Below are 139,880 nucleotides of genomic sequence, written 5' to 3' on the forward strand. Positions count from 1 at the left end.
GGCCGCAAACAGCATGGCACGCAAGTCACGGCCGCACTCTGCACCATCAAAGACAAAAAGAGAGTGAGAAAGATGGAGAGAGAGAGAGAGAGAGGGAGAGAGAGAGAGAGGGAGAAAGTGAAAGATCAAGAAAAAAAGAGGGGGGGCAAATGAAAACGCAAGTGAAACGCCATCAGCGATGATTCTACTGGGAAACAGAAACTAGTTGCAGAAAAACAGAGAAAGAGAGAGAGAGAGAGAGAGAGAGAAAGAAAAGAAAGAGGCATTTGTGAAGACAAACAATCCGTCTGGAAGCGCTCTCGAATGCTCCCTCCACCTGATTACCACACCCCTGTGTTCACGGGGACTCCATTTCACTCTGGCTGCACACCTCCTCGCTCCCCACCTAGGCGCAGCGTTGCATGCCGCCGATCCATTTGAGTGAATAATATCTCCTTACCAATAAATCTACATTTCCACGCTTCACACGGGGGCGCCTGGGGAGCTGGAACAATAACCCTGGCAGAGAGGAACAAAGCCGGGGCCTTATCCTCGGCACGAGCAGTCGACCATGAGACAGAGAGGGATGAGCCGGAGCGAGCTAGCATTTAATGTGAAGCTCAAGTGGTTTCTAACCGCGGAGATAGTGCAGGCTATAAAAGAGTGGCATTTCAATTAATGGGTGATTGCTCACAGAAGAGGAGACAAAACAGGCTTTGGCTCAAGATGCGCCATTTTGTTGCCCCTGTAAGGTTTGAAGACCTTTATTGGCTAAGAGGTGCGTCTAAATGTTACCGTATTAAAATGGAGGACGTGGTTCAGGTTCTAACAAAGAAGGAGAGCTACAGGAAAGGAGAGAGAGAAAGGCTGGGAAGGAGATACATAAAAAGCAAGAGAGGGAGAGAGAGGGATAGAGAAAGATACACAGAAGAGATGACTGTTAGATCCATATACTCCACTCATGCCATGCACCCAACCACCCTTTCACCCTCCAGTGCAGTAAACTCTCTGACCTCGGAGAAGAAGAAAGCAAATGACAACTCTGGCAGATATAAATACGTCCGTTCGGATAAACATGCTACGTCCACATGCTTTTATCTAATTTCCAGCGTGCTCTGCTGTGTGCCTCACAGTCTGACCAGTTTAGCTTTCATCCACCTCTCCCATCATCAATCCTAGCCCTGGCAACTGCCACCCCGCAGCAGTGACCAGCTCCTCTGGACAGCAGTGGCTCTATTACAGCCATCTCCACCCATCCAGACACCAGGTGGTGCAGCTCAGATCAGTCCTGGGGCTTGTCCACCTCTGGCAGACGTGCAGAAGGATAGGCAGGCAGGGTTTTTAATAAGGTTGACATGGAGCAGCAGAATCCCATAATAGCCGTAAGCCTGGGTCCCTCTCTGGCTCTGTTTGGTCTCCTACGAGCTGAGCTCAGCTTGTAAAACAGAGATAACAGGGCCCGGTGGATGGGAGCCCATCTGGACCTGGGCCTCAAACCGTAGAACCGCTCCGATGTTTGGGATGTGAATCTCAGGTCTGCATGTCCAAGTTGAGGAGTGGTAGAAAGCTTTTTTGCTGCTGTCTGTATGTGTTAGGCTGAGTGCAGTATTTTGAATGTTTGCAGTGTGTGTGCAGGTCCTTATAAGGCAAGACGTTTGGTCATCACATCATGAGCTCATGTTGTTGGGCATGCCATTCCGGAAAAGTCCCATTCGCCTCGTATCAAAATGAGGGCACACGTGGACACAGGAATGAGACTGTGCTGAAAAGAGGGGAAGGGCTGGCCCTCTTTGAACTGCAGATTTTATAGACCACTAGTGCATTATTCAGTTCTTCTTCTTCGTCTTGGAAAAAGATGAATCTCGCCCTGTCTGCCGTGGACCAAAAAGAACGTGAACGGATGAATGGCTTACACAAGAGTAAAATGTTGCCCTCTGACCCCTCAGCTGGAACCCAGAGCCAAGAACATGGCTCTGCAGATACTGTCACTCCAGTGTGTTTAGAATGTTGTAGAGTGAACGCTCTAAATAATATCTGGGCCCATGGAATATAAAATGGAATTTTAGTATCTTACTTTGATGATGAACGACATTCTTTAATAGAATGTTCAAAACTCCCCTGCTGAAGGGCTCAACTCTAGCTGAACTCTTCATCTCTCCCACCCTTTTTGAATTAAATGGAATGTCTCCTCATATGCTTAATTCATTCCAGTCTCAACACAGTTTGTATAACAATTTTGCAGATACCAGTATGGATGTTGTATGATTTACCCATCATTTTGTCTATACGTCTGTTTATCTATTCATTCATGTAGCTATGTTTGAGAGTGTGATAGCCTTATCTCATTTGAAAAGAAAAAGTGATGAATGGGTTTGGGTTTGAGCCAAATGTTGCGGAAAAACCAAACGTTTAAAAAGTGTGAGAACCTCTTCATGATTGCATGGATAGACATGCAAAGTGAGCGTGATTTACAGTCATGCACGCTGAAGTGTCACTGTGGGGGTCATTGAAGAACGTGTGTTTATGCGTCTCTGGGGACGTGTGTCCTGGAGGTCCCCCGGACAGTTTGTTTTGCGGTTTGTAGAAAAAAAAAACCTTCCTAAATGTTCCATCTCCCTGAGGAGGCTGAGTGTTAGAGTCAGCGGAGGGAGGCCCCTGTGGTTGTTCCCCTCCCCTGACCCCAGCTGCCCTGGCGTTTCTGTGGTCGGCCCCGCTGAGCTCCGGACACCCGGCCCGGGGAAACCATTAGCTGCGCCCCTCCCGCCACACACTGGAAACTGGATCCCCTCCACAGACAGCCAAACATCCACCTAATAGAGAGGCCACTTACTCAGATTTAACGCTGCCAAGCAGAGACAGGCGCGCACACACACACACACACACACACACACACACACACACACACACACACACACACACACACACACAGACATATGGTCACATACACAAACTCCTATAGGCACACACAGCCACGTATGCAAACACACACACACACACTTTTTCCCCCTCCCTCTGCAAATCCTATATCACTCACTGCCTTGCTCTCTCTCTAAGACTATAAATCTCCCTCCCCTCTCTCTAAAGCACATTTTTCTCTGCCATCGGTGAAAGCAGAAAGGCCAAGTAATACTAAGTCAACAACAAACCCAAATGTTTCAGCATGATTTAGTATTGTCGGGGCAAAACCTCCTTGGGGCATCTGTATTTTTTGTTTATTTACTTTCCTTTGAGAGGAACAATTCATTTTCTCACCTATGTACCCTTCAGAACAAAAAGTTTTCTTTCCTTTCCCAACGTCTCCTTTTCAGAATGTTTGAACTCAAACAGCAGTCGACTGTGCCAAGCATCTGGCCGTGGACCACGTTAGGCCCACATCCCTCCCTAAGTCGGTCTCTACATCTGCCATAGTGTGGCAGCTCGCAGCTGAAAGTAAAGTAAAGGCTGACATGTTTGTTTTTCATCACTGTTCCTAAAGTGAATACCTGAGTTGTGTGTGCCTGGCTGGGGCTTAAACTGCAGCACCAGCACAAGCAGCAGCAGCTGAGACGCGGTGATAGCAGTGACACGCTCATCATTAGTGCACTTAGTACAGCAGAACAGCACAGCTGCTCCACTCCCAGGTTCCGTCGCTCTCCCAACTCCCAGAGTGCCAAGCCAGAGCCAGCATCACTCCCCTCTCGCTCCGCGCTACCTCCCTTCCTCCCTTCCCCACCTCCCCCTCAACTAGGGAAGCAGGAAATGCGGAAGAGAGGAGGGCATATGTGGCACCATTTCAGGTACAGCGCAAGCAACTTGATGATCACAAGGCAGCGGGAACAGGGACAAGTCCCCTGGTGACGGAGGCTGTGGTAAATACAAATACAAATACAAATACCGGGAAAGTATAACGACAGGAGAGGAGAGAAGAAAGTGCTGAGAGAGAGAGAGAGAGAGAAAGAGAGAGAGAGAGAAAGAAAGAGAGTGGTAAAAGAGGAAGAAAGGGAGAGCGCGACCGAACACGAGAGAGCTCAGGGAGAGAACAGACCGAGCACAGCAGGGGAGACACTCTGGTCTCCATTTAAAAATGTGCCAATGAATCTCATTAGCTAACATGGCCCCTCTAATCAGTCTCCAAGAATATTCAGTGCAAGAAAAGAGCGAGAGAAGAAAAAGAACTAAAATCCTCTTTGCCTGTTTTCCCAGTGAATTACTATCCCAGTGGCCTGCCTCGCGTTTTCATCTCAATGCAGCCAACACTACTGCATAAATTCAGTGATTGGGTTACTAAAGGCTTTGATTAAAAGTCCTCAGGAGAGGCTCCTGCTTTGTTGCTCATTGGGCTTCCTGTGATTCTTACCTGTTCAAAGTTGCTAGATAGCTTAGGCGGCACTTAAGTTTGGACTGCACAGAACAACGCCTGAAGTTTTTTTCTTCTTCTGAAGATATTTTTTTCCCTGAATATGAATGTGGGTACCATAGAGAGTCTGTGCAGGAGAGGATCAAAGACTGTGCACGTGTATAACCTTTGGCCAATATGACACAAAGGGAGATTGTTGAAGTTCACAGGTCATTCACCATACATCGGCAGGAACCTGTACCCTTGGGAGAGTCATCAGCTAACAATAGCAAACACAGAAGTAGCGTGACACACGCTCGCTCTGATTCGACCACAGCTATAGGAAACTGCGAAATAACACAGGAAAACCTAACGCTTGACCATTTTGACTTCTTTATTTGAAAAACATCAGCACACGGCACACAATGGCCCTGGCTCTTCAAAGAGGAAGCGAAGAAGAATGTTTGGAGAGACAGGGGGAGAGAGTGTTGGGAGAGAGTGTTGACCCACTGCCTAAGGAAAGCGATTGAAGTGAATTTGCATAGGCACAAACACATATGCCTAGCTTGCTCCTGTCAAGCGAAGACATGTTCTGTTATTACCAACAACTACTCCAGGCCCTTCAGGGAAAGATCATACCTGTCCTGTTTTACATGAATGCCACCCAATATGACTGACTCCATGAAGCCTAGGCGTGTCCCGTATGCTGGCTACAAGTAAGGCATAGACATAGACATAGACATAGACCCCTGCCAGCTTTGAATAGCCTGCATCAGCAGTAAGCATTAGCATATTCATGCAATGAACTATAAAAAGCCAGGATTAGCATTGCTGGTAGGGCATAGAATTAGCATTAGCACTGCTATCCCCTCACCCAGAGATGATAAGCGAAAGGCCATCTCGAAAGCAATCAGTCTGGCCCCATTTTGAATGTATGAGATGGTAGAAGTCCTTCATTATCCCTGCTGTTCCTCTCAGGGATCAGGCTGTCCAGCGAGAGGCTTTCTCTGAGAGTTGGGGACGGGGGCGATATTAACACTGAGGATAGAGATATGAAGGGAAGGAGAAAATGAATACTGATGAGGCCAGGTCACCTGCTCGTCACCCCACTGCATAATTCTCTCTCTAATTTCTCTCACTATCTATATCCCTTGAGAATGCTGATTGAGTTGTAATGTATTCTTTTTCTCTTTTTTCTTCTAAATTCCTTATAATCCACCTGTACACTTCTGGAGATCACTTACTATTAGACCAGTAATCTCTCTCTTTCTCTCTCCTGCTCTGTCTCTCTCCTCTGCTCATAGCTTTGATACACCATGCTGTTAGAGGGGATTTGATGACACAGTTTTGTGTCTGTTTGATCTACAGCCCTTGCCAATCCCAGACTCCTCTTCTTCTTCCCCAGCAGAATTCCCATGCTCCCGTGCTCCTGCCCTGCTCCAAGGGCGTGTTCCTGGCACCGCCGGTGGGGAAACGCTGTGTCCGCACGGGATAAAATCAGGAGTAGGGGGCAGGGAGGGCCCTCTCACCACAAGAATTGGCTGGAAAACGACAACATCTGGGGGACTAAGAATGGGAAAGGGGCTAAGAGTCTTCTTTGAGGAGAGAGGGGCTTTTCAGCTAGAGATGAAAGCATGGGCGAGTCTATCAGGGAGATCTAAGTCTAAAGGCATGGGGGAGTTTTGGATGGATCTGAGAGAATCTCACAGACTTTAAATTGAACCTGGGAAATCATCTCTTAATGCCACACGTGTCCTCCCTAAATATGGTGCAATATCGCAAATGTGGTGACAAATGTGTGCTGTGCTGGATTGCTCCACATCAGAGCATAGATGGAAGCATTAGGGGTCAAAAGAGATGAATTAATTCATGAATTTCCCTTCAGTCAATAAAGTGATGAAACGGATATGCTATCCTTTAGTGCTCTTCCTGTGTGTGTGTACCTGAATGCACTCAGAATTCAGCACACGTGCATGCATGACTGCATGCATGCTTCTTTAAGCAATATGTGAACAGATTCTGTAGTGATCAATACTGGATGTTAAGTACTTTCAAACTGGATTTCTTCTCATCACAAAAAAGGTAGATTTGTTGCATTTATGTATGAAATTGTGTTGTTTATTTTCCTCAGCAGTATTGCAGAGGAAGCTCCATCACCAGAGGCTAATGGGGATCTCTGTGAAGGTGCTCAGTGGCACAGAGATAAACACTCTCCATTTCCACCTTCACCCACGGTCCTCCTCTGCCTGTCACTCAAACGTCCACATTCAGACAGGATGAAAGAAAAGGGGAGGGGATGTGGTGGAAAGGGAAATAAAAGAGAAGGACAAAGAGAGAGGAAGAGAGAGAGAGAAAGAGACGGCCACAGTCTCCACATGAAAGTATAATGCTGAGAGCCTTGCAGGAAGACACATGAAAAACGTTTTCACCGCTACAGGGTGTGCAGGAAAAGGGATGGAAAATTACGCTTAAGATACAAGCAACCACCAGGCAAACGGGCCATTTAGGGTGCTTGACAGTACAAATTTTGTTAGGACCCAGGCAGAGCAGGACAATAGCGACTCATACCTGATTCTACAAAATACCTCACTTCCTGTCTATGGGTGGGAATCCAAAGTGATAAATGTCAAAATCCAGCTTTCTCTGGATCACTAGTGTAGTCAATATAGAGTCTGGCTGAAACAAAAGCCTCTGTAAACTGTGAGACTCCTGTGAGAGCTAAGGGCAGATTGGAGCCAGAGAAAAGATATGAGGGGCCTGGTGGTCTGGGCCTTTTCCAGCGCCTCTCTCTTTAGCCCTCTTCCATCGTTGGCTTGTCGTCAGCGGAGAAGAGAAATGTGTATCTTTCGGAATATCTTTGGCTGAGAGGCAGGGAAAAAGAACGTGCTTTTGGACCTTTGTAATCTTTGGCATTTAAGCAGAATCGAGAGAGAAACTACGCAGTTCAACCCAAAATATGTCTACAGAACATTGATCCATCTTAATGTTCAGCTTTCATGTACTGGAACCCAAAGATGGAAGCGACTGTTTGAATATCCAAACTGAAACTCAAACCAGATCTTGCAGCCTGAAAGAAGTGACGGTGCTCATCACCCCCATTGTCTTTACTTATGCATAACTGCCATTTTACCAGCTATGATAAACCCACACAGATATCTTTTTGAACTGTGTTAATGGGTTTCTATTATGTTAGATACACAAACAATACACACTTTAGAAGCTAGCAAGAAGTATACTACACAAACACTCACCCCCTCTCATTTTCCAAACCAAATGAAGAATCTTTTCATTCCAAAACTACAATGCAAAGTGTATTTAAAATTCACATTTTCAAAGTTTTTTGGAAAATTCCCAGTATCGGAAAACAAAAGACTGTGTGCTGACACTGTATCTGACTGTAGGTGCCCACTTGTACATAGCATAAGTGTACATGTGAGGGGGGTTGGGGGTTAGGCTGAGCCCAGTGGGCATCTGAAAACAGGAAACTCAATAGAGCAGAGTGGCCGGATGAGGAAGAGGCCCTCAGGTGGGAGAGGGTCCCTCCATTGTGGCTTTCCACCAGGGAAGTGCCCGCTACCCATGTGAGAACAGGATGCCCTCGGCTTAAAGGGGAGGAGGGCACTGGGGCAGCAGGTACCCTTTGCGACCCCTGCACAGATGAGGCAGGAAAGCGACAGACACCGAGCGTGACCACGCTGCAGCTACATCCTGCAGGGGACACACACATCCTCAGCTAGTGTGAACCTGGGTTACTTTTACATCGCTGCATATAAGTGGTATACTGCAAAAAAAAAAAAAGAGATCCCCTTGACGTAAACAACTCCATGGCTTACAAATCCGGCACAAAAGGGAAATTGTAACTAGCATTTAGCTGATTACATGCTCAATTCTCCATAGCGTACTTAGACATAGCCACACGCCCAATTACACAAGGCTTGTGTCAAACACATACACTGCGGCCTACAACAACAACAGCGTTATTCACGTCACTAAAAGAGATAAACGCTTTGGTCTCCTTGTCCCACTTCCTCCACCAGAATCCCCGTCTCTGCCTGCAAGTTGGCTCGTCCTCCATGGATAGTGGAAACAGGTTGAGCAGAGCTACTGCTTCCTCCGTCAGGGGTCTGTCTTGCCACTGAGGTCTTTGAAGAAGCTTAGGACGAATATGGCAGAGGGCCTTGATACTGGCAGAGAGCCCAGTGACGGAAACTTGGAAAAATGTCTAAACTATTGAGTGCTCCGACAGAAACTACACACACTATGCAGTATCAATGTGAAGTCATGGAAATGGAGTCTGTAGGATGAAGATATGGTAGTTTGTAACATCATAGACTTATCTTCAGTCATAAGCAGTCAGCTGAAAACTGGACAATTATATTTAACCCCCAACGTACTTGTGTTAAGATGATTGCCACAGATAATACGAAGTCTAGAAACTCTTGACTAATAAACAAAGCCCTGCCAACAACATTAACAGGCATGCTCTTAAACAGATGATGCTCTGAGGAATGTTTGAATATAATACGAGTGAGCTTACACTGACCCCTGGTGGATTTTGGGAATACTGCAGTTCACCCACAATTGGAGAGTCTCTCTCACACACAGAAACACACACACACACTTTGTCATTACATTTGATTTTGTTTATAACAACAGATTCTCGGCTGCAAATGATAGTGTTACAGTCTTGAAGTGTTCAGAATGCTAAACAGTAATTTAACAGAAATTAAACCCTGGTCTTTCAAGTTTGTCTTAAAAATCCCTTTACAATTAAAACAAAAATTAAAAATTCTCCAATTATTTTACACAGAAAACTAAGTACAATTTTTCCAAATGAACTTAAGAACTGCACTTACACATTAAGACTGAGATGAAACTAAAGTATATTTCCTGAAATCTCACATTAAAACAATGATGTTAATCATAAAACAAAACTACATAGACATTCTTAAAAGAATGACAGTAGAATCCAAAACGAAAGGAATTTGACAGGAAGCTTGAAACCATGGTAGTGGATATAACGGCAGCCTACTGTAAAAACAGATTTGAGCAGTCACCCTGCTTTCTAAACATGAACAGCTAATGTAGAGAACCAGCCCTGAAATAGTTGAACTTGGAGTTCAGTTAATCTCCTCATGCCACATAAACAGGCTTCCAGGTTGTGTCTGAAGTGTGTCTAAGTGCCAAGTTTTGATTCAGCTTCCAGCTTCAGGTCCAGCATTGATAGGTAAGCACAGCCAAGACATCAAACCAGACGTGGAGATAGCCAGACTGGCCCCGCTTCAGATGTTGTTTTCATAGCCAAGAGAGAGGCCAAAATAATTATTTCCCTTAAAGCTCCTGAAAAGATCCTCAGATTGCTTAGATTCTGACCAAATACTGCTGACATGGCTCTGTGGGAGCAGAGTGTCTGTACAAGCCGCCAAAGAGAGGGTAATCATAAACAAGACCAGCTCAAAGAGAGGGTAATCATAAACAAAACCAGGCAGACACGCTGCTTTCCCATTAAAAAAAAAGCTGACCACATTTGAGCTGCTCAAGAAGTTGTTACTAAAACCATATTTACATTTTAGGGACAATAGGGACCATAAAAATTATAATCAATTAAAAAAAAGAAACACAACACATCCACCACATTCTAAATGACCATGCAGATCATGTGGATTGTGCAGGGCAGGGGGCATGAGGAGGAACAGACTGTGGTGGAGGACAACTGGACACGACAGGCTTCGAGCTTACAGCAGTCTGTGAAGATGAATACTACCCTATGGGCTATTGATCTGTTCTGGAGATTACGACCTGGCCTTAATCCAATAGATACACCACGACCCTCCTGACCCCATTCCCCCCCCCCCCCCCCCCCCCCCCCCCCCCGAATCATCCAGCACAACAAACCTGAGCGGAACGTCCTTCAGTTGTCCTTCCCCACATGCCCCTTCCGCCCCCATAACACAGACTGCCCGCCAACCCATGCACCCCGCACTAAGGCTCCATCACTGCAAGACATTAGCTACTGGTGCTCCTGTTAAAAAGGTCAGGAACAACACAAAGGGCTCTCTCTACAAGTGCTTCAAGCAGAGTGTGCATAAAACAATCTGTACCTCTTTCAGAGACATTCCTCTCAAACAAATGAGAATAAAAGTGTGTATGTGTCCCACACAATGTAGTGAAATGGATTAAAAGGGAAAAGGTGAGCAAGCATGAACTCTTGTTTCGTGTGTGGAGGATGGAAAGCTTGCGGCATGTTGTAGAATACGAGAGTGTGAGAGGTTTTGTGAGTGTGTGTGTGTGTGTGTGTGTGTGTGTATGTATGTACATGTGCTGGCATGCGTGGGGCACGACTCCTTCATCCACAGTCTTAGTATCTGGGGACTTTGGTGTAGTCTTCCTGCAGGACACTCTTGCACAAGCACATGGCAAGGATCATTCCCAGGAGCTGGAGAGGGAAATAAAACAAGTCAGGACCAGAGCAAACGCAGCACTCAAAGACACCCACCACAAACAAACACAAGCACACACTTGCATGAACCGCTAGTGTTACAAACTCTAAAAAGCGACTCAGTTTAGCTTCACTTCTTTTACAAGGGCTTCAATAACAGTGATCTGGTATCAGTGCCTTGCGCATAGGCTGATTACGTGTGCTGTAAGATTAGTAGTGGCGTTATGTTAATCAATTAGGAAACACGCAGGAGCATGCTAATGCTGGGATGCAGCTAGGAGCCATCCACCCACGACAACAGCCTTTCTGTGGGAAACACTGACTGAAGCAGAACAAAGCCGTCAAGGTTTGAATGGTTTGAGGCTCTAAAATGGTCCGCTGCTAAGCAGGCCAAATGTGTGCAGTGGTTAAAGAGAATCTCTGTAGAACTCTACGTAATTACAGTCATGTAGCAGGGGGAGCAGGCAGAACATCACAGTAATAAGGGCGGACGACATACACATTTCACAAACATCCACATACCTCGACCACAGCCACGCCGATGCAGATCCCCAGAATTACTCCACAGTTGTTGAGGAGCCAGTCCTCCACACTGGTTACACAACCCTAGAGGGGGAGAGGGAAAAGAGAGAGAGAGAGAAAGAGCGGGGTGGAGAGAGAGATGAATGAGGGGATGATCCTATGAGGACAGAGCTCCAGCCTCTCCAAACACAAGTGTTATTGTTGGACGAGGCAGTGGAGAGGAAGAACAACAGTGCAGGCCAGAGCCGAACACAATCATTTGGACACGGAGGGGAGAAAACATTGAAATGGTGGCTCACAGGAACAGAAAGGCAAAATTCACAATGACCCCCACCTTGTTAGAACAAACCACTGCCAACTGCTCTCAAGAAAAGAGGGGCAAGGATGCAGTCTTTGTTTGCTAGACTGACTGCTGTGAGTGATAAGGAGAACTATGAAAGGGCAGCGGCCTCTAAAAACACTACTGTGCCCAAAATATCTCATAATGATATGAAGGAGAGACTAAGAATACCTTTGCAAGGCACTATTAGAGGCTACCATAGTCCTGGCCAAAAACAAACTGTAAGAGTGGCTGAATAAAGCCACTACACTGCTACTGATCTACGACACAAAGAGTGTAAATAATTGAAACTAGCTTGTAGGGCAGGCCCCTCCTTACATCTCAGACCTCTTTACCCCTTATTCCACCTCCAGGTCCCTCAGGTCGTCTAACATGGGGCTCCTGGCTGTCCCGCCACCTAAGCTTATATCCAGGGGTGGCCGCACCTTTGCTGTTGCAGCCCCTAGGCCTAGACCGTGGAATAGCATCCCCCTCTCTATAAGGTCTGCCTCCTCTATTGAGTCTTTCAAGTCTAGGTTCAAAACATACTTTAAATCTTGAGCGTTTGGATCCTCCTGATCTGATTATGATTTTTGTACTCTTGCAATGTGTGTATTGATGCTTTTGTGGGTGTTTTGTTTCTGTTTTAGCTTGATTCTATATTTTATTGTGATTGCCTGCTCTGGTTGTACAGCACTTTGGTCGACGTGAGTTGTTTTTAAATGTGCTTTATGAATACATTAGACTTGACTTGGCTGAACACTTATTGTCCAGCACTTCTAATCTAGTTTGAACACTGGAATGTTGGTTTCTGCCAGTTCTATACAACTAAACCAATCAAAATTACCTTGTGCCGTTTACACAGACAGACAGAGAGACAGACAGACAGACAGACATACAGACAGACAGACAAAAATTGTTTGGAGAAGCCATCCGGGTGCACTGATAAAATCCAATCGCATCAGTGATGTACACTGGCTAGCAGTGGAATGTAAAGGGGGCTGACTCTGGCTGTGTACCTTAGAGTAGATAGGCCACTGAGGGGTCTCGGATTCACACAGTCCTGTCATCTGCAGGTCGCCTGGCTGCTGTGGGCTGATGCTGTCATTTCTGCAGGAGCAGGGAAACAGTATCTCTGAGCTGTTCTTTATCTTAATGTTGTCAGTCCAGTTTCCAGGGTCTGTCCATCCACAGCACTGGATCTAAAACAAGAAAGAGGGAGAGAGAGAGAGAGAGACATGGTTAGTTGCCGATACGGACAAGCAAAGATCTGTGTCAAAACACCATAACATCACCATGAGGTAATCTCTGCCTGACACCCAACACATCCAGCTCAGTACAAACCAAAGCGAGTGAGTGCTCACCGTCTTCTGGATATAGTCCCAGGCAACGTCGGCGGTCTTGTTCTCACCCGTGTAGTGCACTGTGATGTTGTTCACGATGCTGGCCATCTCTTGCTTCAGCTGAGAGAGAAGAGAAAACAAGAAATGCTTTAGAAAGGAAGCCATTTCTTATGACATTAAGTGGACCAGTATCACAATTGTCCCTTATATAATTTGAGCTGTATTTTCTACATACAGTCTTATTTTGAAGTCATAAACTCCAGGAGACATCTCACAGACGTTCAAAACAACATCAGTCATCATTACTTAATCGTGTCCATCTGCTTGTCTTTTGTCTATGGGCAGCATGGCAGTGTGAGCGCATGGACAGGTCAAGTCAAGGCATGGAGTTGAGATTTGGCAGCTGTTCAGCAAGAGACTTGGGAAGGGCAGCCCCCTTTTAAGTGGCTTTGTATGCTGGCTAGAAGCCTCGCCCTATCCTGGGGGAAAGCGAGTGCCACCCTGCCCTGTGGTGAATCAGTACCACGGTGAATGAGTGTGTGTGTGTGTAGGAAGCATGTCTGTGCTTGGCACTTGGTCTGCATAAGACTGGTCCTCCAGGTAATAGGGGTGAGGAGTAAGCTCTAATTACTGAGGTAGGGGAACTCTTAAAGTTCAAACCACAACTGCTGCCTCGCCCATGTGCCAAGTCATCATGAGTACTATCATTTGAGCTGATGGTAAACACACCAGAGTGTGTGTGGTTTGTGTGTGTGTGTGTGAGCGAGCGAATGTGCGGTTGAAGTGTGGAAGGTTGTTAAGGAGAATCATATGGAACCCAAACCAGCGTGTTCTGAGATGTTGAATCGTCCAATTATGCGCTACTCAAAGTAGCTCTGGCCACACCTTGCAGAATGATGGCTTAGAAACTGGCTTTCACATTGCTTAGATGTCCTGACATTTTCAGCTTAAACTTTGTTTGTTGAGTTTCACTTCCTAAAAGCCTTTGCCTGGAGAGGGCACTATACCATCATAAAAACACTCAAACCTGCCTCTTTCACCCTGCATGCATGCATGAATGCAAATCTCTAAGGTTGGGTTTACACTCATTGACAGAGGGGAAAACCACAGCGTGAAATGACGTTTGCACCCACGTTCTATAAATATGACGTCCCACCATCATTTCACAAGTCTGCCCTTTGCCCCAAAAGCAGTGGGGAATCGTGTGACAGTGGAAAGAATGCAACACACCACCCCCCTTAACCTCCACCTAGGAATCCCCCCACCCTCCATCCCTGGCAATGCCACTCACCAGGTCCCGCTGGAAGTAGACGAGCACGCCGGCCGTCACCTGGGCGATGAGTATGAGCAGCAGGCAGGTGAAGTACTGCAACAGACAGAGAGAGTGGTCGCTCAAATAAAAAAATATAAATAAAAAAACACTGCACTGAAAATGAGACATGATGTGCCATGGTGGAAATTACGAAGAAAAAAAAAGTCATGGGGAAATTTCTCTGTGGCTACCCGCAGAGACGCATAACATTTATGGCCTTTGGGAAGTTGTTGATTTTAAGTGGACAGGGAGACACTGAGTTGCATTGGAATACTTTCACTGATGGAAGCTTTTATTCCATTTATAGTCCCTTATTTTTATGCTCCAACTTTAATACAATTGAAAGTTCATGGCATTAATAAATGATGGCAGCTCACACTATGTAACCCTTAAATGCACTACACATAGTGTTATTATTATTTAAAGAGGATCTTAGGAGAGACAGTTGTACATGTTTGGGGTTAAAGGGAGGGGTCCCTCAACTCTTTACACAAGGGGCTGACAGCTGGTCCATTCAGCTGGGTAAATGGGTCAAATAGTTCAACGTTACACCCACCGACCCCCGGGATGGGTTTAACCCTTTGAAGGACACTGATCCACCATCAGTTCCCCTCCCAGACCCCTAAATCTCATGGGCTTATCCCTGTAACCCCCCCACCCCCCTCATCTCAACAAATCCACCAGCACGAAGCCTTAAAGAAGCCACAGGCAAAGCCCTTTTTTGCTGAGAGAAACGCATACCCATACACACATGGCTTTGTGACCTTGTTTGAACTGGTTGACAATCCTTCACTGTGTATCCGCTTGTGTGGAGATCCGGCTTTGCCCTCACCAACCTCTCAAGGCTACAGATCCATCTCTGCGCTGTGCTACGAGCTTGAAACGTCTGTGACAGAATGAATCTGTGTGTGTGTGTGTGTAGGTGTAGGTGTGTGTGTGTGTGTGTGGGTACTCACCAGCCCAAGGAGGCAACGGATCTCGTAGATGGAGCCGACACAGCCCAGGAAGCCCATGAGCATGGAGAGTCCGCCCACACCTATGAGCATATAGGAGGCCACCTTCAGCGTGTTGGACTCTTCCTCTGCACAGGAGAGAGAGAGAGAGAAAGAGAGAGGGAGAGAGGGGGAGGGAGAGGGGGGGGGGGGGAGAGAGAGAGAGAGAAAGAGAGAGAGAGACACGTCAACAGGATGAGGTTAACCAGCCTTACCTGAAGAGTCTAACTGACATAAAGCCTAAAACTGGCTCAAAAGATCTACAGTACAACCCAACCCTATTTGACATGTGTTGGATTTTAATCATTTATTGTGTGTACTGGCCAAAATGTGAAGCACACATAGCATGTTCATCGTGAGTGGAGCCATGCTTGGCACCGGGAAGTTCTGTTTTACAACCAACTGGAGGAAGAAGAATAGATGTGGGAAAGCCAGCGCGTGGAGCAGTGGGACGGCATCTTCCAGGCCGGATGCTGGTGCGCTGGGAGTTAACACAGGATGGGGCTGAGGAGGAGCCGGAGGAGTCAGACACCAGACTTTATGGATTTTGCCAGGTTCTCACTCCTGCTATCTCGCCTGGAGCATCTCCAGAGGGCCCTGCTGTGCATCCTCCAAAGCAGCCCTGGCGCAGTGGATGGTGTCGGCCCCGTCCCAAACCGCTCACTACAGGGCCAGGCAATCTGACGGTCTCTGGAACTCTTCTGCTCCTCTCTAACTCCCATAATCACATCAAATCCTCTGCAGCCTTCCACACACACAGCTACTTAAGCACTGCTACGGAGCAATTCTGAGCCGCTACACACAGCTTGTTTTAAGGTATTAACGTAAACATGGTTCAAGCCGTGAGGTTTTGAATCATTTGAATCATGTCCAAAACAGCTTTGCAAAATCTCCTATAAAAGCATGTCTGTAAAAAGTTAGATTGAGACATTGATTATTATAGCCACATACTGTACAAAAATATTATTCTTGCCATAGATTTAAAGTGTGGGTGTAGTCTAGAGACTCCATTTTGTGTCAAATCCAGTTTAAATGTATCCAAGGAGACTGAATGCAGGTCTGCATACTGATTACATCTTTATCTACGCACAGGACCACCTAGCACACATTTTTCCACTCTCTTACACAAACACAGACGAACATCTGTGTCCCTCTGATAATTTAAGGCCATAGGGTACTACTAAAGGCTCCTACCACAGACTATATATGTAGAGCTAAGCACTGGGTGTGTATGGAGGCCCAGGGGATCATTTGAAGCACATGATCAGGCTATAAATTGCTCAACTGCATGTACCACCATGAGTTCCTCAAAAAAAAACACAGATTGACTTTGGCTTGCTCCATATTCCCAACCAAATGGATATTTGGGTACCAACTGACATCAAACTAAATGTGAGCCAATGTAAAGTAGCCAGCATAACTGGCCTGGTAATGTATAAGGTCTGTAACACATTCAGTATATTTTTAAGCTACACCAAGCATAATGGTTTAAAAGCTGAAACTCCTACTTCCTCCTATGTGGCAGCATCTGTAGATGACAATGTGAAATCACATCTTTCCACTGAGGTCAGCTCATGTTTTTCCTAGTGAACACTAAACCCTCTCCTCCCTCTTGCTCTCTCCCTCTCTCTCTCGCCCCCCCCCAACTTTCTCCCTCTCTCTGACTTGGCAAGTTTCCATATAGGTCGGAAATGGAATTCCAAAATAGTTTCTCTCTGGTGTGCACAGAAAGTTTGACATAAACATAGCTACTATGACAAAATGCATCTTAGAATTTCCATAGATTAACCTTTGCACCCATATAGGGTCAGAAGGAACATATTCCTTAAAAAAATGTTCTCATACAGGCCAGAGATTAAGTCATATGTATGACCCTTACAGAGCCTTACCTTAACATGGTAATGGCACTCAGTGTCTATAGGGTTTCACACAATACAAGTGAAATGTCTTTCAGAAGCACACTTGACCTCCACAGATGCCCAGTGGTTCATGTTGACACCTCCCTTAAGTCTCCTTTTCTTCCACAAAAATGACTACATGTATTTTAACAGAAGAAATCATTCTGACATTTTACTCCGCTGGGATAAATATGCTACCAGGGTCACTAAACAATAGCAAACTAGGGAGGGAACCTCAGAAATAGCAAAAAGAGAAAAAAATAGACCAAGAGAAAGAAAAGGCTCCTTTAAATAGAGCAGAGGCAGCTGTTGTGAAATGCTCTATTAATATGAGCGGCAGAGAAGCGGGACGAGGAGAACAAGAAACACCCGCTGGAAACTGAAAACACACAGAAATCCTGTTTTCCACAAGCCTCTGAGGGACTTCAGAGCAACCAGCTCCAGAGTCAATAAACAAACAGGCCTGCTCACGCAGAGCTGGACACACGAGACCCACGCAGGAGCCCCACGCCAGAGCCAGTGTCCCGCCCAGCCTGGAAGCGAACTGGGGTGGGGATCTCTGAGAAAGCTGGGGGCGTTCATCCTCCAGGTATCAAGGGCAGGTTGGAAGTGAGCCAGGTCCCAGCCATCTCTAGAGGGACTGGTGGGTCGCAAAAACAATGGGGATTCGGCAACCGTCAGGATGAGACAGGCCAAGACAAACCAGATAAGCAGACTCCAAGGCAAGGCTGGATGTGGTCCAGCAACGGCTATCCTCTTCCAACGATTTACGAGAAAAGGGAGAATGGAGGGAAACGAGAGACAAAAGGATGAGCCATTTGGTAAGCGGCTCAAATTCTTCTGCGCTTTGGTCAAAGTGTCACTCATTTGTTAACTCCTCAAGGACATCCAGCATAAATAGAGATTTTTTTCAGACACTTTCGAAGTCTCTTCAAGAAACAAACGTCTTAACAGATAGTCTTCCGTCTCATATTCAGTTTCAAACGGTCCATATTACATTTGTCTACTAATGACTTACATAGAAGGTACACTGAAAGATGGGAAGGAGTGAGGGGGGGGGGGGGGGTGTTGCAAATGACATCCAGGGTGCACAGAGTTGCCAAACGAAACTCTAAAGAATCATTCATACACCCGATTCGTCTCAGCAAACTACTGCTTTGGGCTGTGCTCCATCTGCGCCAAACACATTGGAAGCATTTATTATAAATCAGGGAGATTTATGCAAGTTTCCATCCACTTCTCCTGGATTCCAGCAGGGCAGGGCAGGGCCAGGCTGAATAAATTCAGCTGTTGGAGCCCGTCACTGTGGAACATGGAGAGATTCAAAAAAATCAAAAATAAGGCAAAACCAGCTTCAGCTAGCTGGGGGGACAGGGCTTCTGGGGGTGGGGGGGTGGTGATGTAAAAGGGAAAAGAAAAAGGGAGGGGAGGGGATAAAAGAAAGTACTTTTTCCTGCCCTGCGAAGTCAAATACCTTCTTGTCAGCATTGAGCTCTACCATGATGTGACCGAGATACATACACTCCCGAGGGTATTTAGCATTTTCCTTTTAACTCTGAGCCCCTGACTCAGTGTGTGATAGAGAGACAGAATGAGAAAATGTGTAGGGTGTACTCTGAGACGGACTTCTCTACCACCTAACTGTACTTTCCGTCAAGAAACCTCTCCCCCAGCTGCAATGGAAACACCGCAACAGGGAGATAGCGAGGGCAGATATCACACCATACGCAGGGGGGGCGTTTGGTCGGCGAGCAGAGCCTCCGAAAAGCCCTGGCTGTGGGTTGTAGAGAATGCTGTTACACATACAACATTCACACCCGCATAGCAGTCCCTCACAACGTGCTATGCAAACACGACACATAAGAGCAGCTAGAAGAAGAAGTGCTCAGCCGTAAAAAGGAAATGTCGTATTGAAAGGGAAGGCAGCCTTTTCTAAAGGAAGTCAGCAGGAGGGGAGACTTGTGCCAGCCAGCAGTGATGTGACGCATCGCTCTGCGCTGGCGTCCCACGGGGAGAGCCGCTGAGTTAGTGGTCTTTGAAGAGAGGGCCTGCTGAGGAGACGCTTAGCAGACAGCCGCTCTTCCTGTCCAATCCCCGGGCCAGACCAGTGACCTGCTTTTTTTTCTTTCCCTCTCGGTGGGAAGGGACAGCCTTGCAGTTTCTCGTCTGTGGGCTCATATTTTGGGTTTATTGCTTACATCCTTCGGATTTTACAGCCCTCTTCCCTGGGGACCAGCGAGAGGCACGGAAGATTAGATGCAGTGTGATGGATTTTGTAGAGGGGGGTTTGGGGCTGGTTTAGCAGGAACTACTGCAGCCTTTGACTCTCAATACTGTCCAGTTCTGACTGCTGTGCCGTACACCAAAGATACAGAGACCAGAGAACACAAACTTATTTGGGTACTTACGCAGCACAGCAATGAAGCTCTGGTTATCCAACAGGATCCACAGCCCAAAGCCCATGATCAGTGCTCCAAACAGCTAGCAAAGGGAAGAGAAAAACAAAGAAATAAATTACTACAAAAGAATGTGTTTGGCTGTTCTTGTTTGTGAGTGAGTTAGGTAGTGTGTGTGTGTGTGTGTGTGTGTGTGTGTGTGTGTGTGTGTGTGTGTGAGAGCATATCCAACACATCTGGGACTGATCAGGTCTTCCCCCACAGAGCAAGGCCACATGACTGGCACTGATGCCACATCTGCTTGTAACTCTTCTCTAACTAACTCAGCAGCACTATTTTGGTCACTTGCTTTTCCAACACTCTTCACTCCTAACCTCCATAGTTTTCCTCTCCTCCCCTCCAGCTTCACCATATACACAGTTTAATAACTCTTGCTAGAGTTTCTGTCTGTCTTACAACCATCAAAGGTACGCTGGGCTACTCTTTCCTGCTGGGACTAATGTGTTAATGAGAGGAGAGCTGTCTCTAAATAGGGAGCTTTTCAGACAGAGGCTTGGGCCAGACGGGCAGGGGGGGTCGAAGATGTCTGAGAGTGGACAGCTCTCCTGTGGTCTGCAGTGGGCAGGTCGAGGCTCAGGCAGCTCTGGGGACCAGGGGAGGAGGGAGGCGGAGTGACTTTGTGGAAAGAGTAAGAGCTCGAGCGGTAGCAGCGGTGGAGGCCTGCTAACTAATTAAAGGGCCCTGCTCAGAAAAGCAGCGAGCCGAGATCTGAGAGATTCACCACCTCACACACACACACACACACAGACACACACACCACACACACTAATGAGCTCCAGAGAGAGAGAGAAACCTCATCATCACATAGGTCCTCAGAGCAGTCATTAAGGGGCTCATGCAGTCCACACTTCCCACACGTCTAACCAGAAACTTCTCTCGAAAGTCACGTACGCATGCACAGCGTTGCGATGGGTAGAACACGCCGCACAAGTGTTTAGTGTTTCCTTTCTGAACAGAGGCCCTTACTTGAGTGTGACCCACTTATGAAGTATGTAGTGTATTCCTGAAATATTCCTGACAGTGCAAACAGCTGCTGTGTGGCCAGGCATGTCCGAGTGGAAATATGTGGCTATGGAAGAGAGTGGAGGGAGCAGAACTGGAAAAGAAATGATATGCAAATACCTGCTGCCTGGAACTGCAGATAGTCAAACTACGGCATACTCATTTTACTAAAAACTGGCTCACAAGTGAAACTGATAGAGACAGGGGCTGGGACATTGCACAAGTGCACAGCATGCAGTCTTCACAGAAGGCACACTAGAGGAGAATTGATGGGGAGTCATATAGCTACAGTAAAGTAGGGATGTGTGAAGATGTGTGCAGATGTGTGTGCATACTCACAAAAAAGAGGAGGTTGAACAGGAACAGGAAGTACTTGGTGGCCGTGATGCACCCCTTCCCCATGGTAACGCCTCTGGAAATGAGAGTCAAAAGTTGATGAACATAGCTGAAATAAAGCGAAACTTGGGTACAAAAAAGATTTAGAACACACTTTGAGTCCATGTGGAGTTGTGACATCAGACAGAGGCATGTCAGAAGCCTCACACTGAAGGTGTATGTGCTCCACTTGAGTCCTTACCCAGCAAGCAAGCCTCCACAGGCCCTATACGGGCCCCCTTAGGGCTGGCACAAGGGCCCTTTGAGGGCTGCCCATGCCGGGCCCCTGAGCTTTTGCTCATTGGCAAAGTGCCGGCCCCTCATTGCTGGCCCTGCGTTGGCAGCCCTAACACAGCCCACAGGAGCCCTCACAAGGCCCACGCAGGGCCCCTGAGCTTTTGTTCATTGGCCAAGTGCTGGCCCCTCAGTGCTGGCCCTGCGTGGGCAGCCCTAACATAGCCCACAGGAGCCCTCATTAGGCCCACACAGAGCCTGCACTCATTTTTGGCTCATTTATTTATTGAATATATTTATATATAATAGTAAAACATAAAAGTGAAAGTAAAAAACTGGCACACACACACACACACAAACTCTGAATTTGATCTCTGCATTTTACCCATCCAGGGTAGAGACTCACACACACTCTGAATTTGATCTCTGCATTTTACCTATCCAGGGTAGAGACTCACACACTCTGAATTTGATTTCTACATTTTACCCATCCAAGGTAGTGACACACACACACTCTGAATTTGATCTTTGCATTTTACCCATCCAGGGTTGTGATACACACAGCACACAGTGAAGTGAAGCACAGCACATTTTTCCTGCCGCTTGGGGATTGAACCGATGACCTTACGCTTTCCAGCCCAACACCCTTACCAGTAGTCCACGTGAGCTTTGTCCACCCAAACTCAAAAGTTATACGTTTTCTACCTCGGAGTTTGGTTTGACAAAGCTCAATAATAATAATAATAATAATAATAATTCATTTTTTTATAGAGCTTTTCTGTATACAAACACACATACACACACACTTGTATTAATAAAGTCTTTAATTTGAATTCCTTTTGGCTATTGTACATTTCTGACTATACAGATGTTAGTTATGCTGTAACTGCATCCATTTAGATTTGCAGAACAAACACTTTCTATTTTTTACTATCATATATAAATAAATTCAATAAATAAATGAGCAAAAAATGAGTGCAGGCTCTGTGTGGGCCTAGTGAGGGCTCCTGTGGGCTATGTTAGGGCTGCCCACGCAGGGCCATCACTGTGGGGCCAGCATTTTGCCAATGAGCAAAAGCTCAGGGGTCCTGTGTAGGCAGCCCTCAAAGGGCCCTGCGTGGGCAGCCCTCAAAGGGCCCTGCGTGGGCAGCCCTCAAAGGGCCTGCGTGGATAGCCCTCAAAGGGCCTGCGTGGGTAGCCCTCAAAGGGCCTGCGTGGGCAGCCCTCAAAGTGGGCAACCCTCAAAGGGCCTGCGTGGGCAACCCTCAAAGGGCCTGCGTGGGCAACCCTCAAAGGGCCTGCGTGGGTAGCCCTCAAAGGGCCTGCGTGGGCAGCCCTCAAAGTGGGCAACCCTCAAAGGGCCTGCGTGGGCAGCCCTCAAAGGGCCTGCGTGGGCAGCCCTCAAAGTGGGCAACCCTCAAAGGGCCTGCGTGGGCAACCCTCAAAGGGCCTGCGTGGGCAACCCTCAAAGGGCCTGCGTGGGTAGCCCTCAAAGGGCCTGCGTGGGTAGCCCTCAAAGGGCCTGCGTGGGCAGCCCTCAAAGTGGGCAACCCTCAAAGGGCCTGCGTGGGCAGCCCTCAAAGGGCCCTGCGTGGGTAGCCCTCAAAGGGCCCTGTGTGGGCAGCCCTCAAAGGGCCCTTGTGCCAGCCCTAAGGGGGGCCATATGTGGCAGCCCGCACAGGCCCAGCATGGGTTTTCTGGGCAGCTTAGACTTTGTTGGGCTATCCGGTGACAGCCCGCAGTGAACCCAAAGCTGCAGGCCCCGCTTGGGCAAGCCCACACCGGGCCTGTGTAGGACTGGTGTGGGCTGGCCCTAGCCCACAGTGCCCACACCGGGCCTGTGAAGGATTGGTGTGGGCTGGCCCTAGCCCACAGTGCCCACAGCCTGCCTGCATGGGGCCGGTGGAGGCTTGCTTGCTGGGTAGCCTCTTTTGGCAAGAACAACTCATGTGATTTCAACTGACGACCAAATACAGACAGTCACTGCAAGTAGTTTCATTCATTAGAAAACAATATTAGTATTACATATTAACAATATCTCAACATTGACTGTCAGCTAATGGCGGACATGGCAACTTATCTAGACAATACATTTGTGTCAAAAAGAAGATTTCAGTTTTGTGGTTATGGTTTCCGTTTCAGTCCTCTTGGTTATAGTTACGGTTTCTCTGCCGAAGAGCTTCAGGTTGAATGAACCTGCAGTTACCTGGAGCTGCATCCTGCACACTTGAGACATGAAAGCCTCTTCATTTCCTACTAGTTCTCCAGTGCACTGTGGGCCTAGAGGTGCAGTACAGCCTAGAGACGTCTGCCCTGCGCATGTCTGTGTGTACAGCCGCGTGCGTGATGTTTTTATTGAACAAATCAACCACAGCTCATAGGCAACACAGAGGGAGGCAGTTAACGTGGCCACAAGAGAGGAGGCCGTGGTCAAGCACACAACCCGTCATCACACATACGTATAAGAGGCCCCGCAACAGACCTCAGCTACAGTGAAGGCTCTTTTACAGTCCTGTTTATGGTCTATTTGAGGCCTCAAAGGGACCACTACAAGAACACGCTAACTTGTGTTTAATAGCTGAGATCATGTCATGGAACTATTTTTTTGTTGTGTAACTGGGAAACCATACTTGCTGCGGCATGGGGGTGGGGGGGCTGGTTAATAGTTCCAAGCAGTGGCATACTGACTGATTGCAGTCCTAGAAGGAATGCTGAAATATCAACTGCAGAGGTTGTAATGGGCTGGTGTAGCAATAGCCCACAAAGTAATCCTCTTTCCCTTAATAAGGAAGGGGTGCCGCATCACACACAGAACACAAGGCAAACTCAAAGCTCCTGCACTCAAAGCCTGCTGCTCCACTATTTGTTTCACTTTGCATTCACAAGGCTCAGTGGAACACAGCTTTGTTGAAACATGTCAGCACCATATATGAAATGAATACCCAAGATAATAGGTTTGTGTGTGTGTGTATGTGTGTTTGCTAAGGATGTGACCCACCCTGTTTCTTCTTTCTCTAAAGGCAATATTAACAAATAATAATTAAAAGGCAGTGGGTGTAGCGGGCCAAAACAAGAAAAATCACTCTTTGTGAGACTTGACTCATTCCATGTGTGCTCGATTGCACTTTTTTTTTGGGGGGGGGGGGGGGGGGTAAAATCTGTCTCTTTACCAAATAGGCAGCACTCAGCACAACTCAAAATGCACAACAAATGTCTGGCAGCTATTAACATCAACATCAGTTGAGAAATGTAACGGGTGGATGTGGTTACATGCAACAGTCAGGAAATATGAGAGTGCAAACACCCTACAGTCTAAATAAGAGACTCAAGGTTTCTCTTCTGGCATCTGCCAAGTTCAAGACCATCTTGGTCTCTGTGGAGAAACAAAAACCAAAGGTAAATAGGGGAGCCAAAATAAGGAGGTACCACAGAAAACCTTTGCTTCAGTAGCAAACATGGGTGTATAATTTGCCAAACGTCATCAGACACACTGGAGACTGCCTACTCCTTAGGGGGACCCATTTCTTGAATCCTTGCTTCAACTGATGTTTCCTATAGAAGGTGTATTGTTATGATTTCTTTGCTGGTGATATAAGTGAGTCATTCCTTTTTAATGAAAGATGAATTTGCAATACGGCCATATAAATCTGTGTGCCTGCGTGTGTAAATGATTTCTGTTTTTATTTCTTGAGCACTGGCAATAACAACAGCTCTTTGCTGACTACTTCTCCTGTCTGATTAAAGAAATGACTTTCGAGCTCTGATAAGAGGATCTGATAAAAACTTGGGTAAAACAGTTTCGAGCAAAACAAGCAACCAGGTGACACAGCTGGTTACAATGGGAGGATTCTTAAAATAGGGTCAAAGTTCTCTCCACAGACATTGATACTTCCCTTTCTATGATAACATGGGCAGTGTTTTTCTTTCTATTCTAAATGGGCTCTCAGTAATCATAACGGTAAAATCAGATCCACAGGTGCCACTTGGACCTGAACTTGGCCTATGCTACACATGATTGCAGCGGGCTGAAAAACAAGCCATTTCTACAGACACAGTGTGGCCATTCTTCCTATGGAATGAAGCACTAATTTCTCACTACCAGTATACCTAATCGAACCATTTCAAATGTTGGTGCTGTCCAATATTGCAGATTTTGCACAGGACACCCAACCACAATACCCATTTTACTCCAAATACACCCCCCCATGAGTTTGCCATTACCCCTCCTGGTCTCTACCCAAAGTAACGGCATGCTACCCCATTCTCCCCTCACACTCACTCACGCACACACTCGAAAACACACCAAACAAAGGACGCCTTCTCCTAGGCTTTTTAGCAAAGGACAAAGGGGAATCTGAACACACCCAAAGCAAGCTTTACCACAGCAGCGAAAGGAGTAGGCCTGTAACTGGGTCTGCTTTCCCAAAGATGCTTACTAAAAGGTCAGAGGACCTGAAATTTAATCCAGGATAACAGAAATGGTTTGAGGAAGTCTTCTTCCTAATCTGCTCAAGTAAGGGAAACTGAGGATGGGGTGATGTAATTAGAGGCCAGACGGATCCCATCAGACAGCTTGGTCTGACAATTAAAACACAGGCTCACCAATCCACAGGACGACAACAAAACATTCAGGAACAGCACCAAAGCACTAACAATCAAAAATGGAGGGATCTGCTTTCCAACAAAATACACAAAATATCCATCGTTTCTCAATGAAATGTATGGCCCACTCGAGAGGATAAACAATCTCATGCTTCACTCTTCCTGAACTCTTTTCTCCCCAAAGATGAGAACGGTTAGCTGGTGCAGTTGACTTGGACTTATCGGACACATTCAAGTTCCAACCGGTCACTCCCACCCGAATCAGCACAGCATTGTTCTAATGGTCAAGGCAACTGTGACAAGAGTAAGACAGGAAGCCCGCACGATACCAGCGTGTGCTTGAGAGATCACCCAAGTGGCCCTTCAGCCTCACCACTCAGCAGCGGCATTAGGCGGGGGGGTGGGTTGGCAGACGAGATTCCCCAGATTAGGCCTTTTGTTTGGGCGCAGAGAGGTCTGGAGGGGGCCATGAGGGAATTATACTAAGCAGTCCGTGTGACCGGGGGACCACTTATCGGGCGACAGCGGTTGAGATTGGCCAAAACGACGGCGTCCTTATGCTGTGGGCTGAATTTTTCAGCAGCCCGATCAATTTTTCAGGAGTGAGAGGGAGCAAGTGGCCATATGCTGGGCTTCACTGAGACAGCAGGGACATTTATCTCCGATTTGGCACAAAAAGGAGAGTGAAAACTGACCCACTTGGTCACAGTGTGCTTACTGCTTAGCAAAAAGAAAAGAGAAAGAGAGACGAGGAAGAAAATGAAAATGAAAGAAAAAACGGTAGGGACAACCAAGGGGAGAGGGATACTGAGAACCGAACACATGGCAACAGGGACTTTCCTTTGGGATGTTCTGATAGCATGCCCACCCAGCTGAGGTGAAAAAGCATTCACTTTGACTGCTGAAACCTCAGAAGAAAACTGAAAATGAACAGTGGGGAATCCCTTAAATGAGATCATGTTAAGAGAGGTCTGAATGACTGGTAGGACGTTGATGTGGGCCTGATTCTCAAATGTGGAACAATTACCTGTGTGAACAGGTACTTTAAAAATAGGACTATAACATTACTTTTAAGGCAAAACGTGTGAATGCATTATGTCCACTAGTTGAGGCTTTGAATCCAGAGCGGTCAATGACAGTTTACAGTCCAATTAAGACTTGATGAATGAATTGACGAGATTTATTTGCCAAGGACAGGTGTTCTCAGATTCATCATCAGTGTTGAAAACACTTTTCACAGAGGATAAATAACAACCATTACAATAGCAATGCTTAGTGGCCATCCGATGTCTAGGTTCTTCACGGCCAGTAAGGTGGACTGACTAATGTTTGATTGATTTAGCAATGACTGGTACCCCTTTAACCGTGCCATGGGAAATAGACAAGTTTGAAAATGTGGGATGATAGGGGTTATGCGCAACATTCTTGATTTTCTGGCAAAGTTGAAAGGTAAGCTTCACAACCATTACTGAACGCAAGTGGGCTCATAGCACCGTTACTGAAAGCAAGTGAGCTCATAGCAAAGATAGTTAAGCTAGCACGGCACAATGTTAGCCCTTTAGGACATCAATAAAGCTGGCACAATCAAACGTAAATTAGACTTTCATTTTCATTATAAAGGTCACCTTTCTCAATGACATCTAGTTAATGGTCTCGGTGGTCAACGAAAACGTAACTTTATTTAAACAAGTTGCCGAAACAGCAAACCAAATTTGAGGTCTGACGTAGCCTAATTTACAGTAACTTAGAGGAACTTGGCACCTGTACTAAATTTGACTGGTAACGGTAACAGATCATGGTCCTTTCACATCATTCTTGAATAACATTACAGGCATGCCACTTTATATAAATATATATAAAACACAGCAGAAACAGAAAAGCAATAAGTTGTTTGTTATACAACATTAACAGTTAGTTAGTTTAACTTCCGTTGAAGTTAAGGTTTACTTTGTAACATTGCTTGACGTTTCGTTGGCTAAAGTTAGCTAACTTTTCACATTACATTCAGCATTTGCCTAACGTTTTATAGCGTTAACGTTACCACCTTACAGACAAAGAGGTGCAACATTTATCTTCGCTGTGACATTTTCATATTGTTCAGGATATCAAGTCTCAGAAAGACAACGAAAACGCCGTACTTACGTTCGTTATTTAAAAAAGGAATACAACTTTGACAATACTCTTCGGCCTTCTGTCTGTCTCAATGTACTTGTAATGAGTGTCAGGATTACACGGAGCAAAGCATGGGAAAGCGTTCTGGCCCCCCTACACCCCTCCCCTGCGCGCGGCTAGACGTATTAACCCTTTCCTAGCTCATGCTATGTAACTTTACGGTGTTTCACTGACTTTAATAACTATAAGTTAGAGTAATTCAGCAAATTCGCTACATTATGAAAAGTGAGATTATAGGTTTGTTCCCTGTCCTGCAAGAGCTCTCCTATCCTACTTCTTTCGAATAAATTCTAAATTGTAGGTTACTTGAGGGGTTAATTCTTCAGTTGCTTGAAAAGTAGAGTAGGCTAAAACTGAAAATATCATGTTAATTTGAGGGTCTAATAATACTTACCTTTTGGGTAGAAATACACTAGATGGACATTAACACAACCCCTTGCAAAAGGCAAATATACAGACACCAATGTTTTTTGTACAGATGTTCTTTTGTGTGACTAATCCATATAAATCAGTGATACAGAACGAATTCATATATATCAATGGGAGTTCTTTCTCTGTCTGTTCATTCTAGCTCGTTAAAGCAGTTGTGATTTTGCAACTTTTATCTTAAGACGTTGTTTGTCTTATACAATTGTGGTCTTTTGATGCACACAAACCACCTCTAGACTTACAATTAGGCTGCATATTTTGTTAAAACAGTCTCACTGAAAGTATGCATGCCTGTCTTTTTTGTTTGGCTAATTGTGATGTGTGGTTGTGGTGACAATATTCTGATCAACCTCCACAATCTGTGCAGACATGTTGTGTTAACCTGTTTTTAAAATGCGGTAGGCTCACAGGTATGACTTAAGAGTGATGACTCATCATCCTCAGGACTTCCTGCCTGGTAAGCCAGAGCAAAACTTGACTCAGACAGCATAGTGACTAAGTTTGGGACCTAGGCTATTGAATATCAATTACTGATGTACAATTAGGGTGACCAGGTGTCCTGCTTTGTGTTGTAGGCCAACTGCACAGCAAATTACCCTTTGTCCTGCATATTGAGATAATGTCATGCATTTTCATTTCATTTTCATAAGCAAGAGGCTCTGATGGCTGTCAATTAAATTGAGAAGACACAAAAAACAAAACTACAGAGGTGTTTTTAAGCTGAAAGGCAGAATACAAATTTTTTGTATTAGCTAGACATATACTAAAGTTTTGATCAGCGTGGTAACCCGTTCCACATTGTCCCACACAAACTTACTACACAAACGTACTATGTACTATGTCACTATGAAGCTTATCCAGTCTCTTCTCAAAGTTGACTTGTGAACTGAGATGTAAACTGAAAGAAATACTACAGCTAAGTAGGAATATAGAGTTTGGTTTTATTTTTAGTCACCATAATTGAATATCTAATTATAACAGGAGGAATGTAAAAGGTTTGTTTTCCTTTCACTCACACATTTTATTGCTGAAAAGAAAAGCACAGAACCTTGTTGGAAGACTGGTCCCAGAAACAAATCCCCCTAGGGGAACCAAGAAAACAAATGTTAGCTCATTTGGTGCAGCCCATGGGAACTTTAGCACAGCGCTATAGGCCTTAAGTCATTCACTGTTAAAGCACTGCCTGGCATGAAGGAGGACTTTGTGTGAAAACTGGGAGGAATGTTGGTGAGGCAAAAAAAATTAACCAATCAAAATCCCCCAAAAAGTACCACACATCTGCGTGTCTCATAGGCACCAACCACTCCCTCTGACTGTGCCCGGTCGAGATTGACTGGGTAAGGGCCGTGACCATAATAGGTTCTGTAGGGGCTTCGGTGTTGTAGAGATTTTCATTACTGCCATCGCAGAGCAGTATTACTACTGTTTGGCCAAGGATGTGTGTGTGTGTGTGTATTGAAGAAGTATGTTCTTGAGAAAATGGTTAAACCAGTGATTCTTAACCTGGGTTCGATCGAACCCCAGGGGTTCGTTGAGTCACTCTCAGGGGTTCGGCAGGGGTCAAGACACACACAGTATAGCACGGTTCACACTAGCAATGTCGGGCCGTTTTTATACATACCTACGTTTGAAGAAATCATATTTTATTTTATTTTATTATGAAGGGTTCGGTGAATGCACTGATGAAGCTCGCAGGGTTCAGTACCTCCAATAAGGTTAAGAACCACTGGGTTAAACTGTTCAGGAGAATGTGACACTCTACTGCCCTCTGTAGGACACATGTGTCACTATACAAAATCTAGGAGGCCAGCCCCCATAAGTGTCATTTCAGGTTAACTTGCAAGTATTGTGCAATGCCTCCTACGGGCAAACCCAAAATCAAGTATAAGGCCAGGAAAATAAACTTAGAAACACATTTTATCCTCAAGAATCTTCATAAGTGATCATGTATATCTTTATTTGAAAACAATTTCAGGACAACTACATTCTCTTTGTACAATATTTACAAATAAAAACAAAAACAAAAAAATCTGGAGCAGCCTTACACACGTGAAGGTTCTCAAGTGACTGCTGTGAAGCTGCAACATGGTTATCAATTGGTAGTGATACAGGTAGTGTTCAAATTAGTGACGTACACATTTCACTTCACACCTCATGCAAGAGCTTCCTGGGTACTGGTACTCTGGTACTTATTTAATCCTAAATAAACTTCAATGACAAGAACAATTGGACCGTTGCCCAGAACCGTTTAATAATGAAAAGACCTTTGTGCTTCTACAGCTTCCATCCAAATGGAAACTACATGAAAGATGCTGATTGATCCTTACACTTTATCAGTTTGGGCAATCAAGCAGTATTTGTACGTCAGATAGAAAGACCATTAGGCTGTTCTGGTAAATTAATTCCTGCTGGGCTCCTCTTCTATACAGCTAATTAAAGGAAAGGGTTTCAGTGAATCTGTGCAATCAGTGGCTTTGGACATGCAGTTTGTGGTGCACAGCACTCTAGCCTAATTGCCATTCAGTACAAATGTTGCACTTGGCCAAAACAAGCATAGTAAAAGGCCTTGGTTAATTAAACTTCATACAGGAAGAAAATTGCCATCTTACAGAGGGTGCCTGTCAGAGTTTAGACCTTTGCTGGATATTTGCCCTGCCTAGCATTTCTACATTCCCTAACTGGGCACAAGAGAGCCTATGATGCACTCCGAGCCATAGACCAGACCTCTGGTTGCCATGGTTGAAAACAAATAGTCAGAACACTGTTGTTTACTAACCCACGCTTACACACACACACACACACTCACTGTGCTCACATAAACAAATCCTACCCTCTCTGTCCAGGCCTGCATGCAACACATGGGAATATTCCATGCCTCCTCTTGCCAGAAGACCCCTTTCTGTAAACAAAACTGATCCTGCACCAGAGCTGGTGGCACTATGTTCAGTCTATTATTGTGTAGGGCACCTTATGCCCTCAAAATATTACTACTTCACAAGATTCAATACATTTGTTCAATTTTATTTTGTAGTGGTCATAATATCAGCCAGTCGTGCTTAGATGATGTAGCAAGAATAATGTTTACAATGAAAACCAGCATGAAGTCGAATTAACTGAAACTGAAAAATAAAAAGGTGGATAAGTTACTCCCTTCCTGAAATATGCAAAGCTTTTTGAACGAACACACATAAATACACACACAGACTTACAAAATAACTTCTATTTGTCTTGAAAAATAAACGTACACACAAAAGTCTTTCCAAAAGCTCTAAACAACCAATTAGTGTACAGCCGTGCCACAGATGATTTATCATCTTACATGCTTTCCCACCTCTGCATAGCTGTACATAAATGTTTTAGAGGTCTGCTACAAAAGCTACTTGAATGTATTAAGCATGCGATAGTCAACTACAAAGAAAAGGGAGCAAACAAAATGGATATATAGATCTTCTGTTGTCATACCAAAAATACAAAATGACTCCAGGCACTCAAGACACACTCGGCCAAATAAATAAGCTATATTCATAAAATACCAAAAAGATCAATTGTGCAATTTACAGTCCATAATAATCACAATATTGGCAGTAAATATGGCTACTGTGAATAAGAGAGAAGACACTGATCCATGAGTGAAGGTCCTGTAGCAGGACTTCTATCAGAAGTTAAGGCAACACTATAGTAGAAGGAAAGAAACAGCTGTGCTGCAGCTGATGAAGAAAAGTAGTCTGCTACACTGGGCATGCTTGGTCACAAATCACTGGTTAGAGTCAAGATCAAATGGTCTCTCTACCTACAGATCAGGAAATCGGCTGGTGTCAGGGCACCAACCTACTGTATCCCTGTCAGAAGAGAGATTTTTTAACATTGCTTGCAGCATGCACATACATTTAGCGTTACTCTAGAACGGATGTGTAGTAGTGTTGTTTAGATGTAAATAGTAGTCGTTTCACTTTGGTCTTTCAGCACAAGTTCTCTTATTTTTTTCCCCACATGAGTAATTTGATCATTACTCAAATACGTTTTCCCTGATAGCGTGCCCTGTGAACTCCTGTCTAGTGGTGGGGTGGGTGGTGTTGGGGGTGCTGACCTGGGAGACCTTTATCTACAGCTGAGCAGATACAGCAAGGTGGTACTTGCAAATGAGAAACAGCCCCAGAGAAAAGAAACCTCTAAGAGCACAATATACTGTTCATTAATATCATTGTCCTTGTTAAGTCAATACTCTGTTAGTGAAAACATGGCATAATGTAATTAAGACATATCAAGCTATCAAACTATCCCATCAAAATCACACTTCAACTGCTGAAACTGAGGCATTTCATCCCCGGCAAGCAGTTCTTGTGATAACCTAGACAGAAATACCACAGGGCAACATATATGGTGATGCACCACAAATCTAACTAAAAAACGACACTTATTTACCGTGTACACATGAAGATTTTCCCAATTCAAATAGAGAAACGGTGTTAAAAGGCAGAAGACTGTGCTGTGTGGTAATCTAATCTCGAACAAGGCTAAGTTGCTCTCTCCTGGCAGTAGCTGGGCTGATGGGGAGGGGAGCTTGATGTTTAGGGCTTTCATCGCTGTGCATGATTCCTGCCTGCCTGGCAGTTGCACCAGCGTCCGGGGGCCTCACATCTTCCTGTTCCGCCGGCCAACGTGGTAGTAGTACAACAGGGAGACGGTGAGGAAGAGCAGGCGGCTGACAAGGAGGAGGATTGCAGAGTTGGAGAAAAGGTTCAGTTCTGCGAGAGTAATGGTGGTCACTGCAGAAAAAAAGGAAAAGACGGTCACATTAGCTGTAAGGCCCTAGAAGCAAAAGTCATCTATATGTTATAATAGTTTATCTGGATTTGTTGTAAACACTTCCAGAAGACTACACATTAATTACACATTACTATTTGTGGTCATTCCTTTCTAGGATTAAAAGCTCCTGTAAGCAGCATTTCTTCCTATTATTACAGCAAGCCCTAGCACACATAGAAAATATAAATCTGTTTCTCCGACTCTGTAATAAGTGACTGCTGAATTCTTCATGTCTGTTTTATCCAATCACCACACCTTCATCACATACCTGCATATTTGCCTGCTAATTGTACTTAATATTGCTGTTTGTAGGCAGGTTCCTAACTACTGGACTATGTTTCCCGAAAGTGTCATTGAGCAACCACCACGGTAACCATGGAGAGAGTGATCAAAATGAGGCACGCCATCATTTAACCATGGTAATTGTTCATCGACGCTTTTGGGAAATGCACCCCTGTTGCCAAGTCAAACGTGTGCTACCAGAACCACCACAAGAGGGCGATGTTGCTCCTCAGGAAGTCCAGTCCAAACTAAATGACCCTGATGGGAGCGGTCACATTAGTGCCTCACTCAAGCGTGAATGAATGCACAGAGATGCCCCTGTGGCCCCTCACCTATAAACTGGATGGCAAAGTAACAAGCCTCGCTGAGTAAGGTCCACTGCATAATGACCTTCTCAGTAGTGTATAGCCCGTTCCACATGATGAGGGAGAGACCTGTTCAGGAAACAAACACACACACACACACACACACACACAAACAAGAAAACAGGTGAACACACACACACACACACACACCAAAAAAGGGGAATACACACACACACACACACACACACACACACAAACAAACAAACAAACAAACAAACAGGTGAATACACACACACACACACACACACACACACACACACACACACAAACAAACAAACAAACAAACAAACAAACAGACAGGTGAATACACACACACACACACACGCAGAGGGTCAGAGGTAAGACTGATAGGCACGGAGTGTCATGGGAAAGTAGAGGTGGTGTGTGAAACTCAGGAGGTCAAGGTTGAGTTGCTTACAGATATTCTGGGATTGTCTCTGTTCGTCTGACAAACTCTGCAGTAGTTTCTTCCTCTCTAGATAACGCCCTGCTATTTGTCTTCCTGTGCTGCCCGGAGGATGCGCCCTGTTTCCCCCCGCAGTCATATAGATTGATTTGGTGTCAACAGCAACTGAGGGGGCAGTGTGTGCAGACGAGGGATGCGGCAGGCACTGGGGGATGACTGCATTGTAAACATCCATTTTTCTCCACCGAGGACTGTGGCTGCGTTGCCTCTTAAAGCGGAGTCGGTAATAAACAAGCTTGTGAGCTTGTGAGGGAGAGAGTGGGTGAAAGGGAACACATTGGTACTATATCTGCCAGGGTGAGTGTGAGAAAATGAAAGTGAGAGAGGGCTGTGAGTGTGAGTGTGTGTGTATATATGTTTGTGTGTATGTGTGTGTTTGTGTGTGGTGTGTATGTAACCGAGAGAGACTTAACAGGAATGTTGACACTTGTGGCTACAGAAAGACACCCCCTCCTTCTCCATAACTCCCCCATCGTGAGCTTTTTACCTTTCTCAAAGAAAATCCCACACAACCTGCGTGGTTCCTTTTAACCTCTTAAAAATGCAAGACAGCACATAGCTTGCCAGTGCAACAGCAATAAGGACCAATGAGACTTGAGGCAGTCCTCACAATAACCTCACACTGTCTTTGCTCCAGTCAGGAAGACAGGGGAATTATGGGTCTGAATGCATGTTTTCCTCTTCTGTGTGTATAGTGTGCGTGTGTGTGTGTGTGTGTGTGTGTGTGTGTGTGTGTGTGTGTGTGTGTGTGTGTGTGTGTGTGTGTGTGTGTGTGTGTGTGTGTGTGTGTGTGTGTGTGTGAGAGAGAGAGCGAGAGTGTGCCTGCCTATGTGTGCACATGTGAGAGAGGAAGGAATAGACACAGAGAGAGAGCCTTCCTTGTTTGGCTGGTGGCACTAGAGTACAGATGCGGGATTTAATGTGTAATTAAAAGAGTGAGTGGCATACCGCATTTTCATCTGGGGAAAGATTCCACCCCTCTCATTCTGCAGGCCACCCACGCTCCCGCTCCCTCTCCCCCTCTCCCCCTCCTCCCTCCTCCCCACACGCCCCTTCACCACGGCATAAGACCCGCAGTGTGAGGCATAATGTAAGAAGTATATTGTGTGGCTTTTGAATGGGCACAAGGAAATGATGGCGACTGTGTATGTGATTATGTGGGCCCCAGTCAGACAGCTCTCTATGTACTGTATTCAAAGACAGGCTTCATCCAGCACAGAGAGCCCCTGCTTGTTTTGTTGAGAAACGAGAGGAGAGAGCTGGATAGTGAAAAGGCAGACTGTGGTGGGGCTAGGGAGAGAATAGAGCATACAGAGACAAACAGATAAGAGAGAGAAACAGTGAGAGGGGGAAAGAGAGAGAGAGAGAGAAAGTAAAAGAGAAAGACGGAGAGAGAGAACCAAAGACAGATCTTACTGAGCAGTGCCCCTCCATAGAGACGTATCGACATGCTCGTGGCTGTATTCTCCTCTTCAAACACAACTTCATAGAGCTGACTGGGGAACACGAGGGCCTACAGGTATAAGGGGAAAAGCACAAGCGCACACATCAATCAAGCCTGGCTACAACTCAAGAGACAAGAGCAACGAAACAGTGTTGGTATAAGTTCATGCAGGTTGAATAAGCCATTCATCTCATTTGTATACACCATTAACATGCAGCAAAACTACGATGCCTTTCGGTCACCAGGATTCAGCGATCAAACCAATTCCATCTCAAATCAGTCAAGCTGATGGTTTGAACGCTGGATGAATGCAATGGTTTGAACGGATGAGCAGGGAGTCAATTCAGTTATACAGTGGGTGAATTGTGTTAAACTCATTTCCTGACTGGCTCCTAATGAATGGACTCCAACCCTTGTGATCCCATAAAGTTCAGAGGAAAATAATGCCACGGTCTAAAGTCCTCGGGGCACTATGAAGCTGACGTGATTTTACATGAAATAAAAATGCGACATTCTCAGTCAGCAACATTCTCTCAGCAGCCCCTTCTCCACCCATCCCATCCAAAAGAAATGGAGAAACAGAGGCATTAGCCATCGCCTGACTGACTGACAGCTCCTCCATGCCCTAATAAGGATGCTGGCGCCATGGCGCAGCATCTCCGGGACCCCACCCCGGCGGCGGGTGATGCAGGAGCACCCAGCAGTGAGTGCTCCACCCAATCGCCTTCCGCTCTTTCCTACGCCACTCACCATGAGCGCCACGGCTGTGAAGACCACTGCAGAGAGGAGGATCCATAGCCTGCAGGGAGAAGACACTGTTAGGCTCGATAAAGAGAGGAGGCACACCCACCCAGCAGCAGCAGCCGCAGCAAAGATGTACATTATTGAGTGCCTTGTGAGTTGTTAGAGGGGAAAAAACAACAACAACAAGGCTTGAAGTCATGGAATTGTATTTTGCACTTGCCTGAATGAAACAAGTTGTGGTTTCATAGAAATAAACCAGGATTACTTTCCATTAAGGACATTAGATTGTTTTCATTGCTTTTCATCTTAACAAATTAATTTCAGAAATCATTCACTAACATTAAGTTAAGGGAGAGGCTGGGTGTATTAATGCTGGAGTTAACATCTGAATGTTTAGAACGGTCATGTGTGTCAATATAAAGGGTTACATATTAACTATCTGACAGGGCTAGATTAGAGACAAAACATCTTTAACTATACAACTCTAACAGATCAAATGTCCAGGCACCGAGGAGTATCCTTTCATTTTCAACCACTGTTCAAGTCAACCTTTAACGATGTGCAAAGTTACAGAGAGAATGGCAGGGCTAAACATTCATTTAGGAACCTCAAAAGGCCTCAGGTCAGCAAGCTGACTTAATGTCCGAGCTCCACCAGGAGCCCCTCTCACCTGAGCGCAGTCATCAGGAAACAACACGGCTCCCAGTGGAAGGACCAGGGGAGAGCAAAGGAGAGGAGGGAAGAGAGTGAAAAGGAGAGAGAGAGAGGGGGGGAGGAGGAGGTGGATAATGGTGTAGGAGAGAGACTCCAGTGGGTCAGACAGGGGGAGAAGAGATGCGGCTCCTGAGGGCGTGGCCTCTTACCTCAGTCCCACAGGCTCTCGCAGGGCATACTTAATCTCGTTCCCCAGCATCTGACTGATCTGTGGGAGAGAAAGGGAGAAAGAAAGGAGATGAAAAAGGCGAAGGAGGTAAGAAAGTCCAGTGACAGGGTTCTGCTGACGCATTAAGAGACATGTTGGTGGTTGCACATGGGACCAACAGTGATATCAAAGAAACGTGGGCTCTTTTGTTATTTATGTATTACGTTTATTACTGGAAATTTGATTGGGGTTGGCCTGAGGTGTCATTAAAACAATTCTAATTAGAGTTTGTCTTTTGTCATAAAGGGGGAACTGGACAGATATGAATTGGTAATAGACAACCTATTAGGCAAGGTCTGGCAGATTAACAGGACTTTATATTTAGCACAAAATCTAATTAACTGATGGCTTCTACATGCTTCTTCTGCCTTCAATATTAAGTCAGAACTGAAGGCAGTCATGCTTACTTGGGAAATAACACTTCCAGAAGCGGTAGCTGAATATTCATTTTCTGAGATGGTTGGTGCAAGCAACCAGTGTTTAATATTGGTGTTCCATTACGTGTTATAGCGACATCCTGACCCAAGCAGAGTTTAGAAGTGAGAGTAGGACAGAGAGTAAAAGGAGGGAAACCATAGTTGTATCTTTTCTTATGCCCCTTTCCTGTTATACTGGCACTAGCTGCAGTTGGGTGAGAGTCATTACAATAAGATCTGTTCAGTGCATCCAGGCGCATGATATGAAAAGAAAAGGCTTACACACACACACACACACACAAGAATACACAGAGGTGAACTTGCTTAGAAGAAGCATGTGATTATCCAGGCTCAGAGAGCATGTGTGCACGCGTGGACACACACACACACACACCCCAAGGCGGACCCGGACCTGGACACAAACACACACACACACACAATCCAAAAAAATAAAGATAACCTTACCTGACTCAGGAGCAATACTAAAGCTAGACATGCCATAAGGAAACCGGAGCAGTTCATCCCTTCACAAACTATTACATCAAGGCTCAGCAGAGCTTGTAACCCTAACCCTAGACCTCACAGACATAAACAAACAGGCCATCACGTACACACAAACACATAGACTGATGCACACCCACAAACACACACACACACACACACACACACACACACACACACACACACACACTTTTAAACTACATATTATCACAAAACGCTCTAAAAGACCATAGCTTTATGTATGAGGCAATTTCCTGAGAGAAATATTATGTAGAAGAGATTCATTTTCTGCTTGACGGTGCATGAAGTGTAATAAGAGCCATGAGAAAGCCCTTTTCAGTCTGAGACAGCCACAGATTGAGAAAGTCATTGATAGGAGGACTGATAAGACACAAAAACCAGACTAACAGCTTTGTGCTACCAATGGCCTCTCCTCTCCTCAGGTCAAGGAAAATCACTAAATTTGACCTCATACCAGACCAGGTGACCCACCACAGAAAAGGGCACATTAAAGTGCTGTAAATATATAAATAAATACAAGGATCACTAAAAAGGTTCGCTTTAGAGGGCAGAAAAAAGAAAATCATGCAGGACATCCATTTGGGATGACAGTCGTCGTCTTTAAACATTAACACTGCTGTTGGCGCAATAGAAACCTGGCCCATTTTCCCTTGACACCCCCTCCCCCACCCTCTCTGACCAATCCAGTGCTGTGCCCCTGTCCATTGCTCTTAGGGGAAACTGTCATGCAGACAGAGGTCAGACGACCTTTTGCGAGGGTTTGCATAATAGCATCTCCATTAACTCTGGTTAAAAATGGAAAAAAGGACCATCCATGTACTGAGGCCAGCACTGCGTAAAATGGAAATAAATGCAGGGCTAACACAGTGCAGCCGCGGACCTCTCACTCCCCTCTGTGTGGCCTGCTGCAGCTCAAGGCTAAGTGTAAACACTCATGGCTTTCGGGAAATGAGGGAGTGCTGCAGGCAAAACTCTGCACTGACAAATGGATTGGGTGGGTTGTGTGTGGTAGTGTGTGTGTGTCTGTGTGTGCGTGTGTTTTAAGCTGCAATATACACATACAAAAATGCCACCAACCCTTGACACCGTTTGAACAGCATGCATCTGTGGTAAACTAATTAAAAAAAGAGTGAATGCTATGATTATCATTTGGGCCAGCTTGGCCTGCCCATGACACACAAGAGCACCACTGGAGGATGCTGAGTGCACCAACTAGCTACTGAGAGACTCATGAGTGGGGCAAAGGGAAGGCGATGAGCACACTCTCTCTAATTGAGTGCCAGCAGGGGTGAGCCTACTTCACCCTTCAGTGAACTTAGGTGCAAGAGGCCCAGACTGTAGGAAGAGGTTTGTCAGAAGCAATTAAGAAGAAGAGCTCTACAAAACTGTCAATGACTCACTTTTTTTTTTACATTTCTACTTTCCCAAAATGCAAAAACTACAGCACACATAAACACCTGCACAAACACACACACACACACACAGATATTGCATGCTATTATTCAGCACCAGCATCCAGATGGCCTTCACAGTTTGTGACCAGTCAAGCTCTGCCAGAATACCTGCCGGGTGTCCAGCCAAACATTGAGCATCTGCAGGAACAATCTGCACTGAACAAACCCCCACACCTCACCAGAAGCAGCAGCAACAGTCTCCATTAGTCACTGTGTGTGTGTGTGTGTGTGAGAGGGAGTAAGTGTGAGTGAGTGAGAGAGTGTGTGTGTGTGCACGCGTTCATGTGTATATGCAATGAGGCCTGTCTGCTGGCAGCTGTGAGGTCTCGGGCTCATGAATCATGCTTCCTCTGCATCATTATAGGGACTGTTTTTCACAGGAACAGAGACCCAACAGGAACCATAACTCAATCACGAGCCATGAGACTCCTATTCAACAGGAATTATAAATTCAATCACTGGCACTGCTATTGGTGTGGAGGCAGGGACGGGAAGACAGAGAGGGAAGTGTAAGAGGACAAACACAACAGCAAAGACAACGACAACAGCAACAACTAAACAGCAAAGCTGATTTGCACGAGAATAATGAGACTAATGCAACATGCACAGATTCCCCCATCGATCACATAGCAGCCAGGGAAATACTCGCCGAGTAACAAAACACCACAGCAATCAGAGTTAGCAGGGAACAGTGACATCTTAATGCAATCTGCTAAATTCTTATAGATTTAATTGCCTTATTAACATGCTAATGTCTCCAGTACATTTCCCTTTTTACCTGCCGAACCCCTCATGACCTTCTGACTGATTGAATTGATTACCGTGATGAATGACGTTCAGTTCATTCATCAATGGCCAGAATAAGGAACGAGATGGAGACAAGATTGAATTATTCCCCTTTTATTTCTTGCAGGGGGCATTACTGAGCCTGGAGCGTGGAATAGGAGCCATTCACTGCTCAGTGTAGACACCCACATACACATACTCATACTCTGCCCCCACACTCTGCTATCCCGTTCCCTCACTCTCTGCAAAGCTCCCCTGGCTGGATTTGCTTGGAGGAGACCAGGCTGTCAACAGTGAGGCTGGGGAGTTAAGGAAGCACTGTGCTCCTGTTTTCCTTTTCGTAAGGAGGAAACAGGAGAGCGGTTTCCCTCCACTGGGAGCCGAGAGCAGCAGGAAGAGTGAGTGACAGAGTGAGCGTTTCCCTCTTTTGTTTGGGGCGGTTGGAGATGTGTGGGGGGGGGGTGGGGGGGCGGAAAGGGGGCGTGGAAGAGAGGAGTAGGAATTATCCATCAGGCCCCTTATCATTTCACAGGAGCACGACTTTCTAAAACAAAGATAACAACAACAAAAAATAACTGACTTACTTCCAAGGATTTAAAAAAAAAAAAGAGAATGAAAGAAAGAAAACACTGGATACACAGGAGCACAATGGCAGCTTTCTCCTACTTTTCCCAGGGAACACCATTTGTCCTGAAGGACCATTTATAAGACTTAACCAATTTCCCATTTGCTCAGACAGCTGGCATTTTATCAAAACAGCTTCAAGCAAGAGCTAACATTTAAACTGCATGTGGCAAAAAGCAGCAACTGTGTGTACTGTAAGAACTTACAAATGAGCTCAGGAGAGTACAATTATTACTAACTATCATTTTTAACATATTTGCAGATTGCAGGGAGCGTGTCTTTATACAATACTTTTCATTAGTGAGATATTATCAACTTGATCTTTCCCTTGTCTCTCTGATGACATCTTTCAACCACTTATTTGAGAAGTATTTCCACCCTTTAACATCTACCTCTAAGTATGGTTGAGGACTGTAACTGGATAAAGCAAACAGGCCACACATTTACAGGTGCATGCTATGCAGCTTACTGTAGGCTAGATCTAATACACAGTCTAGATGCCATATGCTTAAGGAATTAGTATTAACCTCACCTCAAATGATATAAAAGGACACAAAGCCACCAAAACTTGAATGAATACCACAAGACAGACGACAGGGTCACAAAAGGAGGCAGATTTCGATCAAACGTCCCCTTGCCTCCACCTGCAATGCTTGAACAGGCTCTAGAGATGTTCCTCCAATCAAAATCTATTTCCACAACGAGGCGGCACGACTTCTCTGTTTTAATGGATATTTCGGGTAGGCTACACCGGCAGCCTTCGCTCTCACACTGGTTCCAGCTGGGTGCAAGCGGCATCTCAAATCACAAGCCAGCCGAAGGAATTCAGACTGACGTACATTTGTGATGAGTGTGACCTGTACAAGCGGCTGGTTAATGAGTGTGTCTGTTCGCAGGGGGACGTTTGATGTCCGTGTTAGGAACTGCGGCATGAGCAGACTGTGACTGCTACCGCATTTCATATATAATTTACTGTTTATTTTTACATTTACAACAGATGAGCCTTCAAAACCTCCATGTTGGTTAGGAGCTGTCAATACAATAACACCTACGATGCTGGTATGTCTGCATTCACGTTTCAGAGCCCATAAGAGATGTACATGCACATGGAACAGGTCTATTGCAAAAGATTGCTGTTGAAAGTTTCTGTACTGTTCTTACATTATTACTGTTATTATAATTATATAATGGTACACCTTGTAAGGAAGCCTATCTTGTTGATAAAGAAGAGTGAAGAGAGACTCATGCATGCATGCATGCACAGAAAAAAGATCTTTTGTTGCAGATTTACACAATTTACATGGATTACCTATTTTGAGGTAAAAACAACAACAGTTTGCACCCACATGAGCACAATACGGGGTCATTCTGTATTCAAAGCACAGCTGATAGATCATAGAATCACTTCAATGCCATACAGTGCGACAAGTGCCTACTGCTCAAAACTGTGCTCCCGCTCTGCTGTTGTATGTTCATGTATTTCACTGAGGCTTTTTACTGGGATTAAGAGGGATTTTTTCCAACAAGTCGGACAGACATCCTCCACACTTGTCAACTCCACAGGGTAAAGCCTTCCCTTCCCCTGAAGCCGTAATGCACTGCGCTCACCTTTGATCGGTGCACCTCTCCATCATCGTCCTCTCCCACGCCCAACACCTTACGTGTCTTGAGCCGGCTCACCAAGTCTGTCTGACTGTGCTTCTTCATCAGTTGATGGGATTTACCAGCCATACTAGGAAGCTAGGAGGAAAAGAATAATAGAAGAGAGAGTCAGTCACAGAATGAGAAAGAGGCCACTTGCCGGGTCTATGGCATAATTAACCAAATCAGTAATGTCATCAACAACAGCACCAACATTAACCCATTGAAATATGTACTGCATTGCGTGGATTGCACTCTAAGAAACAGAAACCACAGCGTGATGTCGTTGTCATCACAACAGCAGTTCTTGCTGTGAACAAAAACCCTCATATGCAAAGCCCTATATCTGACTCTGTTGCTACAATTTGTTCTGCAAATCTCCTCCCCCCTCCATCCTTCCTAGCACCCCTGCTGTGGGAAGGAAGTGACATTGCATTAGAACTTGGTTAACACAATTAACCACCACCAACACTTTATATTACATGCTCACATTTCCCAAAGCACTAACCTCATTCTCAAATCGCTACATAAAATTCCCCCATGATTAGCCTACGTGACTGGTGCAATTCTCTTTGGGTTTGTTGAATATGCATGCTAAAACACAATTTGCAACACACTGAACACATTTGTCATTGATGTCACAGATGCCATTCTGATTAGATTCCTGTCTGGTCAAAGCTGATTATACTTCTACGTATATACTATACTGTACGTTTCACACTCACATTGACTCAGCTGTTCATTCCGTAAATCACTGAATGCATAATATGCATAATGTGTGCGAAAGCCATTGTGTCTCTCCAAAAGAAGAGAAAAGAGAGGAATGTGTGCTTCTAGTGAGTCACTTTCCAGTGTGTTCCAGTATGTTCCAGTATGTTCTCTTACATTCAACAGCCCAAGGGGAAAAGTCTTGATAAACTGAAACTGAATGGAGATCATGAATGTACAGCTGTGTCCTATGGGAGAGTCCAGACAGGATGCATGGCAGGTATTGGAGTAAACTTGATCAAACCCATATATGGGATAAAAGGTGGCATAAGGGACTATCAGCATTTTTTAAGTTCTTCACAGTGCTCTTATGGTGTCATTGACTCTCTCAACAGACAATGTATCAATTTGTAACTGTAACAACAATGAATTCAGGCTTGCCTTTGACAAGTCAGTGTGAACATGGATACCCTAATTTCCTGATAATTAGGCGCGGTTTATACAGCTCTGTGGATAAAACTTGGGTGCAGCCTATACATGGTAATGCATGTTTCTCTCATTGGCTATTGGTTGCTTAGTAGTTAGTAATGCGCGGAATGTGCAGAAGTTCGCGGTAATGCACTTAAAAGGCAACCTCCATTTAACAGCATACTGGTAAGAAGATGAAATCGTTACTAACAGAGACAGAACTTGTGGTGCTTTTCCACTGCAGTAACTCAGGGCAGGTAGCGTGAACCTTTCCAGGAACGGCCTTGGCCATTTCTGTTTCCATTGCAGTGCAGGAACTATAGACCTACAAGTGATATCATATTTTGCTCTCCGATCGTGACGTAAACAGTGCAGAGTATTTTATCTTGGTTTTAAATCCATCAACTGTATATAGAGGTCCATATAGTGTCGTTGGTTACGTCATTCTCTCAACTGTCACTACAGAGGACCTCATGATTGCAACAGTATTGTAGTGAGTATTGTTTGCTCCGAAATCTCTGGATGTGTGACTGCCATTTAAATGGGAGGTTCTGGTGTTTTTTTCCATCTTGTTTTAATTGGGTCTGGACTTGCATCGACATGAGAGGGTTTGCTAAATTTATAGTGACTCTCTTGACAAACTCAAAGACTACCTGCTAAAATGCATGTAACTCCTTTGTGCAGAAAGTACATTATTATTCATTTTGACTAGGGTTTAAATGGTAACAGAGCAAGTACAAGCCTGTACTTAAGTTAGAATTGCATAATATGATAAAGATTAAAACGTTGAAGATGTTTTACAACGAAACAGCCCATTTTAACCAAACGGATTAGCTTGTGTTTCCCATCTTTCCATTATCCTACTGAAACTCCATTATGATCCAACATGAAACAGAGAAAGCAGCAAGTACAACAGATGCAACAGAACATAAAAAAAACTCCTAAACACCCAGAGGCTTAGTTCTGGGCAAGTACCTACTGGGGCAGTATCCTTTTTATAGTCAACCTCCCCTTTCAATAGACACACCTCCCTTTCAAATGATGACTATATATGTAGGGCAGTGTACTGGCAAGAGACAAGATATGCATCACGATACAGGTGTTATTATTTAATATATTGCCATACTGTAATAGATATTGATACTACTGTCATAGTATAAAGAACACACCTTAGGCCTTAAAGAAAGGACACTTTCTGTGCCTCAAATGTTTTCTGGGGTTACAATAAACAATGGCGGGAAGGGTGTTTATGAAATAAAGAAATTAATAATCATGACAGAATTAGTATATTCAGGGTTCAAACACATTTCTAATAATATTATAATTTCCATGACTTTTCCATGTCTGAGGCAAATTGTCATGACCAAACATTCTCTTTTTAACGTCTGTGTTCACATGAAAAATAAGAATAAAAATCAATGTCAAAATGTACCATAGTATATTTAACTACAATTAACAACAAGTTATGTGGTTTGACACAGAATAAACATTCATTTAAGTAACACCGTCCCACCAGTGAGATATTTACAGAATGTTAAAAATGTGTCAAACCTAGAAACAAGTTGCAACGCAGGTCAGAGTCTGACGGTACCCCTGGCATACACCAAAAATACACCAAAATGTAACTGACATTTGAGAGTTTTGGGAGTACACTGTTCACTCCACATTCTTCACTTTTTAAACCATAGATCTCAATAAAGCTTACCAGTAAGGTGACCTTCTTTTTGCCCATTTCTTTGCCTTAAAGTTGCTGTTGTCTTCTACTACTCAGAGTTAGGTACGTCTTAAGGAAATGGAAGTGGCTTGTACAAGCATGTTTAAGGAGGAGTCCAACATGACTCAAGGCAGGCTCACAGAATCAAGCATCGATTACCAGATTAGGAAGGGCTGAGTGGTTGTATCACACACTTCTTGTTTAGAGAAATGACAAGTAAATACGTGTCAACACACACAACCAAGGACAAAAGCTTCACTCACCTAAACACAAGAATAAGTCAATCCCTGAGGAAAACAACTGTGACCGCACTTTCAGCAATAAGGCTCTTCAGTAAATGCCCAACGAAAGTCCTGTGCAGATGACCCCTCGGATGAAACAGGGGAATTGACAAACATGGACCTAACATACTCTACTGAGAAGTAAACTAATTATGTTATAATGTTAACCATGTCAATGGCCATGGAGACAGTCTACTATTACACTCAGGAGACTCTGTCTCAGACACAGTCAATAATTTGTATGAGAAAACCAACCAGGCCAAGGACTTGGAACACGCACTCAGCATTTTAGATGTAAGGAACCGATTAGGCATTCAGGAGAGAGTGGAATAAACTGGAAAGTTGTGTGCCCAGACCTCTTCTGGGAGATCAAAATCTCTTCTGCTCTCCGCTTCTTGCCAAAGAAATCAAACATCCCTTTCCTAAACGGCAGCAGTAAATAAACACACACACACACACACACACACACACACACACACACAAACACACACACACAAACACACACACACCCCTCCAGGCAGCCATACAAGGCGATAAACTTGGCTTTCGGCAAGTAATGATTCTAGAAAACATTCAGTAAAACAATGTCCTAAAACAAAGGTTCTTGCCATTCTACGAAAAAATACATGCTGTCAATAGGGCCAAATTGTTCCAGAAAAGCTCGTTACATAGGGCAATTGTTTCTTAAGTAGCTGTCAGAAATTGTGTGTTGATGGATGTCTCCTTCAGAAGTGAAAATGTCATCAATTCTCCTGAGGCGCAGAGACCAAGACAACGACTCGACATTCCCATCAAGGCTAAATGTCATCAGCAAGCAGCATCAATGTCATTTTCACTTTGCAATTTGGACAAAGCCAAAGCAAAAATAAATTAGGTTCCAACAAACAACGCGTGCTACGAGGAGGAAGACCAGTGAATGAAACAGTGCTGCCCTGCTGTGAGGCGGTCTAGGCAAGGACATGCTCTTGTTTGTTTGTGTGTCCATTTAAAGAAAGGGGAATCACATCCCATTCCTGGAGGGCTTCAATGAGGAAAGATTTGTTACAGATATATCCCCTAAATCCACGCATGCAAAAGCTAGCTCGTATTTCCCTCATATTACCCACATCCTTGATGCCAAAAATTAAATTCGGAGCTTCTCTTATTTTCCATTGGTCCAGCACATTTCTTAAGGAAAAGCATGCCTACTCTCTTTGACTACTGCAGCATCTCATAATTTCTACCAAGCTGCCGGTATTATAAGAAAGGAATCTTCACATATTTTTCTCAAGTAATGCAAGTCTGCAGGTAGAATTCCTTAAAATGCTTTAGTGCCATATGAAATTCCTGAAAAACATTATTGTCGAGAGTGACTCATGGACAACATAACTTCAGAAATCGGGGACTCATCTCAGGAAGCAAGATGGCCTCTCCCTTCTCTCCACCATCTCCAAACAGCAAAGCCTCCACTCAGGGAGTTATGTGTGGATTGGGGATCTCATGACAACAGGAGTTCAAACCGCCATTTCACGCCAACCCTCCCTAATGCCCCTAACTCAGGATCGGACGTCTTCAGCACGACCCTGGGGGTCACCAGTTGACCATGAGTGAGAGAGCAAGAGATGTGAGGGTGATAAGGGAGCAGACCAGAATCAATGCCTTTATGCCTATTTGCCTCACACAGACACATTGAACAAGGTTTCCTGCATTCTGCTATTTGCCTTCTTAAGACTGCCAGGGTGATGCTGATGCAGTTGCCTAGCAACGGCCACTGGCGCCTCTTTGCATGCTTTCTCATTATTGGGAGTGCATGCCAATGATGAGGCCTTTCGTCTCTGGATGATTCCCTCTAGTTCTTTTGTGTTGGTCTGGTTCGCTTTTGCACACTTTGATGTTGGCTTAAAGACCCCCGTTTCCATCTAATTTGCAGGCCATTCTTTAAAAACTCTGTATTTGGATCAAGAATGTCAAGGGTGAGAAGCAGCTTGTACAATTATCTAATCAAAGCAAGCTAGCCTCCCTGTAGTGTGTTTTCTGAACAATATCCTAACAATATCTTTCACCAATGAAATCCCACAATACAAAGTCTGAAATAAGCCATGAAAGACAATGGGCCTCATTCTCGATCATTTTCTGAAATTCTTCTGAAACGTTTCTTTCACGACTTCGTAAAAACAACGTAAGGGAAACACTTCCGCCGCATTCCTGCATGCTTGAAAATGCGTTCATAATCAGCCGAAGTCTTCTCAGCTGTGTTCCCCCGGATTAGTTTCTTAAAATGAAAGTGGATTTGCATACATACACGCCCCGCCAGCTCCTTATTAGGGAACGCAACCTGTGTTCTGTCGGAATCTCCCGAATCCACACGAAAGCATCTCGTAGGGCGAGTCATGTCTAAGCGGAACGAGCAAAAAAGATCTACCTTAACCGGTACAGACGTGGAGGTACTGCAGGATGTATATGTGTCCATTCTATTCCACTATGGCTATTTAAAAGTGATTGGGTTTAGTGCTTATTTATTTATTCACTTACATTTGCAGTGTTTGTGTACATTTACATTCACATTCACATTCAGTCATTTAGCAGACGCCTTTGTCCAAAGCGACGTACAAGGGAGAGAACAGTCAAGCTACGAGCAATAGAGACCTAGTGTAACAATAAATACTACTTTACATAAGAAATAGAAAAACGAGGTAGAAAATAAAAAAGAAGTGCAGGAATGCAACTGCTGTAAGTGCAAGTCAAGCACTAATCGAAGTGTCAGTTAGGAAGGGAGGTGCTCTCTGAAGAGTTGGGTCTTCAAAAGCTTCTAAAAGGTAGAGAGGGACGAGCCTGCTCTGGTAGTGCTAGCGAGGCAGTTCATTCCACCAACGTGGATCTACAAATGAGAATAGTCTGGATTAGCATTCTGGTGTAGTCCTTTTATTTATTTAACGACATCACGATGCCTTGTAGAATCATGACTATAAATGTGAAACGTAATTGTTAATGATACAAATATTCTCGTACTTATTATAATTATAATTATTTGAATCCGAGGATGCCTGTAGAGTTGAAGTGAACGCAATCACCAACGGTTTCTCATAAGAAACCCCATGGGCCATCTTGTGGTTATTTGAGGAATCGCATTTGAGAAGACTCCGGCAAACCTACGACTGCTATTTTGCGTTCTGAAAGTCTTCTGAAGTTCAGAAGAAATCCCAGATGTGAAAACTATCGAGAATGGCAAATGTTTTCCTAAATCCACCAAAGTGGAGTTCAGAAGAAAGTCCTTCTTAAATTCTTCTCAACTGCGTTCGAGAATATCCTTCACCAATGAAATCCCACAATACAAAGTCTGAAATTAGGCATAAAAGACAATGTTCACCCTCTTTATGTTAAGAAGTCTTCTGGCTGATTGATATGCATACACCTGCTGGCAGAGGACAAAACATAGCTGGGGTGTGAAACCTACGACAAAGCATTCCCGCACAGCAGTCAGAGAGATGCCTGTTGGCTACACTGCCTTGGTTACTGTCACCTAAGAGACTGAAAGCTGATTGACACACTTTCTTCATCAAGGCAGCAACCCACATAGACTACCCTGTGCAGGAAAGGGTAATCAAGACATCTTTTAAATACGGTCATTTCTAAAATATATTATACATTAATTAAATTACATAGGAAGTTCATGTTGAAGGAATCACAATGTACCAGTGCAAAAAGAACATTTGGGCTATGGCCTTTCATACCCATTCTGGGGTGGTAAATAGACGAATGTGTGAATTTGAGACCTGCTAGAAAAGACCTCAAAAGACAATATTGTCAAATTCAGGTATGTATTCATCCAAACAGTTAAATAAATCCAAAATATACTCAATCGGATTAAAAAATATATATATGCACAAATATGACACAAAAGAGAAAGTGACATTTATCACTCCTAAACCAACACAACTAGCTATGACTAAGTTACTTCTGAATCCATTACAATCCGTATTCACTGGTAGCTCTCCATTGTTAGCCAATGCACCATTAATCAGATATTGGCATTTGTTTAGCCTTCCAATGCCCTTCACTGTGTGAGGTCTCTCTTTATGAGTAAACGTGTGTCTAATAGGACCTGCCTGGATGTCAAATATGAATTACTAAAAAGCAAGGTTTAAAAAGACATATTCACTGGTTTAACTCATATAATTCATGGATGTAGCCCTAACAAACTAAAGCTATGAACTTCCATGACAAAAATGAATAAAGAGCTTTTTGTTTCAGATGACTCAAACTATATGTGACCTGTGATACTAATTTTGAAAACATGTCTCCCCAGGGTACTGCTGCCTACCCACCCCTTCGACTACTGAGCTTGGTGTGGGTGGCCGTGTCAGAATTCATTCCTATATTTGGACGATCTGTGGACAGACACAAAACAACTGTCCTTCAATGACCAGTGAGCCTGAGACAGGGACGGCTCCTTAAAAGTGCAAAACATCCTTTTCATGACAAAAAGGTTTGTATATCCTCTATATCAATGTACATTAGAAGTACAGCGTCTGTTCATTCTCTACATCTATATTTATTGTGGTGTTGTACATTTTTCTCAGTAAACAGTAACATGTTTTATAGCAACAGTAAAATGCAGTAAAATATGTCAAATAGAAACACAGAGTGTTCAGTTCAGAACTATTTCATCCGACATTCAGAATTCATTTTAGAAAGCCTAGACATTTTTACAATCACATATTGCACATTTAAAATATAAATATAGTAGGAAAGGAATATAGGAAAAAAACAGTAATACAAATGCTTTAGAGGCCGGAAAACCTCTCAACAATTTCTCATCTAAAATGATATGTCTGAAGACTCTCTAGTGGGTGTATTCAGTTCAGCAAATGCATTAGCTTTGCAGTTACTAAGCTACCCCACCAAGTTAATGTTTCAGCTAAATCCATTACAGCCCATGATGGCCTGGGGTGCCAGAGGAAGCTTCTGTCCAGGCCACTTCCTTGCAGCCACTCCCTCCTGAAGCATCTGCTGATGAATGGAAGTCCATCTTGCCTTCTCTGATAGCATTACTTTAAATGTCTTGAGAAGCCTAATCTAATTCTAGCCAATTTAAGCCTAGTAGCACCACTAGCTATGCAAAAGAGCACTGCCCTAAAGCGCAAGAGTTGCCTTCTGAAATGGTCTTGCTTCCCTCACGGTGCACTACAGATTTTAAGCCTGGGAAAATAAACAAACATCCCCCCACCCATTAACAACAGAACATTGTAGATACTCCTTGCAAATTACAGCCAATTAACTTTAGAGTGCTGACTGTTCCTCTTAGCTGTTATTAAGTGCACTTTACTTTCCCTTGGCTGTTTTCAGAAAAGAAGCAAAAGAAAGTGTGTCAGAGAGGCAAGCATAGAACATGATGAACGCAGCGAACTGACTGACTACAACAACTCCTGCTGATCTTGTGCAGGCACAGCGAGTGTGTATATCTTGGCAAGGGCTGAGAGAAAGACCGATGACATGCAGATATCCCAAGGGATTCTTGTTACCAATCACCTGCACATGCACATGTGAATGGGGTCACAGCCGCATAGAGTCTACAAAGTCCGACGCATTGGTCTGATTGACTGATGAGGTGCTACAACAGGAGGTCAACGGTTAATGCAGAGATGTGTTGCCATTGTTCCCAACTGTCCAGGCAGGGACTCGATTCTGAGAAGAGGATGAGTATACACCATCTGCAGAGAAACAACTTAATTTCTCTGGTACCTTTTCATGGGGGAATCCGGTTTACTCAAGTGTGTCTAGAACTAAACTAACAAAGTGAACCAAGACAAATGTTTAGGGGACTAGAGTGCTTATAGAGTGAATCTTTAGATACCTTGCCCTGTTCCCATTGTTTTGACCGCTTTGACAGGCTGCTCCTCCAGACAAACATACTCTTCAGACAACATCTATTTGCGCACCGTATTCTCATCAGCTTGTGAGACACATGAGAGAAAAAAGCAAATCAGTTTAGAAGTGCTACCGGTAAGAAAGAAAAAAAAAACATATCTGATGTGTTTTCTCAGTTTACCTGCCCGCGAGCTGGCTGCTTCAGAGTGGGGCATGTGAAATGAAGCCTGATGTGTTTATCAGAGTTCTCACCCAGGAAGATCACAGGTTTCCCCTGCACCTGTCGCTGTACACAATTTCATGGTCTGTCACAAAAGCTTATCCGGAGTGACGGACCAGAACTGTGTGGAGTGCCCAGCTGTGCATCTCCTCTGAAGCCGCCCACCCCCCCACCCCCCCACCCCCGTTTGCTAACCCTCATCGCTTGCCTGCTCCCTCAGGGTGGCTTTACATGACAACGCTCCCGGGTGAAAACGACAAAATATTTTATCAGATGTGCCTTTCGTTTAGACGGCGACAGCGTTTTTGGGGCTTGAAAACGCAAAGAAATGAACCCACCCTCCAGAGTGGAAATCTTAAAAACGCTCCACCGTCACGTTCCCGTCTAAAGGGTTGAAAACGCAAAAGTGTGCTCTGAGCTGCTCACGCTGGCTATCCTTGCCTACGCGTTGACGTCATACCCATGTGCAGTACATCCAAACACCAACAAACGTCAGATTCAACATTATTTTAATGGCCACACATACAGGAAATTAACATGTCGGATTGCTGCCATGCTTTGGTTTTCCGAATTTCGATTTCGCGCTAAGGAGAGAAGTAGAAGGACGTTTCAACGCATGCGCGCGCTCTTGGTGTTGTTGTATGACAGTGCTTCACAGTACCACCTAGCCACCTGGCATGCATACTACATCAAGTTTCACACATTTTTGAGTCCCCGTGTGCATGCAGATTTCCACCCAAAGTCGCTCGTCTAAACGCGAAATAAAAAGTGGGAACGCAACGCCACTTTTGCGGTTTGTGTTCAGATCGTTGTCGTGTAAAGCTAGCCTCAGTCTCAATGAACAGGGGTCAACTGGGATGGGATTATTTGTGGTAGCTCCCTACAAATTCCAACTAGGTAAAAAAAGTTTTTGATCTGTTCATGTAGTATGACTGATTTGGGACTGATTTTCTTCGTATTCACAAAGCATCTTAAGGCTGAATGCTCCTACCCGCCGATTTAAGAGAAACTCCTTTATATAATGGGCATGGGAGTCTAAAATTGGGAACTTCTTGCTTAGAGTAATTCACAAAATCCCTTAGCGCTAAAAGTCAGGGAGAATGAAGACAGTCGAGAGGACTCCTCACCAAGACAAATTCCCAAAGGAATAGAAAACAGCAGTTTCTATCATTTCATGTTACAATGTTTTTGAATACAGATGCAGAATTACTGAAGAGATATAATCTTAATCCCAAGGGAATATTTATAGAGCTTGTAAGGAATGCAATACGTCACCAACCAACCGAAACAACCCAATCAGTGTCATACTGGAATCGAATGTAAGGTTTTATTGCACAAATGCATTTTGAAAACTGTGCGAAAAGTCTGACTGTCTCTGTGGACATTTCAAATATTTATTTACTAAATTATTTATCGTTCTTTGTGGTATGCTATGAAGCATACTGTAGCTATTACATCATTGCAGCCGTGACTTGCAAGTGCGACAATGTCTATGCAGCACCTGATCTCTATTTTAAAGGCTACGTGGCCATATTTGTGAATTAATAAGCAATCTACAACTTATTAGTGATATTAGCAGCAAATGCAGTAGGTAACACTGAATATTGAAAAGATGTAGACCTACATATTACAACATATGTGGGTCAGCATATTACAGAGTATGGAAAAATGTATGTACATAAGACATGCAATGCAGCTATAAACACACATAATAAAAGGAGTAAAGAGGAAAGGAATAGTGTTTTTTATATGTATGATGTTTGTTATTTCAATTAAAACAACTCTTGCATAAATGTCCTTTTCCTGTCGAGGGCATCCCAAAGTTTGCTGCTGTATCCCCCCCTCCCCCTTCATTAGAAGTGGCCTCCCGGAGCTGCAAGTGTGACTGAACAGAGTGCTGTCGGGATGGAGTGGGAGTGGGGAGGATCCTGTTTGGAAAAAGCCCTCTCTATTAGCATAGGAGTTCATGCTTTTCCTTAGTAAAAGTAAAAGTTTGTCTGGGCTGCTTTGTGATTAGGATTTATGGGATAACTTTTAATCAGAAGTGGTTAATGCGACTAAGGAGTACTCTAGTAAGGTAAATTGCTTTGTGAATACGCCCAGGAATAAGGAAAATGTATATCAGTCTAAATCTGACTGTGTCTGAGAATGCAACAGCACAACTGCATCGCTTTCCTAGAGTGGATGTAGTTTTCTGCTGTGTATTCATCTCTATGTGAAAAACATGACGCACAACATAGACCCAGATTAATACAAAACAGTTCTGACTCACTTTTTCCCCCACTCTCCTAGGTGGGACTCTGGAGGCTGATTAAGTAATTGAGAAGGATGAAACAAGCCACAGAGAGAATAGACAGAGCTTTTGCCATAGACTTGGTGTAGCCTCACAACAGAGTATGAAAATTCATTAAATATCACAGCTGGAGCAAACGCATCAATGGCAGCGGCTTAAAACATTCTTACTTTCACACTCCAGAACCCTAAAAACTTCTTTACTTTACTTTTCCTCCGAGCATCCCTGCTCCTCAGCTCAAAGGCTAAGTGCTCAAGCGTCTGTCTTTGTGAATGTCACGTCCAACACGTCAACTCTCCTCCACTGCTTTTTAACTCCCACTCCTCCATATCTCTCTGCAGAGACATCTACTCCTGTTCAGCTGTGCAAGGCCAATGCCCCCACTGCCTCTCCAGGGGTCCTGTGCTCCCTGAACAAGTCCCTGCTGACGCAGGACAAAACAAGAGCAAGACATAAAAGCTAATGAGCTAACTGTGAACAGTGTGTGGGCACCTTAGCAACATCTCCAATGTAGTGAAACATTAGGTTGGAGACCAAAGAAAAGAGATTAAGGCTGAACGATTAATTGCATTTGCGATATAATCGGGATATGATTATAGACGAGGTCTAAAAGATTTGAAAATAAATTAAATTGTTAAGATGGTAATTTTGCACACAGTGTTTTAAAAGTGCATGCCTTGTGTTTATACTTACAATGACTTTGTTTAAATGACTTAAATGCACAGTGGCAAAGCCACCGATTTGTTGTTCTTGTTTCTGTAATGAGCAGTTAAATATAAATGTAAAATGGGGGAAAGAATATTTGACACTAAATGTATCTAATATTGTGTTGGTCATATTTAAATCATTCATAACGTTTTGTTGGGGGGAAAAAAAGAGGATAAAATAAAAAAATTGCATATTAAATCGTACTTGCAATATTGGGGGGAGAAAAATCACAATTAGATTATTTCCCCAAATCGTTCAGCCCTACAAGAGATACAGAATCCGCCATGAGGCTGACACCATGTTGCCACACAGACCGAGAGATATGTCAACTCCTCATCAGAACTTTTATAAAGTCTGTTTAAGGCCAGATTTAGCACTGCAACACATTGTCAAGCACAGCTGAGGCTTCAGAGCAATCCCACAGAAGTGTTTTAAGCGTGACTGGTAGCAGAACATATGTTAGCTTTAAAGGGAGGCGCTCACAGATGTCATGGTGTGACGCAACAGCACCACAGGAATGTGCAACACTGAATTGCATCACTTGCACAACCTTGGATGCATTACTCATCAGGGTGTTAATAAGATACGCTGTCTGATTAATACCTACAGGGAGCAGGGCATTCAAAAGTGTGAATAAAAAAAAGAAATCTCTGATGATCTAAATGTGGATATGAGTAATAAGAACACTGTATTCATTTGCATAGCAAACGACAAGATTACACAAGAGCACGGTTAATGTTCTCTCTAATTAAATTCTAGATGAGGATTTAGACGGGTATTTTCCTTTGAGATTACTGATGACGACTATCGGATAATGACAGAACCACAATGAATGACAGCTTCCCTGTGGCCATAGGGCAAACCTTTGAAGGGAATACGCTGGAGTAGACATATTTTGCCCCCCCGAGTCAGTCTGGGATGTGTAATGTCACAGGAGCTGGTGCTGTTACAGCCAGAGCATGCCAGAGTGCATATTTGAACAGTAGAGGCATTCAGAGAAGGGACTGCGCTTCTATTGATGAAATATTAAGGCTTGTGAAGGAGACAATGAAAAAGAAGTTCTTACATTCAAAGACTCTCTCTTCATTAGAGCCTATGAACTATGAGTCTACCTGGTTTCAGCCTAGTCTAATCTAGTCATAAAGGAAGTATGGTTGCAGCTTTCTGAGAGCTCATTGAGCTACTGTTCATAGTGTGCCAAGCCTAGGAGTGACAAAGACACAAAGATGTAATAACCTAAGGCTGAAATCCATGTAAGGCTTGTCATGTAGAACTTCCTCAACATTCCAGACCAATTCCCTAAAGCCTCAAAAATGTATTTGACACATGTGTTACTTCCCTTCAGATTATCCACATTCATCTAATCTAATCTCACATACCATGACAAAAATCACATATTTAAACAAACGGTCACAGAACGTGTGTGAGTGCATGGGTGTGTGTGAGCACATGCGTGTGTAAGTGCATGTGTGTGTGTGTGTGAGTGCATGCGTGTGTATGTGTGTGTGTGTGTGTGTGTGTGAGTGCATGCGTGTGCGTGTTTGTGTGTGTGTGTGTATGCGTTTGTGTATGCGTGTGTGAATGCGTGTGTGTATGCATGTCTATGGGGGCTGACAGAGTAGGTGGCTCAAGCGTTCGATTTAAAAAAAAATGAATCCCTGCCAACCTGTTCCCATGGTTCTCTACCATTCCACCTGGTTGCTAAGCACCCTGATCCAGTAACAGGTGATACTCAATAAAGAGCTCAGTCTGCTTTAGCAAGGCACCGAGCGCTGATTACCTGGTGAAGGCCAGACGCACGTATCCAAGACGCTGACAATATTTTGATTCGGAGGACTTGTCTTTCATAGTCTAATATGCTCCCCTCTATCCTTTGTCACATACAGTTTAGCTTTCCTTTATCATAGCCTAATAGGCTGTATATCCTTTGTAAAAAGTACATACAGTTTAGCTTTCCTTTATCAAGACAGAGCTGTAAACAAAACAATGTTATAAAACAATGCCCAGTAGTTGTGGTATACCAGTAAATCATGTTTAAATCCTACAGTGTACTTGAAGAGAGGCTTCTTCTCTCTTGAAAACCACCTTTACTCCAACAAATTGTACTGAAGCACTTACAATTACTTTATAAAACAATGCCCAGCTCATTTGTCTGCCCTGACTGCTGACGGATGTGTTTATTGTGTCATCATTTTCCTTTTCCTGAAGGTCTTGAGCGTACTGAATAATAAATGTGCTTTCAAAAGCCACTGCAAAAACGATTGCCATGCCTTAACTACTCACCAACATAGTTTCATACAAAATGTCAATAATATAGTGTAATATTGTGGACTTGTTTTTAAACAGTAATATATATATACTGTATGTATAGATAACATTAATGTATACACTGAAAATATTAAAAAAAAAATTGTCACGTAGACTGCCATTACTGAACATATCCAATCAATAAAAGCACACAGAAGAACAATTTCTGCTTGGGATGTGTGCACATGTATCGTGGATTAACAAAATAGACAAAAAGTGAAAAATTAAAAAAGTAAATCAGTGTTAACTTGATTCTGCCTGAAAGAAAGCAATTGCCTCAAGCTTCGCTTTTGCAATTTACAGTACCTCTTACACCTGATGGATAAAAGTTTCCTTTCTTTCCATTACAGCCTGTCCCAAAGATATCAGCACCCAGAAAAAGGTTCTCAACATAATTGTAAGCCTGTCTTCTCCGGTAAACCACAGAGGAAATGCAGGGAGGTAGCCAAAAGGATTACTGCCAAGTAACCTCATTTGAACTGACTATCTATGAACGTGTTCCAGAGGTATTGTTATATAAGTGTTCCAACCATGTATGTATATTTTGTATAGAAGTGTTTACTTACCATATTATTGACAGAATTAATCATTTAACTACTGAATAACCAGAATTCCTAAAAGTAACTATAAAAGGGAAAAGTGACCACACTTGGCTATTTCCTTCAACAGAATTTACACGAGGCTGCTCTCTTAATACAATTCTTAACATTTCCCCCTTGGTACTGCGTGTATAATTCCATTCCATTTGAGAGGGACCATGGTCTTCCCAGCATCCTCAGCCAAACAAAGAGCCATTGATACTTGTGCAAGAGAAAGATCATATGAAACATGTCATATACAGGACAGCACAGACCATATAATTGCTGTGATGTGCAGTTACCAGAGTAACACTGACTTTAACATAAAGCCTGCGGAGGACATGGAGAATGGTAAGTATCAACGGGCAGCATTCTGTTCACTGGTGTGATTCTATTCCATAGTGACGGTTTAATGATTGCAGTTCTGTCCCTTACTACACCGGCAGCAAAAGCACGTTGTCCCTCTGGTGCCCATTAACACGGCAGGAAGATTACGTGTGGTTAGCATGGTTACAAGGCTTGTGGTTCCTTTCAACTGTCACCAAACAAACCATCAAACAAATCAGACCTGTGTGCTATCCGAGACAAACAGGATATTTCTGTTTCGTAAGACAAGCATTTTGACAACAACAGGAGTGGCTTAAATTACAGTGAGAAAGCCAGTTTGGACAGGAAAAAGAGCCACTTACTCAGGAGCTGCCTGTCAGAAGCAAAAGCTCTGGTATCAGGAGATCCAATCCTCCCACTTGAGACTGCTTTGTAAAAAGCCAAGAAATTGGATTTTTACTTGACAGCTTCTAGACAGCCAATCTATTCCCTTCCTTCTTTATTTTCATCACACGCATGTATAAATGCACAAACGCACACCCACAAAAGATTATTCCAGAGAATCCTCAAAAACATATTGTTCTTTTTGATAGGTATGGTCTGCAGGCCGCCCTGATCGAGATACCCAAATGATGTAGCCGTAGTTAGCACACTGTTGCCTACATTTACATTTATTTGGCTGCATTTCACTTGATTGTGTCACCGAAGGAGAGGAAAATGAGCAGTGCCTGAGGGCAACACTAATGGGAGTATCATGCTGTTTTTAGCCTAAACATTCAGAAAGTTAGCTTTGGAAGTAGGCTTTAAAAAAGATGAATGTCTACGTAGAGAAGGCAACTTTTTGAATTCCGCTGAGATAAATAGTTAACTTCCTTGCCAGAAGTCTATAAGATTTGGCGTCTGTGTGTTCGGAGTGTGGGGGATCTGATGGACTAAAAAAAAATAAGAACTACATATGGATGATGCCATAAACATTGATACTAAACCATGTGATGAGTGGGAAATGACCCAGTGTTCAAGACAGCATTGCCATGGGCATATTGGTACAGTAAGATGTCAGTAGTCCTCGAGAAAGCATAAAGACTGTTTCACAGATTGTGACCAATGCATTACACAATCAGCACTGGCTAAACATGCTAAGCAAGTTGAAGTCTGGAGTTCTGAATCACAAAAATATGACTATACTCCTTATCTCTATGACAAAGGCAGGAAACTGGCCACAGTGCACACATTCCTTTGAACATACAGGGAGGAAGACCATCCCATCGTTTAGGAGTAAACAAGTCCTGTGAGAGTGTTAAGCTACTTTATCCTTTGAAGTTCTAGTCTTATTTTGCCATTAGCTATTCCAAAGGAAACCAGTAACTTGTTATCATGGCAAGGTTTACTTTGATGCTTCCCTGCACTTGCCAGATGTCTTCAATGCATGTCTTATATGCCTAGAATATCTTGAGGTTACACTTTAAAGTAAATCATAGGGATTGGCCTTTTATCAGCCTGAAGGTGCATTGGGTGGAGTTTTGTTTGAGAAAAACAAGGATTACCCTGGATATCAATGTAATGATACAATGGACTATAGACTGCTCCATTGGGACAAAGCCGATTGATAAAAAGTATCTGTGTGAAAAAGTAGTAGGCCATGACGTGAATTTCAATAAAGGTACTGCTTCAAACTGTACAGTGTTAAGTGTAGTGGGAGATCGCAAAAAAAATCAAAGAAAAATGCAGATTGGGCAGGTGTTGTTGATACGAACAAATCATGCGTTGTCCTCCACTAAAACCAGCATGAAAGAAGCATCTGTACTCACACAGATGGAGAAACATGACACTATGTCATAAAGCTGTGACACAATGTGTTACTGTGAACCGCCCATCAACACACTGAGCAAGTCTCATTTGCTCCAGGCTAGCAACTTTCTTGTTATTTGTTCCAGCAACGTTCACTTTTTGACCTCTTCCAAAACAGGAGATACTTGGAGCTAGTTGGGTGCAGCTAAGCACTCCACCAGGAGTAATACAATTGTGCTCTCACCACCAAAGTCTTTATACTGAACAACTACAATGTGGCATGTTCACAGTACCATGGAGAAGTCATTGAGTGTGCCTAAAACAGTGGGTGTGCCTCTAAAGAGGTTACCACCCCTGTAAACTCTCCACCACTCTCCTTGCCTTTCCTTCGTCCAAAAGAAAATAAGATAATCTTCATAAAAATTCCACAAATGAAATGGCAAACTGGGCACATTACTTTGAAATGAAAAGCAGAAGCAAGCGCCAAAACCTTAATGACTTCCCTTGCATAGCTCACCTAGGAATAGCAAATGTCATGAAACAAAGCTTTATTTAGTGGATTTCCATATGTGAACCTCCGATTTCAAAACTGCTTTCAGAGCTCAAGGCCCAAGAGTAAAATAGGAATTGCATTCCAGTGCCTTTTCACACTGTGCAACTTCATTACTTACGTGATCAAATTTGAGTCCTCAGTCTTGAGGGAGTGGGGTCAAGGCCTGGCACCTGACCCTAGCTACTGATGCACCCTTCTCAAGCAAGAAGATGGAATGGGTCCCTTTCTGAGGCAGGCTGTGTAGGTAAAACACAGAGAATCCAAAAGTCAGAGGCCAGATGTATTTAGAATGTAGTAGGCTACAAAATATCTAGTCATTTAGACATAGGCCTACTGCCTCGGAAAAGGAGACAGGTTAGGTAATGTGGATCTTTCATTTTTTTTTAAAACAGCTACTTAATCAAATGTTTAAAGGTCAAATAAAGTACAAGTACAAGTACAAGTTTGTGTATTTATGAATGAAAAAAAACACGAAGGGCAAGATGAATCATGATGTGAATGAACATAAATTTTATAATTGAACTGTTATCTTTTGAATCTTAATTTAATCTAATTGTAAGGCCAGTGAAGATTCACACCACAACATGACGGGCACAGAAAGTTGCAAAAACAAGACACCAAAAAGGAATATTAACGTTTAGCCCTGACGGCAAGAAGCATGCAAACATATGACAAACTAGACCCTTGACTCCTAGACGTCACTGTACCCAAGGAATTGACCCCTTCAAAGTTCAAAGTTCAAAGATCAAAGTACTTTATTTGTCATTGTCACAAAAACAACGAGACAGGAGAGGCAGCAACAGACAGCTAAAAACTTAAGTTGCTGTGGACATTAACTGCTTAAAGAAAGGGCATATCCGGGTCTAAAGAACTTCACAGCTGAGTGGAAACCCAACAAAAACATGGGCAGTCTGTTGTGAGAAAACACAAGCCATAACAACACGACCCATTTGTCTGAATGACAGATGGCTAGCTTCACCACAAAAACTTCCATAACAGAAGAATTTGCGGCATCCACTGCCCTGTTGGCAGCTGTGAGGGAGGTTGCAAGCTAGGCTACTTCTCCTACCAAAAGCACTAAAAAGCTCTCCAATAGCTCTGGGGGTAAAACAGTTAAATGTGTATTTTTTTTAACTTTCATCAATACTTGAGTAGACCCTCTCTGTAAGTCTGACAAAGGAGGCAATTTCAGACAATGCCCTGCCCTGTCTGACAGTGATCCTGTTGAGGTAAAATTCATGGGAGGATACCTAGCCTGAAAATGTCCTCATAACTCCACAGGTGTTGTTTTCAGCACAGCAAGAAGGGAAGAAGCACATTCTCACAAAGTGGGAAATTGTAGCCCTTTTGGGAGAGGTTTGGCACTTGCAAAGTGTATTAGGGAAAAACTGAACCAAAAGCTCATTCGACATAAAGACTACTTGTGTTTGTTCCATCTACAGCCTAGTCTGCTGACCTTAAGTGAAATAAACACTCCTGAAATGTAGCAGGGCAACTTCTCTGGCCTGCGTTTCCCCAAAGCGCCATTGAGCAACCACTGGTGGTAACTGTGGAGAGAGAGAGAGGGTGTTCTAAACAATAGTCTCTCTATCATTTAACTATGATACTTGTTCAACGACATTTTCAGGAAACGCGCCCCTGTTAAGGACAGCAAGGACTGTAAAGGTGTCAGGGATGCAGCAGTCAGTTCTCTACTTGTGGTGCTTCAGCTATGAGCAAAGTGCATGGCCGTGTTCATATAACAAGTCGAGCTCCACAGTAGCAGAATCAATGGAAACCCAAGCAGTAAGGGCAGCAGGAAGATCAAGTCACTGTGTCCACAACAAATCCCCAAGGAACAGCACCTCGGGCATCTAACATTGAGATCACTGGGAAAGTCGGAGTCCGTGATTCAGTTTTGGTTTCACGGAAGGTTGTTGATATTTGAGCTCCTTTTTGCTCCTCCCCCTGGCAATGTCCTGAACGCAAACGAACGTGTGGGGGCTCAACTACAATAATCTGATTTATCTCAATGAGGGAAAAAAACTAATGGCTAGTCCTCAATGCTGTTTTGGCATCACAAAAGGTTGTTGATATTTGAGCCCAACAGCCACAGCATCAAATTAGACGCTCCCTTCCATGCACCTGAAGCTTTGTGTTGATTGGCTCGGCCCGAAGCACAATGTTTGTTTCCCATTTACAGAGCCAAGACACGACAATCTGAACTTTTTGGAGAGCGAATACTAAAGGGACAGCCAGAACACCGTGAGAAGCAATTGCTGATTTTCCGCAATTGCAAAAAGTGTATGGGATTAGAATCCAGGACCTCGCCTTTAATGAGAGTACTATGAGTTCAGACCATTATTGATCCAGTCAGGCTGTGTCATTTACCTTCAGTAAAATGAATTCCATCGTGCAGACAGATTTAGAGAATTAAGCAAATGGGGCCACTCCTCTAGGGCTTTGTGCTTTGGCACACAATAAGTCTGGCAATTTTGGCAAGTCACTGCAGTTACAAACACTGCATCTGGTAAGTGCGCGATTCCTCTGTTGACACATGCTTTAGTCATCGGCCTTGATAACTGACTAGATCTAAAGGTCACTCAGCGAAGAAATCATGCAGGCTCTACAATGTCCACAACACGATTAGAAGAAACGATTTGAATTGCACCAATCCGACTAGGTACTGAAATTCGTTTTCTACTGAACTTGGATTAACAAGGGAAATCGTGTAACGGTTAAATTGAGGACAGAAAGCGGGTCACCATCTGCTTGTGTGACCAACAGACCCAAGCTCTCTCTAGACCTCTAGGACATCTGAGGACCTTGCTGACTTTTGAGTCATTGCCATACATATACCTTTACTGAATGGCTATCCAACCTACTGATGTACAGGGGCAGTGTTTGCATATGAACTCTACCTCATGAAATATGTAGGGCATTTTCATGTACATCTATTGATCAGGGATTCCAAACCCATGGTATGGAAAACATTACAGACATCTATGAGAGTCTATGAGACAAAATCTATGTGGGATGACTGGAATAAAAAAACAGAACATATCTCACATAGAGAAATCAGGAACCATAAATAAGACTATATAATACACTCTAATAGCTGACCAAGGCATTAACACCATATTTTGCAAATCAACGAATAAAGGGCAGCTTCACAGTCATCATAGTGTTTAGGTGGGTGTGAATCTCTTGCTCCTAAGAGTCCTCCTTAAGTCCTCCAACAACATCTCTCCTTGCTTCTTCCCACGCAAACATCAGAATGGCAAACTGATCAACAAATAGTCCAAACCATCATGTGACATGAGCCAAATTTAGAATTCTTTCAGACAGTCCTCAGTAGGTTGGATAAAAGGGAATGACTGCCCACACAGCGATGGAACTGACCTGCACTATGCCCCCAAACCTACACTTGTCTTGTCACCGTCAGAACCTAGCTCTTAAGTGGAGATGTTTCTTTTTTTCCCCCTTTTATTTCCATGGTAACTTAGGACCAAAAAAGAGAGAGAGAGAGATACCTTCCACCACTCCTTACTAATTAGATGGCCTGGACATGATGTGCTGATTCTAGATCAGCTGGTGATCAGTAATCTGGGCCACACAATGGCAATTATGTGTTGATTGCAAATAAGCCAGGATTGGCATCGACAGAAGGGCAAGCACACTGGGAGACCAGACTTGTAGGCTCTATAAGGGAGACAGCTGTAGCTAGGCAGGGGGTTATATATGGGGACGCTCGAGAATGGCAAAGTCCACTCAGTAGATATGACGCCAGCAAACTTGAATATCACCTGGGTGAACAGAATCTATTTGGGGGGAAAAAAACTAATCAATAAAATTCTGAAGAAACCTGGACAGTATTACCCAATATATCTGTGTGTACTATGCATCTCAATTCTTTGCTTAAGTTTCGGAGATGTTTTTATGATGAGGGAGGTAATGAAAGGCATTGTACAGAATTCAGAGTAATATCAGAAAAGGCTGTCTTTCACTGCGCCTTTAAAGACAAATGAATTGTGACACAAGGGAGACTAGTTAATGCCGTGACTCAGGGCTCATTTTACTTTTGATAGCAGGAACTACATGTCTCACATTTAAATATAGTTGCGAGTCCTTTGTTTCTGCTCTCTGCTGTCAACAGAAGCAACATGTAACCCCTGCAACCAAAGTTGTATCTAGTCCACACGAAGATATCACCATCTTGTTGTAACTAGCCACACACTTAAGTGCTTGCTTAAGTAAACATATGAGGGTCAACCTTAATTCAAGATCTTATCAGTAAAGCAAATGCAGGTTTCTTTACCCTATTCAAATTTGGGATTTTAATAATGGTGTAAATGCCAAACACCAACTACTATTATGCCAAGATTGTTTTGGGGTTTCGCAAATAAAACAATTCAAAGACCAGACCTAAACCTAGACAGGTGATGAAGTGAAAGAGATTCCCAACCCATGGTGACACGCTGAGCTTCCCCACAGCTCTCACTACCGGATAATCAAGTTGGAGAGGCTGTCAAGCATTTCAAAGCAAATGGTGACGCCATCTAACAGACCATCTCTGAAGTGCACAATCTTGGACGTGGCTCTGCCCTACCTACCTCCACTTGCAAAATCTGCGCAAATGCAAAACTGAATTCATCCCATACACATTTCCACAACTAAACGAATTTGGCATGCAAAGGCAATCATGGACAAAGACTGCAATAACTGTGCCAGGCATATACTTCAACACAAAAGAGAATGAATCTTGCCCAGTAACATTATACTACTGGATTACATTACATGCCTACCAGCAGGGGAATGGTGAGAATAACAATATAACTAACCCACAGCTGGGGAAAGGACCTGAAAAGCCTGGAATTTCCAAAACATACACCTTAGAATCACAGATTAAGTTGGGATGGGGGGCCCATACAAAGCAACCTACTCAAAGCCTATTCAAACCTACTCAAATTTCTGTCACAGCACTATACTTGTCACATAATTTGAACAGGTCTGTGTTTGAAAAATCACATAAACCTTTCTGTGGCAGCTCTAAAGATAAGGTAGGTAAGCATGGTAGTGTTAACTATTCATGTTGCAGACATTTAATTTCCTAAAACGGTGACAAAGTGGCCCATAAGGATAAGGCTATTGGAGTTGACTCGTGCTTGCTGAGGCGTGAGGGGGCATGATGACATGTCAGTAACTTACATTTCCGTCAACACAAAAATGCCCTTTTGGCTGTTTTGAGATGTCTTGACATTCTTACCGAGACGCTTATCGTAAACGTGCACGACCAGAGAGGCTCTAACCAAGCGCATGATGGAGCCACAGTTAGAAAAGCAAGTGCTGTAAGTATTCAAAGCCAGAAGACCATCGTGTAACGTTAAGCTATTTTGACAGAAACATACAGTACAGGAATTTCCTTCACAAATATCAAACCTGATGTCCGAGAATATAACACTGCGCGTTTTACTGCACTTTAAACATTTTCCTAGCAACATTTTTCAGATGTTCGAGTGCATTTCGCAAAATTAAAGTTTTACTTAATGCCCTTAATGTCATTTCTATTTATATAAAATCAACACCAACAACCGGTAAACAAATAAAAAGAACTGTGATGTGTTCAATAGTTTAAAGTCCATTCCATCACACGCATCATCAACTCACGCGCCAAAGCTAAATTATTCCCCGCAATTGTCTTTTGAATCATTTATGCGCTTCATGTTTCCGCAATGAATCCGACACACAAATGCTTTACGTATTTTTACAAGTCGTGTAATTTTCAGAGAATGGTTTAAGGCATTTATCATTTCACAACATGTCAGACGAAACACTTACAAGAAGACAACAGGAAACACTCCTCAAACTATTTATACATGTGTAGATGTTTAAGGTGTAAGCGAGGTTGGAAAGGGTGGCTTACTTACTGTGAGACAACCGTCAAAATTTCTCCAAGCTTTCGTTTTCCCCCCCTTATTGTCGACTGTCGCGGATGTGTTTCCCTCAAACATTTACATCCCCGTGCTCTTTGGGTTTGCAAACATCCTAGAATCCGACAGATCTATAAACTTACCGTAATGTGACAAATAGAGACAATTGACTGCGCGATTTTTTTTTTTTACCGTAAACTTTAGAAAGGTGATACCAACAGGATTTCCTTCGATGCTGATTTTGGGTGTAATACCTTCATATTCGACCGAATAGGGTATGTCGCCCACATTTGAGATAGTACATCAGAGTGAGTAATGTGTTTTTTGAGATATGATCTGCAAAAATCAAACGAAGATTGCTGTTAAAATAACTCTCATTGGTACTGGTAGCTTGTTTTGCCATATGAAATTGTGAATCCAGAATTTCCCTACCATATATATTTTTAGGAACTAGGGATGTAGGATGTAGGGTCACATTAATGTAGTTCATGGCACACTATGCAAGATACAGCTGGGCTGAAGAATATACTGTATATGAACATATGAACATACAAACCTCATGAATTTAGAGGGTCGGAGATTGGTCTGTGGTTTCTGATGCAGTGGAGTCTAGTTTTTCCTTGGAGTACGTTTATGAGTATGCTAGAGGGTTTTGAGGCATAATTAGTCTGTTATTATATATATTCAATAACTAACAGCTCTAGATGTTGTGGATTGGTGAGTGTAAAACCGATGGAACATTCACTGTGTGTGAAATCGACTGCTGAGAATCTTTTTTTTATTATTGTGTGGTGTGAAGAAGTTCTACCGACAGTAACTCTGCTCATAGAGCCAACATTTTATCACTAAAAAATAAAAGTGATAAAATGATTAGCAGTGTTAAACTGCAATGTTGTATTAGAGGATGAGTTGAGCAATCAAATGAGAGGCTGAATTTAGGTTGTCTGGATAATCTACAATCAATCAAGAGAGGTGAGATTAATGTACAGGCTTAATTTCTCCTATAATGTTTTTGAAAGACTTTCACAACGCAGCCAGGTGAATAGACAGCTTTGTGTGTCTCCATATCCTTTAGCCTCATCTACAGTCTCTCTGTTCATTTTAAAATTACAGTTGTGCTTCTCTGTGGGGCCTTGACTTTGCCAGAGATAATCACAAATGCACAACCACAGACCTTTCTGCCAACACCATTCCTTCAGCCTCCCATGCCCTAAGTAACCAATCAGGCACCAGCTCCCCAGCTGTCAGTGCAAGGGGGACATCTCTGCAGCTCCTGAAAAAATACTCACTATCAGATAGAGCTGCATTTCTTTGGCAGTGGAGATTTATGATAAACACAAGCACGGGCAGATGGGTTCAATTCCAGTAGTAGATACCCTTTGCTGTATTTATGAGATCACCTTGAAAAAAGGCTAAATAAAATGTGATTTTTGATTACGTTAGGCAGGATTATGTCTGCACACCGCATCCAACCTAATAATTTTAAACAGGAGCTTACCCATTTCTGTTTCATATTTCAATGTCTTGACACAAGCAGAAGATAGAAGCAGTAGACTGAAGACCAGCAGAATTTGACTGTTGTTTTTCAGACAATGACATTTCCATCATCTATCTTCAACATCACTCTGAGTGAAATATGAAAAACAATTAAGGTGAAATACCGGAGACCAGTTTGGTCACTGTTACAGATGAAAACTCACAGTGTCGGGCACAGCAAAAGACTATTTGAAATCTTACTGAATGAAGTGGCTGCAATTTGAATTGGAAACAAATACGTAATTCTTAATCAGCTTTTTATTTACACATAGACCAAAGTCCCATTATTTCTGGTCATTTAAACCCCCTCACCTCAATTAATAATGCTCAGCCTTGTAAACAGTGGGGGCTTGTAAAAATGGTGAAAGTATTAATTGCTGGTAACATGAGGCACGAGATTACTTGCCTTCTTTGCACGATGCAATAATGTATCAATTTTATGGGTGGAGCCACACATTTAATATCCTGGAGGGTAATATGAAAAAATGAGGAGTTAATTAGGAGTGTACTTATAGCATGTAATATAAAGTGCAAAACCACATCAGTGCTGTAGTTTTGCTGATGATGCCTAATTTCTAGTCAATGCTGGGAATGCATAATTTGAATTCATACAAGAACTATATTAAAGATACGCTAGTGAAGTCAGTCACTCCTGTACCATACATTCCTGCTGTAAATCATTCCTGATGTGATATAACCTCTGGGTGTGGAACGGATTTATCGAGATGGATTCAAATCCTCGACTGTTGCTGAACAAAATCTCTCTCTGCCTTGGCAGCAAACCATGTGAAACCAAAGTTAACTGGTGCAGTGTCCATCTAGCTTAGATTGATGTCAAGTTGTGAATGTATGAATACGCTTTTGGAAAATACCTACCGTTCCAGTATATTGTAAGGAAGGAGGTAGGATGAGGAGTGCTACTGAAGAACAGGTAAATGAAATTGAGGCACATGACATGTGGAGGTCTATAAACTGTACCCAGGGCCCCACGTAGCATGTTATGGAGAAGAAAAATGTTTTCGTTCTGATTATAGGTGCTGTGGGGTGTTGCGTAATAAATGGAGATTAAAGTGCACACTGTTGTGACGGAGGAGCTAAAAAGCGAGAGGGATTTGGAGACCCAGTGGGAAGCAGAGAATAAAGATTAAGGAGGGGGCGGCGAGGGGCCAAGGGGGGGTATAACAAAACTCAGCTGTTGCCTCTAAAGACTTCCTACACATGGGTAAACCTGCCCTTTCTTGTCTAGCAAGAAACAGAGGACAATGACATTCCTTGAGAAAGAGTGAAATGTTCTACAATAGAAAAAAGATGTGAAGGTTATACCAGGGTGGAAACAATACATTATAATCTTTTGGCTGGCTTCTCACTGTCCTATATTTCTCCAGAGTGTTTGTTTCTCCGCAGAAATATATCCTGGCAAAACTTCATGTACCCAAAACAGCTCAAGTAGAAGGCCGTTGTAATCTAAAATGGACACTCTGTTGTGTTTTGGCGACGAGGTAAGAATGAGGGGATTCGTTCCACTGATTAAAAGAACAGAACAGGGACAGACACTAGCCTGTCACAGGCCCTGTTGTCACATAAAAAAAGCTCCCAGTCCTCTTGGCTGTCCTCACAGAAGTGGCTGACAAATCGACCTTCCTTCTGAGAATCAAATTGACAACACTAAGTTGTTGCTGTACTGCCAGGCTCCCCCTGGCCTCCTTGCTGCGCCTTGCTCTACTTGTCCAGAACACACAGGGACCAGTGGCAAGGTTAATCCAATATCTATTAGGTTCCTGTCATCACTGAACAACCTCTGTGTTTTGCTTTCATCAGGCTTGTGTTATTGGCACCCGGCCCTCTCACAAGATGCACTTACTTTTGGCTATTGTGCTGCATTCATCTGCAATGGCTTAATAGACTTATCAGTCGTCCTCCTCCTGTTCCAAGTGGGTCATGTTTTTACACAAAACATTGCTTCTCTGCTGCTTAATTCCAACAATTAGATTATGCTGTTGTTGTTGCTGCTGTTGTTTATTATTATTATTATTATTCAGAATGCACACTTCTTTGCAGTCCTTATATGCTAATAGTGTGTGGCATGCTAATGGAGGGGCTTACGGTGCCCCCTGTGTTTCAGGCAGGTGGAAAAGCAGCCTCCACAGGGACACAGTGGCATATGACATTTTTGTGTGCAAGCATAACTCAATAAGGCTCATGACTCAGTGTCTTGTGGAGCCACAGGGGGAAACAGAAAACAAGGACCCGCATTTGCACTGGCAGCTTAATTAAAAGAGTTGAACCATTCGCTATTTCTGCACAACATCAAAGGTGCACCTAAGCAGCATTGTAATCATTCATGCATTGTTAGCACTGAAACTGAGTCTATGTGCAGCCAATTAGTCACATAGTCAAGGGCTAGCCCAGTGGGAATTTCAACAGGCTGTCAGTGTTTTGTCTGGAACGTTTGGGACACCCGTGCACATTTTCATGATATCATCATATCTGGTGCAAAAGAACTTATAACTTGATTTTATTATCTATTCAACTGACATTCTAGTATCCGTCAGTGTGAACATCAGGGTCACTCATACTCACTGAGCAGTAGCTTAATAGATCAGGGTCACTCATACTCACTGATTCACTCATACTCACTCACTCATTCTCACTGACTCACTCATACTCACTCACTGACTCACTCATACTCACTCACTCATACTCATTGACTCACCCATACTCACTCACTTATACTCACTCACTCATACTCACTGACTCACTCATACTCACTCACTCTTACTTACTCACTCACTCATACTTACTGACTCACTCATACTCACTGACTCACTTATACTCACTGACTCACTCATACTCACTCACTCATTCTCACTGACTCATACTCACTCACTCATACTCACTCACTCATACTTTCTGACTCACTCATACTCCCACACTCATAATTACTCACTCATACTCACTGACTCACCCATACTCACTCACTCACTCATACTCACTCACTCACTGACACATACTCACTCACTCATACTAACTGACTCACTCATACTCACTGACTCATACTCACTGACTCACTCATACTCACTCACTCATACTCACTGACCAGTAGCTTAATAGATCAAATTGTTCTGCTGGTTGTGCTACATGCCAATGGGAATATGAATACTGTTGATATAAAGACTTTATGTTCTCTTTCAGAACCATTCATTAAAAGAAAATGTGTTCAATAAATACGTGAGTATGCACATGTATTATGACTTTGTCATTCCCTATCTACTGTCCTGTCATTGAGGTTCTGCTTTTTGGTGCTCTTGCTCTGGAGGGGCACCGTGATGATTCCTGACTCTCTGTGCCTCTAGAAATGTCAGGCATTTATTTTCTAACTTATTGTGTCTGATCCTCTCTGTCTGCTTGCATCGGGTCAAGCATAAAGCAGGGAAATGCCAGTCCCATGGTAATTCACTAGAACACTTTTGACTTGACATTTTTACTGTGGTGAGAGGGAGGTTTTTTTCTCTTCTGTGTGTTCTGATCCACATATAAAGGCACCCGAAAGGTTGAGATTCCTTAAGTGCAAAATCGCTGGGGAAGAAAATCCCACCTGGAGCTATCCAGTATTCATTCACATCTGACTGGTTGGTAATGCCATGATGTATTGGGATTGGGCAAAGCTCTTTAAGCCGTTATTATTATTCAGCCATTATGGGTTGCGCTCGGTTAATGAAAGCCAAGAAGCAAATGAGTCAGTGAAACTCAGCGGAGCATTAATGCTCCGGCACGTGCAGCAGCGGCCCAATGGCTCTCGTCCTGTGAGGGACTGAGCTCAGGCCCTTAGCAGCATATCTGAGCTTTCACTGGAGTGGAAGAAGGACCGGTTAAAGGGCTAATCAAGGACCCTGGTCAGGGCACACTCAGACACACACACACACACACACACACACACACACACACACACACACACACACACATCCACACACACATTCAGACACATACAGACAGACACACACACACACACACACACACACACACACACACTCAGACACACACACACACACACACACACACACACACACACACACACACACACACACACACACACACACACACACACACACACACACACACACACACTTACACACACATAAAAGAGCGAGAAAGAGAGACACTCTTTTGCAAATGCTGAAGAGCTATATTGAATAACACCCCACCCCCCCCACCCACCCATGCTACACTGACTGAGCAAAACATTTCCCCCCACGTTGTAATTATGGTTTTAAATAACGCTTCAATAATAGCTTTGTAGCTTTGCTATTATCTATCTAAAATCAGGGTGTTTCATGCCTTTTGATATTCACTGCATGAGCATTCTACATGCGGGTCACAAAAGAAGACCATTATCATTTTATAGATGGGGAAGATTACAGGTTTCACCATAAAGGTTGTCCACAACGATAGACTGAACACTGACACTGACAACTAAATTGAGCCGGTCTTGCCGGTATGTTCTTCTTGTTCGTACTGAATCAGAATATTGATGTGATGGATAACTACTGCAATTGTTCAAAAGTCACGGTCCTTGTATGACTGTCAGCCAGCATAATCTAGGCCAGGGGTCTTCAACGTTTTTCAGGCCAGGGACCCCCAAACTGATGGCGAGATGAGCAGGGACCCCCTACTATATAAATTGAATAACATTTTGTTTATAATATACTGGGCCTAGTGCCAAATAAACATAGCTACCCTGTTATTGTGTATTCAATACTAAGCTATTCAAATAATACAAAGGCTAATATATTTATTCACATTTTTATTTTTTAACATTGAATTTAACATTTTTGAACAACGAATTTAACTTAACATTTTTTAACATTGAATTTAATTTAACATTTAACAACATGAAAGGTACAGGCATTTATAAACCTACATCTTGCAAACAACTCTAACAACGCTAACAATTAATAACAACTTATTGAAACAATTAACAGATTTATGTTTTTGTTTCATCATACATAAAAAAGGGACAGTGAATCCTCAAGCATCTGTCGATGGCACACATCCTCCCACATTAGAGATCTTCTTTTCAATAATTTATAGTTACAAACAAGACCAGCTATGGAGTTTGGTCCGCCATCTATTATTTTTGATCTTCGCGCTCTTTAGACTTGAGCAGAAATGTGATCTGATTGGCTAGTTCCTGTGCTGTCGTTTTTGCATGAAAGGTGTTGTGAGTGAACCGGTGCCCAGCTTGAGAGAGCTCCTGTGGGTAGCTCAATGTGTCGATTGGACTGAAAGATAACGTTTTCTCGATCAATTATGCGTTCGCTACAATATGTTGGATTTATGTAAATGTAAATTTAAAGGGAATAAATACAATTCTGATTCGGAAGACATTTAAATTTCTGGAAAAAAAAATTGGTTGAATTTTTTTTTTTTTTTTTTAGAAATATTAAAAAAAATGTCTTATCAACCAAAGATTTCGCGACCCCCCTGCAGTACCTCCACGGACCCCCTGTTGAAGACCCCTGATCTAGGCTGTAGAGTGTAGCTTCTGAATAGCTTCAAGCTGCTTTGTCAGTTCTCTCTCCTGGGACTTCTCTTCAGACACGAGGGCAAAGGTGAATGTGCCTCACACCTGAGACAAACTCCACTGATGTCTCCTTATGAGTCACCTAAACCCACGGGCACCTTCATAGCATGATGTGATTGGATGTGTCAACATGCCACGGCCAGACAAACAGAGACATACTGAATCAAAAAAGGGGACCCATCAGAACATCATGGCAGGTACTGAGCTCATGTAATCCGCTCCAGTGAATCAGAGAAAAATAATGGATCTGTCTATAGGGAAGGACATACGCAGGGCATCTAAAACTTCAGGATGTATGGACGTCTTTGTTGGAAAACTGTCAGGGCATATATCCTCTTGAAAGACGTCTTCCCTCATGGATTCAATGATCATTTAATAGACTGCAGTGTGATCATAGGGTGTAAAAGTGGAGACTGGGGGATTCAAAAAGCATTGTTGGGCATGAATGATGAATGCCAGTTTCTGCTGTGTCATGCCATAATGGAAAAAGCATCAACGCCTATAAAGTGTAATAAGGAAAGCATCAAAGCCTATGCATTCATCAATCTACACTGACTTTGCACTCTGTTTGATAGATTATGGTGTTGTATTTAACAGTGTGTCCTAGGTGTCCTGTCAGTGTAGAGAATTATTTAGTTTACCACAGTCAACACTCAATCAGGACTCCATCACGTATATCTGGAATGGGAGCACAATCCATCTTAGATTAAATTCTTTCAGCCACTAGGTCTGTGATCAATTATCAATATACTGACAGGAAATTCATAGTCATGATTATTGTGATCATACCATGCAAAAGGCAGCAAAGTTACACAATCATATACATTAATAAATAAGTTAAATAAAATAAATAAATGAGTATATACACAAATAAGCCATTGTGATGTAACTGAGTGCTGCCGTGGACTTCGCATCTACCGGCAATTCTGAATTATTTTCAGCAACTTGTCCAGTCAGTCCTTTGACACATCTTAGTTTTGAATGTGTTTCTGCAGGAGTCATAGAACACAAACAAACACATGAAAACCCCTTTGACGCTTTGTGGTAGTGTCTGTCCTCTGTTGGAAATGGCGTGTTGGTTGTGGACAGCTTTCCTCTGGTAACCCCCAGTAAGGAAAGACAGGTCCCATCAGCTCTGAGAGAGACAGGTCCCATCAGTAAGGAGAGACAGGTCCCATCAGCTCTGAGAGAGACAGGTCCCATCAGTAAGGAGAGACAGGTCCCATCAGCTCTGAGAGAGACAGCAGTGGAGAGTGAGAGAAAATAAATGAACAAAAGCATGGCGCACCTCTGGGAGTGACTTTAAAAAACACACACTACAGCCAGATAGGAACATCACAGACACAAACTGACAGCCCCAGGAATATACCCTCATCTGGAAACGGAGGATAAGAACAAAGGGCTGTCACCATTTCCCCCCTCTAATGGACATGAAAGGAAGAGGAGAGCCACATTCAGAGGGCAGCAGGACGAATTGTATTCATACGTGCCATTCATTAAAAACCCATTCATCTTCATTACAGCATTTCTCTGTGGCTTCAGATCAGTCCTACAATGACAATTTGAATTTGGGAAACGTGAACTACATCAATAATTGCTCACAGTATTGTAAGCATTTCCTGCTACTTCTGCACAGATTTCACACACAAGAATGGATTGCGGGTTTGATTCCCCACACGCATCAGTATATTTATTCTGTAAATCCTGTCATGCTGTATAATTCAGATAGGATTTAAGAAGGGGCTGGCTTATAAGACAAATGGCATGAGATAGTAGAGATGATATGAGATATCAAATATTAGATTAAGATCTGCTAATGCTGTTATACAGTCTCCATCAACAGATGCCTCTCCTCCCTGGGTGGAGTGAAGTTTTCTTGTGTGGGCACCTCATTAGTAACATTTTGGGATTGGTGTGTCATTCTATCTATATCTATATCTATATAGATTCTATATATATATATCTTTATCTATCTATCTATCTATCTATCTATCTATCTATCTACTTATACCTATCCATCGATCTATATATATCTATCTATCTATACCTATCTATCTATATATCTATCTATCTATCTTTACATGTACTGTATATGCTATATACTGTATTTCAGGTGTGAGTTTGATTACATGCCTATTGTATTGTTATCATTCTATTAGACAATTGGACATTTTCATTTTTCACAACTCCTACTGACAGCAGACATGGTTTTGATTAAAGATTAAAAGCTATTTTGTTGACATTGTGCAAAATAATGCTGAGCAAATGTTTATGAACTGAAGTTGACACAACAAGGATTTTAAGAATGAGCAAAAGTTTGAAAGCAAGATCAGGGAAAAGCTGAGAGCTGGGAAAAGTCATGGTAGCTGCTGTTCACTACAATGATTCAAATGTCATCATTTTTGTGTATCCTGCCTTTTTTTCTGGTCACTCGTCTACCTGGCTGAAAATAAAGCTGTTTCTACTTCCAAAATACTTATGCCAGTCTCCTGTTGTTTAATCATGGCATCCAGACGGCACATTTCAAGGGATTTGTGTGAATCCCCATGAAGAGCACTGAGAGTCAATGACATTTCTTTTCATCTGGTGCATGAAAGGCCAAAGATCTCAGGTCAACTCTATTCTTATCCCATATTCCTTGTCCTCCCAGCACCGGCTGATTTCAAAATTCATTCGATGATTTACAGTCAGACAAATGTGTCTCTGAACTGTAGACACACAGAGAGAGTAATCTACATTCTTTTAATCTTTATCTTAAAGTGACAGAAAGATGCACAGCTTTTCAGATAGTTTCAAAATAGTTTCATAAACAGACAAAATGGGGAACCAAAAACAGTACAACATGATAGTACTGAACATATTTTTACAATGCTTTTGACACCTTAAAGGGCTTGAATGGATTTTTCAGTCTCATTCTCAAAGCTATTCTTTAAATGTCAGAGGGGTAACTGGGGTCGTTTTTGCTTCAGAAGTGTTTTTTGTGAGTAGCTATCTTTTATGCTGCGATGTTCCATAGTAGCTATGATTGCCCCAGCACAGCAGGTGGGCTGTCGTGATTGCTGGCTGGGAATTTGCAGAGGGTTTTGTGTGAAAAGCCTGTCTCGCGAGACGACTGGTGGAAGAATATCGAGTATTACCCAAGACCATTTCCTATTTCCCCAACCATCTGCTGCAGCAGGAGCATCTCGAGCAGCAGGAACAAGAAATGTGACATGTTCAGGAGATGACGCAAAGCCATAGTGTACAATTGGGTTACAATAACCAAGTCATTAATGTTACTAATGGCGAGATCTTTAACGGGTGCCAAATCTTTTCAGCACCTCCTCCATTTTCTTCTGTTAATTTTTTTATACTCAGTGGACTGACGTAGAATGTAGCAAAAAAGGCTCAAGGCACTATTTTCCCTTTTGATGGAAAATAATTTACGCCTCTTGAAACTGGTACAGCTTGCCAAGACGGATCTCACAAGTGCCTAGTGAAAACTCATTTCAACGTGCCATCCCTCCAGATTGTGTTCTCACTTGGCCCTCTGGGAACGGCCAGTGGACTGCTGAGAGGCAAAGGCTGACTGCCTTATCTGGCCTGTTGAAGCACTCAGGCTGCTACACCTGTCCCTTGTGCTCACACTCTCTGAACAGCTGAGGAGGGCTTGACCATTTCCCGACGAAGAGGTCAACACAGCGCTGACACACATGACTGCAGCTGTGAAAATGATTAACATGACAGTACACCTGTTCTGGTTTGGAGTTTCTCTTGAAAAGAAACTCCCAAGTTAATTTTTTTGGGGGAACAGTGGGGGCGGGGGTGTGAGGGGGCTGAAGTTTTCATGCATTATCAACCAAGCAAATTTCCAATTAGTTTTGCTGTGTGTCTGCAGCATGAAGATAAGCGCAATGCAGCACCCCAGAGCCCATTCTGAGGAGAGCGGTTCTCCCTCAGCCAATTCATTTCTTTCCCTCATGCAATCTTCTCACATCTGACTTTTTTTCCCACATCTTCCCCTCTCATTCAGACACATCATCAGCTGTCTTCTTCTGTCTCTAGTATACGGAAACCCCCTTAAACTTCCCAGTGGAAATTGAAGTCACTCTGGGAAATACAATACACCAGCTCGACCCCAGTTGTCTACTTGATTGTGGAATGCATGGTAATTAATTGTAAATATGCGGGATACAGGCTCATGACAAATGCAAAAAATAATGGACCATGCTTGAGCATGCGACTGAGCTAATTTTTTTCTAAAGTGCTGAGCCATAAATAAACCTTGAGATGTGATATGGCCTTCAAAGGGAAAGGCCTACTCTTTAATAAACATTCACTGCACGAAGACAAGCAGAGTTCGAGTGGATACCATCGCTAGAACCCTTTAGAATCAGAATTCTAGGAATAAGATTGGTGATGGCATTGAAAGAGTGTGGAAACATATAGACGACATAATCACCATCCCTGCTGCAATTCTAAGTCTGCACTCACACACACACACACACACACACACACACACACACACAGCTATGCTGTGGTGATGATTGAACACCCTGGACAGCTGGAAAGTGCCATGCCATTGTGTATGTCTGTGTGTGGAGGAGTTGGGCTGTTTCAGAGCGTGCGTGCCAGCAGCCTGATCTGTGGTAATGAGCTCTGTGTGAAGGCCAATGCTGCCCCCACTCCGTCTGCTTCTGTCTGTGCTTCACAGCCGCTACAGAAGACCCCACGGCATACACACACACAGGCAGCATATGCCAACCGTGTCCTCCACTAACTCCAACACACCACAAGAGATGTATACCCTCTTGGCCTTGTGAACACTGACAAAATGACTTAAAAGCACTTAAGATGTTACAATTACATTTAGTCATTTAGCAGACACTTTTGTCCAAAGTGACGTACAAGGGAGAGAACAGTCAAGCTACGAGCAATAGAACCTGGTTTTTCGATAAATACTACTTTACATAAGAAATATAAGAAACGAAATAGAAAAGAAAAATAAGTGCAGGGATAAAAGAGTTGCGTCTTCAAAAGCTTCTTAAAGGTAGAAAATATTAAATATTAGATTGTGTTATTGGTATTGCAAGTCTTATATCATGATGGTGTTGATATTATTGGTTTTTTTAGGTTGTGTTTAAATATTGTCCAAGTAAATGCTGCCATCTTGTGGGCGCACATCTGAATTGTCTGAGTGACTAATAAACAGTGGCCCTTTCTATCTCTACAGAATTTCACATAAAAGCTGGTTCAAGGACTTGAGCAATTATTACTTTGTATTCCTACTAGGAATCCCATAAAAATTCTCACTAAACTCACAATTCACAACATCAGAGCTTCTTGAATATGACTGACTTAACACACATACAATTTGTAAATATATATTTATTTATGTAGAAAAAGATATGAATTCATGAGTGGTACAAATCCCTGTATTCTGAAAAAGACGTTGAGATAAAAAAACGAAACATTTGCCAACATGGAAGTCCATTAGACGAAATGCCAGTAGACGAAAAAAGTAGGTGACAGAAAACAACCTTTTCTGATTTTGGAATGATAAAAGTGATTTAAAAATGATTTGACAGACTATTCCTGATTGCTGTCATCAGCACCATCCCTCTGGAAGAGGTCGCAGATGGTCAGCTGAGTTTTGGACACAGCCAGGGCGGGGTAGAGGGGCTGGGTGAAGGCATGCTGGTAGCTGTACAGCAAAGTCAGAGTGCCCTCCTCAGCCACGCTGAAGAACGACAGGGAGCCCTCCTCGAAATCCAGCAGCACGCCCACCCTCGGAGGGGCGTTCGCGCACACGGCCGTGGACTCCTTGTCGTGCAGCACCTCCACCTTCCCCTTCCCCTCGCTCAAGAGGCACCAGGAGAGGCCGTTGAAACCCATCCGGCAGGCGTCCTTCTGCCCCTTGCGGCCGATCTGCCCGTCGCACACCCCGACCTTCCACCTCCCCTCGTCTGCCGCCACCTCCACCTCCCAGTACCAGCGGCCGTAACACAGGGCCCCCGAGGCAAGGACCTGGGGGAACGAGCTGAAGCGAGCGTCATGCTCCTGATACGGCTGGGGCGTATCGCTGAACGACACCCGCCGGTTATCCATCGACAGGAGCAGCTTTGGGTGAGCCGTGTCAGGGTCCAGGAGTGGAGTGATGCCATCTGCAAAGCGAACACAGACCATCAGGTACCACCAAGATGTTAGCATAACACATTCTATGCAAAAAACCTGTGGTCATTAACTTGAAACACACTTAAGAGAATATAATATACAGTATGTTCAGTTAGCAGAAGCTTTCACTAAAAACAACAGTAGATATGGGAGATTTCGTGAGTATATGGTCTCTCTGGGAATTAACCTCTAAATTTCTGTTGTCAAAGGCTATCTCTACCAATTGAAAAACTCTACCTTATATTATGGGACTAGGTAGAGGCATGTAGAACCTGATAATGTAATAATTTCCTGATAACGTAATAACCCTGATAATGTAATAAAAAATCCCTCATAAGTCCCTAAAAGATGTAATAAAACCCGATAATGTAATAATATCCCAATAATGTAATAAAGTGCATTTCCCAATAATGTAACAATCGCCATACCAATAATGTAATAAAATGTTACATTAATTGGAAGTTATTACATTATCAGGTTAGCCTCAATTTTGCAGAACCTGATAATGTAATACATTCCTGATATTGTAAAAACTTTGGTCAGTGCTGAAATGTTGGGACACCAGTTATTCAGAACAAGTAGTGATGCTATGTAGACAACCACCCACTATTGTTTTGCTCATATTTTGATCCCAATGGTATAGGCCTTTAGCCTCGCAAGCCAAACCTGTACAGCAAGAAGCTGAGGAAAGTAGAGGAAATGCATGTTGCATGATGTTTTGCAGTATATAGTGTAATTTTTAAGGGACATTGCCACACAAAATCAAAAGAGAATTTGATATAAATCAAATAGCGAAATGTCAGCTATTGATGATCAATGAGGACTTAGAAACTCAATGTTCTATGTGCCCATTAGCTACCGGTCTATAACATACCAAAATGTTCTTATTTTTTCTCTATTAGTTGATTACCACTGAATATCCCTTTCACCATTGTAAAAATTGTGCATTCGCAATCATATAAAATATATACTGTATCTGCTAATAGTGAAGCAGCAGGTCTCTGGACAGCTTCACTGTTTGGACCTCTGAAACTGGAGACCTGATGCTACAGCACCAACCAAAGTTATTACAATATCAGGTAATTATTACATTATCAGGTTCTGCAAAATTATTGGGAAATGCACTTTATTACATTATCGGGGTATTATTACATTATCAGGTTTTATTACATGTTTTAGGGACTTATGAAGGAATTTGTATTACATTATCGGGAGTTATTACATTATCGGGAGTTATTACATTATCAGGTTCTACAGAATACGAGACCAAGAAACCAGGCGGTGAAAGCTAATTTGTTGTAAAGGATATGAGATGATGTTGAGCTGGTTCTTCTTTCATTTGCTGCAAGTGAATCGACAGCAGTAGTATATTAAGAGAATGAGATATATTAAGATATAACAGGGCCACTCACACATCAGTCTGAATGGGTCTCTGTGGGGCCGTGAAATAACCACCGTGTCCAACCTCCTCTCTGTCCACCCTTGCAGGCAGCCCAAACGAGCACGGTCCACCTCCCGTGGAGCCTCCAGGTCCTCTACTGGATTGGATATTCCACTAATCCTGAGGATAAAATGACAGCACTATTATGCAATGTTCATGTAACTCTCCACAATGGACACAATAATCCTAGCAGGAGCAGCTCCCAGATCTGTTCAGCTTAGTCAATCCTATGATTTGTTCTAATTCCATATAATGGCACATATTCTTCATTGTCATCCTCTTACCTGCCGGCCACCTTGTTGTACTCCTGTTGGAAACATGAAAATACAAAAACTACATCAAGATTTTTTGCATTTGTAGCATTGCAATTAAGTACCATTGATCATTGATTTCATAATTCCACTTCAAAAAGCCACTTTGTCAAGAGCTCCCTATCGGCTGCAGTACCGTGATAAACGCCTGGTGTTGGACTCTGAGAGCCCCAGTGGCGTCAGCCAGCCCCGTGAGGGTGTCCACACTGTGATGGATGGTGCCCAGGGTGGTCTGCAGAAGGCCCAGCTGGTCCTCCACTCCCCCCAGGCTCCTGGTCTCCTCCTTGGCCACACAGAGCAGGGCCTGCTGCTCCTCGTGGTCCAGGGCCTCCCGCATGGCTTGGTACTGGGTCCGCACGTTGGCCCTGGCCTCATCTAGAACCTCCTGCAGAAGTGAGTGGGGTAGATTTGATGCACAAAGGGGAGACTTTAATCTTGTACACTGTATACACTGTACAATGTACACTATATAAACTTAGCATTCATTCCTTTCTAAATATTATTGAATATTGTTATTGTCCAAATATTGTACCATTTTTTTATATATAATTGAGCATGTACAATATAAAACAAGTCACCATATTTCTCAGTAAATATATTTCCAAAGGTGCTATTGACATGACATTTTCACCAGATGTTGGTAACAACCCAAGTAATCCAAACATACAAAGAAACCAAAATAAATACATTCAGAAATCAAGTTATGTGTTATAATGTGAAATGGCACATCTTTGTATGTATGGATTACTTTTCATGAAAATTTCATGTCAATAGCCCCTTTGAAAATATGTTTACTGAGAAAAATGGTGACGTGTTCAATACTTATTTTACCCGGTGTACATACCAAATCCAACACATCTGTGCTAAATGAAACAGAAGGCAGAATATAGCTTTATTTAGTTTTTGACCACCTTACCTGGAAGGCCTGTTTCTTTTGAAGGAGTTCAGCTCTTCTGAGCATAATATCTAGCTCGTGTTCCTGCAACTTCTTCATCTCCTCTTTCATTTCACCCTAGAAGATGTCATCATTAATACAAAAATCTACAAAACATCTGAACACAAAAGTTAAAAGCAATGTTGCAAAAACATCACCGCTTCGATTTCAGTGGAAGATACATGCAGGTAAGTGAGCATCACTTTTTGATTTTCAAAGGGAAGACATGGGCAACATCAATGTATTTGGTCAACAAGAAAAGTTCACTGAAAATACAAAACTAGATGCTATCGTCTTGCTGTTATGTCCCTTTTCTGTGAGAACCACAGCCATGCAAAAGCGTTCTCACCCTCAGCTCCTTCTCTGCCTCTTTGATGCCGATACAGGGGTGGTCGCGGTGCGAGCCGATCACGGTGCACACGGTGCACACACACACACCGCACGGCCGACAGTAGATGCGGTTCATCTCCTGGTGCTCCTGGCATCTCCAGGGTGACACGTCGTTCACGGCTGGTACCAGGGGGTGGCCCTGGAACACCGGCGACTCCAGGTGGGTGCGGAGATGCTCGGCACACATGGAGGCTCCGCACTGCAGGCAGGTCTTCACAGCAGGCCTTTGGTCCTGGGCGAAGCAGTAGTGACACGGGACAAGCCCAAGTGCAGCTGGTTGGATAGTGTCTCGTGCTGGTGGGGACTCCTTGCGTTTGAAGGACTGATGATTGGCAGCAGGTGAGAGCTGACGAGGGGAGCTGGTTGCTGGGGGTGAGCCACTAACAGAAAGAGATCGGGCTGATGGGGGTGAGCCACTAACAGAGGGAGGTCGGGCTGATGGGGGTGAGCCACTAACAGAGGGAGGTCGTGATGAAGGGGGTATGTCCATTGCAGGGGTTGTGGCTCTTGGAGATTTCTGTACGGGCAGGGTGGATGTTTTAGGGGGTGTCTGTTGTTTCAAAGTGGGCTCTTCAAGAGGTGTCTCTGCTGCCACTGGTGACTGTCTCTCTGAGGGTGCACTGCTTACAACCAGGACCTCCTCCACACTTGAGTCATCACTCTCTGGGGATTCAAGTCCCTCACTGATTGGGATTCGCCCAGTGTTTCGGTCGGGGCACCACACTGTGGCAGATGTCCCTTCCAAAGGTAGTGAGTTTCTATCTGAAGATGACCTTCTGACAGAGCCATGGTTCTTTGGTGTAGATGTATTACTGCTTGGGTTAATCCCTGGTGTGGAATGTGTTTTTTTACGGGCAGGTGGTTCATCATCGAAGCCATCACTTCTCGCTGTTCCATTTGTGGCGGGAGACGACACCTGCCTCTGCCCACTTTCCTGCGGCTGCGGAATTCTGGAGTTACGTCTCTTGCCGAGAAGACTGTTCTTGGACGCAGGGGAAGAAAACTTGTCTCTCCAACCTATGTTTCAGTGTGATGAACAACAGAGGAGAAATGAGCAAAGCAAACGTAATAAATAATGTTATGCACATCATGGAGAAATGGGTTGGGCTTAATACCATAATTTGAATTGGCGTTTCAGTGTGGACTTCGATCTGCAATAGGCCTGCCCTGCTCCAATCTTGTCGACAATTACATAAGCTACTATATAATTACTGCCATTACATTAGTTTGCCCTTATTCGCATCGAATCACATATACATACCCGAAGGATATCTGCTAGCCGATGGGAAGGATGTTTCCGTATCCCAAAACGCATCGGTTAACTTCCTGTATTCTTGTTTGCATTCGGGGCAATAAACGGGTCCCGACTGTGACCCACTCCACAACTCGCCTATACATTCCTCACAGAAGCGGTGTCTACATTTCAGTACTGTAGGATTCCTGCATTCACTATGGCATAATGGGCACACACTCACAGGACCCGCTCGCGCTGGGGTGTCCAATTTGGCACCCATTTTCAGATGCTTACTCTATACTCAAGAAACAGAAACCGTTGGCATCACTGGAGGAGGAGCGTAGTTCGTTGTTTGAGTCCGCAAAGCCTCTGAGATAGTTTCCTCTTAAAGTCGCAGTACCTTGGGTGAAAGATGACGCAATGTTATTGTCAACCATAAACGCATTTCATATGTGTTTACTGTTACAAGCAAATTAATAGAAAAAAATAGCATGAAGAAACGTGCCCTGTATAAACGTAAAATCAATTGAGCACATGTCATATAAATGCAAGGCCATCGGGCCACAATGGTCAGTAGACACAATGGTAACACTTTCTGAAATGTTTCTGCTCTATTTCAACTATTTTATCCCACCCTGCCACTTCATATCACACATGTTCCAATTGGTCCCAGCATTTCACAAGTCCACCTTAGTCAGTTGGAGCCATCTACATCTACCTCGAGAAGATTCTTGTTGATTCTCGTTGGATTAATACCTCACCCAAAAAAGTCATCATTAAAAATAAATGTTTTCTTAAGACCTTTGGTTGATGAGCTCCAAGAACTTTGGAGTGGCATCATTTTGGAAGACAGTTCCTTCATAGGACATCAGGTTTACAGACCTGCTTTGTCTATTATCAAATATCCCCGCAACTTTATAAGGAGGCATTGTTTGACACAGAGATAATTGTTCAAACATATGCTTTTGAATGTATTATTAATAAACATTTAAAATGATAGTTGAATCAATACAATTATTATGTAGATATCTATTGATCTTTTGATAGTTTGTCTTTGTCATTGAGTACTAAAGTATAAATACATATGTGTGACATATTGCATTTAATTTACTGTTGCAGAGTTTGAGGACGTTCAGCAAAAATGTTTTTCTCTGTATTTGAGCGGTCTTCATGGGAGTCATGCATGTCAAAGGATCATCATACCCTCAATACACTACGCTGGATTGTCCAAGCAGGAAAGGACGAAGGCAGAACATAAAATAGTTGAACACCAGTCTAAGGACCTAGATGGTCAAAACATTTCTGCTTGAGTTACTATTATGCCATCAGATTTGCTGTCATAGATCCAATGCACAACCTCCTCCTTGGTACAGCAAGACCTGTATTCCAGATGTGGACAGAACTAGGAAGTTTAACAACAAAGAGCCTTATTAACTTCAGACTAGAGTGGAGAAAATCAAAGTACTTTACCATGTTGGAAGAATTCCTTTCAAATGTAATCTGTCTTAACAGGATTTACAGCAGATCAGTAGAACAACTGAACAACTGTTTACTCCCTGTTTTGTGTGAAGGGGCTTACAATAGACAGACACTATGACATGTGATTTGACTTTGTGCCGGCTTGTATCAAACCCTGCTCCGGAGTCGCAGCCATCAACTGTTTGGCCCATTGCACTGTACCCCTTACATGCATTTACATCTTCTTTTGAAAGAGTGCATGTTGGACTATGGGCCGGTTCATTCTTTATGTTGTTTTTCATTAGAGTGTTTTAATTCAATACTGGGGAAGTTTAATAACCACAACAGGACAAGTTAAGGACAAATGGTTGGGACTGTATCACATTATGACACAGCTGATATGCTTTACGTGAAGAACAATGTTTAAGTGTCAACAGAAAGACTTCTTTTAGAAAACTGACAATCAGACAATCTTGTATCGGCTGGACAGACAAGCAAAGTTGACAGTGGATCATCAGATGTACCCCTATTATTGTATCAATGAGACTGTTTTGCCATGAAAAAAGGTAACATATGTGAATGTAACTTACTCCATAGCTGGACCTAAAGCAGAAAGGTCAGCATATGTATACACTAAGTATATATTATGTATATTATAGTACAGTATACTGTATATCTATCGCTCTACATGACCACGTCTTTGTGCCACGGTCCTTGCCCCTGTTGCCATTGTGTTTGTTCTAAGGGGGTTTCAGGTCCTGGGCTCTGTGAAGTGCCTTGAGAAAATTTATTTTTTTTGGCGCTATATAGATACAATTAAATTGCATTGAATTGAATTGATTTAACACGTACAGTTCTTGATACTTGAAAATATAAAGCAATTATTAGTTGTTAATGTCGTGTCAAAAGGTACTGCACTCAAACATGTCATTACAAAAGTTTCCTGGCTTGATCCCCATCCGGACAGACATTTTTATGGAAAGCCAGTACAGGTTTGTAGCTTGCAGGGAACAGACACCTCATACCCAGCATCCTTTCCTCCTGTTGAGAGCATTTCTGGGAGATCCACTCTGCATTTAATGAAAATGTGACTGCAGTCATTCCACTTTGCAAAATGGTTGGATCTAGGAGATTAAAAAATCTACAGGGTTAACACAACAGCTTTTCAGTATACATGCATTTCAGTGTGCTTCGGCATTGGCAAACTGTGAATATGGATGACTGTGTAGAGTATGGAGGATAAGCAATAGTTGAGAAAATATTAGGAGAAGCCTGTCGTTGCATGTTTTGGAATTTGCCGTATTTAGTATGGTAGGCCGTTTGTGAAATGTTAGATGTTCTGTGATCTTGCTCAGTTTTTGTACATTTAGCTTTGTCAAATAAAAAAAGCACTTCAATATTCCGCTGTTACCTTTTCAAACATAAAGAAAGAAATGTATGTAAATTCATGAAAACAGAGCAACATTTTACAAATGGCATTCCATAATCAAGAGCCATCAACGAAGGGCCATGATGAGTATATCTGAGTAGCGGCACTCTTGCAACGCTTGCAAAGTCATCAGACTATTACTTTCGATCTGACCTGACTAGCTGTGTTGATGTCACACAACATGCTCATGGACACTAGCACTGTTGATGTCACCGAACATGCTCATGGACACTAGCACAACTGATGCGACTGAACTCAGACTATACTATCTGAATGTATCTCACTGTACAAACTGGAATTATTAGACTTTGTTATCAACACATGGCCAAAAGTCATTGAGATCATTGCTTTGAATTTAACAGTACATTAAAATGCAATGTTGAAAAAAGGCTTCAAGGCAAATTTTTGGTTTAGGCACCATGGAAGTGCTAGAATCTTACTCTTAAAAAGCTGTACTAACTACTAACCCTAATTAAAATAAGTTGTTGAAATAAATTGTACTGTGTATGATTTTGTATATAATTGACAATTGCCAGTTTGCATACAGGGTTAGATACGATAAATCTATTCAAGCTACAATTTAAGAGTCTATAATCATACTAAGCCTGATCTATTTATACCAGAGACCTTTAGAAAAAGGTGCTGAGCAAAATGCTGAGTAAAAATCCCCCTACTACCCTTATTTGTATTGTATAGCTCACAGCATTGTCACTTCATTCATTTACATATGAAAGCCTCCCCTAGACCAAGGTGAAGGGGGGTCATCTGCCAGGCAAACATCACATCAATTACAGGCAGTTCCTGATTGCATGAACCATTATCAACCTGAACCTCCACGAAAATGAACAGTGACGCTTACTGTTGAAAATACCACTCTTTATGCAGTGACACATGCACACATGCACACACGCACACGCACGACGCCCCACGCACCGCACACACACACACACACACACACACACACACACACACACACACACACACGCACAAACACACACACACACACACACATACACACACACACACACACACACACACACTCATATGCAAACACACATGCAAAGACATTCATTGTGTTGTAGGTAGAAGTTGTTCATAATTCTTGATAGGAAACTAATTAGTCTCAAACCAAACTGTGATAAGGTCACATGTTAGAACACTGTGGTTCCATTAGCTATCAGAATGTTTGGATTGCCTGATAAAACTTCCTTTTCCAGTGAAACCCTTGCCAGAAGAGGTGATATAAACATAATAGGACGTAGTCTCCTCCGATTCATATTTCTTTGATTCATCTTTAAAGGAAATTACAGAAAATGACTTTGCTTGTACTAGGGTTAGGGTAAGATATAATATGAATATAATATACTAAACGCTTCTGTAACTGTTGAATGTCACTTCTGAGTGAAAATAGGGTCTCCATTCATGTTAAAGTTTGCCAGATGAAAACTTTTATTTTGGCATTAAAACGTTTACACAAGATGAATCAAAAAGGCAAAAAGTCCTCCTCAGAATAAATAAATATTTCAGTCATAGCATTTTATTTATTATTTTACAGGTTGCAACAATTCATGTGGTAACATGATGTTATCATATGGATACATTTAGCAGTGGTGATTACTTATTATTTACCTTATTATTTATCTGTTTTTGGTCTGTTTACAAACTCCATGGAATCTCTCTAACAAACGGAAATATGAACTGTGCCAGTCTTGATAACATTTGATAAGAAGTTGTGGCTGTGTTGAGATTGATAAGATGGTGATAAGAGTGACAATAAAGACCCAGGTAAATGCGACCCTAGGAAAAAAAAACAGAGAACTCATGATGCTCCTGTTGTGTTGTGTTCTAGCTGCTGCTCTCTGCCTGAGTGGGTTGGCGGCCCAAAGCGGGGCTGAGGCCGATCTGGTGACCTCTCTGCCGGGCCTGGCACAGAACCCCTCTTTCAGACATTATTCTGGTTATGTTCAGGCTGGACAGGGGAAGCAGTTTCATTACTGGTGAGCACTCACATATCTCTTGTCTTTTTTTACTTGACTTATACTGTAGTGGCAGAAGTGCTTCATCTTAATGACTTACACACAACCTTTATTATTATTATTATTATTATTATTGTTATTAATAATAATAATAATAATAATAATAATAATAACCCCTGTGTTACTTTGTACACTTGGAAGACATTTGAGTGAATGGTATAAAAACCTCTATGCAGGCCAGTGTGTTATTGACATCTCTGTGTGCCCTGTGTCATGATGTTTTGTACAGGTTTGTGGAGTCTCAGAATAACCCCTCTACTGACCCTGTGATGCTCTGGCTGAATGGAGGCCCTGGCTGCAGTGCCATGGAGGGCATGCTCTCTGAGAACGGACCCTTCCACGTGAGTAGGGGAGCCAGGGGGTCATTCTGGTGCTTCAACTGATCAATGCTCAACCTCAACCTCTCCCTGTTGGTATTGTGTACTGTACTGCTCTCCGATCAGAGTTTCTTTAATGTCCCCGTTGTCCTGTTCTAGTTGAGGGATGATGCCACAGTCTACATCAACCCTTACAGCTGGAATCAGGTGGCCAATATCCTGTACCTGGAATCCCCCGCTGGCGTGGGTTTCTCCTATTCCACCTCTGGGAACTACGGCACCAGTGACCCCCAGGTATCAGAGGCCGTTGGATGTGGCTGGGCTAAGAGAGCCAACTGTTCCGCAGATGCTCATTTCCTGCATATTGATGTATAGCATCAGCATCATCATTTCTCATTTTCAGTTTACTTTTTGCCCCTACCACATATATTTTTTTCCTCTCTTAATTATTTTATTCATATTGAGACTCATTTTGTTTTACTTGCTGTGGTGTATTTTGGAATTCTGGGGAAAAAAAACAACAACTCTGTGGTCTCATCAGCAAAGTGCCATATAAGGAAAGTTGTTATTCTTCCACGACTTTCAGGTGGCTGAGGATAACTATGAAGCCCTGCAAAACTTCTTCGCCAAATTCCCCTCCTTCGTCTCCAACGACTTCTATGTGTTTGCTGAGAGTTATGGGGGTATCTATGGTCCAACCCTGGCCCAAAAGATTGTCAGCAACCCTGGAAACATCAACTTCAGGGTAAATTATTCTAACTAGTGTCATGGGTGCACTAACAGTGTTCTTATGCAGACAATGTTCTAACCATATTTTTTCACCAGGGAATGGGGATCGGCAATGGAATGACCAGCTACGCTTTAAATGATAATTCACTGCTTTATTTTGGATACTATCATGGTCTTTTGGGTGACGAGTAAGTGATATTTAAAATATGTGCATAAAGGAATTATTATTAAGTACTTCAATGAAAGTATTAACAATCAAAATTATTGAATACCATTTTTATGGTTTGGTTAGATTGTTGTCTATGAGCTTTGCTGTTAGTGAGCTTGTGTTAGGTTGTTGCAACTTTCCAGAACTTTCCCTCTATCTCCCCTGCAGCTTGTGGAATCAGCTTAACCAGGAGTGCTGCTCAGGAGGCTCCTGCAATTTCTACAGCAACAGTAACAGCAACTGCCAGAACTCTGTGAGTTTATCCTTTCAGAATATCCTCTGGGATACACAAAGTTATCCATCCTTCAGCCAGTGACCCATCTGTATCATTACACTGACACGTTTTTGTTTGTATTGCTTGAATCTGCCCAGGTGTACCAGGCTCTTTACTTGATTCAGAACATTGGGCTCAACCTCTACAACCTTTATGGACAGTGCTATGGAGGGGCACCCATGAATGCTGGACGTTATGCTGCAGACATATCTAACCTGTTCAGAGATTCTGGGTTCAGCTTCAAGCCTCAAGTGAGTGACCAGCCCTGCTCATGGAAAAGGAGGAGAAGAAAAAAAATCTTTATTTATCTTTGCCAATACTTCCAATCTCTTAACTCACATTTTTCCCTATCCCATTCCATTCTTCTCTGATAGATAGAGGCAGCTATTCCTGGGGTGCCTATGTGCATTAACGGCACAGCCACGTATGAATGGCTCAACAACCCTAATGTGCGTGCAGCTCTCCACATCCCCTCCTCTGTGCAGCCCTGGGAGCTCTGCAGGTCAGCAACCGACTACTGCTGCAAAAACACAGCCCTGTGCAGCAGGATGTTGCGTATCTAATCAGACTCTTTAATGTCTAACATAAAAATCTTATATTTATTAGCTCTCAGTATAGAGTGATCTTTTTCTGTAATTCTATGGCTGATAAACACTCTTTATTTTTTGAATACTCTGAGAATGAAAAAAGATGTCACAAGAGATATGATGTTTTTATATGGTATTAAAATACACACATTTTACTATGATCTGTTCTTTTAAAAACACTAGCACATGTCCAAGCAATGAAATGACAACTATGCTTTCAGCCATACCGTTGGTGCCCTGTACCAGAGGACCTACAAGGACATGACCTGGTTTTACCAGGTGCTCCTGCAACAAAACCTCAAGCTACTGGTGTACAATGGAGATGTCGACATGGCCTGCAACTTCCTTGGGGGAAAGTGGTTTGTGGAGTCTCTAAATCAGCAGGTGACCTTGCCATGTCTGCGAGCATTAGCATTCTGATTCATGCTTAACCAAGAGTAATGTTGACTACAAATAACACTGCACGGAGGGCAGACGGAAGTGAGGGTGACCACGACCACAAGTTTGTAAACAAAATGTCCTTGGGTTTGGGATTATCTCAGGTGGTGAGCCAGTACCAGCCGTGGTACTATGAGGACCAGATTGCTGGCTATGTGCAGCAGTATGAGAAGATCACCTTCATGACAGTGAAGGTAAGCTGTCTGAAAGTGCCCTTTTAGACCTGCCCAAACGCCCTTGGGCACATATAATGAGGTTAGAGTTATCTAGGGCTTATCTCCCTTTTCCTATGTGTTTCTGATCGTATAGGGTTCCGGTCACATGGTCCCTCAGTACAGGCCTGGCCCCGCTCTTCAGATGCTGAAGAACTACCTGGCTAACTCCTACTGATCTCACTGTGTGATATCCTGTGTGATAAAGTGCTAAAAGGAATAAACACAGTTATTGTCCTTTATGCTATGGAGTTGCTTTGTTTTGTGGTCCTGTTTTGTCTGATTATGAAATATGTTATTTATGGTAGCTGTACTGCAGAGGGTGCAAGAGAGATCACATTCAGATTTTGTGTCAGACATTTTGCCATTTTGGAGAGAAAGCATCAAACAATCTGAATACATACAAAACTGACTGAGCAACAAAAAACAAAACCATGATCGGGGTGCTTACACAGGGGAAATCTTTATTGACATTAATAATCTGTTACTTTCATACACATTTGTAACTGTATGGACTATTTACATCCGTATACGAACCTACATAACAGGGAAGCTGAACTGACTGAACTATAATCTGTCATATCGTTACCACCCCAATAGATGTGATACATCTTCTCATCAGATACCCTGTATATACCCCAACTAAAGGGTGCATTTACTGAGAGACGGCTTAGGTTAAACGGGTCGAGACACAGAAAAGAGAGATGTATATTTATGATGTATTTACACATTGCAACAAAGTCAGACTCATTTCTTTAGTGACAGGAAAAGCTAGTGCAGTCTTTCACCTGCGTGTGCATGTACACGTTTACATTGTCTAACAGTGTACAGTATATGTATATATGAGTACAAACTAACAGCATAATATCTAACTAGTAAGTGTATATGTAACAGGGTGTGTTTTATGGAGAGGAGATGGTATGCTTTACACCTCCTTTTAAGCTATGCATCCAAAAATGAAGTATGAAGTTTTTATGGAACAATTCAGATGTGCTACAAAAGTTCTGAGATAAGTACCAGCATATCCTGGACTTTTTCAGAGAGAAATAAAACTACAAGGGTCCATAAGAGTCGGTATATGCTGGAGGTGACCCTTGGGTTCTTAAGGAGAAGTTGAAGTCATTTCAAAACAATAGGAAAGAATGAGCACCTGTCTTCTGAGTATAAACTATAAATAGCCAGCCAGCAGTATGCATAATGGAGTACGTGTATTTACATAACCTCTTGGTCTTCAGTTGAAAAGTCATTAAACATTTAGTGGGCACTGTATATTTCACAACACCAATGGGTTATGGTCATCCTTGGTTTCAGCTGATGTTAGGGTTACTAACTAACTTTCTAGTTATTATCTTATGCCATTGTTTGCTCAGGGTACTGGTGAAACACAAACTGTACATGTGAACTCTCTTGTGTGTTCCTGCACACACACACACACACACACACACACACACACACACACACACACACACACACACACACACACACACACACACACACACACACACACACATTCACACAAACTCACACACTCATACAAACACCCTCACTATCTCTAACACACACAAACATAAAACACCCATACACTCATATCCAAATACAGTCTTAATCCTTTCACAGTGAGAGGAGATCCAGTTATAATCTCCTGTGAGTTAGGTTAGGTTAAGATCAGAAAAAATGGTGACAGGTCATTTGAAATGTGTTCAAATGTGATGAGAGGTACAACTGATAGCATTTATTCACTTATTGTCTTACACTGACTGGTCCTAAAACACACTATTGAAATAGAGCGTTTTATGTCCTCAAGTCATGAAGTCCTTCCCTTAGCATAAACTAGCTACATGAAAAAACACAAAAAACTCGAATGTAATACTGAACAAGTAAAACAGCTCTAATATGCTTTTTTGATGGTTACAAATTACACTGAAATGAATAACTCTCCGTGCTGAGAAATGCTTTCCTGATGAATGTTTCTAAGCGTGATTGTCTACAGTACTGTACATATGACATAATACATTTTTGTTGTGCAATGACAAAGGTGTGTGTGTGTGTGTGTGTGTGTGTGTGTGTGTGTGCTCGTTTGTGTATGTGTTTGTGTGTGTTCTGATGCAGTTTTATGTGTTAAGAATGAGACGTGGGGGGCTGGTGATGGTGGTAACAGTCTCTAAATCAGATGCTGCTTAAATATGTACAGAGAATATGTTCCTCAAGAGGCCTGTTAAAGCCCGTGAAGCAGAAGAGAAGATAGAGTTTGAGTGAGAAGGATCAAGAGTTCAGAAGGGGTGTGTGTGTGTGTGTGTGTGTGTGTGTGTGTGTGTGTGTGTGTGTGTGTGTGTGTGTGTGTGTGTGTGTGTGTGTGTGTGTGTGTGTGTGTGTGTGTGTGTGTGTGTGTGTGTGTGTGTGTGAATGTGTGTGTGTATGTGGCTGTGTGTGGAGACTTTGTGTTTTTAATCTTTTATGATACTGTTGTTGCTTGACTTGATGTCTGCTGGGGTCCTGGATCATTATGCAAGGACGTGACCTGGTGCTGCAGGAGCTGCAGGCAGAGGGGACAGACAGAGTGATTAGATAAGATAGACCCAAACCATATTCCATTTTTACAGACTCATCCCTGGTGGTTCTATTAATGGTTGGAAAAGATTGAATAGCTGACTACGAACTTTATCAAGGTTAACATTTAACGACACTATCTCTAAAGACTTTCCTCTCAGCACTCACCTGAGTGTGTTAGGCAATCCCACCCTCGGCTGGAGAGAGGGAGAGAGGGAGAGAGAGAGATAGAGAGAGAGAGGAGGGGGGAAGATGAGAGGCAATCACACAATCACAAAATATTTTCATGTACAGAGAGATTACTACATTCTTTATAATCCAAAAGAAGTTTGCTCGTACACCACAAAATCCCCTGAAAGCCAATAACACAAGCGTGTAAACACAAGCCTTTCCTGGCAAACACCACTGTACCTTTTCAGATCCAGATTTCAATGACAAGACAAATAGAATAAATGTTGTACTTGCCATGGGGAATTCAATGACAAATTTGAAAGTGTCCTCCTTCTCAGAGGTTCAGGACAGAATAACAACCTCCCCAATTACAGTAATTGTCTTTGTCAGGGAAATGAGAGAAAGGACTCCCTCTGCTCTGGAAGAGGGCAATCTATCTCTTGGAGTGTCCCCCATAATGGCAGTGTTCTTCCTTCAAGCTGAATGACTCCAAGGGGATTTGGCATGCCAGACTTAGGCTCCAAGTTTCTGAAAAATCCCACGCTCCTCTTCCTGGACAATGTACCGCATTAACAGTATAGATTTAACTTGCTTTCTTCGCTACGGCTAACTTAACTCCAGCCATTTGTGGTGGATTCTTTTGACCTTGCTGACAGCAAGACAAATAAACAGCCGCTGGCGAGTGGGCAATCTATCAGATAGCTGCAAGCTGCAATTAGTGCATGTCCGACGGTGTGGCTGCTACTTTAGCCTCTCTTACACTCTCACGCACCCTCTTTGTTCTAACACTCTCCATACTCTCTCACTCAGAGCGTGAAGGGCTGCCCTGTGTCTGTCGGATCCCATTTGATACAACAGGGTACATGCACACACAGACACACACACCCTTGTCATATTCTGTGTGTGTGTGTGTGTGTGTGTGTGTGTGTTTGTGTGTGTGAATGTGTGTGTGTGTGTGTGTGTGTGTGTGTGTGTGTGTGTGTGTGTGTGTGTGTGTGTGTGTGTGTGTGTGTGTGTGTGTTTGTGTTTGTGTGTGTGTGTGTGTGTGACAATGTGTAGGTTTAGCTGTTTTTCTACAGCAAGTGCTTGAACCGTGATCATCTGGCAAGAGTTTCCTACTGGACCAAGTTCAAGATGCTGGGGTAGTGCTACCTGCTCCCCACTGGGCTCTGTGGCGTTAGCGATGTCATTACTCCACTCAGATTGGGGTGTTTTGGCAACTCTGTCACAACAAGGTGAGCTATTGATATTACAAAACACATGGCACTCTACAGACTTGGGAGGGGAGATCTCGAAAGCATTTCTATGTATAACTACTATGTGAATAAGATATTTGCTTGGTCTCCTTGGTCATTATTTCGTAGAGCCAGAGCCAGAGAGAAAATAAGCCCACTCATTTTCTTTGCACAGATATTTAAACTCTCTCACAAAGGTTCAATTAATTCCTGTTTTTGTGAAACTATCTAGCAATCACCACAATCCAATTTTTACCTTTTTTCCCCTAAAAAAGAGTGTTCACAGTCTCCATTCTGCTATGCAATGACCTACGAAGTCACGTGTGGGAGTAATCTAAAAGTATTCTAGGAATAAAACACACAGTCAATCAATTCATTACTTTAAGATGAGACACAATTACTGTTGGTTTCTTGCTATTACAGCCCTTAATGGCTCCCTTATTAAATATAAGACATGCAATCACTGAGACTTTATAATTATGCAAATTCAAATTACGACCAATATAGCCAATTATATTAGACACTTACTTTGTAACCACATGAATAAATGATACAGGACGTATGGGATGGGTGGTCCTATGTTAATTTTAGATTGCACCCTACTCCATCTCACTATTTACATTCATACATCTTCACTCTGAGCAGAAATTAACACTAACTTCCCCCATACGTCTCTTCAGATCTGACCGACAATATTGGACTCTTGCCTTAAGCATGGCATCTCTAGCAAACCTAACTGCCTATAAGTGTCACTCTGCAGTGCTGTGAGATGAGACACCCCACTCCCACAACATGAGCTGCCCATTTTCTCCTCCATTTCCCAGCTCTACCTCTCAGTGCCTCTGACTGGCGTTAAGTAGCACAGGGGCAGGTAGGTCTGAGAGAGATTAAGGCAAGCTGGGGTAATAGCCCCCCTTGAGGCACAATGAGGGCCGCTCACACATGACATATTGGGGACAGGCAAATTCTATTTGAAAATGGCAGAGGCATACAATTCAGGGGTTTCAAAACATATAGGTTTGGTGCCTTATGGACTTTCTGAATACTTTGCTGATCTGAGACAGGTCTGTCCAATAAATGTGTCAGTGGAGGGATATATACCATCATTATGATATGAGTTATGTTTATAATGGGAGTTGTGTTTATAATACTGTATCTTTCATAGCTAGAGGAAACCTACATCATAGGTAGTTAGCACAATGGGATAGACTATAGACATTAAGACTATCTTTATAATATAGTGAAATAGCAAGACAACACATTTCAGGTGCCTCTGATTATAATAGTGTAATAGCAATAGTGTGTGTCAAAGGTTTTCTTGTTCTTTTTCTTTACCCTGCCTTTTTCCACTGATTTTTGGTTGATGATATCAAACATACTTAGACTTTCCTAATCCACATGAAACTCGGCATGATTGTAGCCCCATATGGCTGAGGCAGAACATGAGGTTTGTGTCCCTAGGTGGGCGTGTCCCCTCCTGCTCCTACCCCCTGAGTGGGCTGGGACCAAAGCACTTCTTGGGCAATAGATTGAAAACTGTAGAGTCAAAAACTCTCAAATTTTTATGTCAAGCTCAGAATAGAAGCAATTTAACCAATTTCAAACAAATCAGCAAACAAAAGATGTCGCTACAACAAGCTACAACATGATTTCCTCTGTTTCTGTGACATGGTTCGGTCTATATTCAAAATGAACTTTGTCCTTAAATCCTTAGGTAACATTTACAACATTCGAATGGTCATCTTTCACCTGTCAAAACAGTCAAATCATTCAACCTTTTGTTACTAGGGACAGTTTGAATATTTAGATTTGACCCCGAGGATCACTGCTTGTGGTTATATTACAACATATTATTATTATTATGATAGCGCATACCTCTGTCCTGTTATTAATCTCGATACTTGTAGGCCTATATGTAGCACTTACTCTACATTTAGAATTGTATTCAAATATATTCTTGCCTTTAACTATTAACCCCACATTTATCAATGCATATTTTTTTAAACTTTGTAAATAGATGGCAAGTACAATTACACAATGAAGCTCCTATTGGTGCTTATGTATACATGTATATTAGACAAAATCTAGCACATCCTCATATTCACTAGATAGGTCTCAAAACTGCATAACGTATCTCACAGGTTCTGCTTCACACCCTATTGTTGTACAGCCACCACATCAGTCCCTTACATTTTCACTCAGAATAAGATATTCAACAAACGTTTTAGTCTGTTGTTGCCAGAAGCATTATCATTCAAGATAACACACTTTTTTTTTGGCGCATTCTCTCACTTTCTATGGGGGCCATATTATGCAACACTATGTGGTACGTTTAGTTTATTCCAGTATTTGTTATTCATGTTTTGGAGCTGTGAGGATAGCAAATGGAATTGCTCACCTTTGCTTTCTGCCAATAGCTCTTCAGCCATCAGGTTGTCCTGTCGGTTGCCCAGCACAAAGGCCAGGAAGGAGAGGATGAGGGCATCCAGGATTCCCACGATGGCCAGGATGTAGGCCCAGCGCACTGAGCACGCCCCGATGCTGTACTTATCCGTCTGCTCCCCGCACATGCTCTGCACCTCCTTGGAATCCCAGCCGTCCGGGTAGATCATGCAGCCAAGGACCAGACAAATACCTGTCCAGACATGGAGGATGAAGGAGAGAAACAGAATTAAGTCAGGAGGGACTCAATGAATACACGGTATGGAGATCAAAGAGGGACAGTGGACAGATCAAGAGAGAGTGGAGTTGAAACAGACCGAGAGAATGACAGAGAGATGGTGAGGACCAGAGAGAGGGTTAGAGAGAGAGAAACAGAGAGATAGAGAGAGATGGTGATGATAAGATGAAGAGGTAAAGTTAGGACACATATTTCCACTAGTGCTGTAAAAGCTCTGGTGGTCATCTATAACCCCATCACACCATCACCCCCCCCCCCGCCACCCCCGGCCGCCTTGCCTCTCATTCTGAATGCAACGCTTCATTCACAGCCTGATTGATTTTCTCTCTGGCTCTACGCTCAAGGTAGAGGCAAGAGTCAACAATAGCCACAACAGCAACAACAACAACCGCAACAATGTCAACAGCAGCAACCACCCGAGCTGCACAAATTCGAGCCACAAGGAGTGAGAAGCCACAGGAACGAAACCACAAATGACATCCCTTCAATTCCAGTTTACATCTACTCAAGTCAGGGTGGAGAAAGCCTCAACATATAACATGCTTTTATACTCAGATAAAAAAGGCCATGGTGCAGATTTCTATTAGATGGTTAATCGCCTTGTTCTTCTCTTGAATATTTAGCCTAGGCTTCTCACTCAGCATTTCTGCCTGGAGGGGCTGGGATTAGACGTAGATGAAGCTCTTCTCCGGAGGTGATGGCACTGCGGAGAATCAGAGGAGCTGAAAAGGAGCTGACTACATATTACCCAGAGTGCACTTTCCATGAATAATGAAACACATTTACAAGTTCACCTCACACTCGCAAAAAAAAATCTAAAAATTCAAAAAAATTGGTGTGTGTGTGTGTGTGTGTGTGCGTGCATGTGAGACCCTCTGGATATGATTTTTTCCGGTTGATACAGTGCAGTCCAACAAGAATTCCTCCGCACGATGGCACAAATGTTTGGCTGCTGTTCCGAATGTGGAGAGACATTAGCGTTGATGAGACGACATCTGCTTCATTAGCCTTCACAGTCGTTCTACCTACACATCAACATCTTTATTATAATAATATTTGTTCTGTTCTCCTATATTGTCTTCTTCACTCCTTCTCTCTTGCCTCTTGTCTTATCGTCCTTCAGCTATACTTGAAAGCTTATTCTTGCTTTTCATAATTTCTGGTTACGGAATGTCGACTTTGACAGCAAGGCCAAACAAGCTGTCCACCCACTCATAATTTCTGTACAATCACTCTTTCAAATCTTCCCTTTCACATGCACACGCACATTTAGTCATTTGGTACTAGTATATTTTATATTTAAATGTGCTACAGTGTTTTTTAAACTTAGTTTTCAGTGTTCCTGTAGGCATCTGGGTTGATTTCCCCTCTGTAGCTAATACTCCTAGCTGCCATGCTTTGAAGAGATGGTAATACGGAATGTCCGATTTGACAGCAAGGCCAAACAAGCTGTCCTCCCAATCCTACACCATACCGCATTGAAGTTACTCTTGAATATTCTTCAGGGCTCAAAAACAACATCAGGGCAATGAGAAAGCACAAGAAGGATAGACAGAGCTAGAGAGAGAGAGTGAGAGGAAGAGAGAGAGAGCAATAAAAAAGAACGAGAGGAGAGATGGAGAGAGGAAGTGTGAGAGATAGAGATGCCCACTGCAGACATAGTGCGTACCTTGCAGTAGCTTCTTTAAGTTTCCCCTGGCAAATCCCCCAGCAAGTCCTGTCAAAGTATATTCACTGAGGTCTGCAGTTCAAAGGCAGTCAAAATACATCAAAGAAATGGGCTAGCTTCTGTGCTTACCGCAAGCTATATTTACGCCTCATGTATCCACAGAGCAGCTTGCCGACCAATACTTTAAGACCCAGTGCACACAGGTGTCATCAGAGTTCTCATCATCATCCAGCCTTCAGCTGCTAGCATAGGGAGCTGTCCATTGAGTGGTGCTGAAAATGCCAGCTGAGGAGCTGGTTTGGTTCGGATTTGGTTCGGTTTGTTTGGAATTAAAGTTGATAAATGATTAAAGGTCTGCTCCTCTTGGCTGTATGCCATACAGCATGCTGACAGTTTGTTTATGATGATAAGAATTATTTATACCAATGGTGACATGTTAGAGCACTGGCCTGAATTGCACGCAGAGGTACAAAAAAGCAGAGTGACATATGATGCAGTTTGCAGCTGCGACAGGATCATGGTAGCAGAGTCAACGAGTATGGAATGGAGTGAAGGCACATGTGTCTGAGGATTCATGGGCTAAAGGAGGCATAACACTGGCCCAAAGTCTGCAAGAGGTATTCAGAATGATAGTTCCCTACATCCACCACTGGGGGGCTCAAGGACTTGAGCCTCAAATTAACAATTAGTGCTCTCCCCTGAAGACACTGTGTCCTAACAACACATGTTCATGTATGCTACGCAAGCTCTAAGGCACAATAATCCAGTGCAACTCAACTAACCCTCCCCCACCCCTCACATGCTCCCCCTCCCCACATCAACACACACATACACACTGCCTCATCACACACCAGCTCCCTGCCAGCTACCCCTTTCAAACTCAGCACACACCACAATCTGTCCCTCTGCAAAGCCCGCCGTTACGTAACAGAGCCTTTAATTCAGAGAGAATTAAACAAACAAAAACACAAATGTAAACACGGCCCCACCTCCCCCCCAGAAAGGGAAAAAAGAACACTGCATCACCACCAGATGTTGAAAAGACAGATTAATTGGGACGGTTTGGGAGAGGTTTTGTTTTTTTGTCTAGATGTAAAGCTTTGACGCATAAAGCCTGAAGTAGTAATTTCCTTTCAGATACTTAAAGACGTTCGAGTGAATTCTTACAAGCCTCCAGCAGAGGAGCGCACTGCCAAATTATTCCGCCAATTATGAATCTGTTCATTGGTAATATTAACACTTTTAATTTTCTGCCTTTCTGCTGATTCAATAATGCAATGAAGCACTGTTCAGCCTGAGAGTCCCACTTACTGACTGACTACAGCTCATTGAGAGGCAAGAGATATACCATTGCATCTTCACCTCTGTGCTTCAACATGATGGATGACAGCTCTGACTTCTCCAGACTAGACCAGACCACAAGTCTTTGTTGAAGAGGCCTGTGATGGTACGGCTGTATTTCTTTCTCTGGCATTTTGATAATAAAAGCTTTGGTCCGAGTCTTTGAGGCCATAAAAAGTGAGCCACGAAAAAAAAAATCCCTGGCATATAAAAGCAAGGCAACAACGTCAAAAATAAGTGTTTGAGCTATGGCTTAAACCAGAAAATAAGCAACTGGGTTGTCCTATGACCATTCAGTCTGACTAGCTCCATGTCATCTGATAGGACATTTCAAGGGATTGACATGTGTCGTAGGCCATGATGATTCCAAAGTCAAATCATTTTGGAGACGTACATTTGAGACACACTGACAGCAGTGAAAGAGTATATATGGATGTGGGAATACAGGGATTGTTGATCTTGCATGAGACTAACAGTAAATACGCTTCATGGTAGAGGAAAGGAGTGGATGCAGACAGCAACAAGACACAAATAGATGACTACTGGGACTGAAGTGAGGAAATGAGTTCTGTTATTTATCAGATTTTCAACATGAACAATTATGGGCCAACATAATTGCTTGCAATTATTCTGACAGATTAATTTGCCAGTCTCTGTGAGAATGATGAGAGAAAATCAAGTCATCAGGGCTGGCGTGAGACCCAAACCGAGGCCAAAAGCGAGCGCTGAGATATACCATTCCTTCCTCGGGTTATCGCCGAGTAACTTTGGCTTTCCGAGCCATTAGCAGTGCTTCATGGGACTGGTGCCTCATCTGTGAGGAGAGCCAATTCTCATGCACACTCAAGAGGAGACAAAAGCTGTGCTAGAAGCGGAACGTTTAAAATAGCCACCACCACCACCACCACCACCACCCTCTAGATTACAAATCAGCAGACACTCACAATGACCTGGTAAGCAGCACTAAGCCTCACTCCACATAAAACCCTGTTGAGAAAATAGTTAGGGAAACGCAGCGGCAATGATGCTAATGATGGCTGCCAGCTGTTCTCCTGCTGGGCAGGTGCTCTCTGCCTCTGTTCCTCTCTCTCTCCATTTTAGTCCATTCCTTCCCTTTGCATGTTTCTGTTCTCCTGCACAGCGTGGTGCCCATGGAGGAACCCTGTGGATAGTGGCACACCAGCCCAGCGGTTGGATGCCCTGCAGTCACTGGAGCTGTCAGTAACTGTAGTAAAGGACGATAACTGACAGCACTCTCACCCTCCTCCTCTTTCTCTATCCCTCACTCGCTCCTACTGGCACTGAGGAGCATGTTAGGATGTTGTCACAGAAACAAAGAGAGGAAGGGTGAGAAACTGGTGAAAGGAAGGGGGGACCAGAGGACAGAAGAGAAAGAGAGAGAAGGAGGGAAAGAAAGAGACCTATCTCCTGCAGAGAGCTGAGTCCTCTCCCCTGGCTCACAGCATGTTCTTGGGCTCGCACATACATCATGAGACTGCACTGCCATATGCCCGAGCCCCTAGGACAAGCCCGCACATGTGCTTCATGTGAGCTATTTGCAGCACTCTATCCTAAGCACAGAGACTACAAGCCTTCAACAAGATATCTCAATGCACTGGCAAAGAGAGCCTCTCTAATGTAAAGACTGTATATTCCTTCAGTATAGACGCAAGGAAATTGATCTTTGGTGGTCTCCATGACCTTAGATTTTGATCGGGGTGAGGGGGTGTCATGCTGAGAGACTTAATGAACGAGTGGGGCATGTATAGCAGGTATAATGATGGTAGGGTAAAGAGCAGGTCCCCATTCATCAGTGTGATTGTGTGCTGACTGTCAATGTGGGCGTGTGTCACAGATAGAGTGTGTGAGGAGGGTAGTGAGTCTGAAGAGACCAAGTATGAGTGTAAGTATGAGGCCCCTGCACGGTGCTGCAGACTCCATCATTCAGTCTGCCTCCTAGTGTGAGAAATATGTGTGTGTGTGTGTGTGTGTCTTACTGCAGAGCCCAGTGGCTGCTACTCTCTACTGCACACATCTGCGGCACATTTAAGAAACCATGAAATGGGATTAGCATTTTTTGTTCCTCCCTGAATCCCATTTCACTCTTCTTTTTTAAGGCCTTGTTACTATGTATGAGTATAAATGAACACCGAGTGTGTGTGTGTGTGTGCGTTGGTGCAAACACACTCACATTTATCGCTCATTCACACACATATGGACACATAGTGCATCTCTAGACTCCACCGGCGTATGTGAGCTTATTTGTTGGCTCCACTGTGTGTATTTCTCACTGCACCATTCTGTCTTAGCGTCTGTGGCTCATGCATGTTCTTCATCTTTTGGCTTTTTACAGAAGCACAACACCGACTCTGTGAATACCAACAATTCTGTGAGAAATTCATTCCCACTCCTCTGTCTCATTAGCACGGATGACAAGCGTTACCAAATGACTCTGTTAGATGAAAGCTATTTCTCAGAGACTGTATTTGTTAGGCTGACTACAGGGCTTAAAAAAGCATGCCTTCCGTTCCTTGCAAATGACGGTACAAGTTTTATTTGTCTGAAATGGTACTGGCGTAAACCATTTGAATACTGAAGGGGTTGTTTTTTGTGTGAGAAAAGGAAGTGTTAACAGTCTTAAAACTTAGATGGTGTGTGTGTGTGTGTGTGTGTGTGTGTGTGTGTGTGTGTGTCTCTCCCTGCAGAGATGGATTGATTTCTTGATGCGCTGGAGCAGTGGACGCTGACACCTGCTCTGCTCCTTGGCACTCCATCATCACTGACGCTCGCCCTGCTGTGGCACAATGTTTCGCTGGAGGTTGTTGTTTCTTTTTTCTATCGCTACTTGGCACTGACACTCTAACCAGTGCGCTTTCATGTCACCACAAATACTGTAACAGCTTGAAGACAACAGCTATCCATCACAGCCTTTTCAGTGGGGGTGAGGGATACAAACTGGTGACATATTAGTTACACAACATCCATCATCATCAAATGCAATGAATAATGATCCAAAAATGCACCTGTATTGGGATGTTCTCAATCTGATACATGGTTATTGATGAAGAGCTGCCATTTCCTCTTTTGCTCATATACCAAGACATCTTTTGACAACATAGGTGTATATGCATATATCTGTAAATCATTTCTTAAAGATGTGCATATTTGCGTAAATAATATTTTCGCTGCAAAAAGTCAGCAAATTTCATTTGAACGTTAATAAAAACTGAAGGCATGTGACTGTTGTTTGTAGTATCAGCTCCATATGCCATATTTGTTGTGACCTTAGTTGTTTTGTCCTTTAGTCGCCACTGCATGACTCATAGCTCTGATCGCCAAGTGTACAAAGCATCTGATTTGAGGGCAGGGTGTATAATCTCCACCCTATACTCCAGACATCTTGAGTGAAGTCCAAGATGTCATATGATGAACACATCTCTCCAGACACTGCTGTCAGCGTGTGTGCTTAAGGCCTGCTGCACACTGGCAGTCGGATTTGGAGACCTGCCGTGTGTGTGTGAGTGTGTGTGTGTGTGTGTGTGTGTGTGTGTGTGTGCGCGAAGACGCCGGACTGAACCAACCTGGTGAGGACACATGCGAATGCTCAGGGGAGCCGGAAGCGTGGCGGTTTGGCAGAGAATCAAATCACAACGGGAGAGAAAAGGAGAAAAGAGGTAACTCAATATAGAGAAGCAGACTGAGGAGGAGACAGTGCCTTGATGTGGCTAGTCTTGCAAAAGTCATGAAGCACATCACACTTTTCCACCACTGCACTGGCTACCTCAAGGATAGGAGATGTGGGGGGAAGAGGGTAGGGCTGCACATAAATCATTCACCTAAAGGATAGAGTCTGCGATTCTGGAGAAAGGTTGATGTTTAAGCTTGATGTTTGAGCACAGTAACCACTCAAATTACATTCCTTCCTCATGTCCTCCCGAAGCAAAGCATCGATTGACTGAAATTATTTATGGCTCGTCCGAGCCACTATGTTAATTTCCCATTTACAGAGACAGGACTTGTGTACAATCACTGGAGTTTTCTTGAGCACACACACTAAACGGACAGCTAGAGGATCGTGAGGAGCAATTCATTGAATTTGACAAAAAGCGCATTGGATTAGTATTGCAGACTGTGCGTTTAACCGAAACCGCTCAAATGGAGTCGATAAAAAAAAAAACTTCTGTCGGCTGGAATCTATTTTGTTCTTCGGTCAATTTTGCAAAAGGAAAAAAGGGTTTACGGTTTAATTACACACAACAGGACCACTGGATCAGGGCCATCTTGCTAAGGGGGAGGACAAGCTGACCTAAGGTTGACGTTGTTTGTGGGCCAACTCCTATCAGCTCATTCGCACACCACCTCCAGGGTGCTTAGTCACACCCTTCCCTCACAAACCCCCCCCCCACACACACACACGTACTCCCTTGGCTCTGAGAATACACCATCAATACTAATGAGACACCAGCCGGTGCTGTCAGCAACAGTTTCTCTCCCCAACACTGGTCTCTATCTCTCTGTCCTTCTCACACATGCCCCTGACCTCCATGTGGATCTACTTCATGCTTCCTGAGGGGAACGTGCATAGCCTGTGACTGTGATTTAGTCAGGTGAGGTTAGCGGAGCCTCTAGCCCTATCCAGGCAGAGGTCACCTGACCTCTAGAGGTCAAAGGTCAGGAGGGAGAAACACCCAGCAATCAGAGAATCACTGGGATGGACCAAGCCAGAGCCACAAGGTGCCACCTTCAGATGGAGATAATGCTTTAGATAATTTGGAGTGTGACTGGTTCAACGTAGCCAGTTTGTGGTGATTATAGCAATTTGTAAGCCTCCTTAATCTTAAAGCAGATTATTAACTGAGAGAACAAGGCAGTTATCTCTTAGCCATGAGAAATAACCGTTCAGGAATAATAGTTAAACTAAAAAGGGATTTCAGCAGGTTCTTTCTGCCTTCATTCACATTTGTGCCATATGTCTAAAATCGGTTCGGTTGATTGAGAATATCTTGCTGAATTGTCTGAGGATGCTGCATAGCCTTGAGGGTAGAAGTCTGTAGAGCAGTAGAGTTCCTGGATTTACAGAACCAAACTGAAAACAGACCAGACCTTATTTTATATTCCTTTTTATAAGCAGTCTTGCATGAGTGTGCCATTTTAGACTGAGAAAACATTTGAAACATCCAAGGACATTCTAAAAGGTATAGTACCACCTGTACTTGTATTCAAGAGAAGAAAAAAAGATATGAATAAATGATGCTGATAGCATTTCTCCAACTCCATTCTCAAACTAGGCACCCAGAGTGCTTGATGTAAATGTGAGATTGATTATAACACTGTTACTGGCCTAAAAAAATGTCATCTTTAACTGCTTTAGCTAAAGTGATATAACGCATCGTTGACCTTTTCAACAGGAGTTTATCTAGTTTAATTATACTGTGCACCCACGATTTATTCTGAGCAACCCTGTGCACCTGTGAATCTAGCGCAAAGTGTTCCTGGGATGTTTATCAGTGCCAGAGACCTATTTTCCCTTGGCCTTCTTGGCAAAATCGTATTTCTACTGATATGAGAAGGAGGACAGTATGGAAAAGACAGGACAAGATGGAGAGATGAAGAAAGAAAGTGTGAAAGGCATGCAGAGAGAGAGAGGAAGAGAGCAATGCAGGCATGCTTGGAGGCCCACCCTGTCAACATCATCAGCTATTTTTCACACAGCAAGCACATAATACCTGCAGTGCACTGAGCCCCATCAATGCAGGGATTAGACACAGCCGGAAACAGCTTTCCCTTCAACTTTCCAGCTATAGGCTCTTTCGATGCGAATACTGAGCCCTTATGAAACTTTACCATCTAGCAGAACGAATGACTCACCCACACACGTGCTCTCCTCTATATGATGAGTAGGCAGTGTGTAGGATCACTGAGGGTTTTACCATATACTTCACTATTACACCAATTTATCATTTTCAGGATTGAGGGAAAGAGGCACTATGTAGTTTTTGTTGAAAACTAGCAATCAAAAAGTCTTGCCTTGGAAACACCGACAGAAGAAGATACAAAGTATGCAGCTAGTCTAAACTACAAGTGTGCCTACACCCACTTCTCATGACCGTGTAACATCAAAATAAATTTGAGCACATAAAAAAAAGTCAAAACTAAATTAAAGCCAGGCAAAAACATGCAATTCCAGAGCCAATTTGTGAGTCATATGCAAACAATTATGAAGGAAAAATGATGTCAGGGTGACCTGTGGAAAAGCGTAAACAGGTTCATTACATTTCTATTCCTGCTTGATGGTGTTGTTGCCAAATAGTTCTGAGAAATATGGAAATATTAGTTTCCAAGAAAGGATTTTTTTAGAGGAAGACTGCAAACCAATCCTGTAAGAGAAAATGAGCTATGCAATCTTATAGCCAATTACAAGCATAGACAAACTAGTTTTAGGAAATATTTGTTGATGCTGTCCATTATTCGACCCATTGGGCAATGTGATCTAGCATCTGCAGAGCTGTTAAGAAACCAAACTATTCATACAATTTGATGAAATGTGAACTGTTGTGCTTCTGAACTAGTGGATCTTCTACAACAAAGATCAATCACCACTGCACTCCTTATTCATTGAAATATAAATGAACTGGATGTTTTGAATCGTATTCTCACCTCTCCATAAATAAACTACTTTGGGTAATCAGTTGGGACCGAGTACAACAAAAAATCCCAAATGCCACTCTGCTGGCCCCCCGAGTCTGATGTATAGGGGAAATGTATTCTCTAGGCACTGCTACTTGACTGCTAATGACGCATACAATTTCCCTGCCACAGGGATGCCTGTCATTATTCCCTATTGATTTATTGCGTGGAAGAGAAATCAAGGGCATTGAGGCAGGGGCCCAGGTTGAGGCAGAGAGGCGCACCGGCTTTTTCACTATTAGAATGCTTATGGGCATGTCTGCACTGCTTATGAGGATGTCAACCTTTATATGAGGTCTCCTTCAGAAAGCTTGTCGTACCTGCCATTTCAGATGGTCTCTCCAGAAAATGCAGTGCTGTTTGACTGAGGCAGAGAGAAAGTGTACGAGCTGGCAGAACTAGTGTGTGTGTGTGTGTGTGTGTGTGTGAGCGTGAGCCGTTGCTGCTTATGTAACACAGCCAGATGCGCCCCACACCTCTGCTGTGGCTCTCCGCTCACGTTGGAAGAAGGAGGAGGGTGATGATCAAAAGAGCTGGGGAAAGAGGGCCTTTGATTCTCAGCAGGGAGACACACAGCTACGCTGCCTCCATGGAGACGCTTGGCGATGCGGGCTACTGTTTTGGTTATGGGGAAGCATCTGTGACCCCTGCCAGGCCGGGCAAGGACGGTGAGCATTCCTCTTTGACATGGGTCGTGCACACACGTGAACACAGATGGCCCTGTATTCACTCACACAGAGTGGACTATTTAAATTTAGGCTTTTCCTGAATCATTGTGTTGAGCTGCGTACCCAGTGACCAGAACAACATGGCCTCATTAGGCATTACAGTGGCCTGCAGAGGACATGGCAAAATCATGACAGCACAGTTCAACGTTTTCCTTCCCAGAAATAGATGAGGTAACATTGTGTGCAGGTGTACCAAGCAGGCAGTGAAGCATGTTTATGCAAGCTCTTTTTTTTCTTTTTCTGCTTTGAGCATCATTGTGAGTATATGTGAGTGCCACAGGCATGATTCATGTGATGCACTGTGTGTGTGTGTGTTTGTCTGAGAATGTGCTGCTAACGCTACCTTGTTCTCCTACACTGGCTCGTCGACCTCAGCAGGATTGTGTGCTGCATGGCTGATGGCTCCCCCACGCCTCCAAGCTCTAATTAAATTTAACTCAACTCACTGTGTTTCTTAATTAAAATGGCAGGAAAAAAGGCTTAATGCCGGAGTTGGTTTAAAGCAGATCAACGGTTTGGAAAGTGAGCGAAAGAGAAAGATAGAGATGGGGGGCGGGGGGAAAGAGAGGCTCGAGAGACCATTCAGAACATGAGCTATCCCGGTCAAATGGGTCACTGCAGCATCTCTCAATTAGTGTGCAGGAAGGGACGCCACATGTCGGGTAGATATGATTGAAAAGGGTTGGAGATCTCCACAGTCGGCAAAAGGAAGTAGATTGCTTTTGCAATTATTCCTACCTATGTGACGACCCTTTTCTGACATTTCCCATTCTGTCAGCTCTGTTTGCTGGTTCAACTTTATCATCTTCCACACTCCCTTCCCTACCCCATCCCCAACCAAATCCGCTCTTTCAGATCTTTTCCCAAAGCTGCAGTCTCTTGCTGCACTGGCTTCAAAGGCTTCCCTTACCTTTGTGTGAAGCTCCATTTGCAAAGCAACAGCACAAATCTAAATTAGCGAGATACATAGATGGCAGAAGGGTATAAATATTCTGGGGTGGTTCTGCAGGGAGGATGCATTGTTCTTCTTTCATGTGACTGGAGGTAAAGAAAATGCCTCAAATTTCCTCAAATGAATTTGTCTTTACTGATTTACAGTAGAATGACAATAAACTTCACATACAGGGTAGATGCAAACTACAGATTTCTAGACTTCACATTAGTTTAACTGTAAAGGTGGTGTTGACAGGTGTAGAAAAACTGACAGCCTGCTGACAAACTTGACAGAGAATGAGGGTAGTGTAGATTCACTATCATAGAAAAGACACTTAAATAGCATGGCCTACGTCCATAACTGTTTACTAACAGTGATATGGATGACTGGATCTTTCTCTCCGTTCCTTCAGGCTAAGAGCGCTACAGTTAAGAGCGCTAACACTCCATTAGCGCTGTACACGTTCTTACTCAATATCTCTCTCTCTCTCTCTCTCACACACACACACACACACTTTGTGTCTGGGGTTGACACTTCATACCTCGTAAAACTGCCTCCGGGGATTTACATTTCTGCTGGTGTAAAGGAAAGCAAGTGATCCATGTGGCAAGCGTCATTATGGAGTGAATGGCATTTCCAGCCACCAGTTTGGAGTCAATGGGAGTACTCTAGGTCGGCAGCATTGGACTGCTCGTTTGAAAGGACTCAAATCAATCTCCCCTCTACGCCCCCTACCACTACCTCTTGGAAACGGTCTGGCCACACTCAACTGCAGATTGTTTCCAGTCGTCGCGTCCTAAATGGGCGTATGGGTTCATTTTGAAACCATTGGACCAGCCTTTAACCAATCAGCATTAACTAGTATGGGATTGCTATATGTCCTACTTCACCACTAATGGTGCAAGCTGATGTATTAGCATTTTCCCAAACACCAATTCCAATTTTCACTGTGACACGAGGGAAGAACAAGGTCTTGCGTCATCTTGAGGTCTTCAGAAACAATGTTTTCAGTAAAAATAATCATGATCATAATTAAATAAATAAATATTGTCAATATAACATTGTGCCCATAAATACCATGATACTACACTGTATACATCCCCCACCACCTGTTCTCAGACCTGAGCCTCCCCACTCATGCAATCTGTTGGCATCTCCAAGGAGCCAGACACATTGGTTTGGCTTATCGGTATGGCAGTTAGGCCCCCCATCCAACCATGTTGATGGCTTCCGTGAAGCTGCACTCCCTTTGGGAAAATCACCCTAACGTGTTATGTGTGCCATAGCATCTCTCACACATCCCATTTTTGATCTCTTACGCTGGACAATTTTATCTTTTACTAGGGCCCAAGATTGCCCAATCCTCAACTAGCACTCTCCCAAAAGTGTAATAGCACAATCCCATTATTAAAACAATACATGGCCAAAGGAAACAGCAGTGACCCCACAGCGCCTCGCTGTCTTTGATGGTGCGGTCAGAGTACATGGTCATCACCCTGAGTCTGTGGTTGGGGCTGGTGTCTGCCCTCTCTCTCTGCACACACAGTAGATATTCTTCACTCACGCAATAGCGTGCTTGTTTGAGCCTTAAAGGGAGAATGAGGTCAGACCTCTGCAATGGGAGAGTCCCAGCAGTTAAAACATTCATGAGACTTCTGTATCTCAAACTTTTGTTGAGAGCTAAACGCCTTTTCTCCATTTACAATAGCATCTGCAGGAAATTGCTCAATAAATGGCTCTGTAATATCACTAAAAGGTTTTTAGTTCCAAAAGATTACGTTTTAGATCCACTACTGGACAATCCACAACTACTTTACAATAAAGATGCGTTCCAAAGCAGACCTCAGGATACCTGAAGGATACTGGTAATAACAATATGGCGTGTTCAACGATCAGTAATAGGGGAACACGAATACACTTTTAATTCAAAGACTACACATACAATTACACATTACATCCTACAGCTACTACACGCTCAGAATTATCAATTCACCACACACAGAACACACGTATGAGCACATAGCCCTGCACACTACACGCCATTTGTTACCCTTTAAAAAAGCCATTTTAAGCAATGCAGTAACTTCCTTATAGTAATGTGGTTGATGAAATGCAAGAAAATGCATTGAAACAAGGGAGCAAGGGGGTGTTTGAATTAGCTCTCACTGTCATGCAGCCTACTTGTTTCAAAATGCTCATGTTTATTTTACGTGCATTCCCTCACTAAACAGACAACAAAGAACAACTAAAAGCCGTCTGTTGTGTCGCCTCACGTCACCTGTGTCTGGTTCAAAAACACTGCAAGAATACAGCCAACTAGCATCTACATTCTGTGCCTGAATGAGATGAAATAACTAGCTAAGAAATACTAGCAGGTGGTGCTAGTCTGTATTTGTCATTGATAAAGGGAAACCAAAAGACCTAAGACTGCGGATATAGCCTACAAACTGTACACAAAGCAGCATTTGCTGACCATTTTCACACCACTCTCACCACAGACGGTTTCATAATATAGCTACTTCTAATCGAAAACATGTCTGATGGCTGAAGTTGTAAATGGCACTGGCGTTGTTCTTTTGGTTGTGAAAGAAGAAACACAGGCCAAATGTCATTTCAGCAAACATAACGGTCCCAGCCAAGTGTTTTTAGATTGCTCACATGTATGGCATTATGCTATGTCCACCATGATTCCATAGTAATGAATTCGAGCTATAAGGTCTCAATGTTACAATAAATGGAAAAGGATGAGTTCTATGAATAGCCCTGTATTTTAAAATAATACTTAATATTAGACCTGGATCATTCCAATCGTACATTAAAGCCCTTGGAAAATAACATATTATTGATCAAAACGGCCAACCCCGTCTTCAACTCCTTGCATCGTCCCTGATGGTGCCTAGGTGAAAAGGTTGCATGACGCTTCGTGCACAGTAAGAAGGAACTCACAGTCCAACCACCCTGTGCTTACTGTTTGACTTTGTATAGTAATGATCTCAATAAATTGATCATCATACCCAAAGTACACACATATACGTCATGGCTGAATGGGCTGGTGACATAAGCAAGGCCTGAGCACCCTCTGCAGTTGTACACCAGGAGAAGAAATAAAAAAGCTGCTCTATCAAAGAGAGAGGAGTGGAATGGTCTGACATGACTGTCCATTTTGTGTGTGTGTGTGTGTGTGTGTGTGTGTGTGCGAGAAGCAGGTTCTCCACTGTTCAGCTGCCCCCCCAGGACCTGACTGTGCTTTCAGCTTCCTTCTCAACCTTTAACCACACTGTCTGCAAATATCAGCACCAACCTGAGATGAACTCAGCACAGTTACCCTTCCAAACCTGTCCTCCTTCAGATTAAACACAGCTACTCTTATGAAGACACCTCACATCACAGGATCCTAGGCTACCAGCGCTGATAATTATAGAGGAAAAAAAAGGACAATTAAGGACATGATCTACTATTTCCACTAAAACCGTTTTAAAGGTCAAATCAAAACTTTCTCAGAGTATATTAAATTAACAATGCAATTTTGTTCTGTGTATCTAAATAATTCAATTTTAATTTTATATGCATAGAATATTTTTACCAAGGGCATTAACAAAGGCGTCCCAAGTGCATGCTGGAGGCTAAAGTGGAAAGGCAACATGGACAATATAAATGTTCTTATCATAATTAATTATCTAGCAGTGGTACTTGCGAAGAATAGGACCACAATATAAAGTACACTACATAGAGACATATCTCTGCAACGTAGGAAGACCACACAAAGTTAACACAACTGTTAGAGGTAGAGGCATGTGACCCTGATATGGCATTAAGTTAAGTTTTGTCAAAATTATTTATTTTTACTGACTGACATTTTGTTCTCAGACACACAAAAACCACACATGCACCTCCGCAAATGCCCACAAATACCTGCACAAACAAATACGCGTTGGACCCACAAGACTCATGAGTGGAAGACAAGACCACCACCACATACTTAAATTTACCAAAAGATCTGGAAGATTCTGGCAAACACAAGCTGCTAACCTAATCTATTTCTCACTTCTAATAAAGCCTTCAGTCTCTTGCCATACACTCTGTTGTGCAGGTAAGCACGTAGCTTTCCTTCTGACCCTGATCTTAACAATCATGTGAAACAGAGCAAGTTGCTTTGTGTTTACTCAGTAGGTAGGTGTTAGTCCTGTAGTAAGTCACATTGAAACACAGACTGTGATGGAAATTCAGTGTAAGTGCTAAAGCTATCGTGATGCAATGATGTTGGATCATGGCGACTCAGTCTGCACAAGCAGACACAACATGTGACAAACTGCAAAGACGGTTTTAAAAGCATGCGACACAAGGCAACATTTCACAGATGAAAAGAAGAGTGAAAGGCGTCGAGGTAATTATCATTGACCTCACGGTCTGGTTGCCTCAGAGGCCACAGCCAGCTTTGCTTTGCATTTTGGAGTTAATTGGTGCGCAGTGTGCGGGGTGGCTGGGAAAAGGAGGTGGAGAACATGGGCTGATCTACTCCCTTGCTCTCTCTCTCTCTCTCTCTCTCTCTCTCTCTCTCTCTTTCTTCCCTCCTCTCTCTCACCCTCTCTTTCCCTTGCTAGCTAAAAGATAGAAAGAATAAAGGCTGTGCAGAGAAGATCAGATATATATGGTGGGAAGTGGTGAGTGGGAAATCAGAGGGAAGGCGAAGAATTATGTGAGAGTATTGGTATATGTGATAGAGAGCACATGGGCAGATATTTAGACATTGGAGGGTAGTCCTAAGGGGTCTGTGGAGCCTATTTTGATGTTGTGATGTACAACCACATGGGGCTCTCTTACTGACGAACAGTTTTTGAGCGATAGCAGGGTACGGAAAGTAATATGAAAAAAATGACTCTAGAAGACTCAAAAGGCTTAAGTGACACAACCCCATTAACACTCAAAGGGAATTAGAGATGAAAACAAAAACATTATACACATTATAACACCATTGCCTAGGCAATCATAGCACCACAATTTCAGTTAAGTAGTTCAGCATGTGGGGAGGCAGCACAGCACAGCACAGCACAGCAAACGTTCAGAGAGATGCCCCCAAGATACTGCTCAGATCTCTGGGTGGTTTAATCTTTCATTAAACATGCAGCCTTTTTACACTGTTTCTGGAGATGGGCCTTTGTGAGATGTGTGTTGCGGCTCACATTCCCTGACAACCTGAGAAGAGTGGTGGTGAAACTCCTTGTCGGTCTGAATAAGCCTTAGAGATGACCAGACCCCTTGGAAAGGCAAGCCTGCGGACTAGCCGCAGCCTTTCCACACTACATGACTTGGGCTTGCCTCTGGACATACTACAGTCCATACTCATACACATGACTGGTCATATGCATTTCTCAGAGACTGCAAATCATTTAAAAAAGATTTCAGGTCAGTCTATGACACATAGCCTTCCCAATACTCTGCAGGAGCAATATCACGCACATGACCAATATTATCAATTATTATATATGGCAACGGCAGTACGAGCATTCTGATTGGCCCTCCTCACCGGTCAATACGGATCTGTATTGCCCTCTGACGACATTTTCAAAATGAGCAAAAGCGTTCAGTCTGAGTTTTTCTATCCACACGAAAATGAAAACATTAACAGCCATGAGGAAATTCAGAAGAAGCAAAGATTTGTTATTTAAAAGGGATGATTAAGACAAGAAACTATAGTTTGAATCACTTGTGTTGTTACTTTACTGTAAATTGAAGCCATTTTAGCTGAGCCATGTTGTCCGTTTTCTATTGATCATTGTTACTTGAAGTTAGGAAGGAATTGGTTGCTACGCAACACCTGGAACACATTGTGTCGTGAGAAGACTTTAGAGCTTAACAAAACGACATGTTTTCTATTTACAATGACCATTTCTTTTCATTTACAAAATGAAAGGAGCGAAAAATGGCATATAAAAAACAACGTACTAACCTCGACCGTTCGGTCGATACGTTAAAGCCTCAGTTTGATATTTCCTGGCATGACCTCACTCTCGGTTAGTAAGTAGTTACTATCATAGATCATTTTTGTCACCTTTCTGCTGCTCAGTTCCCATTTGACCAGATTCTGTCAGATCCAGAAAGAACCTTTTGATTACCATTTAAGCTATAATGAACCCATGAATGAGGGTTTGTCAAAAGGCCAGAGAGAATACAGAGAAAAATGCAAGTAAAACAAAGAACGAGTGAAATCAAAGCAGTGAAAATGAGTGCAAGTGCAAAGAGAAGAGAGAATGAGAGGTTGTTAGTTCTCAGGCCTGAGGGAAGTGCTGTGAATACTGAATGTGTGCCACCCTAAAGAGCAGGGTGCAATGATATCCTCTATTTAATACAAGAAGTGGGATGGTATGCCATCCACAGTCGGCCCAAGGTTACCTCTGAACATCCCCTGGCCTTTCTCAAACAGGGATATGATCGAAATGCTGTGAAAAAAAAGAAGCTTTGCAAGTGGGCAGTGTTCCTGACAGCCCTTTGAAAATCCCTCTAAGATCCTTTGACCTTGACACATCCATAGATGGCAAAGTTTCGTGTCATGGCTACTCAAAAAAGTAGCATGCCATTCAATACCGCCTGAGAAAGTACTGTGCCTTTCAAAGTCCTTCAAAAAGGTATTCTGTCATTCACTTCAATCTAAAAAGTATTTCACCTTTTAAGAGCTTCCTATTTATTATTTTTTTTTTAGTATCAAACTCAAGTCTGGTTGGTGCGAAGGAACTATCAAACCAGCGACACTGCCATTTGCTTTTAGCATGGCTAACTTATGGACACAAAATGTTGCATGTAGGTTTGGGGTGATGAGTGGCAAGGGGGGCTCATTACTCCACGCTCTCTCTACTGGCACTGACAGTCAGCCACGCTCGGCTACTGTTGAGGTGACTGGAGGGGGGTTGATGCCGGTGACTGCAGAGACACTGGCACAGTGGAGTGCTAATTAGGAAAGGCTACAGCGTTAATTTAGACCCCAGATAATACAGCTGGATAAACCACTTCCAAGCCATTCCCTCATTTGCGTTGCGTGGGTCTGGAAGGCTTTGCTTTCTACCTCTGCTTGCAGCCATTTGCACGCTGCTTGGGCAACTCAGGCCAACAATGGGCGTTTGGTAGTGGGAGAAAGGACTCAGGTCAGGTGGTGAGGATTTACCACGTTCAAGGCAGGGCAATCTCTGAGAGTCCATTGATTGAGTGGGTTAAGTAGGCAGTAGGCAGGCCTAGCAGTATGTCTAGAAATGAATGTGATAATTTGCTGACATCATCACAATATCATCAGGTTGATCATGTTTGGAAGGACATACTCCATGCATGGTAACGTAAAGAAAACTATTTCTCACTCTTTTTCCATAGTGTTTGGGGAGTGGAAATATCAGGAGTGTAAAGGGTGTATAGGACAAATCAAATCTTGGCGCATACCACAGGACTGTAGATAAGTGTTGTCCATTGGGGTGTGCTTACTGTTCAAAATCCTGAACTGTTGCAGCAGGTGAAACATGATTTTTTTTACGTATATGGCAATATTTCATCCCAGACAGTTTTTGTTGATAGAGGGTAGCTGCGAAACAGTCTTTAAGTCAAAATAGAATCATCATAAGACCTAAGTGACAGTGAATGACAAATAATCAAATCCACGTTCCCTTGAAACAAAGTCATGCAGTCACTGTCTTGCACCTGTGCACTGAGCAACAACAATGATTAGTACTTCACTTTAGAGAACCCATTTTCTTAAAGATGCATTGGATTGTATCAGGGTTTTCTGATGTGGTAGCATTTAACAATGCAGGGGGATGAAATGGGTATTGTTATTTTCACTTTGCTGACAAGTAGCCTATTTTGTATTACTTTACCTTCCACATAAAACTGTAATTATACAAGTATCTGCTATGTGGCTGCTAAAATCTTAACGTACTCTGATTCAGTACATTACTGAGTGGACAGTGGTGATATGCTTTAACAAAATATATCCCCAGTGAATCCTCAGGAGAGATTAAAACTCGACACATGGTTTTACCAGGTTCATGCCTATTTCTATCTCTCTGAAAGCCAGCTACATTCCAACGGAACTTCCATGACTTAACTTGAAGTCCACTTTGACAGAAGAACACTCACCTGAGCCCAGCTGCATCCATCCGCATATCTTGTAAACTGTGTGCGTGCTACAGAAGAAGAAAAGGATGAAGCAGCCCATACAAGACAGCACGAGGACCATCGATGTTCCCACGAAGAAGGACGCGGCCTTAAACGCGGTGGAAGGGATGGCGGCAAACTCGGTAAAGGTTCCCTGACAAACGAAATCCCGGGATTGCTCGTTACCGATGCAGTAGTGGAAGAGGCCGAAGTAACCAGTCTGCGGCGTGTCCATACCGTCCCCTATCCAGTAAGGCTGCGCGAAAATCACCACGTTAAGGATAGCAAATAGAATAGTGAATATTGACCATAGAAGTCCAATGGCGCGTGAGTTCTTGATATAGTTAGTTTGGTAGATTTTCGCATCTTCAGATGAAGGTATCATCGTTGCTGCAGTTCCAGGTATCATAGTCTACTTTGCTGAAACTTAGTTTGTAAATGGTTAATAACAGGGCTCAGTTCACTCGCTGGATTCAGGAGCTGATAGGTAGCCGAGAGTTTTCAGATGCAGCTGTGTTTTCCGCGAAGTGAGCCTGCTCCAAGATCAAAGCATTATGTCCACAGAGGTTTGCGTTACCGAAGGGGAAAACAGAGGCTCAAAGTCAATACAGGATTTTAGCATTTACATTGAACAACGTACGTGCAGGGTAAAGACACAAACTAGGCTACCTCATCTACACCTTTACACTGCCATGTTTGGTGTTTCACACAATCAGAGATAAAAACTGGTACATCAACAGTCAGGAAATCAATTAGATCACTTCTAATGAAATAACCAAAAATAAATGAATTAGCATCTGCGGCAGGATCGTTGAGTGTAGGCTATCCGTACATTACGCGGTTTAACTATAGCGTATGCAAATCTTTCCAGACCGCGTCTGAAATACCAAGGTCGACACAAGCGGATAAACGTGTTGTGTTTATAAAGCAAAACTGTGTAAGTTATAGAAATTATTTCGAAAAAGCTGTACCGATGTCTACCTCACGGTCAGACGCAGTCCTGTGGTGGCTATGGTGATCATCCTTTTCCCCTAGCTGCCGTCAGCCTCCTCCGCCAGGGATGCCGTGGGTATAGAAGGAAGGAGAGAGACGATTAGATGGAAGCAGATGAAGTGGTGATGATGCGTGTGTCAGAGCTGACGATGTTGTCTCCACCTACAACAACATTATGTCATTTGCATGCCCTGAAATATTAGCATGCATTTGTCTTATAGTACCTGTATTAGTAACCATCCGTTAGACAATTTGCGCAAAGCACTCTAAGCTGTTCGGTTGGTAAACGAACATCACAGACTCATTTCATCACTCATTTCGCTGTGGTACAGGCATTCTACACGCGATACAGCATCCGACTGTACTCTCATTCAAACTAACCCTGGTACTATCAGGCTATCTCTGCTATTTACGGTGCATCATGTAAAAGTGGGTGCTGTTTCCTACATGTACGGCAGCCGGCTTGGACGAACCACACGACGAAATCCTTGCAGTCGCCCAAAATGGATTTGAGGCGAGAGGATTGAAGAATGCTGCAATATTTGCGTTGTTCTCTCGGGCTCTATACCACTGACATGCACGATGCTAGCGTTCTGTAATAATATGGCCATTGGTGGGATGGGATTGCATCACTGAGTTGATCAAATTAGTTATGTAACTTTTGCATGTTTGTCTCATGAATTAATCCCAGAGCAGCACTGATGTACAAAATGATGTCTGCTCTTCATGTAGTATTCTCCAGCTCTCTTGGCCTCTTGTATCCTTTTTGCACTTGAATTGGGCACAGGCTTGATTTGATCTGTTTTTGTGAAGCCTGATTAAAACTAGATTAAATGGAAAGACGAGACTGCTGAGTTACAGGCTCAAGAGACAGGGCTCCCCCTCAGGACATTTTAGACGTGCAGCTTAGTTGCAGCTTTATCTTCTCAGCTTGGGGAACTAAATAGAAGAGAGACATATTTTTTTTTTTAAGTAGGTCATATTTAATTTTAGTCATTCACCAGAAAAGACGTTCAATTCCTTGTGTTATTGGTTGCAGACTTCCCACAGTGGCCCAACCTCTCACTGTCACATGCATCACTCAACCTAGTTTAGGTATTATAACAACAGGGTGCTCTACAACCATCACACTGATAGTTAGCAATACTTAACAAGAACAACAGCAAAGATGCCTTTGTGTGTATTCCGCTCTCTGGTTGTCAAATGGGCACAAGTCACATTAATAATGACAGAACACACATTACATTGACATTCTTATATCGATTTTTCACTATTATATATTTTGTTGTTCATTGACACACCCCAAGTCAACATTGTTTAGGCAGTCAGGTTCTTTCTTAAGGACAAATCGCTCTGACCAGAGCACACATTGCTTTTCTCATTCATTTTTCCTCTGGATAGCCATTTATTTGGATGATACCCTGGGTGTGACTTTCAATTTTACAGGCTCCAAATTGTGTGCACAGTGTACTGAGGGAGGTGAGAGACACATTTGAAATTCATGAAGTGCAGTGAAGGAGCTCTCAAAACTAACTGGCTTGCCCATTCTGCCAATGTGCTCCCAGTTGGGTGTGGGACAAACTCTGATGTTGTTCATTGGCAATGTACATCTGAATAGGAACAGCCACTGTGCAAAATATGAAGAGAACAAAAACATAGCCTACTAGCGGGAAAACATGTTAATGGTAGAGACTACACTAAAATGTCACTGCCACAAATGCCACAGCATTTTCCATGCCATGTTTGTATGTTTTGTTATTTAAGTAGGAGAGGGCTAATGCGGGCGGCTGTGTATCTTCATATTCGAAGTGCTTTTGTTATCCTATGTCCCAACAGTCCTGCTTTCCAGACAACACAAACGAAAGAATTGACTGCTTTATACATAATACAAACAGAAGTGATTTCTAATCCTGTCTCCACTTAAAAAAAATCCTTCAAAGCCTGTTGAACAACAGGCCACATGCTTTTGGTATTCTTTGATGGAAATGTGTATTCTTCCAATCATGTCTGAAAAAGGTGAATTCTGTCTGTTACAAGACAAACAGGCTGTGGAGAGGTGTTAGCTAAAATGTTTTTGTTTTTGTTTGTTTAAATGCAGTTAATATTATTTTGTCATTATTTATCACTGCATAGTTCACGTGACTGGATGCAATCCTTCCTAATCTTTTTGTGTGGGTGGTTTTCTATGTGTACAGCAGAACAGTATTAATGTCCTCATTCTCTCCCCTATCTCTCTTCCTGTGAGAATTGTAACATTGGCCTGTGATTATAAGGAGGTGAATACCACTACTAACAATTTGTCCTTTATATACCCTGACAATATCAGTATAGGACAGGTCTACTGACAATTAAATGGTTGAGGCAGCATTCACTGCCTGTAACTACGTTTTCTTTATGGTGATACAAGGTATATTGTGATTAGCATGCATTAGTCCAAGCATGCATCCAATCTTCCAATGTTACACATTGATGTTACATTGTATCAGTTTAGTGAAGCTAGGTCATAATCCTTCCTGATTGCCCTGTTTGATAACCTTTTCCTTCTGAAAATGCGGATTTAGTACAGTTTAGCTTCTGTTGTGAGACTAAATGATTGGAATGTTTCTGCTGTTTTAGGTTATGAAAGAACATTTTCTGGGCTCATTTCCAGATCATTAGCAGGCGAAGGCCTCTATGCCAACTTCTTTCCACATCTTAGTTTTAAGACCATTAAGACGGTAACCCATCAGCTATTTACAATCACAACTAGGATGGGGAAAACCATGTCTAGAGAATTTTACGGAAGGTACGTTGAAAAGAGAAGAGCCTTATAGTAAAGACAACAGTAGTCAGTTTTTAAAGCTTTTCTTAAACTAAAGATGTGTTCAACACCTTTGAGTTTGTCTTCATACTGCAGAGCTACTGTCTATCTGATCTAGGGTTAGGGTTTTCTTATATCACATAAATTACATATTTGATATATATATATATACATGTGATCTCAGTCAAAAAATATATGATGCTTCATGTGGCATCCAGCTAATGCTAATACACATATATAAAATATATGGTAATAAATAATATATTACATTAATTGCAACAGCAGATAATTATATGGAAATGTTTGTAGAAACATTTGCAGCAGGGTGGTCACTTTTTTCCACAATCCATGTAGTCAAAGCGGATGCAACTCAGACTCGCCATTTCACTTGATTGCGCCAGCTGCTTGCATGTTACCGTGCTGCTTCAGGGGTACTTGACTTCTGTGTTTCCCAAGACACCTAGCCCACGGCCAGACTTTCAACCAGGCAGTGCAACTGTTTTACTCCAACAGTCCATTTAGTCAGGCACACTTCACTGGTGTGGAGATATAACGCCAATATTACTTATGTCACATTTCAGCCATGAAAGCATACGTTCACCATTCTCTTCTTTTATAGTTATGTTCTATAATCATTTACTGTATGACAGCCCTTAGAAGATTAATAATATCTTCACTTCAAACAAGTGCCTTTTTCCCAGATTTCCTAGCTGCAGACTGAATTGGTCCTGAGAACGTTAAAAACACTTTTTGTAAGATAATAGCAGAATGTTTTTTCTCTTTTAAGAAATGGCATTAAAGAACACAGCACATGGCACTGCACAGTCACTCCCTTAATTTGAATATCACACTGAAAGTGAGTGTGAAATAGAATAACACCAACAGCGGTGTGGGAAGTGCTCCATCTGTGAAGCAAGAGAAATTATTATGATACTGGTGAACCTGTGCCAATATTACCCAGCGTCAGTGAACTGAGCCTTTGCTCAGTAAAACTGGCCTTATTCCCCTATGATATATAATTGAATATAACTTGACATTAATTCATGAGGGCTTAACAGTTCAATCAGAACTATCATCTCAATCAAAAAATACATGATACTTCATGTGGCATCCAGTTAATCAAAGTCAGTCATTTATCTCTTGCCTTACAGACACACACACACACACGCATGCTGAAGATGATCCGGTGGAAATTGTCCTCTGCTTTTCACCCATCCTGAGCTGCACTTCCTCACGGGCAGCACTGATCAGTAGGCAGCCTTTTTATGGCGCCCGGGGATCAGGCCAAGTGCTTGTGTCCAGTCCTAGGTCAGGGGCGGGCAGGACAGAAGGATCTGTTCTTCTGTTTTTTAATGTTAATATTGCCAAAACTTCAAACTGTCGGGGTGACCACAAGTCACTAAGAAAAAACCTTTAGTATTGTACAGTAGTATAGAGTGATAGACAGTAATGAAGCAATGGTTTGAGAGCTCTCACTGTGATTGGGGTGGCAAAGTGACATCTTGAAAATTGTTAGGCAAAGCCAGTTTTCTTTACGTTATTTATATATTCCACATTCTGACATTAGTGAAACCCTTGGGTAGGCCTATTTGTTGTGATGTTTTTTCTATAGGCAGGCAGGCCCTTGGCTGGAAGACAGAATTCTTTGATGCTTCTGAAGTCCACTAGTTTAGCCTGTACACTTAGGTTACACAGATATGCACACACATTCTACACACTGTAGAATGTCTTTTGCATGTCCTCTGATTTGTATTCATTAAACCACCATTGTCTCTCAGACCAGGAAAAGCACATCAGTCGTCTACTTCCTTTGCGTCTTCTGTCAGTAGTTTGACGCTGACATTCTTATTTGTCACTTTGAAGCAACTGCCAGGGCGCATTTCTATGGGCTCTACAAAATATGTGGGATTCCTAGTGCCTTATCTTTCCAATTTACAAATGTAGCCAGCAGCATAGGATCATGCATCTAAATCATCCACTTGATCACGCATATTGTGGTGCTCTGCCAGGCTTGGGCTTTCCTATTTTAACTAATGCAGCATTCAGGGGGTGAGACACACTGCACTCAGTCTCAGTAGCTATATCGGAGCAAGTTAGCTACCTGTGATTCTGACCCACTTAGCGAGTGGCTGCAGCAGTGGAAGCAACAGCAGCAGAACAACGTGTGAGAGGAGAGAGCTGCACAAAGCAGTGGCTGTCTGTCTCCCGAGAGAGTGCATTAGCCCTGCCCCTGAGTGCCCTTATTCCTGATGGTTCAATATTTCATAGTAGGGAAGAGTGTGGGAGAGAGAGCCTGCTTAACAGACAGACAGAAAAGCTGTGGATAGGCAGCATATTATTAATATTGCGTGTATTCTTCAGCTCGGGGATTCAACTCTGAGAATGTGTGTGTGTGTGTGTGTGTGTGTGTGTGTGTGTGTGTGTGTGTGTGTGTGTGTGTGTGTGTGTGTGTGTGTGTGTGTGTGTGTGTGTGTGTGTGTGTGTGTGTGTGTGTGTGTGTGTGTCTGTGTCTGTGTCTGTGTCTGTGTGTGTGTGTGTGTGTGTGTGTGTGTGTGTGTGTGTGTGTGTGTGTGTGTGTGTGTGTGTGTGTTAGTGACAGCATGACTGAGCGTGAATGGAATGATTTTGCCCCTGCTGCTTTACACCGATAGTGCCACAGACTCTTCAGAGTCCTAGTTGTGTGAAGTTGTGGTAGCTAATAGGGTGCGTAAGGAGGACGTTAATATTCTCACCGGGCTTTAGGAAAGAGCACAAGGGAGATAACCCTGTTCAGTGACACATCAAGTACTCTATCCTTCTCTGGAATGTCTCATCCTAAAAAGATGTAGGCTCCTCTGCACTAAGAATATTTTACCAAACCACTGAATTCATGACTGCTGCGTTGTAAATCAAGTTACCCCTGGAGATAATCTCACTCAGCAGTCTTTGATGCTGATGTATTGAAAGTACATAGGTACAACTTGAAATTCATACCAAATATAAACCATTATAAAAACTGTCATTCACCAATCCTCTGTGTAGCACATTGAGCTTCAATGCCAAAACAAAATCATTAAACTTTGTTTTTCTGGTAGAAAGATCTGAAATACAATTGTGTACTAGAGTGGGAAAATATTTACGTGGATAGAGGTATAAAGCACTGTTTTCATTTGTGAAAAATATTACAACGAGGCACGCTTGCTAGGAATGTTAGCTGTGTGTTATACAAATCTCTTTACTTTCATGGTTTAAAGCAGAAGGTTTTAAATAATGAAAATATTTGAAGTACTCAGTAATGACCCCCAGAGATATGACAGTGAGTCAGTGGGAGGCATCATCACACTTAATAGTGTTTTTCAAAAGTAGTTTCGAAGGCTGTCCAGCAGATGTCAGTACAGGCCAGAAAGAGAAAATTAAATTAATTCAATTGTACATCATAAAGGGCTGTATGTTTTTTGGGGAAAACCAGTTACTCAGCAATGGTAAGTTGTCCACAAATACAGTGAAAAGTATTCAGCCACTCTGTGCCATGTTGAACTATTAAACTATTAACACTGTTAACACAAGACTTTTAAGTTATTATCATTGTCTTTGTTATAACCTATGTAGTTTAATGTTTGTATTATAAAATATTATAGATATTACTATATTTACAGGTTTTTCTTATATTGCTTATGCATATATAAGATAAATATGCTATATTTAAAAATATGTATTAATGTATTCTCCTGACCAGTCTCTCTCTCTCCTATTGTTACAATAGGAGAGAGAGAGACTGGTCTGGAGAAGCCATATCCCAGTAAATCCAACAGCTATGAGATGTAGAAGGCCATCTGAAGTTTGGGCTAGCTCACAAATATGTAGCCTAACATATCTGTGGATGGCTATATGCAGTCTGCCATACGGTTGTGGTTGTGTTGATGTGTCAGCCTGTTTGGTGTAATTGTGTGTTTGTGTGTCTGTGTGTGTGTGTGTGTGTGTGTTTATGTGTGTTTGTGTGTGTGTGTGGGTGTGTTTTAGTTCATAAAAGGGCCAAATACTATATAGAATATAAACATGACATGCTCACAATTGCATCTGTGCATTGAACTGTTTATGTTGATGTATTTGAATATTTGTGTTTGTGATCTTGCTCATTTTCTGTTTGAGGGTTAAGGAAGCATCAGGGGTATGCCTATGTCTTGGGAGAGACTGGATAGGAGTTGGGTACGAGCCTAATGGAAGGAGAGAGGAAGGGAAAGTAGAGGAGGAGGGAAGAGAAGAGAAGGATGAGGGAGATGTTTTGAGTGAGGAGGGAATTGAGTCGGTTCCTGTATAGTTTTTGTGGTGGGGATTGCTGGAGATGAAAAATACGCACCCAGCCAATTAACATCCGGCCCTAGTGCTTGGCTTGGAAAATAGTGATGTTTTGAGTTTGGTGTGTGTGTGTGTGTAAGTCTATGCATGTGTGTGAGCATGATTTTCAGAGAGAGTTCGAGCCAGAAAGAGAATGCCTGGGTTTAGGAAGATAAGGGGAGGTCGTGGGGAGGTTGTTGTGTGTTCTTTGTCACAATGTCTCTCTCTCTCTCTCTCTCTTTCTCTCTCTGTAACTCTCTCTCTCTGTCTGTCTGTCTCTGTCTCTCTCTCTCTTACACACACACACACACTCCCTCTCTCTTTCCCGCTTTCCCTGTCACTCACTCTCTCAACCCCTCTCTCGCCCAGAATTTCTCCCTCTCTCTCTCTCGCTCCCTCTCTCTCTCTCTCTCTCTCTCTCTCTCTCTCTGTAAGCGTATGAGAAAGAGGAGGGTGGCTGGCTTGTTACTTGGTGATTTGGGACTGAGCAGGCTGCTTTGAAATGTCAAGCCTAAATGGCGCCGCTCCTGATAAGCGTCTCTTACTCTCTCACAAGCAGGTCTTTTTTCCCATCCATCTCAGTGCAGCTTTATTGAGTGGAACTTTTTTCCCCCTTTCCTCCAGCCACACCACATATTCTTTATCCTTTTTCCCCTCCATGGAGCTAAAAGCGTCCTCTTATCTCACGGAGTATGGTGCTGCTGGCTGCTTACATGGTCAACACTCCCACAGACTGTGACTATTTCTGACCAGTTCCTTTGTTGTGCCATTTGTTGATGAGGACTTCGCTGACCCATTCCCCCAGAACCTCACACACGAGACATGCCTGAAGTCATCTAGAAATGTTATTGTTAAAGGCACTTTGTACCACTGTGTTTGGGAATGTGAACACATAATGAAATTCTGGAAAGAGGTTAACGATAAGATAAATACAATTTTAAATATACGTTTCCCATTATCTGCAAAATCATTCCTATTACACTTATATCCTCGTCACATTTCACTAAGAAGTAGAGATTATTCTTTCATAGACATGAGTTTATTACAAGCAAAACGTTTAATTGCCCTCCATTGGAAGGACATTAAAGCACCTAGGGTAGGTAGTTGGGTGAGAGAAATGGCAATTAACATGTCTATGGAAAAAATTACTTATATTGTGAGAGGCAAATACAGGAAATTTGAGGAAATATGGAACCCATTCTTTTCATTCCTTGAGCATGGTGGAGTTGACGGGATAACACTTAATGGAGATGGTGTGTGAAAGCTAGAAAAATCTTGTTTCTTTTCTTTTCTTATTTTTTGTTAAATCGTTTGTCTGTCTTTTTATTATTAATATGTTATATGTGTGTCATGCTGGTACATGCTTGTACCTCAACTGTCTAAATGTTAACAGTGTGTTAAAAATCAATAAAGATATTTGGGAAAAAAAGAAATGTTATTGTTTAAGACCTGAATGCAGTGAAAATCTAGAATATAGCTAATTATAAAACAATTGGGTTCTATCGCGTTATTTAGCTGTTTCTGATTGGACGAGAGACGTTCCATGAGTTGGATTATCCGTCAACATACCAACTGGGACTTTTCACAGCTAATAATAAATCACTCCGCGATGAAACATTCTTTAGCGCATTGATGATAACCGATAATTCAAAATTCTTATAATTCCAAACCAAGACGTTGACAATGGAACTATTTTTTGTTGCGGAGAAACAATGGCGAAATAAACACTTTTTTAATCAATAACTTCGTGTTGAAATGTTAATTTGTTGACTGTAGAATTGTTTTATAAAAGCAATATAGCACTCGTGGGAGTGGGGTAGGTAAGGGATAATACCACGGGTGTTGTTGCCTACGCCACTCGGCCTCCGGCCTCGGTGGCTACGGCCAAACACCACCCGTGGGATTATCCCTTACCTACCCCACTCCCACTCGTACTATATTGCTTAAATATCTGTACTTTTGCAGTGGCAATGATTTGTCCATGTAGTATTGCAAAAGATTTTATATATGTATATGTGTGTTTTTAAGTATGTAATAGAAGAAGCCATAAAAGTATTGGTCATGCCCATATGCCCAATTCAAAATAAGATTCACTACATACAATTTTTAAATTTTTGTATTGAAAAATTGGAACGGGAATGACAGGTTCCAAGCAAATGTGCTATATTTTGTAGACAATCATCTGCAATCATTTGGCAAAACATAATTTTAATCATGCTTTGATCAGGATTTTGTTATCTATTTCTCTACTGCCTGAGGTGTAACCTGAGTATATTTAAGGCTTGTTGTTTGATACACTATGTAATGGCTTGGCAGTAAATGAATGATCCCAAAACTTGAAACATATTTGGATTCACAACATCACATAATGCAAACTCAAAATAACCGACACACACACACACACACACACACACACACACACACACACACATACACACACACACACACGCATGCACACACTCACACACACACACACACACACACACACACACACACACACACACACACACACACACACACACACACACACACACACACACACACACACTCACACACACTCATACACACTCATACACACACACACACAAAACAAAAGCATGTTTATGTAAGCGTTGACGCTAGCATTGTGGGGGAAAGTAGTGTGTGGACTCCCACTGGCCGCTCACAGAGGTGACCCCACTGTGTTATACACACACAGCCTCTCTCACACCGCTCCCCATTTCACCGCTGACACTGCCATCGCCAGTCCCCTTTTCAGCCTTCATATTTGTGTATTTTTATTGTAATTAGCAGCGCTTATGGTTTCCAAAGAGCGCCTCGCTCCCTTGCGAGCGCCTTTCATCCATGACGGCGTGATCAAACCGGGCGGCTGCCAAGCATTTTTTGGGTTTCTCCCCAAACAGAGGAGAATAAACCCATGGGTAAACAAAAGATAAAACGCTAAACAAAATCGGGAGGGGGCAAAGTCAACACAATGAGAGAGGGCTGATGGATGCTGGCTGAGTGTTGGGTTTGCAGCTACGTTAGTGTATGTGAGTGTGTGTGTGTGTGTGAGCGTGTGTGAGTGTGTGTGTGTGTGTGTGTGTGTGTGTGTGTTTGTCTGTTGCTGAGTGGAACAGCTGTGTTTTTTCTTTTTGTGCCTGCCTTTATCCAGCAAGGCTTTGTCTCAACAGTTTCATCGCCAGAGAGATGCTTGACAAGAGAGTCTTTAAAAAAGGGAAGAGCATCCATCCTCACATCAACCTAATCACTGCACAGCAACTGGAGTGATTAAAGTGTGGAAAATGACTCTGCCTGTCATTATCAGCTATTCTTGTCTGCAGTTGCAGAGACAAACAGTAACTCTGACTATGATGTATCAACCCTCTCTGAGCAGGCTAAGGAGAGCCCTCTCCTGCTGGGTGGGGAAGCAGCTGTCTGGCAGGCCTCTGGAAACCGAGTCCCACCTCTCCTCAAGGCAGTAGTCAATAGTTACTGCCATTATTAGGTGTTTGTTATATGCAATGTATATGTGTATGTCTGAGCTACATGACAATATCCTGTCTCTGCCCCATTAGATATGTATGTATTTGTGTGTGTGTGTGTGTGTGTTTGTGTGTTAACTTCAATCGTGTCAAGTAGATATAATATAACTACCAAGAAGTGCTTTACAGGTGAATGAACTGTCCCATAACCAGTTAACTCTGTCCTTTGTGCATCCTGGAGTATGTGACATCAGCTGCCCTGGGCCTATATTCAGCAGCGGGAATCACAGGAGGTGCGCACCTATGCACGCGTGCATTAATATGTGTATTAGCTGGTGTGTTTCAGAGAGAAGGAGAGACAGAGAGAGGGGAAAGAGAGAGAGAGAGAGGGAGAGTGTATGTGTGTGGACATCCGTCACCCAGCTACATAATTACCCAGCTGCGGCACTGGTGACTGACACACTTTCTGCCTATTCCACCCCTGAAGCTCCAGCTGCCCTTTTCAAACTGAAATTACACAGCAAACGGCCTCTAACTCTGCCAGAGTCTCCAACCTCATCAGTCACCTAACCTGCGCGCCCCCCCCCCCCCCCCCCCCCCCCCCCCCCCCCTCCTGCACAACCCGCTTACACGCCACTCTAGAGATGGAAAGAGGAGAAAATTAGAGTCATAGGACCCCTTTTCCCATAGGTGGGTTACGGTTCCATTTGTCTGACTTGGAATGTTGTTTGTCTCTCTCTGACCCCTAGATGGCAGTGTGGTCCCTGCCTCAGCAGGGGGTATGGGAAGGCTTCTTCGTTATCTGGGTTTTTGGAGCTCTGTGAATCCAGGCTTTTATCCCCTATTTATAACAGCAGGTATCTCTATCAGAGAGCAGGCCCATCTGCTGTGTGTCATGGGGTGTTCAGTTTCACAGGGAAGGGCAGCATTTTTAGAGGCATGACGTGTTCGCACTGATAACGCCGCCGGCCCTGAACGTGTGAACGTCCTTAGAGGAGGCTGCAGTTGGGTCAGCTTAACACACACACACACACACACACACACAACATAGACCTCTGTAGGTTTGAATGTTTTGAAACCAGAGTGAACAAACAAGAACCAAAAATAACACCTTGAAATGTGTGTCCCCCGCAATGTTAGAAGATGTCCATGATGAATGTTTATGTGTGTTTGAAGACACGCTATGTTTTAAGGTCACTGTGCTGAATACTGAGTGACAGCCAATGAGAATGAATTTGATGGATGAATATTGCACATGAAACAAACCGTACTGAATGTGTTTGAATGTGCTCTTTCATCCTGAACGTATTGTGGTGTGCAGCATGTTGGCATTCAGGTTCTTCCAGTGCTCCTGAAGCAGCGCCAACCCCATCCACAGGTCCTCCGGTGCTAAAGGAGAGGAGGTTGTCAGTGAGAAGAAGGAGGTGCTCAGTGAGAAGGAGCTTCTCTCCCGTTTCCTTTGAGGAGAGCGAGAGAAGGTGCTCTCTCCTCCTCTCTGCGTGTGCATGTGTGTATTGTGTTGTACAAGGAGCAGCAGAGGTGGCGGGGAGCAGAGTTTGCTGTGCGTGACTGAGCAAAGGGGCTGGGCAGCCAGCTGTGTACACGGGCGGACAAAAACCCCTGCGTCTGGGGAGAGGCATGTGCGTGCGCCAGGTCAGCACTACCTCCACTGCACTTAGGCACCCTCCCACACAGGAGACCCATATCCCCAACCACCACCTCTCCCACCATCACTCTCCCCCCACCCCTGACTCTTTTAGGGGCCCTTTCATCCTTCTTCATCTCTCTTTCACCTCACCTATCCACCTATCTGGCTTGGCCCTCCTCTACCCTGTCTCCTCTGTCGCTCAGCTCCATCGCAAAGGCGCTGACTCTACTATTCGTGGCCAACCTCTCGCTCATCCATTATTGAGACTTGTTTCTTTTTCCTTGAGTCTCAGAATAAAGAAGGGGGGAACGGAGCCTTTAAATATTTAATATGGGGCATGAAATATGGATCGCCAGTCATTCTCCGCCGAACCAACTGGTAAACTTTTAGCAGGACACAACACACGCTGTCACGAGATGGCGAGAGGGAGGGAACAAGGGGAGAGCGAGGAAGAGGAGGAGAGGGAGCGGGACATTGAAAACACTGAGAGAGAGAGAGAGTACACCGTGACCTCTGACACTAACGAAGATGAGACAGAGAGAGAGAGAGAGATAGAGAAGGGGGAAAGACAGAGAGAAAAAGGAGGTGATAGAGGGGGGAAGGGGCAAGGCCAGAAGAAGCATAGAGGACAAAGAATGAAGGAAAGAGAGAGAGAGAGAGAGAGATGATGGAAGGGTTTGCACAGAGGAACAGATGGATGTGAAGGCTTATCACCGTTGCACTGTCACAGACCCAAAGAGCCCAGAGCTCAGTACTCCCACTGAGGAGGAGAGAGCCAGGTGAATGATACCTCATACAGCATCATGGGAAGCATGAAATGAAATGATTTTCAGTCTAAACTCAAATAAAAATGTGTGAATAACGTAGCAGGACTGTAATCTATAAAACAGTTTTTTTTTATTTCAAAGAAAATTTACAATTCTTTTATGTGCACACCAGCAGGTGCTTCCAGCAGCTCAGTGGACACGCGCATCAAGTATTCATGACCCCTGTACTTCAAACGGCCTGCATACTTGGAGGGGTTAACATTCCAGAGAACGGGCGCTGAGTTAGTGAAGCGAGGCAGATTCCCACTAATAACTTTGTTGTGGAGGACTGCCTCCGTCCACCTCAGCATATAGTAACCAGGAGCAATCTTCTCATCTTTCCTATCAACTGGGGCTATTTGAATTTCTCATGGCGTAGCATGTTGTGGTGCTGGGTTATGCATTAAGTGCACACGGGACGGCTTGCAAGAATGCAGGGCTCGTGGCGCTGGAGCTCCACCACCTGTCAGAACTTCAAACACCTGTCAGACATAGGTGGAAGGTGGGGTGGGGGTGGAGGGTGGATGGAGCCTGAGACATGGAAGGTGAGTTTGGGGTGCGGTGGGGGTGGGTGTGGACGGAGCCTGAGACATGGGTGGAAGGTGGGGTGGGGTGCGGTGGGGGTGGAAGGTGGATGTTAGTAGGTGAGGACAGTTGAGGGAAGGACAGAGCAGTGTAATGAGGGCTTTAGCTCTGCTCATGCTGTAATAAAGAGGAAGTGTGTATGTGTGTGCGTGTATGTGTGTGCGTATATGTGTGTGCGTGTGTGTGTATGCGTGTATGTTTGTGCGTGTGTGTGTGTGTGTGTGCGTGAGCGCGCACATCTGCGTATGTGTGTGTTAAAACATTGATAGACAGATTTTACTCATTCCTCATCACATTACCATTTGTGAAGGATGCGTTATCATTATTAGTCTGTGTGTGTGTGACCTATCACCGGGTTATATGTTTGCCAACCCCCATGGACTAATCCGATCTCCATTTCTCCATCTGATAATCATACTCATAAATCGACCATCTCAGCCATATCCTGTGCCCCTTTTGACTCTTTTTGGCTGTGTGTGTGTGTGTGTGTGTGTGTGTGTGTGTGTGTGTGTGTGTGTGTGTGTGTGTGTGTGTGTGAGTGTGTGTGTGTGTGTGTGTGAGAGTGTGTGTGTGAGTGTGTGTGTGTGTGTGTGTGTGTGTGTGTGTGTCTCTGTGTGTGAACCGACCCCTTTGATACATTCCTTTGAGCCTTAGCATACGTGCGCTTTCTGCATCCCCCCTCCCCACCCCCCTTGAGCTTGGTGTGTGCATGTATGTGCTGTGGTGTGAGTGTGATTGTGTGTGTGTGTGTGTGTGTGTGTGTGTGTGTGTGTGTGTGTGTGTGTGTGTGTGTGTGTCTCCCAGGAGAGTTAGAGGGGCTTTAACAGCCTGAGGGGGCTCATATATCCCCACACTAAAGCCTGGAGCATGTCATCTTTATTTATATACTCATTTACCCGTTTGTCTCCGAAGAACCCTGTTAGCTGCCTGCTGCCAGCACATAAATATTTCCCCCAAATTGATTCCATAAAAGGTACCACCCCGAATCCTCCTCTCCATGACTTGCTCAGACTAGCATGCATTATTAAATTAACTTCAAAATAAGTGCAGACACTTGTGTGTGGTTAGTCTACATTAACTGGAAAAATTAAGAAAAAAAAAGATTTAGAGGAAAACATCGATTTACTCGGAGACTGAGATGAATGTAATACGCCGTTTGTATTTTCCCACCTCAAGTATCTTCATCAGAATTTGGAGAGATTTTGGTAATTGTTACAACATCTTGGCATCTTACTGTGATAGTTCCTTTAATTACAGGAGTTTGTTTCAGTCTGTGGTTCCTGGCATGAGGTGCTGTGTTGAGCTGTGTTCGTCATCAGTGGGAGACTGTGGTAGTGCTGTGTGTACTACATTAGCTGGGGTGTCTGTGATGCTGCTGGATGCTCGTCTGCTTTATTGCGCCTGGGTGAGCTCACTCAGCCTTGGCCTACTTGCCACCATCAGCCATCCGTCAGCGAGACAGTGGGCTGAGGCGGAGTGAGGGAGGGAAGAGAGAGAGACAGAGAGAGAAAGGAGAGGGGGAGAGGGTTAGAGGGATTGAGGGAGGGTGGAGGACAGGGACAGGGTAGGGCAAAGCTACGGGTCGTATTTTCTGGGATGAGAGAGGGATGGCAAGGAGCTGTTTTTCCTGGTAATCCTCAGACAGGGATGGGAGAAGGGAAGAGGTAGTGGTGGGGAGGGGTTGGATTGGCGGATTTTGGCCGTATCCCATCACGCTCTACTTCCCCCATGCTGCACCTCTGCGTGACCCCAGCGACCTCTCATCATCTCCCCCACTCCCCTGCCTGTCAGAAGAGAGCCAAATGGCTGTCACTGGGAGCCCCTGCACCGGTAGGAGATCCATATGGCCACTGTCATGAGAATAAGAAGAGTAATGATAAGGGCTGTCCAGGCACATTACAGCTGCATGGCAGTAACATGTATTGATCTTGTATCTGAGAATGCCACCTGAGAGAGACTCTGGATCAATCTGTCAGATATTCTCATGTGTTCCGCGATGTTCTAGTGTGTTCCTATTGAAGAACATCCTTAACCGCGGTATTATCACTGAAATAATGCTATTGTGTCTTGCTCCGCATTTGTTTTAACTTACGTTCTTGAAACATCGTGGCGCAACGCACGAGCTGTGATTGAAGCTATTTTGTGTCTTTTTTCTTTTTTCTTAGCTTTTCTGGGTGACAAAATGGGTTACTCCTGAGAGAACATGGGAGGGAGGGTAAGCTTTGGGAGTGGGGGAAACTAAAATGGCAGATGCTGGCTGCTGTGTTGGTGAGCAGGTGTTTCATATGTTCACTCCATGTGTTAGCTTGCAATATACAGAATGTCTAGCCTGCAGCACCGGACAGAAATAGGACCAACAGCCTGGCAATGAGCTGCTAAGAAACCAAAAGGGAGTAGCAAGTTCAAATGAAGGGGAGGAATATCCACTTCCAAACAGAGAGAAAGAGAGAAAGGGAAAAAAAATAGATTGAGAGAAAAAACTCTCTTTGGCCCTAACGATAACATTTGTAACCATTTTTGACAAAGGTTACTCCTCTTCATCTTCCTTTTCTCTCGCCTTGGCTTCCCCCATTTTGACAGGAATGAAGTTCTAATAAGGAATTGATTCTTTTTTTCTAAGGGGAGAGCCGTTAAGCATGTGACCTTTTAACCCCTGAGCTCATTGGCGGTGCTGCGTGAGATGGTGCTCATCCCTGCAAAATCGATGGAACAGACGGATGGCCTGACCATATTTGAGCTAATTTCAGATGTGTGTGTGTGTGTGTGTGTAAGTGTGTGTGTGAGAGTATGAGTGGACCCCAGTGGCTCATGAATACATCAACAGCCTGGCCGCCTGGCTGAGGATGGCGCTCTCCCAACCTGATGATGGGAAAGACGGAGTGCGACATTTTCCCACTTCAGTGCAATGGTGTGGAAAACAGGAAAAAGAGGCCAGCCCTCCACGTCTATCGGCTGTGCAGAGCTGTCACCGGCTGCCTGGAAAAGAGATAGGAGAGGAGTCCTTCTGCATGTCCCTGTTGTGTGCACACACACACTCGCTCTCACACACACACACACACACACACACACTCGTTCTCTCACACACACACACACTCACACAAACACACACACACACACACACACACACACACACACACACACACACACACACACACAATCACACACACACACACAGTCACACACTCACAGCATTACAGCTATGCATAATTCAGTGTCATTCACTTTTTCTTTCACTCTCTCCATCTTTGTTACACACACACACACTCACACACACACACACACACACACACTATTGCCCTGCTGTTTAGTTGATCTCACTCCACCTGCCATGTGGCTCATCCTTGGGCCATATGAGGGAGTGGAGCTAGGCTGAGATCTGGCGCTCTCTCTCTGGTAACCCTGGGCCTGGAGGCCTCTGCTGGACGTGGCTGAGGGCCTGATGGTTTATACGGCCCTGGAAGGCCCTGGGGCTCAAGCGTCAGCTCAGAGGAGCAGATGGGGGATTGGGGAGGGCTGGCTGGGTGTGGTCTGCTGCCTCCGTGACCTTGTTGAGATTCCACCACTGAATCTGGCAGAGGAACTCTTGTTATTGCAAGGTTTTGCAAGACCATTCAGTACCCCTACTGAGCTCCCTCTCCTCCTGCCACATCCCTTTAGCCAGTCTTCCCATCCCACATATTCACTGTATACAAGTGGACAATCACCTAATTGGATGTATATTTGTATGGGACACGAACATGATATTGACACATCATTCATTACCATCTCAGACCTCTCCTAGATCTCTCACCTTGCGTGTCTAAAGTGGACCACAGTGACTCGGCTGGTACACCAAGCAGAACCAGTACCACACTTCATTGGGATTCTGAAACCACTTCTGGATCCTACTGTAGGGTGCCCCTGTAGTTCCTTGTGACACCCCTGAGTCTTTCTGCCTCTCAGGCGTAGAGCCGTGGCCCAACACGGCATGGGTCAGCAGGGCTGCAGTGGCACTGTGCTCTGCAATCAGGTGGCAGGGAGTTGTTCATAGCTTGTTGAATAGCCTTGAGTACCTCTGTTTGTACGTGTGTGCGTGCGTGCGTGTGTTTTGTGTATATGTGTGTGTGTGTGTGTGTGTAGGTGTGTGTGTGTGTGTGTGTGTGTCTCTGTGACCAAGAGAGAGAGGTCTTGCCAGGCCTGGAGGGGGCCTGCTCTCTCATCAGTGGCACCATAAACCCATTGCTGCCCGCTGCTGCTGCCGCTGCCGCTGCTGCCCTCTGCCTGCTCAAATGATGATGAGCTCCCTTTCCAGCCGCTCCTGATTAGAAACGCTGTCTAATTGCGTGGAAAGTTTCCATGCTGCGCAAAACAAATGAGCAATCTCTCCCTTGCTCTTCTCCTAACCCTTGTGCTCTCTCTCACTCGTGCTCCCTCTCTCTAGCTTTCTTTTCTCTCTCTCTCTCTCTTTCTGTCTGAAGGGGGAGCAGCTTGTGTAACAGGATAATTAATGGGAAGTTCATTTCTCATGTCTAATTACATTCTTGGATATTTAGTGATCACAAAGCTGGTTATGATGAGAAACAAATTGTTTCCAAACAGGGAGAATAAACAACACACACACACACACACACACACACACACACACACACACACACACACACACACACACGGACACGCACGCACACACACGCACACACACAGATCCTCTCTCACTCTCACTCTTTTCTTTCTCCTAGCTATTTGTGTCTCATTCCTTTGTCTCTCTTTGCTTTCGGTGACTAGGATTAGGCAGTCTTTTTCCACTCATTCATGGCTGGCTGCATTGATCTCCTTGCCTTCTCTTCCATATCTCTCACTAGCACTCCATTTTGACCATTTGGCTGGTAGTGCGTAGCAGTGATACAGTGCTGTTTATTTCATTATTTCTCTCTATTTCATGCATTAGCCTAAGACAGCTTTTTATGCACCAGATCCAAAATGGAGGCTCTGCAAAACCATGTGCATTTTTCCATAAAGGATAAATTAGCCCCAGACAAACACATATAAATGTCAGAGACCTAAACTTAAACATTATATATATAAACATATATATAAATACATACACACAGAGAAAAACATCACCACGCAGCCCTAAAGCCCCAAAACCTATTTGCACCTGTGGACACTCTACATCCCACTGAAAAGGTCCCTTTTTCCTTCTCCAGGCTAGTGAGTAGGCCGTTTGGTGCCCGGTAGTCATTAACAGACGGTCGTTAGCGACTTGCCTAATTAAACTCATTTACGGGCCCTGCTAATCTGACGGGGTGACCTTGATTCAGTGTCTGGGTGCTGTTTATGCCTGCACATCTGAGTGCGTCTGTCTGTGTGTGGTTTGGATGCTCACCAAAGGGACATCTCACTTATGGTCATCGCACTACATTTGCGTTGATTAGTTTCCTTGCAAAACCGAATTTCTGCAGTATAAAGCTTTTCGCTGATACACATATAAAAATGCTTGCCACACGACTACAACTTATATTACAACTATTAAATGTGCACTTAGTAATACGCCACTATTAAGGATATACTATTTGACCTGGTATAAGACCAGTTGGGTTCTATGTCTGTCGTAGACTCTAAAGCAATAGTAATTGAAGTGATGTCTCGCCCCTTTTTCATAATGGGCAATTCTGCAATACTGATTTTACTGTAGCTGACCATAAAGAAGTCTACTGCAGACAGTTAGTCACCATGAAAGACACAGAGTCTAGGGAGAGGTAATGAAATCTGGAGTTGAAGTCTCCGGTCTCATCCTTCGCTGCCGGTAGTATTTCAGAGTAACGTCCCTGTCGGAGAGGAGGTCGAGTGTAAATCTGGGAAAGTCGTGGAAGACGAGCAGCAACCGCCAGCATGGGTGTTTGACAGTGGCAGATTAACGAACCATGGCCTTGTCAGCATCAGTGTATGTGTATGTGTGTGTGTGTGTGTGTGTATGTGTGTGTGTGTGTGTGTGTGTGTGTGTGAAAGAGAGAGAGAAAGAAAGACAGAACGAGCTTCAATGTATCTCATGATTCCATACCACCTGAGGCATATATTTAATAAGAGACCCAAATACCCATAATATGCACAGACACACACATGTGCATACACACACACACACACACACACACACACACACACACACACATACGTACACACTTCCATATATTATTTAATGTGATGCTGTTGATATGGCAACATGTTCCTCGGTTAGGCTTACTCCAAAGAGATGTTTCTTTATCTACTGATCTTGCTCAGGAGGAAGGGGGAGGAGAAAGAGATGCAGGTCTCGGATGAGAGAAGAAAGCAAAACCTTACAAAGAACCACACAAAGAAATATATATTTATAAACGCATATAGGCACACTCCACTCCGCCATGGACTCAATAAAAACACATCACAGGAGTAAGAAGAGTGAGATAGACAAGGTGCAAAGCGATGCAGCACTGCAGAAATTTAAAGGATGGAGAAATATGAAATAAAGAGTGAGTGACAGGAAAAAAAACAGCATGGTTTACTTAGGTTATATATATATACATTGAGATGGGTGTCAAAGTAAAGTTATATGGAGTGGTGATGGCAGTTGGCATACCATAATGGCAGGTGCAACCGAGCATTACTATCCCTATGGAGTCATGGGGTAAAGTAGAGGCAGATGGATGAGTTGCGATAACCTCATCAAGAACGACAGGAGGAGAAAGGGATATGGAGTCATCCCGAGATGGAGAGGAGAAGACCACACGCACAAAAAAGCTGAAATAAATGAGTGACTGATGGAGCGATTCAGGAAAGGTGGGGGGCGTTCGATGGGGGAGCACAAAGAGAGAGGAAACCATCCAAAATGGAGTCAATGGCCATTCAAGGCAAGGACAGCTGAGAGGGGAGGGGGAGAAAGGAGGTGTGAGTGGAGATGAATGGATGTATGATAGGGGGAAGAGAGGAGCAGGGTGACGTGGGGGTGGGAAGGGAGGGGGGAAAGGTCAATCTCGGCCCACATTGTGGTTGGCAGGGGGGATGCGTCTGTGACCTCCATGACCTCCATGTTGCTGTGGATGCGTTGGTGCTGTGTCTTTGCTAGTGTGAGTGTGAGTGTGTGTGTGTGTGTGTGTGTGTGTGTGTGTGTGTGTGTGTGTGTGTGCGCGTGTGCGTGTGTGTGTGTGTGTGTGTGGTGCTAGGAGAGATGCCTGCTGCGGTGAGTTCAGTGTTGAAGGATAAGTGTTTTGAATGTGGTGTAATTAGATGCCCTTACGAACTCTGATGATAATGATTCATAACCAGCATCTGGTTTTTGTGTTGTTCCCCCTCTCTCCTCTCTTTC

The 139,880-nt window shown here is 43.4% G+C and overlaps 5 protein-coding genes across 5 annotated transcripts; 1 reads left to right on the top strand and 4 right to left on the bottom strand.

Annotated features, from left to right (window-relative positions):
- Positions 1–10,258: 10,258 nt before the first annotated feature.
- Positions 10,259–28,000, bottom strand: cd82b (CD82 molecule b). The gene is made up of 9 exons (XM_080842701.1): positions 27,931–28,000; positions 20,917–20,989; positions 19,528–19,600; positions 15,186–15,310; positions 14,209–14,283; positions 12,939–13,037; positions 12,594–12,776; positions 11,256–11,339; positions 10,259–10,730 (listed from the first exon to the last, which is right to left on the bottom strand). The coding sequence occupies exons 2-9, from the start codon at positions 20,977–20,979 to the stop codon at positions 10,653–10,655; spliced, it is 780 nt and encodes a 259-aa protein (XP_080698827.1). The 5' UTR covers positions 20,980–20,989; positions 27,931–28,000; the 3' UTR covers positions 10,259–10,652.
- A 2,321-nt stretch (positions 28,001–30,321) lies between these two features.
- LOC308367626 (tumor protein p53-inducible protein 11-like) lies at positions 30,322–66,654 on the bottom strand. Its single transcript, XM_080841597.1, has 8 exons — positions 66,560–66,654; positions 60,772–60,889; positions 42,829–42,960; positions 37,360–37,418; positions 36,503–36,551; positions 35,725–35,821; positions 33,810–33,911; positions 30,322–33,155 (listed from the first exon to the last, which is right to left on the bottom strand). Exons 3-8 carry the CDS (start codon positions 42,949–42,951, stop codon positions 33,022–33,024), a joined length of 564 nt encoding a protein of 187 aa, XP_080697723.1. The 5' UTR covers positions 42,952–42,960; positions 60,772–60,889; positions 66,560–66,654; the 3' UTR covers positions 30,322–33,021.
- A 12,593-nt stretch (positions 66,655–79,247) lies between these two features.
- Positions 79,248–84,579, bottom strand: LOC308367788 (tripartite motif-containing protein 14; the record flags this gene model as incomplete). Its single annotated transcript, XM_080841777.1, has 7 exons — positions 79,248–79,822; positions 81,245–81,393; positions 81,558–81,580; positions 81,721–81,969; positions 82,501–82,596; positions 82,868–83,925; positions 84,543–84,579. 7 exons carry the CDS (start codon positions 84,577–84,579, stop codon positions 79,248–79,250), a joined length of 2,187 nt encoding a protein of 728 aa, XP_080697903.1.
- A 129-nt stretch (positions 84,580–84,708) lies between these two features.
- On the top strand, positions 84,709–92,008 carry LOC308367789 (lysosomal protective protein-like; the record flags this gene model as incomplete). Its single annotated transcript, XM_080841778.1, has 12 exons — positions 84,709–84,727; positions 88,879–89,026; positions 89,295–89,406; positions 89,542–89,676; positions 89,969–90,127; positions 90,208–90,299; positions 90,488–90,572; positions 90,692–90,844; positions 90,968–91,095; positions 91,402–91,564; positions 91,723–91,812; positions 91,928–92,008. The coding sequence occupies 12 exons, from the start codon at positions 84,709–84,711 to the stop codon at positions 92,006–92,008; spliced, it is 1,365 nt and encodes a 454-aa protein (XP_080697904.1).
- Positions 92,009–94,688: 2,680 nt separating this feature from the next.
- Positions 94,689–118,364, bottom strand: LOC308367790 (LHFPL tetraspan subfamily member 3 protein-like; the record flags this gene model as incomplete). The annotated part of the gene is made up of 3 exons (XM_080841779.1): positions 94,689–94,729; positions 98,182–98,418; positions 117,938–118,364. The coding sequence occupies 3 exons, from the start codon at positions 118,362–118,364 to the stop codon at positions 94,689–94,691; spliced, it is 705 nt and encodes a 234-aa protein (XP_080697905.1).
- Positions 118,365–139,880: the final 21,516 nt, after the last annotated feature.

This window comes from Sprattus sprattus (genome assembly GCF_963457725.1).
Source record: "Sprattus sprattus genome assembly, chromosome: 7".
In the NCBI taxonomy this organism is placed as follows: Eukaryota; Metazoa; Chordata; class Actinopteri; order Clupeiformes; family Clupeidae; genus Sprattus; species Sprattus sprattus.

What these genes read in the sequence shown, in the direction of transcription:
- cd82b (XM_080842701.1), bottom strand. Translation starts at nt 20,979, where the DNA reads ATGGGGAAGGGGTGCATCACGGCCACCAAGTACTTCCTGTTCCTGTTC. An exon ending in TCTACTTCCAGCGGGACCTG is followed by an intron (nt 13,038 to 14,208) that starts GTGAGTGGCATT and finishes CTTCTCTCTCAG; the next exon opens with CTGAAGCAAGAGATGGCCAG. An exon ending in AGTGGCCTATCTACTCTAAG is followed by an intron (nt 11,340 to 12,593) that starts GTACACAGCCAG and finishes CTCCCCCTCTAG; the next exon opens with GGTTGTGTAACCAGTGTGGA.
- LOC308367626 (XM_080841597.1), bottom strand. Translation starts at nt 42,951, where the DNA reads ATGGCTGGTAAATCCCATCAACTGATGAAGAAGCACAGTCAGACAGAC. An exon ending in GAGAGGTGCACCGATCAAAG is followed by an intron (nt 37,419 to 42,828) that starts GTGAGCGCAGTG and finishes TCTCTCCCACAG; the next exon opens with ATCAGTCAGATGCTGGGGAA. An exon ending in CTTTGCCATCCAGTTTATAG is followed by an intron (nt 33,156 to 33,809) that starts GTGAGGGGCCAC and finishes TTTTTTCTGCAG; the next exon opens with TGACCACCATTACTCTCGCA.